The 108,334-nt window shown below is 42.8% G+C and overlaps 2 protein-coding genes across 4 annotated transcripts; one reads left to right on the forward strand and one right to left on the reverse strand.

The window, feature by feature from the left end:
• Positions 1-2,146: 2,146 nt before the first annotated feature.
• Positions 2,147-14,526, reverse strand: LOC5508074 (proteasome subunit alpha type-1). Its single transcript, XM_032376857.2, has 13 exons — positions 14,462-14,526; positions 14,201-14,245; positions 11,765-11,809; positions 10,993-11,049; positions 10,469-10,572; positions 8,771-8,859; positions 7,574-7,644; positions 4,507-4,590; positions 3,990-4,115; positions 3,702-3,773; positions 3,521-3,559; positions 3,204-3,242; positions 2,147-2,400 (listed from the first exon to the last, which is right to left on the reverse strand). The coding sequence occupies exons 1-13, from the start codon at positions 14,462-14,464 to the stop codon at positions 2,350-2,352; spliced, it is 825 nt and encodes a 274-aa protein (XP_032232748.1). The 5' UTR covers positions 14,465-14,526; the 3' UTR covers positions 2,147-2,349.
• On the forward strand, positions 14,526-101,037 carry LOC5508088 (coiled-coil domain-containing protein 112). 3 transcript variants are annotated; one of them, XM_048727461.1, is made up of 14 exons: positions 14,526-14,757; positions 15,329-15,450; positions 16,015-16,104; positions 16,723-16,798; positions 17,286-17,451; positions 18,875-18,961; positions 19,893-20,042; positions 47,129-47,257; positions 47,993-48,088; positions 50,625-50,771; positions 98,296-98,391; positions 100,515-100,633; positions 100,765-100,791; positions 100,837-101,037. In XM_048727461.1, exons 1-14 carry the CDS (start codon positions 14,648-14,650, stop codon positions 100,841-100,843), a joined length of 1,422 nt encoding a protein of 473 aa, XP_048583418.1. In that variant the 5' UTR covers positions 14,526-14,647; the 3' UTR covers positions 100,844-101,037. The 3 variants fall into 3 exon arrangements, 2 of the variants coding, with proteins under 2 accessions (XP_048583418.1, XP_048583417.1); XR_007308039.1 differs by having other exon boundaries at positions 50,625-50,775; positions 100,765-100,857; XM_048727460.1 differs by having other exon boundaries at positions 100,765-100,857.
• Positions 101,038-108,334: the final 7,297 nt, after the last annotated feature.

Here is a 108,334-nt window from a genome sequence, read left to right on the forward strand (position 1 = left end):
ATGGCTAACACCATTTTATGGGATTCCCTACCAGCCAATCAGGTTTCTTTTCTGTCAATTGATTTGACATTTCGCTGTCACCGTGCGCCTAAAAAAATGTAAACAACTATGCGAAGGTATTGGAAGTTTGCTACAAAATGAGACTTTATCTACTTGTTCTTTGTCTTTTTTCGTAAAGTCCGATGCCACAGCAGTGTTTGGGGTACCAGTTGTCTACAGACATCGACAAATCTACGATTTTTATTGATATTCAATAATTATTTAGCCAATCTATTCATTAACTCTAAAAATTATAATTTGCTCATCGGGAACTCGTAAATAACCGGGACGCTACCGCTAGCTTTGAGAAACGCTCTTCCTCGCCCGGAAAAGTATCCCGAAAACTCTCCCGGTACCCTAACGGGCCCGGTAATTACCGGGAGTTTTGAGAAACGGCCCCCTGGGACTCTTTTTGCGCTCAACATTCTGGCTCGCGTGAAAGAGGGTCCAGTATTTATTGCATGCGCATGCGCATGCAAGTACCAATCAGCGATCTTCACTGCAAAAGTTGAAATACGAGCGCGCGCAATAACGGACGTGCCTAAGGAGGGTCGATTCCCGCTAGACCTTGTCGAGTGCAGAGCTCCGAAAATCAAATGTTTTGTACATGTGAAGGAATATCAGCGAACTGCTTGGGATTTGTTTTCTATAAAAACGCGATAGAATGTGATTGAAAATCAAATTCCAAAAAAGCGCGCGCTCGTTTGAAATGCCGCTATTGCCTAAAGCGCGCGTGTGAAAATAACGAAAACGGAAAAGCTCTTTGATTGATATATTTTCCAGACTCTTATTATCATCTGTCCTGTTCTCAGAAAAGATTGACAATCAAGTATTTACCCACGACCAAAATCAGCGTATTATTTCTGAAATCAACCCTCGCTCGTCCCTTTCGCAGCCATCTTTAACTAAGCAACCAGGCCACACCGCATATATGCGGTGTATTTTCGCGCATGCAATAAATACTGGACCCTCTTTGAATTGTCGAGCGCAAAGAGTCCCAGGTCTGGACTAATAATGCATGATGCATGAAATGTCGAACTCCACGCTTCGTTCATACTTCGGCGAGCATTTGCTAGCCGCTTGTTGCATAGCTTTTCAGGCTAAAATTCGTCGCTTGGCTGTTCTAAATAATCGTGGAAGTGTTTTAAAGCCAGAAACTTGTTATTTAGGCTAAAAATCGAGAAAACTGGAGACAGCCGTGCAGCTAGTTTTTTTTCCTCCTTTACCGGAAGCCTTGCAAGTAGACACAGCGATAAAGATGACGGTATATGTTTTCTCATGTAATTTCGTTGACATATCGATCTACGTCACAAATGACTGGACCCGGGCCTTTCAGTCCACGGCTTTTTTTCCCGAAGATTGACCAAAATACCTCAATATTACAGATTCGAGTTATGCGCGCGAACGCGTTTTTTATAGGGTCTATACGAACCACATACCATTCGGAAGATGAAAAGGATATATGGACTTTAAGGGTTGAGATAGCTATTGTGTGTATAAGTTATTAAGTGGATAAGGTGGAAAACGTGTGTGGTAGGTGGGTATGGTGTGTGGGTATGGTTGTGGGGTAGGTGGGTATGGTTAGGTGGGTATGGTTGTCTGGTAGGTGGGTATGGTTTTGTGGCAGGTGGGTATGGTTGTGGGTAAAACCTTTATATGTCGACAACAACGCAGATTTATGTTTTTAGAACGATATTTCGGCAGGCCAATACCTGCCTTCTTCAGGTTATAAAACCGTCCGGTGTTTCCTTCCTACGTTGCTGTGGGTAGGTGGGTATGGTTGTGGGTAGGTGGGTATGGTTGTGTGGTAGGTGGGTATGGTTGTGGGTATGGTCGTGTGTAGGTGGGTATGGTGTGTGGTAGGTGGGTATGGTTGTGTGGATACTGTGAAATTAAGTTTTTGCTTGCCCTAGACTGGGGAACTTTGTTTTAGATCGACAGTATTTATTGTTCCAGTGGACGGGATTTTGACCATTTAAAAAAACAATGCCAATCCCAAGCACCTTGAAAGCCCCTTCCCCTCCCCTTGGGGCTTGACATTGATAACTGCATAATTTCTTAGGGCATGTTGCGTTGCCAGGGTCTCATGAAGGACGTACAATTCGAATCACAATTGTTACTTTTATTTTGCAAGATCATGATAAGAGCCACAGTCTGAAGAATCGCAAATGTTAAAAGTGTTCCGTAATAAGGATGGTGTAGTGCAAGAGTCTCTAAAAGTGGTCTAATGTATTTTAGAAGTGGTGGTCTAATGCACTCTAAAAGTTATGATCACATATAGAAGGGGGGAAGTACAGATTTCACAGCAGCTCATCTCTCGTCATGCTCCATTGCCTCTGGCTTGGCATCATCACTCGCCTCCTGCAAGAAGTCATACTTCATATTAAAACACTTGAGCGGCAAGAAGTCATACTTCATATTAAAACACTTGAGCGGCAAGAAGTCATACTTCATATTAAAACACTTGAGCGGCAAGAATTCATACTTCATATTAAAACACTTGAGCGGCAAGAAGTCATACTTCATATTAAAACACTTGAGCGGCAAGAAGTCATACTTCATATTAAAACACTTGAGCGGTAAGAAGTCATACTTCATATTAAAACACTTGAGCGGCAAGAAGTCATACTTCATATTAAAACACTTGAGCGGCAAGAAGTCATACTTCATATTAAAACACTTGAGCGGCAAGAAGTCATACTTCATATTAAAACACTTGAGCGGCAAGAAGTCATACTTCATATTAAAACACTTGAGCGGCAAGAAGTCATACTTCATATTAAAACACTTGAGCGGTAAGAACAAAACAACACTGGGTTGTTTTATGTTTGTGACAGCCTTGGAGCATGTGAATCTCTCAACATGGATGTTTAGCTAGAGTCCCCACACTCACCAAATTTCATAAGGGCTTAAATAATACCTGTGGTAACATCTTTAGTGACAGTGTGTCCACATTTACACTTATGATTATAAACTATAAGGAGTCATTCCCTCGTGCCAATTGAGAAGGGATAAATACACCAAAACAAAAACAGGGGCTTCTTTTTTGTGTGTTTCGGATATTTTATGATAACACTTTTTATATTTTTTCTAGTTCTTTGGTCTTAATTTTGCACACATCGACGCAAGTTATAACGTAGCATAGAAAAACAGAGCACACAGACCTGTCCCTCTGCCATGGTGACATCCCCTGATGGGGCAGCCTGTGATGTAGAAGGAAACCTCTATTAAATAGACACATTTACTCTCTGTTGTCATCCTAAATAATACACATGAAACAGTTCCAGTATCCAAAAAAACCTGACCAAAAAGGAAACCCAACATAAAAAGGTATATTCAGGCACCAAAAATCCTTATCACCCATCAATCATTCATGGACCACCCCTCCCCTGCTGTGTATATACCACCCCTTCTGGGTTCTTGAGCAGTACACCGCTGCTGTGTATATAAAACCCTTTCTAGGTATGTAAGCAGCACTGACCTCTCCTCTTGGCTTCCTAGACTGGTCAAAGCCAGCAAGCTTACACTAGTAAAGGATAACTTTGTCACAAATTATCATGTATATTTATCACACATTCTACTAAATAGTACTAATGACTATAATATGCACTTATTCCTTGGAGGTGTGCAGTTTATCACAATTTATTTACGTAATAGGATACATATGGTGCCACGTCATCATCATTGTAAATGACAAAGTCCTGATCTTTGCCGACAAGCCCAATGGAACAATTCTGAAGGCAAATATAAAACATTAATGCCTCCATAAGTGCATCTAAGGTACCCCTAATCTGAAAGATCTAGTTTAAAAATACCAAATGAAATATGAAGAAATGCATGGAAAAACAATTAATCCAACTCTCCCACTTTTGGAGAAGGACAACAAATCAGGCAAATACTTTTATTTGAGAGAGTGTCTCTCTGTGCCTTGAGACCATCAACATTTTTACCTTTGTTGTGAGTTCCTGTTCATTTGGGAGAGTCTCTCTCAGCGCCTTCAGGCCATGCTTGATGAGCTCTTCTGGTTCACAGTCACCAAATGCATCCAGGTATTTTTCCAGGTAGGTCCTTGCTGACTGATAACAAACAACACTTTAAAGATAAAAAGGTGTCTGTAATAAGCATGATGTTATACAGTACTATAAAAAGCAACCAATCATATCAATCTTTGTAACCAAACATCACAACAATGTTTGAAAAAGCTTCTTACTGAAAAGAATTGTAATAGCAAGAAGTGGGAAAATTCACAAAAAAGTTTGGTTTCACTTATTAAATCAAGTGAAATGGAGATTCACTTTAAACATGGGTACAGTTTGTTCCACAATGAGTCTGTCTGACACAGTTAAGGCATGTGTTAGACTATCTCCCAGAGTGAAAACCATGTAAATATTCTACCAGTGAGCGACTACCAATAGCCATCTGAAAATGTACCTGTAAAAGATTACCAATAGCCATTCAAATATTTACCTGTGAGCGGGCACCAATAGCCATTGCTTTACAGTCAAAATAATTGGCAGATGGACAGGTTTGAAAGATGTGCGGTCCCATGTCCTGTGTGAGTGAATAGATTGGTGAGAGTAAACATTTGGCACAAATTTCTATTAGTTGCTACTGCATTGACACCTTTCACAGAACAATAACAACATAATGCCATTAACAATAACAACATAATGTCATTAACAATAACATAATGCCATTAACAATAACAACATAATGCCATTAACAATAACATAATGCCATTAACAATAACAACATAATGCCATTAACAATAACATAATGCCATTAACAATAACAACATAATGCCATTAACAATAACATAATGCCATTAACAATAACAACATAATGCCATTAACAATAACAACATAATGCCATTAACAATAACATAATGCCATTAACAATAACAACATAATGTCATCAACAATAACAACATAATGCCATTAACAATAACAACATAATGTCATCAACAATAACAACATAATGCCATTAACAATAACAACATAATGTCATTAACAATAACAACATAATGCCATTAACAATAACATAATGCCATTAACAATAACATAATGCCATTAACAATAACAACATAATGCCATTAACAATAACAACATAATGCCATTAACAATAACAACATAATGCCATTGACAATAACAACATAATGTCATTAACAATAACATAATGCCATTAACAATAATAACATAATGTCATTAACAATAACAACATAATGTCATTAACAATAACAACATAATGTCATTAACAATAACAACATAATGTCATTAACAATAACATAATGCCATTAACAATAACAACATAATGTCATTAACAATAACATAATGCCATTAACAATAACAACATAATGCCATTGACAATAACAACATAATGTCATTAACAATAACAACATAATGCCATTAACAATAACAACATAATGCCATTGACAATAACAACATAATGCCATTAACAATAACAACATAATGCCATTAACAATAACATAATGCCATTAACAATAACAACATAATACCATTAACAATAACATAATGCCATTAACAATAACAACATAATGCCATTAACAATAACATAATGCCATTAACAATAACAACATAATGCCATTAACAATAACAACATAATGCCATTAACAATAACATAATGCCATTAACAATAACAACATAATGTCATCAACAATAACAACATAATGCCATTAACAATAACAACATAATGTCATCAACAATAACAACATAATGCCATTAACAATAACAACATAATGTCATTAACAATAACAACATAATGCCATTAACAATAACATAATGCCATTAACAATAACATAATGCCATTAACAATAACAACATAATGCCATTAACAATAACAACATAATGCCATTAACAATAACAACATAATGCCATTGACAATAACAACATAATGTCATTAACAATAACATAATGCCATTAACAATAATAACATAATGTCATTAACAATAACAACATAATGTCATTAACAATAACATAATGCCATTAACAATAATAACATAATGTCATTAACAATAACAACATAATGTCATTAACAATAACAACATAATGTCATTAACAATAACAACATAATGTCATTAACAATAACATAATGCCATTAACAATAACAACATAATGTCATTAACAATAACATAATGCCATTAACAATAACAACATAATGTCATTAACAATAACATAATGCCATTAACAATAACAACATAATGTCATTAACAATAACATAATGCCATTAACAATAACAACATAATGCCATTGACAATAACAACATAATGTCATTAACAATAACAACATAATGCCATTAACAATAACAACATAATGCCATTGACAATAACAACATAATGCCATTAACAATAACAACATAATGCCATTAACAATAACATAATGCCATTAACAATAACAACATAATGCCATTAACAATAACAACATAATGCCATTAACAATAACAACATAATGCCATTAACAATAACATAATGCCATTAACAATAACAACATAATGCCATTAACAATAACAACATAATGCCATTAACAATAACATAATGCCATTAACAATAACAACATAATGTCATCAACAATAACAACATAATGCCATTAACAATAACAACATAATGTCATCAACAATAACAACATAATGCCATTAACAATAACAACATAATGTCATTAACAATAACAACATAATGCCATTAACAATAACATAATGCCATTAACAATAACATAATGCCATTAACAATAACAACATAATGCCATTAACAATAACAACATAATGCCATTAACAATAACAACATAATGCCATTGACAATAACAACATAATGTCATTAACAATAACATAATGCCATTAACAATAATAACATAATGTCATTAACAATAACAACATAATGTCATTAACAATAACATAATGCCATTAACAATAACAACATAATGTCATTAACAATAACATAATGCCATTAACAATAACAACATAATGTCATTAACAATAACATAATGCCATTAACAATAACAACATAATGTCATTAACAATAACATAATGCCATTAACAATAACAACATAATGCCATTGACAATAACAACATAATGTCATTAACAATAACAACATAATGCCATTAACAATAACATAATGCCATTAACAATAACAACATAATGCCATTAACAATAACAACATAATGCCATTAACAATAACAACATAATGCCATTAACAATAACAACATAATGTCATTAACAATAACATAATGCCATTAACAATAACAACATAATGTCATTAATAATAACAACATAATGCCATTAACAGTATCAATGGAAGCCCCAACATGAGTTTTATCAACAACTCCAACAATAAAATACTAACAATCACCATGAAAAACCAACCATGAAAACAACACCATTATAAATATCAACAACAATAACAACTGCAAAAAAACACCAACCCTAAAAAAAAACATCAGCTTGTCAGGTTATATCATATAGTAACAACAAAAAACATCAAAATCAACACTGACAAAAACAACAACAGAATGCTTGTCAGCTTACGTCATAGCCAACGACAAGCAGCCCAACACCATAAGGACGACGGCCATACCGCTGCGTGGGGATTTGCATTTCTGGTTGGAATGTTAAGGTTGAAACAGTAGCAAAACCTGGATACAAATGATTAGCTGACCTTATTTTCTACTCTACTGTTATAGAGTAATAGTGTTGGACTGTGGGACTATAATGTACAGTAATAGTGTTGGACTGTGGGACTATATACGGTAATAGGGTTGGACTGTGGGACTATATGCAGTAATAGGGTTGGACTGTGGGACTATTTACAGTAATAGAGCTAGACTGTGGGACTATATACAGTAATACGGCTACACTGTGGGACTATATACAGTAATAGGGTTGGACTGTGGGACATATACAGTTATAGGGTTGGACTGTGGGACTATATACAGTAATACAGCTACACTGTGGGACTTTATACAGTAATAGGGTTGGACTGTGGGACTATATACAGTTATAGGGTTGGACTGTAGGACTATATACAGTAATAGGGTTGGACTGTGGGACTATATACAGTTATAGGGTTGGACTGTAGGACTATATACAGTAATAGGGTTGGACTGTGGGACTATATACAGTAATAGGGTTGGACTGTGGGACTATATACAGTAATAGGGTTGGACTGTGGGACTATATACAGTTATAGGGTTGGACTGTAGGACTATATGTATACAGTAATAGGGTTGGACTGTGGGACTATATGTATACAGTAATAGGGTTGGACTGTGGGACTATATACAGTAATAGGGTTGGACTGTGGGACTATATACAGTTATAGGGTTGGACTGTGGGACTATATACAGTAATAGGGTTGGACTGTGGGACTATATACAGTTATAGGGTTGGACTGTAGGACTATATACAGTTATAGGGTTGGACTGTAGGACTATATACAGTAATAGGGTTGGACTGTGGGACTATAATATACAGTAATAGGGTTGGACTGTGGGACTATAATATACAGTAATAGGGTTGGACTGTGGGACTATATACAGTTATAGGGTTGGACTGTGGGACTATTATACTAAACAGTATAGGGTTGGACTGTGGGACTATTATACTAAACAGTATAGGGTTGGACTGTGGGACTATTATACTAAACAGTATAGGGTTGGACTGTGGGACTATTATACTAAACAGTATAGGGTTGGACTGTGCTGCTATACTGTAGTTCAAGGATACTATCTCCAACACTTGACACCAGTCTTGTTATAGGTAGCATTGTATCATATGCATATTTAGAATTTAAACATTCATTCCTCATGAACTTGCTGAAAAAAGGGTCACATTTGAGAATAATCAATGATTTGAAACTCATATAAAAAGAGATTTCAAACTCATCCATATAAAAAGAGAGCTTCCAAAAATGTAAAGTGTTTTGTATATATCTCTTCTATACAGTACCGCTCACGAACATAGGGACACTGTTTGCAAAATTTGCGAACATATAGACTGGTCGCGAACATATGCAAAATAAACAGTTTGACGAACGGTAACGTGTAGCAGCTAGAACAGCTAGCTGCTAGCGAAGACTTAATAACAGCGGGAAGCCATTTATTTGACAAAGACATGTAATAAACACAGGAGAATTAGTTTGAGAAAGAAATGCTGATCCGCTATTCGAGGATTTTGGAATGTGTGTTAACTGCTACTTAACTGCATAATTACAATTGAAAATGTATTTTATAACCGTTTATAACCGTATCTTATGCTTCTGTAATTGTAAATCTTTAGAAATTGTTATATTAAAATAATTTTGATAAAAATGTCTCTGCCTCGATATTTCCACTCAACGTCACACATTCCGTGTTTATATCCTCAATCCAAGCGAACAGGATGCGTTGTAAAATAAATGGCTTCCAACTGTTCAAAAGTCTTCACTAACAGTTTTCACACTTTCAGATATCTTCGAAGGATATAAAGCGATTGGCATTCCTTCCCAAAACGAATTCTCCCGTGTCTAATACAAGTCTTTGTTAAATAAATGGCTTTCCGATGTTCAAAATTCTTCGCTAGCAGTTTTCGCACATTCGAAATCTTCGAAGGATATCAAGCGATCGGCATTCCTTCTCCTGTGCTTATTACAAGTCTTTGTCAAATAAATGGCTTCAAGCTGTTCAAAAAAGTCTTCGCTAGCAGTTGTCACACATTCGTCAATCTTCGAAGAATATCAAGCAATCGGCAGCTGTTCAAAAGTCTTCGCTAACAGTTGTCACACATTCGAAAATCTTTGAAGAATATCAAGCGATAGGCATTCCTTCCCCAAATTAATTCTCCCGTGTGTAATACAAGTATTTGTTAAATAAATGGCTTCCCGCTGTTCAAAAGTATTCGCTAGCAGTTGTCACACATTCGACTATCTTCGAAGAATATCAAGCGATCGACATTCCTTCTCTCTTTGGGGTAAGCTTTTGAGAATAAACTAACTTTTTTGCCTGTGTCTGCCCTCGTAAATCCACGATCAAATCTTTCACATGCTTTGGCTTTCCTCCGCCATCTTTTTCGTTTTATTTCTCAAACTTGAAAGTGTCTTGTCTTGATCGTCTACAAATAATTGAACTCGAGGCATATCAGACTATAACTGAATTTGTTGTTTCTGATTTTAACGTTAACCATAGCTCTCAGCTGACGTTTACACGAACAATTTATTTGAATCGCTTGCAGAACTCCAGTATGTATTTTAAGTAAGTATCAGTTACACGGTTTGAGTTCCCGTTTGTCAAACGGTTTGTCCCGGTCTGTTCGCGAACACTGTGTTCGCGAACAATTTCGCCAACACATGTCCGAGAGCGGTACTGTATGTCTTTACCCCTCTAAGCTCATCCAGATTGAACCAAGGAACACTAGCTATCATCACAGCCCGTTGTTACTAGTACCCACCTGAGAAGTCTTGCATCTGCAGTAAGCCCAGCTATGGATACTCCAACATGAGTGTCTATGGGCAGGATCTTCTTCTGATGAGCTGACAACTCTGATGGTGCACGCTAAAATATTCATGTAGTTGAAGAAGGTCTTCCAAAATAGGCTTCAACTTATCAACAACAATCATCTCTTTCGTCCCCATGGGGGATTCAATGAATTTTGCTAAACAAGGGTTTTTAATTACCAGGTGAAGTATTCAACCCCCTAAAATACCAGGCGAAGTATTCAATCCCCCGGAAAATACCAGGCGAAGTAATATTTTGACAATAGATAGTAGAGTTGTTTCTATCACACCGCTTGGGATGATCTTCTATTCGCTCAATTGATACATCAGCATATGGATCTGATGAACTTCAACTTGCAATTGTCATTTTCGGCTTTGCATTACATCTTTGGGGTATAACAGGGCTGACAGGGACAAAGTGAGTAGAAAGAAAAAAAATTGCAGATCAGATGTCTGAATCAATAAAATGCAAAGTTACCTTTAATGCCACAATGACAGCATGAGTCTTTGATTTCAAAGCAACAGTTGCAGAGCCCTTAAACAAAAACAATTAACACATTTAGTTCAGTAAAAAAATATCATATGTTATCATCATCATCCTTCTGCCTTGGCCCATACACTACCCCTTCACACCCTACAGTCGGCCATCGCCCCTGACACACCCTACAGTCGGCCATCGCCCCTGACACACCCTGCTGATCTTTGTCGGTTTCCCATAGGATCATATGGAAAGTTTTTTTATGTTATAATAATTTTCAACATGTGATTCTCATGACTATTAAGTAATCGTCCAAGTAAGAACTAGGCAAAGTCCCATTGTCCTGCAGCAAAAAGCTTTCCCCACAAAGGATATTTTTTGTACTAAACATACAGGCATAATATACACTAAAGTGAGATTTTGAGGAAATTACAAGAAATAGTACAGTATGTGCTCCATAATATATCTTATTGGAGATTTTCTGTTATGAACCAACTGTTAAATAGAACCAATAGAATAGTTTTTGCTTGACATGATTTCACAAGGTTCTCCACAATAGATTTTTCTAATAAGCCATATTACACATACTAATAAACCTAAAAACTCGATTATTAAAAATGTCAGGCAGTATTTAGCTTTATGTGTCACTTATGTTGTAATTGTGTGTGTCTTGAGCACTCTTTCCAGTAAAATAATGATTCACAACAAATTAGAAATAAAACATGATTTATGGGTGAATGTAAAAGACATCTTATTTCTCTGCATGAATCACCTGCTTCACAGCCTCCATGGCATATTCAATCTGATGAATTCTCCCCTAAAATAAGTAAGATAGTAAAAATGATAATGTAGATGAGGTATAGGTATATGAAGATGAGGTTTAAGTGTGTAGGCGACATGAGCATTCAAGCACTCCATGTGCTTCTGGTTACAATTTTTTCATCATGAGCAAGGGGTGGAAAGTTCTCACTTTTCTATTTTCTGAATATTTTCTTCTAAATATAAAATTTGGCTTTTCCTGTTCAGAAAAATGATTCATCCCATCACCGGCACTATTGTGGCACTTTTTAGTGCATTGAAAAATCTTTCGATGTTTGATGTGATAGGATGTCTATCTTTTGCTATTTTTTGGTATTGGAGAGTGAGGACCCGAAATAATTCCAGGACCCGAAACGATCCCCAAAAGTTCCCCAACTGATCCTGGGACCCAAAACGATCCCCAAGAGTCCCCGAAATGAACCCCAAGGAATTGCAGTAATGGACAAACAAAAGGAATGTGGAAGGATTGGCTTTCAGTTTTAAAAACATATGAACATTTTAGCGTTATTTGTGTTACTAATATACGACTGCGTGGGAAATACAGTGGTTGAGTCAGGAATTGGGGTCAAATGACAATTTCCGTGATAGTAATTTGAAGAACCAGGCGTGAATAAATCATTTATAGATAACAAGTCTCCATATCGATCCACAGATAAAACATAAGGTTATTCTTAAAGTTACTTTTGTGCATGTTTGTTTGTATTCGGTAAATGAAAGACCTATCACGAGACCATGCAGGTTTGTATGGCCGACTACATAAAGGAAATTCAAAACTCACATAAATATTTCTTTCAACTAAAGCCACATCTTGCAACGGTAGTAAAAGGGTTGTTCGGGTGAGTTACTCAGTGTGCTTTTGTTGTTACGGCCAAACCGGCTGCCTAAAATGTGTCGGTAAATACAGTATTCGCTCATGTGAACATGGATTTCGTGGTGAAATACACGTTTAGTTGTCAAATGAATATGGATTTTTAGGGGTGATGTTTACCGGAAACGAGATTTATATTGTTAGAGTCATGTGTCGGAACTGCAAATGTTTAGAGTGATGGAAGGTCAACAGTTTTGGTTGTTCTAAGCAAGGCTGTGCTATGTTAATGTTGTATTTCTTTCAGTAGCAATTAAAAGTTGTGTATTTGTTTTGGACTCTGTTTATGGGTTTACGGGGCAAAAGCCTTAATTATGCTTTAAGAATTTTATAAATATGCTTTAAGCAAGTGATTACTTCTGCTTTCCCTTTGTCCATTACCGCAATTCCTTGAGGTCGATTTCGGGGACTCCTCGGTATGGATCACTTGGGGTACTTTTGGGGATCATTTCGGGTCCTGGGATCATTTCGGGTCCTGTACAGTGCCAAACTGAAAACTTACATTATATTTTACAGAGAAAGAATCAAAATAAAAAATATTTGGCACAAATTCTAAAAGTAAGCGGTGACCAAAAAAGTTTCACTGTGTCTATTTGCACGGCTTCCGGTGAAGGAGGAAAAAAAAAACTAGCTGCACGGCTGTCTCCCATTTTCTCGATTTTTAGCCTAAATAACAAGTTTCTGGCTTTGAAACACTTCCACGATTACTAAGAACAGCCAAGAGATGTTTTTTAGCTTGAAAAGCTGTGCATTGAGTGACCCGCAAATGCTCGGCACAGTATGAACGAAGCGTGGAGTTCGACACTTCTTGTTTTCGCCATAACAGCTGTGCAAGGAGAAAAAAGTAGATACACTTCCCTTTTTTCTTTTTGCCATTAAGCCAAAATGAAAAGTTTTGACTTTAGAAACCTCCTCCTGTCATTTAGAACCATCAAACAATGGCTTCTAGCTTGAAAAAATTCGCAAAAGGCAACATGCAATCATGAAATGTCGAACTCCACGCATCGTTCATACTTTGCCGAGCATTTGCGGGGCGCTTGTTGCATAGCTTTTCAGGCTAAAAATCATCGCTTGGCTGTTCTAAATAATCGTGGACGTGTTTTAAAGCCAGGAACTTGTTATTTAGGCTAAAAATCAACAAAACTGGAGACAGCCGTGTAGCTAGCTTTTTTCCTCCTTTACCGGAAGCCGTGCAAGTAGATACAGCATATTTCTTTTATGTTGTCTTTTGCGAGATATGAAATGATGTAGGGGTTTAATAGAAGTCTCACAAAACAGTACCAAGACAACCAAACTATGATGTAATGAGAAATTCTCTAGGTGGAATAGGAGATAATCATTATTAAGTAGGTTTTAAATCTACCGTATCCCCTCAGATAGAGGAGATCTATCTATGGTACTTATGATGCTGAGAACAAAAGTACGTTGCTTACCAAGTTTAGTGAAAAGCCAAACACAAAAAGTACTCAAATCTCGCTATACATGCGGAATAATGTCATCAACGGTGTTCTATGTTCTTCTTACCTGTGGGCTCCATACTGTAACATCATTGTCGTACTGGTTGCGGAACTAAAACCACACGTTGGACAAAAAAGTTTGACAACATGAGTCAGCACATGTACTCAAATCATCTTAACGGCAAACTTGAATCCGAGACATGCTTGGCCTCAAATACACCTCATATTCACAAAAGGGGGAATTTAGACAAGTTTTACTGCAATAAGAGGCATGGGAGTAGATATAGCCGTGAAAGTAATAAATCTGGCTAAAGGTGGTTTGTCTTACCATTTTGACTTCGGGAAGAAAGGCCGATTTTTGTACTAATGGGTGTAACCGCTGGCATCTTGAGCCGTCGAATCATGTTACGTATCACGAAATTAGAAACAAAATGGCGGCAATGACAACAACACAAACAAAGAGCAAGAAAGCAAATTTTTTGCTATGACTTGGCCATCATAACGACAAGCAGTCATGAGTCACCGATCTAATGGTTGTGGAAAAAAGGGCTCTTCGAAAGGAAGTTCACGGGAGCCTGCCAAAAAATCTGAGTTTTTCGAGAAGTTTGAACAGATTGAAAGAGAGTGAGTACAAATGTGACATTTATAAAATAGCACTTGTAAAACCGAGTGATGTTGTGTCTCTTGTAAAATAGCCCTTGTAAAACCGAGTGATGTTGTGATAGTATGGATACTGTAGCTTGTTAGGTACAGTAACTGTACAATGACTTTTCTCTATATGATAAAGAGAGTGGTGTGATTTTGTTTAATGTGAGGACCCTTCTTGCCCCATTCTGGGATTTACAGCGCGACCAAGAAAACCATGAACTATAAAAACCGTGATGTTTGTTCCGACCAATCACTCACAATGGCTCAACACATGACTCAACAAGTCTCAGTGTCTCAATTCTTGTGTCTGACTCGTCAGAAGACAATAAACATGCCACACATATTTTTAGGTGTTCATGGTTTTACTGGTTGCGCTGTAATAACTTGGGTCTTATGGGGATTGTGAAGGTGAAGAGGTCCAATCTCTCTCAACCCCCCCTCCTCCACTCTCAACATCTGGTCTGGAAAGTATGAAAAATGTTGTTTCTCCTGATATAAATTTGTGCTATTCAAATACATACCATTTCAAATGCTTGGGTTATTTCAGATTTACTGCAATAGAAAAGGAATGTAATGGTGTACTCTTTTGCCATAAGAGTGAATTCAGAAAAGAGCACTGTGTATTGGAAGAGATACAGATCAAAGCTGACAATGATAGAAAGTCAGAGAGTAAGTTTTCATACAATACAAGCGCTGTTTGCTAAAACAGACTCTTGGCAACATCTTTTTTAATGTACAGTACATGATTTAGAAATCAATCTTTGAGCATAGAAAACCCAATCAGTCTGTTGCAGTATGGTATCATTGCTTCATTTTCTTCATTATTATTTGTGTTGTTATCGAAGTTGAACTTGATCCTTTGTGCTGTAGGCCCTACCAAAAATGTTATATATCTGTACAGTATCTTTGTGTTGTGGTCATTCATTACTCTGTTATATATCTGTACAGTATTTTTGTGTTGTTGTCATTCATTACTCTGTTATATATCTGTATAGTATCTTTGTGTTGTGGTCATTCATTACTCTGTTATATATCTGTACAGTATTTCTGTGTTGTTGTTATTTATTACTCTGTTATATATTTGTACAGTACAATATGTTTGTGTTGTGGTCATTTATTACTCTGTTATATATCTGTACAGTATCTTTATCTTGTGGCCATTCATTACTCTGTTATATATGTAAAGTATCTTTGTGTTGTGACAATTCACAACATCCATGTTTTATATTTCAGGGCAAAACCTGAGGCAGCAGTTAGGGAAAATCAGGAGCAATGTTGATAAGTTCCAGAGAGAGTTGATGGATGTGAAGGCTTCCCCTGCCTGTGAGTCTATCCGTGTATGTGGCCACCAGATGGATCTTATATGGTTGTTATGCTTCTTTTTATGAAATAAAGTTTATTGTATTGTATTCTATGAGATGATAGGGTTGGAGAATTCATGAAAGTTTATCAGAGATCATGAGATTAGGGTTTTGAAATCTGAGATTGTGAATTTTTAGTCAATTGACTCCTAGCTATTCATTAGCTGAATTTACAAAAAAAAAACAGCCAGTCAGTGCTTTGCAGTCCTAACTCTAATCTCACTTCATCATACTGAAGCAAACATAACTTGAGAGTTGCTTGCATTTAATAAAAATACAGCTACTGTATATTAGCACATTGGGAGAGTGCTCTAGGACATGAAAAAGTCTAATGGGGCATAACGACTGTAAGTACTGTGCTTATGGATGTTGCAAGGTGGATTCATGGAATTGTTTCTTGTTTGGCTTTGCCTGGTTCAGAAAATAATTTTCTAATAAATCACCACAGCTTGTTTTTTTTTTTGACAAGCAAATTAAAGGAGTCAGAAAGTGAAGATTGGAATAAGTGTTTTATTTCGATCACCAAACAAATCTAATCATGGTTTGGTGTAAAGATGTTTATTGTGTTGCCTGATTTCAGTTGTACAAAAGTTGAAGGAAATGATGGAAGATATTGAAGAGTCCATAATGCACTTCAAGGATCAGCAAAGAGAGTAGTATGTAGCACCAAAAAATGGGGTAAACTGGTAACATCGAGAAGTGGGGGGAGGGGAAGAAGCGGGCCAGTTTTAAGTGTCACATTCAGGACCAGGCAGGAGGTAATTTTTTTAACTGACAGTGTATGCAGTAACACATACATACAGTGTATACAGTATCCCATACAGTGTATGAAGTAAAACGTACAGTGTATGAAGTAAAACATATACATGTACAGTAACACATACATACAGTGTAGACAGTAACAGCTGGTGAATTATCAGGAATTGTATGCCCTGTCTCTCCATTTGGGGACAGCCTTATCCCTGGCTGTAGATCAGCACACTGAGTGAATGTTTTTTGTCATGTTTAATATACTTCTTCTTGTAGTACAGCACACTTACTGCTGTACTGTATGACCTGAAAAAATATTATTATATAAATAATACAAAAATATAATTTTTCTCAGTGATTTTCTTTTAATTTTTCTTTTTTTTTCTATGCCAGTTATGACACTCTTCTACAAGATGAGAGAACCTTAATAAAGGAACTGGCAGCCACCGAGAAGAAGTTTGAGTCCTGGTCCCCGCTTCCTCCACCCATAACAACTGCTGTGGGCGCCAAGAAGGGTGCTGTGTCAGCTTCACTACCTCCTGCAGTTGCCGCATTTGAGGTACACATAGAGTGAAATATGTATTGTAAGTAGGGGGTGTCAACAGCTTTATTGTTAGTATAGGGGTGTAAACAACTGTATTATAAGTAGGGGGTGTCAACAACTGTATTGTAAGTAGGGGGTGTCAACAACTGTTTTGTAAGTAGGGGGTGTCAACAACTGTATGGTAAGTAGGGGGTAGGGGGTGTCAACAACTGTATTGTAAGTAGAGGGTGTCAACAACTGTTTTGTAAGTAGGCGGTGTCAACAGCTGCATTGTAAGTAGGGGGTGTCGACAGCTGTATGGTAAGTAGGGGGTGTCAACAACTGTATTGTAAGTAGAGGGTGTCAACAACTGTTTTGTAAGTAGGCGGTGTCAACAGCTGCATTGTAAGTAGGGGGTGTCGACAGCTGTATGGTAAGTAGAGGGTGTCAACAACTGTTTTGTAAGTAGGCGGTGTCAACAGCTGCATTGTAAGTAGGGGGTGTCAACAACTGTATTGTAAGTAGAGGGTGTCAACAACTGTATTGTACAGTAAGTAGAGGGTGTCAACAACTGTATTGTAAGTAGAGGGTGTCAACAACTGTTTTGTAAGTAGAGGGTGTCAACAGCTGCATTGTAAGTAGAGGGTGTCAACAACTGTATTGTAAGTAGAGGGTGTCAACAACTGTATGGTAAGTAGGGGGTGTCAACAACTGTTTTGTAAGTAGAGGGTGTCAACAACTGTATTGTAAGTAGAGGGTGTCAACAACTGTATTGTAAGTAGAGGGTGTCAACAACTGTATTGTAAGTAGAGGGTGTCAACAACTGTTTTGTAAGTAGAGGGTGTCAACAGCTGCATTGTAAGTAGAGGGTGTCAACAACTGTATTGTAAGTAGAGGGTGTCAACAACTGTATGGTAAGTAGGGGGTGTCAACAACTGTTTTGTAAGTAGAGGGTGTCAACAGCTGCATTGTAAGTAGAGGGTGTCAACAACTGTATTGTAAGTAGGCGGTGTCAACAACTGTATTGTAAGTAGGGGGTGTCAACAGCTGTATGGTAAGTAGGGGGTGTCAAAAACTGGGGGAATCATTTCCTTTATCTTTAAAATTGTGGGCAGCCTTTTTATCATTGTTAACAGTTTACAATTATATGAATATCCTTTTGCATAGCTTTCTCATTCACAGAAACTTCTCTGCAAATGTGTAAAGTATCTCCTACAAAAAGAACTTGAGGATAAAAAAAAGTCGCATTCTAATTCCCATTTTCCTGGAATGTTATTATTTCAATTAGATATTGGACGATAAAATAAAGTCATAAAATCTTGAAATAACAAAGTTTTATACTTCGTCTGCTAGCTCCTATGCTAGGATATGTCAAAATGGCGCCTTACAGAGACTCTTTCATGATAAAGGGTAATGTTTTTATCGCAATAACAGCTTTGTCTGTGACTTCTCTCCACAGCGGTTTCTCCTTCAGACTGGGGGACATCAGGGGGGCTGGGACGACTATGATCACAACATGTTCCTCAAGCTGAAGGCCCAGCACAAGGTCTGTGTGACATTAACCTGATCAGTAGAACTAATATATCACTAGCTACTTGTTGCATACTGTAGTCAATTAGTTTTCAAGTATTATTTATAAACACTTATTGATAGTCACTTAGATTGTTGTGTAAAATTGCAAACAGCCACACCCGCCACAATTGTAAATAAATCTGCTTTGATACCTATTCCTTCATGGGAGATTCTGGCTCTTACTTAAAAGTCCATTTAAGCGGTTTCTCCTTTCTATAACAGACTATAGGTTCATTAATGATTCTAGCCGTATGAGGCTGAGATCAGTGGTAAGGTGCCAGTTTTTAAAAGAATGTTTAGAAGATCATGTTTAGCCGGGTGCAACCTCATGACAAATGTTTAGATTTGCTATTAGATGACACGTTTGCCTTTAAGAGCATATTGCCTATGTCTGTGAATTCAAAACTTGACATTGATCTTTTTTATTGATCTAAAGTGACTATCTTACCTATTGTCATCGATGAGGTAGCAATTGATATTTTAATGTTTAGCCACTCAGATGTGAAGTTCAGAACATGAACATTAATACTCAATTTTAGCAATTAACTTCCTCGTTAACACTTTGACTATTGCGTCCTTGATAACACTTTGTCTAATAAGTCGTCGTTAACACTTTGTCTGTTGCATCCTTGATAATACTTTGTCTAATAAGTCCTCGTTAACACTTTGTCTGTTGCATCCTTGATACCACTTTGTCAGTCGAGTCCTTGATAACACTTTGTCTAATAAGTCCTCGTTAACACTTTGTCTGTTGCATCCTTGATAATACTTTGTCTAATAAATCCTCGTTAACACTTTGTCTGTTGAGTCCTTGATACCACTTTGTCAGTCGAGTCCTTGATAACACTTTGTCAGCTGAGTCCTTGATAACACTTTGTCAGTTAAGTCATACAATATTCCTTTAGACCCGAGATGCCTTTCTGAATGCAGCAGAAGTATCAATACCTGGGCAGAATCTGTCTGACCTGAGACAACACTTGGACTGGTACACAGAGTACCTATCACTTAAAGAGAGCAAGAAGCTTGCTATACACGAGTGGAAGCATGAGAAACAGGTCTGATGCACACTCAGTTCACATACACCTATTATATATAATGCGTGAGTGCAGGCGTTCATATAATAGTGCTCAATACATAGGTGTAGAGCGGGGTATATCTTGGTTTGTAGGAAAAAAGCCGATGTTGGTGCTTGTGTTCTTGCTAAAAGGGGGGTTGTACCAGATGATGTTGTTGCGCTGGCGGTTCTTGCGTATTAATCTGTTAATACGCAAGACAACATGTATATATTTATGTATATATATCTTGGTTTATGATGAGTGGGCAACCACGAAACAGGCTTGTAGAGATGAAACGGTAGTTTGCGTGTTTTTTCCTACAAACCAAGATATATCCCGCTCTACACCTATGTATTGAGCACTGTTATATAAACTCCTGCACTCACGCAGATTAATACAAATGTTCTTTCACATATTACAAAAGACACGTCAGGTGTTATGTTTTTACAACTAAATTTTGTAGTTAGGAGAGATGTCTTATATTATTGTTTACACTTAAATTACATAATATAAGATAAGGAAGAAATATGTGACGACTCACAAGAAAACGTACCTTAGAGCTTCTCAATTCGAAACGAAACGGGCGCGAGCGTTACGCGAAACGGGCGCGAGCATTCCGCGAAATAAGCGCGAGTATTCCGCGAGATAAGCGCGAGCATTCCGCGAGATAAGCGCGAGCATTCCGCGAGATGGGCGCGAGCTTTTCGCGAGATGGGCGCGGGCGTTCCGCGAGATAGGCCCGAGAGTTCCGCGGGTCAGGCGCGAGCTTTTGCAAAACAGGCGCGAGCCTTTCGTTGTTGAGTCGCGAGCACATAACGTAACAATCGGCAAAAGGGCTGAATCTTTCGATTTCCAAAGTCGGTGAAACGCGATAGACATCTACTGAGGTCTATACCTTAGAAAAAGCCTCTCTTAGGATAGAAGTAAACAAATTAGCAAGTATTTGAGTTTGGTTTCGTTGAGATCTCGAGTGCTAGCAAGGGAATCGAACGGCAAAGTCGCTACGATGCTACATCAAGACAATAGCGCTATTACCAATGGCCTCTTGAGGGATAGCTTGATATCGACTTTGACAGTTTGACATTAGTCGGAAGATGTTTCGCTCGAAGCCATATACTTGGTTAAGAAAACAACGTTTAAACATATGTACTATGGTTTAAATATATAGAATCATAAATAAAATTTTATTAAATCTAGTCGTAGTAAAGTTATTTTTCTACATATACACTTTTTTTTGTACAGATAGGTGTAGGTGTCTTTTTACGTATTACAAAAGTTCTACTTATACATAGCTATACATTGTTGGTTTGCGGAGGTGATGCACATGAGAGATTTGTTAACAATTAAAATAAATTTTAAATACTATACCCAACGAAGTTATAAAAACTATAACCACGCTAACCCCTCAAAACTATGCACCAGAGTCGACGTCCCTGTTCTTACAGTTTAAAGGTCCTCTAGTACAAACTACTGTATCATTAAAATCCGCATCATCTCAAACTAATGCTTCATATTGCTAACAGCGCCCTTACTACCACTATATAATCATTTTAAATTACATTAATATCAACTATGCTTGCAACCTAACTGCCATTAACCTTATTCTCTCATTTTTAATATTCATACCATTGGCTACTACCCCACAATACCTATACATATGATGTATTTGGTGTGGAGGGGAACCTATTATGTTGGGATTCCTATATCAACAACAGTGAAGTTGCCACAAGAACTTGCTAGTCAAAACTACTGAGATGGTTATACCACAACACAAAGATACATTTATTTCAATAAACGTTGTCAATAAATGGCGCATGGCAAGTCCAGGAACCATCACTGCATATGGGTATAATTATTTGTAAGAATAGAGATGATAAGTAATATAATCCCAGAATTATTCACATTTTCCTGCATTCAGTAGGAATTTGACGATTTTCGTACAAATGTAAGGCTTATATTTGTTTTCCATGAGAAATCACTTCGGAGTAAAGTTGGGATGTGAAATTACATATCTATCGTGGAAAAATACTGTTTTTATAGCCAAATAGTGGTGGTTCATTAGGCATTTGAGGGGCTGGGCAGAGTAAAGGGCAGGGTAAATTTCCACCACAAAGTGGAAGACAGTGTACCAAACTTCTGACACTATGAAAGACTGTGTACCCCACTACTGACACCATAAAAGACTGTGTACCCCACTACTGACACTATGAAAGACTGTGTACCCCACTACTGACACTATGAAAGACTGTGTACCCCACTACTGACACTATGAAAGACTGTGTACCCCACTACTGACACCATAAAAGACTGTGTACCCCACTACTGACACTATGAAAGACTGTGTACCCCACTACTGACACCATGAAAGGCTGTGTACCCCACTACTGACACTATGAAAGACTGTGTACCCCACTACTGACACTATGAAAGACTGTGTACCCCACTACTGACAGTATGAAAGACTGTGTACCCCACTACTGACACTATGAAAGGCTGTGTACCCCACTACTGACACTATGAAAGACTGTGTACCCCACTACTGACAGTATGAAAGACTGTGTACCCAACTACTGACACTATGAAAGGCTGTGTACCCCACTACTGACACTATGAAAGACTGTGTACCCCACTACTGACACCATGAAAGACTGTGTACCCCACTACTGACACTATGAAAGACTGTGTACCCCACTACTGACACTATGAAAGACTGTGTACCCCTCTACTGACACTATGAAAGACTGTGTACCCCACTACTGACACTATGAAAGACTGTGTACCCCACTACTGACACGATGAAAGACTGTGTACCCCACTACTGACACTATGAAAGACTGTGTACCCCACTACTGACACGATGAAAGACTGTGTACCCCACTACCGACACTATGAAAGACTGTGTACCCCACTACTGACACCATGAAAGACTGTGTACCCCACTACTGACACCATGAAAGACTGTGTACCCCACTACTGACACTATGAAAGACTGTGTACCCCACTACTGACACTATGAAAGACTGTGTACCCCACTACTGACACCATGAAAGACTGTGTACCCCACTATTGACACCATGAAAGACTGTGTACCCCACTACTGACACCATGAAAGACTGTGTACCCCACTACTGACACCATGAAAGACTGTGTACCCCACTACTGACAGTATGAAAGACTGTGTACCCCACTACTGACACTATGAAAGACTGTGCACCCCACTACTGACACTATGAAAGACTGTGTACCCCACTACTGACACTATGAAAGGCTGTGCACCCCACTACTGACACTATGAAAGACTGTGTACCCCACTACTGAAACTATAAAAGACTGTGCACCCCACTACTGACACCATGAAAGACTGTGTACCCCACTACTGACACTATGAAAGACTGTGTACCCCATTACTGACACTATGAAAGACTGTGTACCCCACTACTGACAGTATGAAAGACTGTGTACCCCACTACTGACACCATGAAAGACTGTGTACCCCACTACTGACACTATGAAAGGCTGTGTACCCCACTACTGACACCATGAAAGACTGTGCACCCCACTACTGACACCATGAAAGACTGTGTACCCCACTACTGACACTATGAAAGACTGTGCACCCCACTACTGACACTATGAAAGGCTGTGTACCCCACTACTGACACTATGAAAGACTGTGTACCCCACTACTGACACTATGAAAGACTGTGTACCCCACTACTGACACCATGAAAGACTGTGTACCCCACTATTGACACCATGAAAGACTGTGTACCCCACTACTGACACCATGAAAGACTGTGTACCCCACTACTGACACCATGAAAGACTGTGTACCCCACTACTGACAGTATGAAAGACTGTGTACCCCACTACTGACACTATGAAAGACTGTGCACCCCACTACTGACACCATGAAATACTGTGTACCCCACTACTGACACTATGAAAGACTGTGTACCCCACTACTGACACTATGAAAGGCTGTGCACCCCACTACTGACACTATGAAAGACTGTGTACCCCACTACTGAAACTATGAAAGACTGTGCACCCCACTACTGACACCATGAAAGACTGTGTACCCCACTACTGACACTATGAAAGACTGTGTACCCCATTACTGACACTATGAAAGACTGTGTACCCCACTACTGACAGTATGAAAGACTGTGTACCCCACTACTGACACCATGAAAGACTGTGTACCCCACTACTGACACTATGAAACGCTGTGTACCCCACTACTGACACCATGAAAGACTGTGCACCCCACTACTGACACCATGAAAGACTGTGTACCCCACTACTGACACTATGAAAGACTGTGTACCCCACTACTGACACTATGAAAGACTGTGTACCCCACTACTGACACTATGAAAGACTGTGCACCCCACTACTGACACCATGAAAGACTGTGTACCCCACTACTGACACCATGAAAGACTGTGTACCCCACTACTGACACTATGAAAGACTGTGTACCCCACTACTGACACTATGAAAGACTGTGTACCCCACTACTGACACTATGAAAGACTGTGCACCCCACTACTGACACTATGAAAGACTGTGTACCCCACTACTGACACCATGAAAGACTGTGTACCCCACTACTGACACTATGAAAGACTGTGTACCCCACTACTGACACTATGAAAGACTGTGTACCCCACTACTGACACCATGAAAGACTGTGTACCCCACTACTGACACCATGAAAGACTGTGTACCCCACTACTGACACTATGAAAGACTGTGTACCCCACTACCAACACCATAAAAGACTGTGTACCCCACTACTGACACTATGAAAGACTGTGTACCCCACTACTGACACTATGAAAGACTGTGTACCCCACTACTGACACTATGAAAGACTGTGTACCCCACTACTGACAGTATGAAAGACTGTGTACCCCACTACTGACAGTATGAAAGACTGTGTACCCCACTACTGACACCATGAAAGACTGTGTACCCCACTACTGACACTATGAAAGACTGTGTACCCCACTACTGACACTATGAAAGACTGTGTACCCCACTACTGACACTATGAAAGGCTGTGTACCCCACTACTGACACTATGAAAGACTGTGTACCCCACTTCTGACACTATGAAAGACTGTGTACCCCACTACTGACACCATGAAAGACTGTGTACCCCACTACTGACACCATGAAAGACTGTGTACCCCACTACTGACACTATGAAAGACTGTGCACCCCACTACTGACACTATGAAAGACTGTGCACCCCACTACTGACACTATGAAAGACTGTGCACCCCACTACTGACACTATGAAAGACTGTGTACCCCACTACTGACACTATGAAAGACTGTGTACCCCACTACTGACACTATGAAAGACTGTGTACCCCACTACTGACACGATGAAAGACTGTGCACCCCATTACTGACACTATGAAAGACTGTGTACCCCACTACTGACACTATGAAAGACTGTGTACCCCACTACTGACACCATGAAAGACTGTGTACCCCACTACTGACACCATGAAAGACTGTGCACCCCACTACTGACACCATGAAAGACTGTGTACCCCACTACTGACACTATGAAAGACTGTGTACCCACTACTGACACTATGAAAGACTGTGTACCCCACTACTGACACTATGAAAGACTGTGTACCCCACTACTGACACTATGAAAGACTGTGTACCCCACTACTGATACAATGAAAGACTGTGTACCCCACTACTGACACTATGAAAGACTGTGTACCCCACTACTGACACTATGAAAGACTGTGTACCCCACTACTGACACTATGAAAGACTGTGTACCCCACTACTGACACTATGAAAGACTGTGTACCCCACTACTGACACCATGAAAGACTGTGTACCCCACTACTGACACCATGAAAGACTGTGTACCCCACTACTGACACCATGAAAGACTGTGTACCCCACTACTGACACTATGAAAGACTGTGTACCCCACTACTGACACCATGAAAGACTGTGTACCCCACTACTGACACCATGAAAGACTGTGTACCCCACTACTGACACCATGAAAGACTGTGTACCCCACTACTGACACTATGAAAGACTGTGTACCCCACTACTGACACTATGAAAGACTGTGCACCCCACTACTGACACTATGAAAGACTGTGTACCCCATTACTGACACTATGAAAGACTGTGCACCCCACTACTGACACCATGAAAGACTGTGTACCCCACTACTGACACTATGAAAGACTGTGTACCCCACTACTGACACTATGAAAGACTGTGCACCCCTCTACTGACACTATGAAAGACTGTGTACCCCACTACTGACACCATGAAAGACTGTGTACCCCACTACTGACACTATGAAAGACTGTGTACCCCACTACTGACAGTATGAAAGACTGTGTACCCCACTACTGACACCATGAAAGACTGTGTACCCCACTACTGACACTATGAAAGGCTGTGTACCCCACTACTGACACCATGAAAGACTGTGCACCCCACTACTGACACCATGAAAGACTGTGTACCCCACTACTGACACTATGAAAGACTGTGTACCCCACTACTGACACTATGAAAGACTGTGTACCCCACTACTGATACAATGAAAGACTGTGTACCCCACTACTGACACTATGAAAGACTGTGTACCCCACTACTGACACTATGAAAGACTGTGTACCCCACTACTGACACTATGAAAGACTGTGTACCCCACTACTGACACTATGAAAGACTGTGTACCCCACTACTGACACCATGAAAGACTGTGTACCCCACTACTGACACCATGAAAGACTGTGTACCCCACTACTGACACCATGAAAGACTGTGTACCCCACTACTGACACTATGAAAGACTGTGTACCCCACTACTGACACCATGAAAGACTGTGTACCCCACTACTGACACCATGAAAGACTGTGTACCCCACTACTGACACCATGAAAGACTGTGTACCCCACTACTGACACTATGAAAGGCTGTGCACCCCACTACTGACACTATGAAAGACTGTGTACCCCACTACTGAAACTATGAAAGACTGTGCACCCCACTACTGACACCATGAAAGACTGTGTACCCCACTACTGACACTATGAAAGACTGTGTACCCCATTACTGACACTATGAAAGACTGTGTACCCCACTACTGACAGTATGAAAGACTGTGTACCCCACTACTGACACCATGAAAGACTGTGTACCCCACTACTGACACTATGAAAGGCTGTGTACCCCACTACTGACACCATAAAAGACTGTGCACCCCACTACTGACACCATGAAAGACTGTGTACCCCACTACTGACACTATGAAAGACTGTGTACCCCACTACTGACACTATGAAAGACTGTGTACCCCACTACTGACACTATGAAAGACTGTGCACCCCACTACTGACACCATGAAAGACTGTGTACCCCACTACTGACACCATGAAAGACTGTGTACCCCACTACTGACACTATGAAAGACTGTGTACCCCACTACTGACACTATGAAAGACTGTGTACCCCACTACTGACACTATGAAAGACTGTGCACCCCACTACTGACACTATGAAAGACTGTGTACCCCACTACTGACACCATGAAAGACTGTGTACCCCACTACTGACACTATGAAAGACTGTGTACCCCACTACTGACACTATGAAAGACTGTGTACCCCACTACTGACACCATGAAAGACTGTGTACCCCACTACTGACACCATGAAAGACTGTGTACCCCACTACTGACACTATGAAAGACTGTGTACCCCACTACCGACACCATGAAAGACTGTGTACCCCACTACTGACACTATGAAAGACTGTGTACCCCACTACTGACACTATGAAAGACTGTGTACCCCACTACTGACACTATGAAAGACTGTGTACCCCACTACTGACAGTATGAAAGACTGTGTACCCCACTACTGACAGTATGAAAGACTGTGTACCCCACTACTGACACCATGAAAGACTGTGTACCCCACTACTGACACTATGAAAGACTGTGTACCCCACTACTGACACTATGAAAGACTGTGTACCCCACTACTGACACTATGAAAGGCTGTGTACCCCACTACTGACACTATGAAAGACTGTGTACCCCACTTCTGACACTATGAAAGACTGTGTACCCCACTACTGACACCATGAAAGACTGTGTACCCCACTACTGACACCATGAAAGACTGTGTACCCCACTACTGACACTATGAAAGACTGTGCACCCCACTACTGACACTATGAAAGACTGTGCACCCCACTACTGACACTATGAAAGACTGTGCACCCCACTACTGACACTATGAAAGACTGTGTACCCCACTACTGACACTATGAAAGACTGTGTACCCCACTACTGACACTATGAAAGACTGTGTACCCCACTACTGACACGATGAAAGACTGTGCACCCCATTACTGACACTATGAAAGACTGTGTACCCCACTACTGACACTATGAAAGACTGTGTACCCCACTACTGACACCATGAAAGACTGTGTACCCCACTACTGACACCATGAAAGACTGTGCACCCCACTACTGACACCATGAAAGACTGTGTACCCCACTACTGACACTATGAAAGACTGTGTACCCACTACTGACACTATGAAAGACTGTGTACCCCACTACTGACACTATGAAAGACTGTGTACCCCACTACTGACACTATGAAAGACTGTGTACCCCACTACTGATACAATGAAAGACTGTGTACCCCACTACTGACACTATGAAAGACTGTGTACCCCACTACTGACACTATGAAAGACTGTGTACCCCACTACTGACACTATGAAAGACTGTGTACCCCACTACTGACACTATGAAAGACTGTGTACCCCACTACTGACACCATGAAGGACTGTGTACCCCACTACTGACACCATGAAAGACTGTGTACCCCACTACTGACACCATGAAAGACTGTGTACCCCACTACTGACACTATGAAAGACTGTGTACCCCACTACTGACACCATGAAAGACTGTGTACCCCACTACTGACACCATGAAAGACTGTGTACCCCACTACTGACACCATGAAAGACTGTGTACCCCACTACTGACACTATGAAAGACTGTGTACCCCACTACTGACACTATGAAAGACTGTGCACCCCACTACTGACACTATGAAAGACTGTGTACCCCATTACTGACACTATGAAAGACTGTGCACCCCACTACTGACACCATGAAAGACTGTGTACCCCACTACTGACACTATGAAAGACTGTGTACCCCACTACTGACACTATGAAAGACTGTGCACCCCTCTACTGACACTATGAAAGACTGTGTACCCCACTACTGACACCATGAAAGACTGTGTACCCCACTACTGACACTATGAAAGACTGTGTACCCCACTACTGACACTATGAAAGACTGTGCACCCCACTACTGACACTATGAAAGACTGTGTACCCCACTACTGACACCATGAAAAGCTGTTTATAACATTCACGTGCGAGAAACCGTAGAAGAACTTCTGAGTTCCACTCAGTTTGCATATAGAACTGGCGGGAGTTGCACAGACGCGCTACTATGCATGCAGCACTCGGTCTACGGCTATCTAGATAGTCCGGAATGCAAAGCCGTCAGATTGTTTGCGATGGACTTTTCCAAAGCGTTCGATAGCGTAAAACACGTAAATTTGTCATGTAAGCTTAAACAATTACCATTAAGTCCCTTTATTGTTAATTGGTATCTGAGTTTTTTGGCTAACCGCCAACAGCGCGTGGTATACAATGGGTTTGAGTGTCATTGGAAATGTGTAAATCGAGGTACAACGCAGGGCAGCGTTAGTGGCCCGTATCTTTTTAACATATTTATCAATGATTTAGAAATCAATTTATGTAATCAGCCCGCTCTGTTTAAATATGCTGACGACTCAAATATTGTTATTCCTGTCTGGGCCAATGGCGAATGTCGCACGGACTTAGTAGATTTGTTTTTAACTTGGACAAAGGACAATGGCATGGTATGTAATTCATCTAAATGCAAAGAGCTAGTTTTCCGCAAGAAAGGGTGTAATCATAATATTGAGTTAGTGAACAACATTCCGCAATGTACGGTATTACCGATTCTAGGGATTACCTTTCAGTCTAACGGCAAATACAGTGAACATGTGCGTTCCAAGTTAACAAAGGCAAATAAGTGTCTTTACATTTTAAGATCTTTAAGAAAGGAAGGAATTTGTCAAGAAGAACTCGATCACCTCTTTAAGTCTATTGTCCTTCCTAATTTCACTTACTGCTTGTCCGTTTTTGGTGCCTCAGACTCGGATCTCACAAACATACAGAACTTCCTAGAGAGATGCTTTAAAAGGAAATACATTTCAAACATTGTAAACATCCGTAAACTTCTAGATGAGGCAGATAAGCAGATTTATCGTACTCGCTTAGATCAACCTGAATATCCTCTGAGCAAAATCCTGCCTAAGAAAAAAGACCAAAAATACAACCTCAGAAAAAGAAATGTGATTTATCCAAGGGTTTACTCAGAGCGATTCAAAAATACTTTTGTCAATAGGCTTGTCTTTAAATATAGTGACATATAATTGATGTAGCGCATTTACTTATAATCGGTTTCTCCTACATTTTGTAAACTTAGACATGTTGATTTATCTAAGGCAATAAAGATTATTATTATTATATTATTATTATCATTATTATTATTATTATTATTATTATTATTATTATTATATTATTATTATTATTATTATTATTATTATTATTATTATTATTATTATTATTATTATTATTATTATTATTATTGTGTACCCCACTACTGACACCATGAAAGACTGTGTACCCCACTACTGACACCATGAAAGACTGTGTACCCCACTACTGACACTATGAAAGACTGTGTACCCCACTACTGACAATATGAAAGACTGTGTACCCCACTACTGACACTATGAAAGACTGTGTACCCCACTACTGACACTATGAAAGACTGTGTACCCCACTACTGACACTATGAAAGACTGTGCACCCCACTACTGACACTATGAAAGACTGTGCACCCCACTACTGACACTATGAAAGACTGTGCACCCCACTACTGACACTATGAAAGACTGTGTACCCCACTACTGACACTATGAAAGACTGTGCACCCCACTACTGACACCATGAAAGACTGTGTACCCCACTACTGACACCATGAAAGACTGTGTACCCCATTACTGACACTATGAAAGACTGTGTACCCCACTACTGACACTATGAAAGACTGTGTACCCCACTACTGACATGATGAAAGACTGTGCACCCCATTACTGACACTATGAAAGACTGTGTACCCCACTATGACACTATGAAAGGCTGTGTACCACACTACTGACACCATGAAAGACTGTGTACCCCACTACTGACACCATGAAAGACTGTGTACCCCACTACTGACACTATGAAAGACTTTGCACCCCACTACTGACACCATGAAAGACTGTGTACCCCACTACTGACACTATGAAAGACTGTGCACCCCACTACTGACACCATGAAAGACTGTGTACCCCACTACTGACACCATGAAAGACTGTGCACCCCACTACTGACACCATGAAAGACTGTGTACCCCACTACTGACACCATGAAAGACTGTGTACCCCACTACTGACACTATGAAAGGCTGTGTACCAGACTACTGACACCATGAAAGACTGTGTACCCCACTACTGACACCATGAAAGACTGTGTACCCCACTACTGACACTATGAAAGACTGTGCACCCCACTACTGACACTATGAAAGGCTGTGTACCCCACTACTGACACTATGAAAGACTGTGCACCCCACTACTGACACCATGAAAGACTGTGTACCCCACTACTGACGCCATGAAAGACTGTGTACCCCACTACTGACACTATGAAAGGCTGTGTACCACACTACTGACACCATAAAAGACTGTGTACCCCACTACTGACACCATGAAAGACTGTGTTACCCACTACTGACACTATGAAAGACTGTGCACCCCACTACTGACACTATGAAAGGCTGTGTACCCCACTACTGACACTATGAAAGACTGTGTACCCCACTACTGACATTATGAAAGACTGTGTACCCCACTACTGACACTATGAAAGACTGTGTACCCCACTACTGACACCATGAAAGACTGTGTACCCTACTACTGACACTATGAAAGACTGTGCACCCCACTACTGACACTATGAAAGACTGTGTACCCCACTACTGACACTATGAAAGACTGTGCACCCCACTACTGACACCATGAAAGACTGTGTACCCCACTACTGACACCATGAAAGACTGTGTACCCCACTACTGACACTATGAAAGGCTGTGTACCACACTACTGACACCATGAAAGACTGTGTACCCCACTACTGACACCATGAAAGACTGTGTACCCAACTACTGACATTATGAAAGACTGTGTACCCCACTACTGACACTATGAAAGACTGTGTACCCCACTACTGACACTATGAAAGACTGTGCACCCCACTACTGACATGATGAAAGACTGTGCACCCCATTACTGACACTATGAAAGACTGTGTACCCCACTACTGACACTATGAAAGACTGTGTACCCCACTACTGACACCATGAAAGACTGTGTACCCCACTACTGACACCATGAAAGACTGTGTACCCCACTACTGACACCATGAAAGACTGTGTACCCCACTACTGACACTATGAAAGACTGTGTACCCCATTACTGACACTATGAAAGACTGTGTACCCCACTACTGACACTATGAAAGGCTGTGTACCCCACTACTGACACTATGAAAGACTGTGCACCCCACTACTGACACCATGAAAGACTGTGTACCCCACTACTGACACCATGAAAGACTGTGTACCCCACTACTGACACTATGAAAGGCTGTGTACCACACTACTGACACCATGAAAGACTGTGTACCCCACTACTGACACCATGAAAGACTGTGTACCCCACTACTATCACTATGAAAGACTGTGCACCCCACTACTGACACTATGAAAGGCTGTGTACCCCACTACTGACACTATGAAAGACTGTGTACCCCACTACTGACATTATGAAAGACTGTGTACCCCACTACTGACACTATGAAAGACTGTGTACCCCACTACTGACACCATGAAAGACTGTGTACCCCACTACTGACACTATGAAAGACTGTGCACCCCACTACTGACACTATGAAAGACTGTGTACCCCACTACTGACACTATGAAAGACTGTGCACCCCACTACTGACACCATGAAAGACTGTGTACCCCACTACTGACACCATGAAAGACTGTGTACCCCACTACTGACACTATGAAAGGCTGTGTACCACACTACTGACACCATGAAAGACTGTGTACCCCACTACTGACACCATGAAAGACTGTGTACCCCACTACTGACACTATGAAAGACTGTGTACCCCACTACTGACAGTATGAAAGACTGTGTACCCCACTACTGACACGATGAAAGACTGTGTACCCCACTACTGACACTATGAAAGACTGTGTACCCCACTACTGACACCATGAAAGACTGTGTACCCCACTACTGACACTATGAAAGACTGTGTACCCCACTACTGACACTATGAAAGACTGTGTACCCCACTACTGACACCATGAAAGACTGTGTACCCCACTACTGACACCATGAAAGACTGTGTACCCCACTACTGACACTATGAAAGACTGTGTACCCCACTACTGACACCATGAAAGACTGTGTACCCCACTACTGACACCATGAAAGACTGTGTACCCCACTACTGACACTATGAAAGACTGTGTACCCCACTACTGACACTATGAAAGACTGTGTACCCCACTACTGACACTATGAAAGACTGTGCACCCCACTACTGACACTATGAAAGACTGTGTACCCCATTACTGACACTATGAAAGACTGTGCACCCCACTACTGACACCATGAAAGACTGTGTACCCCACTACTGACACCATGAAAGACTGTGTACCCCACTACTGACACTATGAAAGACTGTGCACCCCTCTACTGACACTATGAAAGACTGTGTACCCCACTACTGACACCATGAAAGACTGTGTACCCCACTACTGACACTATGAAAGACTGTGTACCCCATTACTGACACTATGAAAGACTGTGCACCCCACTACTGACACCATGAAAGACTGTGTACCCCACTACTGACACTATGAAAGACTGTGTACCCCACTACTGACACTATGAAAGACTGTGCACCCCACTACTGACACCATGAAAGACTGTGTACCCCACTACTGACACTATGAAAGACTGTGTACCCCACTACTGACACCATGAAAGACTGTATACCCCACTACTGACACTATGAAAGACTGTGTACCCCACTACTGACACTATGAAAGACTGTGTACCCCACTACTGACACCATGAAAGACTGTGTACCCCACTACTGACACCATGAAAGACTGTGTACCCCACTACTGACACCATGAAAGACTGTGTACCCCACTACTGACACCATGAAAGACTGTGTACCCCACTACTGACACTATGAAAGACTGTGTACCCCACTACTGACACCATGAAAGACTGTGTACCCCACTACTGACACCATGAAAGACTGTGTACCCCACTACTGACACTATGAAAGACTGTGTACCCCACTACTGACACTATGAAAGACTGTGTACCCCACTACTGACACTATGAAAGACTGTGCACCCCACTACTGACACTATGAAAGACTGTGTACCCCATTACTGACACTATGAAAGACTGTGCACCCCACTACTGACACCATGAAAGACTGTGTACCCCACTACTGACACCATGAAAGACTGTGTACCCCACTACTGACACTATGAAAGACTGTGCACCCCTCTACTGACACTATGAAAGACTGTGTACCCCACTACTGACACCATGAAAGACTGTGTACCCCACTACTGACACTATGAAAGACTGTGTACCCCACTACTGACACTATGAAAGACTGTGCACCCCACTACTGACACTATGAAAGACTGTGTACCCCACTACTGACACCATGAAAGACTGTGTACCCCACTACTGACACTATGAAAGACTGTGTACCCCACTACTGACACCATGAAAGACTGTGTACCCCACTACTGACACTATAAAAGACTGTGTACCCCACTACTGACACTATGAAAGACTGTGTACCCCACTACTGACACTTTGAAAGACTGTGTACCCCACTTTGACACTATGAAAGACTGTGTACCCCACTACTGACACTATGAAAGACTGTGCACCCCACTACTGACACTATGAAAGACTGTGCACCCCACTACTGACACTATGAAAGACTGTGCACCCCACTACTGACACTATGAAAGACTGTGTACCCCACTACTGACACTATGAAAGACTGTGCACCCCACTACTGACACCATGAAAGACTGTGTACCCCACTACTGACACCATGAAAGACTGTGCACCCCACTACTGACACCATGAAAGACTGTGTACCCCACTACTGACACCATGAAAGACTGTGTACCCCACTACTGACACCATGAAAGACTGTGCACCCCACTACTGACACCATGAAAGACTGTGTACCCCACTACTGACACCATGAAAGACTGTGTACCCCACTACTGACACTATGAAAGGCTGTGTACCAGACTACTGACACCATGAAAGACTGTGTACCCCACTACTGACACCATGAAAGACTGTGTACCCCACTACTGACACTATGAAAGACTGTGCACCCCACTACTGACACTATGAAAGGCTGTGTACCCCACTACTGACACTATGAAAGACTGTGCACCCCACTACTGACACCATGAAAGACTGTGTACCCCACTACTGACGCCATGAAAGACTGTGTACCCCACTACTGACACTATGAAAGGCTGTGTACCACACTACTGACACCATAAAAGACTGTGTACCCCACTACTGACACCATGAAAGACTGTGTTACCCACTACTGACACTATGAAAGACTGTGCACCCCACTACTGACACTATGAAAGGCTGTGTACCCCACTACTGACACTATGAAAGACTGTGTACCCCACTACTGACATTATGAAAGACTGTGTACCCCACTACTGACACTATGAAAGACTGTGTACCCCACTACTGACACCATGAAAGACTGTGTACCCTACTACTGACACTATGAAAGACTGTGCACCCCACTACTGACACTATGAAAGACTGTGTACCCCACTACTGACACTATGAAAGACTGTGCACCCCACTACTGACACCATGAAAGACTGTGTACCCCACTACTGACACCATGAAAGACTGTGTACCCCACTACTGACACTATGAAAGGCTGTGTACCACACTACTGACACCATGAAAGACTGTGTACCCCACTACTGACACCATGAAAGACTGTGTACCCCACTACTGACATTATGAAAGACTGTGTACCCCACTACTGACACTATGAAAGACTGTGTACCCCACTACTGACACTATGAAAGACTGTGCACCCCACTACTGACATGATGAAAGACTGTGCACCCCATTACTGACACTATGAAAGACTGTGTACCCCACTACTGACACTATGAAAGACTGTGTACCCCACTACTGACACCATGAAAGACTGTGTACCCCACTACTGACACCATGAAAGACTGTGTACCCCACTACTGACACCATGAAAGACTGTGTACCCCACTACTGACACTATGAAAGACTGTGTACCCCATTACTGACACTATGAAAGACTGTGTACCCCACTACTGACACTATGAAAGGCTGTGTACCCCACTACTGACACTATGAAAGACTGTGCACCCCACTACTGACACCATGAAAGACTGTGTACCCCACTACTGACACCATGAAAGACTGTGTACCCCACTACTGACACTATGAAAGGCTGTGTACCACACTACTGACACCATGAAAGACTGTGTACCCCACTACTGACACCATGAAAGACTGTGTACCCCACTACTATCACTATGAAAGACTGTGCACCCCACTACTGACACTATGAAAGGCTGTGTACCCCACTACTGACACTATGAAAGACTGTGTACCCCACTACTGACATTATGAAAGACTGTGTACCCCACTACTGACACTATGAAAGACTGTGTACCCCACTACTGACACCATGAAAGACTGTGTACCCCACTACTGACACTATGAAAGACTGTGCACCCCACTACTGACACTATGAAAGACTGTGTACCCCACTACTGACACTATGAAAGACTGTGCACCCCACTACTGACACCATGAAAGACTGTGTACCCCACTACTGACACCATGAAAGACTGTGTACCCCACTACTGACACTATGAAAGGCTGTGTACCACACTACTGACACCATGAAAGACTGTGTACCCCACTACTGACACCATGAAAGACTGTGTACCCCACTACTGACACTATGAAAGACTGTGTACCCCACTACTGACAGTATGAAAGACTGTGTACCCCACTACTGACACGATGAAAGACTGTGTACCCCACTACTGACACTATGAAAGACTGTGTACCCCACTACTGACACCATGAAAGACTGTGTACCCCACTACTGACACTATGAAAGACTGTGTACCCCACTACTGACACTATGAAAGACTGTGTACCCCACTACTGACACCATGAAAGACTGTGTACCCCACTACTGACACCATGAAAGACTGTGTACCCCACTACTGACACTATGAAAGACTGTGTACCCCACTACTGACACCATGAAAGACTGTGTACCCCACTACTGACACCATGAAAGACTGTGTACCCCACTACTGACACTATGAAAGACTGTGTACCCCACTACTGACACTATGAAAGACTGTGTACCCCACTACTGACACTATGAAAGACTGTGCACCCCACTACTGACACTATGAAAGACTGTGTACCCCATTACTGACACTATGAAAGACTGTGCACCCCACTACTGACACCATGAAAGACTGTGTACCCCACTACTGACACCATGAAAGACTGTGTACCCCACTACTGACACTATGAAAGACTGTGCACCCCTCTACTGACACTATGAAAGACTGTGTACCCCACTACTGACACCATGAAAGACTGTGTACCCCACTACTGACACTATGAAAGACTGTGTACCCCATTACTGACACTATGAAAGACTGTGCACCCCACTACTGACACCATGAAAGACTGTGTACCCCACTACTGACACTATGAAAGACTGTGTACCCCACTACTGACACTATGAAAGACTGTGCACCCCACTACTGACACCATGAAAGACTGTGTACCCCACTACTGACACTATGAAAGACTGTGTACCCCACTACTGACACCATGAAAGACTGTATACCCCACTACTGACACTATGAAAGACTGTGTACCCCACTACTGACACTATGAAAGACTGTGTACCCCACTACTGACACCATGAAAGACTGTGTACCCCACTACTGACACCATGAAAGACTGTGTACCCCACTACTGACACCATGAAAGACTGTGTACCCCACTACTGACACCATGAAAGACTGTGTACCCCACTACTGACACTATGAAAGACTGTGTACCCCACTACTGACACCATGAAAGACTGTGTACCCCACTACTGACACCATGAAAGACTGTGTACCCCACTACTGACACTATGAAAGACTGTGTACCCCACTACTGACACTATGAAAGACTGTGTACCCCACTACTGACACTATGAAAGACTGTGCACCCCACTACTGACACTATGAAAGACTGTGTACCCCATTACTGACACTATGAAAGACTGTGCACCCCACTACTGACACCATGAAAGACTGTGTACCCCACTACTGACACCATGAAAGACTGTGTACCCCACTACTGACACTATGAAAGACTGTGCACCCCTCTACTGACACTATGAAAGACTGTGTACCCCACTACTGACACCATGAAAGACTGTGTACCCCACTACTGACACTATGAAAGACTGTGTACCCCACTACTGACACTATGAAAGACTGTGCACCCCACTACTGACACTATGAAAGACTGTGTACCCCACTACTGACACCATGAAAGACTGTGTACCCCACTACTGACACTATGAAAGACTGTGTACCCCACTACTGACACCATGAAAGACTGTGTACCCCACTACTGACACTATAAAAGACTGTGTACCCCACTACTGACACTATGAAAGACTGTGTACCCCACTACTGACACTTTGAAAGACTGTGTACCCCACTTTGACACTATGAAAGACTGTGTACCCCACTACTGACACTATGAAAGACTGTGCACCCCACTACTGACACTATGAAAGACTGTGCACCCCACTACTGACACTATGAAAGACTGTGCACCCCACTACTGACACTATGAAAGACTGTGTACCCCACTACTGACACTATGAAAGACTGTGCACCCCACTACTGACACCATGAAAGACTGTGTACCCCACTACTGACACCATGAAAGACTGTGCACCCCACTACTGACACTATGAAAGACTGTGTACCCCACTACTGACACTATGAAAGACTGTGCACCCCACTACTGACACTATGAAAGACTGTGTACCCCACTACTGACACTATGAAAGACTGTGCACCCCACTACTGACACCATGAAAGACTGTGTACCCCACTACTGACACCATGAAAGACTGTGTACCCCACTACTGACACTATGAAAGACTGTGTACCCCACTACTGACATTATGAAAGACTGTGCACCCCACTACTGACACTATGAAAGACTGTGTACCCCACTACTGACACCATGAAAGACTGTGTACCCCACTACTGACACCATGAAAGACTGTGTACCCCACTACTGACACCATGAAAGACTGTGTACCCCACTACTGACACCATGAAAGACTGTGCACCCCACTACTGACACCATGAAAGACTGTGTACCCCACTACTGACACTATGAAAGACTGTGTACCCACTACTGACACTATGAAAGACTGTGTACCCCACTACTGACACTATGAAAGACTGTGTACCCCACTACTGACACTATGAAAGACTGTGTACCCCACTACTGACACGATGAAAGACTGTGTACCCCACTACTGACACTATGAAAGACTGTGTACCCCACTACTGACACTATGAAAGACTGTGTACCCCACTACTGACACTATGAAAGACTGTGTACCCCACTACTGACACTATGAAAGACTGTGTACCCCACTACTGACACCATGAAAGACTGTGTACCCCACTACTGACACCATGAAAGACTGTGTACCCCACTACTGACACCATGAAAGACTGTGTACCCCACTACTGACACCATGAAAGACTGTGTACCCCACTACTGACACCATGAAAGACTGTGTACCCCACTACTGACACTATGAAAGACTGTGTACCCCACTACTGACACTATGAAAGACTGTGCACCCCACTACTGACACTATGAAAGACTGTGTACCCCATTACTGACACTATGAAAGACTGTGCACCCCACTACTGACACCATGAAAGACTGTGTACCCCACTACTGACACTATGAAAGACTGTGTACCCCACTACTGACACTATGAAAGACTGTGCACCCCACTACTGACACTATGAAAGACTGTGCACCCCACTACTGACACTATGAAAGACTGTGTACCCCACTACTGACACCATGAAAGACTGTGCACCCCACTACTGACACTATGAAAGACTGTATACCCCACTACTGACACTATGAAAGACTGTGCACCCCACTACTGACACTATGAAAGACTGTGTTCCCCACTACTGACACCATGAAAGACTGTGCACCCCACTACTGACACCATGAAAGACTGTGTACCCCATTACTGACACTATGAAAGACTGTGTACCCCACTACTGACACTATGAAAGACTGTGTACCCCACTACTGACACTATGAAAGGCTGTGTACCACACTACTGACACCATGAAAGACTGTGTACCCCACTACTGACACCATGAAAGACTGTGTACCCCACTACTGACACTATGAAAGACTGTGCACCCCACTACTGACACCATGAAAGACTGTGTACCCCACTACCGACACTATGAAAGACTGTGCACCCCACTACTGACACCATGAAAGACTGTGTACCCCACTACTGACACCATGAAAGACTGTGCACCCCACTACTGACACCATGAAAGACTGTGTACCCCACTACTGACACCATGAAAGACTGTGTACCCCACTACTGACACTATGAAAGACTGTGTACCCCACTACTGACACTATGAAAGACTGTGCATCCCACTACTGACACCATGAAAGACTGTGTACCCCACTACTGACACCATGAAAGACTGTGCACCCCACTACTGACACTATGAAAGACTGTGTACCCCACTACTGACACTATGAAAGACTGTGCACCCCACTACTGACACTATGAAAGACTGTGTTCCCCACTACTGACACCATGAAAGACTGTGCACCCCACTACTGACACCATGAAAGACTGTGTACCCCATTACTGACACTATGAAAGGCTGTGTACCCCACTACTGACACTATGAAAGATTGTGCACCCCACTACTGACACCATGAAAGACTGTGTACCCCACTACTGACACCATGAAAGACTGTGTACCCCACTACTGACACTATGAAAGGCTGTGTACCACACTACTGACACCATGAAAGACTGTGTACCCCACTACTGACACCATGAAAGACTGTGTACCCCACTACTGACACCATGAAAGACTGTGCACCCCACTACTGACACTATGAAAGACTGTATACCCCACTACTGACACTATGAAAGACTGTGCACCCCACTACTGACACTATGAAAGACTGTGTTCCCCACTACTGACACCATGAAAGACTGTGCACCCCACTACTGACACCATGAAAGACTGTGTACCCCATTACTGACACTATGAAAGACTGTGTACCCCACTACTGACACTATGAAAGACTGTGTACCCCACTACTGACACTATGAAAGGCTGTGTACCACACTACTGACACCATGAAAGACTGTGTACCCCACTACTGACACCATGAAAGACTGTGTACCCCACTACTGACACTATGAAAGACTGTGTACCCCACTACTGACACCATGAAAGACTGTGTACCCCACTACTGACACTATGAAAGGCTGTGTACCACACTACTGACACCATGAAAGACTGTGTACCCCACTACTGACACTATGAAAGACTGTGTTCCCCACTACTGACACCATGAAAGACTGTGCACCCCACTACTGACACTATGAAAGACTGTGTACCCCACTACTGACACCATGAAAGACTGTGCACCCCACTACTGACACTATGAAAGACTGTATACCCCACTACTGACACTATGAAAGACTGTGCACCCCACTACTGACACTATGAAAGACTGTGTTCCCCACTACTGACACCATGAAAGACTGTGCACCCCACTACTGACACCATGAAAGACTGTGTACCCCATTACTGACACTATGAAAGACTGTGTACCCCACTACTGACACTATGAAAGACTGTGTACCCCACTACTGACACTATGAAAGGCTGTGTACCACACTACTGACACCATGAAAGACTGTGTACCCCACTACTGACACCATGAAAGACTGTGTACCCCACTACTGACACTATGAAAGACTGTGCACCCCACTACTGACACCATGAAAGACTGTGTACCCCACTACCGACACTATGAAAGACTGTGCACCCCACTACTGACACCATGAAAGACTGTGTACCCCACTACTGACACCATGAAAGACTGTGCACCCCACTACTGACACCATGAAAGACTGTGTACCCCACTACTGACACCATGAAAGACTGTGTACCCCACTACTGACACTATGAAAGACTGTGTACCCCACTACTGACACTATGAAAGACTGTGCATCCCACTACTGACACCATGAAAGACTGTGTACCCCACTACTGACACCATGAAAGACTGTGCACCCCACTACTGACACTATGAAAGACTGTGTACCCCACTACTGACACTATGAAAGACTGTGCACCCCACTACTGACACTATGAAAGACTGTGTTCCCCACTACTGACACCATGAAAGACTGTGCACCCCACTACTGACACCATGAAAGACTGTGTACCCCATTACTGACACTATGAAAGACTGTGTACCCAACTACTGACACTATGAAAGACTGTGTACCCCACTACTGACACCATGAAAGACTGTGTACCCCACTACTGACACTATGAAAGGCTGTGTACCACACTACTGACACCATGAAAGACTGTGTACCCCACTACTGACACCATGAAAGACTGTGTACCCCACTACTGACACTATGAAAGACTGTGCACCCCACTACTGACACCATGAAAGACTGTGTACCCCACTACCGACACTATGAAAGACTGTGCACCCCACTACTGACACCATGAAAGACTGTGTACCCCACTACTGACACCATGAAAGACTGTGCACCCCACTACTGACACCATGAAAGACTGTGTACCCCACTACTGACACCATGAAAGACTGTGTACCCCACTACTGACACTATGAAAGGCTGTATACCACACTACTGACACCGTGAAAGACTGTGTACCCCACTACTGACACCATGAAAGACTGTGTACCCCACTACTGACACTATGAAAGACTGTGTACCCCACTACTGACACCATGAAAGACTGTGTACCCCACTACTGACACTATGAAAGGCTGTGTACCACACTACTGACACCATGAAAGACTGTGTACCCCACTACTGACACCATGAAAGACTGTGTACCCCACTACTGACACTATGAAAGACTGTGCACCCCACTACTGACACTATGAAAGGCTGTGTACCCCACTACTGACACTATGAAAGACTGTGTACCCCACTACTGACATTATGAAAGACTGTGTACCCCACTACTGACACTATGAAAGACTGTGTACCCCACTACTGACACCATGAAAGACTGTGTAACCCACTACTGACACTATGAAAGACTGTGCACCCCACTACTGACACTATGAAAGACTGTGTACCCCACTACTGACACTATGAAAGACTGTGCACCCCACTACTGACACCATGAAAGACTGTGTACCCCACTACTGACACCATGAAAGACTGTGTACCCCACTACTGAAACTATGAAAGGCTGTGTACCACACTACTGACACCATGAAAGACTGTGCACCCCACTACTGACACCATGAAAGACTGTGTACCCCATTACTGACACTATGAAAGACTGTGTACCCCACTACTGACACTATGAAAGACTGTGTACCCCACTACTGACACCATGAAAGACTGTGTACCCCACTACTGACACTATGAAAGGCTGTGTACCACACTACTGACACCATGAAAGACTGTGTACCCCACTACTGACACCATGAAAGACTGTGTACCCCACTACTGACACTATGAAAGACTGTGCACCCCACTACTGACACCATGAAAGACTGTGTACCCCACTACCGACACTATGAAAGACTGTGCACCCCACTACTGACACCATGAAAGACTGTGCACCCCACTACTGACACCATGAAAGACTGTGTACCCCACTACTGACACCATGAAAGACTGTGTACCCCACTACTGACACTATGAAAGGCTGTGTACCACACTACTGACACCATGAAAGACTGTGTACCCCACTACTGACACCATGAAAGACTGTGTACCCCACTACTGACACTATGAAAGACTGTGCACCCCACTACTGACACTATGAAAGGCTGTGTACCCCACTACTGACACTATGAAAGATTGTGCACCCCACTACTGACACCATGAAAGACTGTGTACCCCACTACTGACACCATGAAAGACTGTGTACCCCACTACTGACACTATGAAAGGCTGTGTACCACACTACTGACACCATGAAAGACTGTGCACCCCACTACTGACACCATGAAAGACTGTGTACCCCACTACTGACACTATGAAAGACTGTGCACCCCACTACTGACACTATGAAAGGCTGTGTACCCCACTACTGACACTATGAAAGACTGTGTACCCCACTACTGACATTATGAAAGACTGTGTACCCCACTACTGACACTATGAAAGACTGTCTACCCCACTACTGACACCATGAAAGACTGTGTACCCCACTACTGACACTATGAAAGACTGTGTACCCCACTACTGACACTATGAAAGACTGTGTACCCCACTACTGACACCATGAAAGACTGTGTACCCCACTACTGACACTATGAAAGACTGTGTACCCCACTACTGACACTATGAAAGACTGTGTACCCCACTACTGACACTATGAAAGACTGTGTACCCCACTACTGACACCATGAAAGACTGTGTACCCCACTACTGACACTATGAAAGACTGTGTACCCCACTACTGACACTATGAAAGACTGTGTACCCCACTACTGACACTATGAAAGACTGTGTACCCCACTTTGACACTATGAAAGACTGTGTACCCCACTACTGACATGATGAAAGACTGTGCACCCCATTACTGACACTATGAAAGACTGTGTACCCCACTACTGACACCATGAAAGACTGTGTACCCCACTACTGACACCATGAAAGACTGTGTACCCCACTACTGACACTATGAAAGACTGTGTACCCCACTACTGACACCATGAAAGACTGTGTACCCCACTACTGACACCATGAAAGACTGTGTACCCCACTACTGACACTATGAAAGACTGTGTACCCCACTACTGACACTATGAAAGACTGTGTACCCCACTACTGACACTATGAAAGACTGTGTACCCCACTACTGACACTATGAAAGACTGTGCACCCCTCTACTGACACTATGAAAGACTGTGTACCCCACTACTGACACCATGAAAGACTGTGTACCCCACTACTGACACTATGAAAGACTGTGTACCCCACTACTGACACTATGAAAGACTGTGCACCCCACTACTGACACTATGAAAGACTGTGTACCCCACTACTGACACCATGAAAGACTGTGTACCCCACTACTGACACTATGAAAGACTGTGTACCCCACTACTGACACCATGAAAGACTGTGTACCCCACTACTGACACTATGAAAGACTGTGTACCCCACTACTGACACTATGAAAGACTGTGTACCCCACTACTGACACTATGAAAGACTGTGTACCCCACTTTGACACTATGAAAGACTGTGTACCCCACTACTGACACTATGAAAGACTGTGCACCCCACTACTGACACTATGAAAGACTGTGCACCCCACTACTGACACTATGAAAGACTGTGCACCCCACTACTGACACTATGAAAGACTGTGTACCCCACTACTGACACTATGAAAGACTGTGCACCCCACTACTGACACCATAAAAGACTGTGTACCCCACTACTGACACCATGAAAGACTGTGCACCCCACTACTGACACTATGAAAGACTGTGTACCCCACTACTGACACTATGAAAGACTGTGCACCCCACTACTGACACTATGAAAGACTGTGTTCCCCACTACTGACACTATGAAAGACTGTGCACCCCACTACTGACACCATGAAAGACTGTGTACCCCACTACTGACACCATGAAAGACTGTGTACCCCACTACTGACACTATGAAAGACTGTGTACCCCACTACTGACATTATGAAAGACTGTGCACCCCACTACTGACACTATGAAAGACTGTGTACCCCACTACTGACACTATGAAAGACTGTGTACCCCACTACTGACACTATGAAAGACTGTGTACCCCACTACTGACACTATGAAAGACTGTGTACCCCACTTTGACACTATGAAAGACTGTGTACCCCACTACTGACACTATGAAAGACTGTGTACCCCTCTACTGACACCATGAAAGACTGTGTACCCCACTACTGACACTATGAAAGACTGTGCACCCCACTACTGACACTATGAAAGACTGTGTACCCCACTACTGACACTATGAAAGACTGTGTACCCCACTGCTGACATTATGAAAGACTGTGTTCCCCACTACTGACACCATGAAAGACTGTGCACCCCACTACTGACACCATGAAAGACTGTGTACCCTTCTACTGACACTATGAAAGACTGTGTACCCCACTACTGACACTATGAAAGACTGTGTACCCCACTACTGACACTATGAAAGACTGTGTACCCCACTACTGACACCATGGATACTTTCTTTTTGTTGATCCTGAATCGAATTCTTCCTTAAAAGCATTCTGCTCTTCTAGGCCGAGAAACAGGACGGGGTTAACAAAACCGAAACAGAAGTCGAGGAGGAGGAAGCAAGGCGTCAAAAACGAGAGGAGCTTTTTGAAAAAGAGAGAGCAGAACGTCTTGCGAGACTCGGCGACTACAAGGTAAGGTATCAACCTCATATTTCGTCTTATTTGGCCAATGAAAATGAATCAGTTTGTTGACGAATGTTCACGAAACATCAATTTCTTCCCGAATTGTAAGTTTGCATAATCACATTTGTATTGACATTTTGTGTAAGTGTACCTGATCACGCTGTAGTACTGTACTTGGTAGCATCAAGTAATCAGAGTTCCTTACAAATACCGTGTAATTGCTCCGTGTAATATGCGCCTCGCCTAAGCGTGTTGCACTTGGTTCACCTTTACGACCGTCTCGCGCTAGAAATAAAATGTGCGCGTCAGATTTTAGTTATAGCAAAAACTGCACATACTAAGATTTGTAATATAACAGGAGCTTTTTTTTCTTTAGGATTTTTTTATTTTTAGTTAGCGGCCGAAATACGCAGAACCATACTGGCTAATGTTAGTACATGATCGCGCACCTCGATTAACGCAATACGTCTTATTTGCATCAGCACATGTCAATTTTCAAAAGATATCTCATTTTATCCATATCATCGTATTCTTTTGAAGAGCTATTTTATTTCAGCGTTGCCGAAGTTGCTAATCTTGGCTATTTCCGGCCTTTTTGCGAGAATAGCTTATTCTTAAAAACAATGAAAACTCCTTTTCAAGCGAGGCTATAGTTCTACATGTCTACGAAATTATACAAAAATCGGACGAATTCTAGTGTTCCGACATTAAACGCATCTTAATCTCCGTATTCTCGCCCCGCAGGCCCAACGGAAGCTGGACAAGGCCAAGAGGGAGGAAGCACGACTAAAGGAGGAAATGCAAAAAGCAAAAGAGAAGGAGAAAGCAGAGAGACGAAGGGTGAGCTCCTGCATGGTAGAGACGAATAGACAACAGGGGTATTTAATTTCAGTAAGAAATCTTAGTAAAAAAATTACAGGATTACCAACGATGCAACAATCTGTGGAACCCGAATTCTAGCGGCAATCATTTATACTGTCAACCGTCTCGCAGTGCACTTATACATACCTTCGTTTACGACTGCAAATTAGACAATAATCTTTAGTGAGTACAGCCTATTTTAGTGATATGAAGGTGTTAAGGTAGTGTAGCATGTTAGTGTAGTTAGGATGAAGTGTTTTCATAACCAAAAGCAATCTCAAAGATATTCAAGCTTTCAAATCTATTAAGTGAAGTTCCCCATTTCGTCACACTAGATACACCTAGTGCAAATTGCGAATGAAAAATGGTAGTTCTAAGACTAATATTTTTCGGGTATATAAAATGTTAAGTAAACTTATTGTTTGATTATTTTCGCATTTGTTCTGCATCCCGTAGACCACATGGTATTTGACAACGTTTTCTGGGATAGGTGTATATTATATAGTGCCCCATATCGGATATTTGTTAGATAGAGCACATTTTTCAGATGTATATTATATATAGTGCCAAATCTCGGATATTTGTTAGATAGAGCACATTTATTAGATCATTCGCGGTACCGTATGTACATATTACAAATAAGGTAGCGATACCGTATGTACATATTACAAATAAGGTAGCGATACCGTATGTACATATTACAAATAAGGTAGCGATACCGTATGTACATATTACAAATAAGGTAGCGATACTGTATGTACATATTACAAATAAGGTAGCGATACTGTATGTACATATTACAAATAAGGTAGCGATACCGTATGTACATATTACAAATAAGGTAGCGATACCGTATGTACATATTACAAATAAGGTAGCGATACTGTATGTACATATTACAAATAAGGTAGCGATACCGTATGTACATATTACAAATAAGGTAGCGATACCGTATGTACATATTACAAATAAGGTAGCGATACTGTATGTACATATTACAAATAAGGTAGCGATACCGTATGTACATATTACAAATAAGGTAGCGATACCGTATGCACATATTACAAATAAGGTAGCGATACCGTATGTACATATTACAAATAAGGTAGCGATACCGTATGTACATATTACAAATAAGGTAGCGATACCGTATGTACATATTACAAATAAGGTAGCGATACCGTATGTACATATTACAAATAAGGTAGCGATACCGTATGTACATATTACAAATAAGGTAGCGATACCGTATGTACATATTACAAATAAGGTAGCGATACCGTATGTTCATATTACAAATAAGGTAGCGATACCGTATGTACATATAACAAATAAGGTAGCGATACCGTATGTACATATAACAAATAAGGTAGCGATACCGTATGTACATATTACAAATAAGGTAGCGATACCGTATGTACATATTACAAATAAAGTAGCGATACCGTATGTACATATTACAAATAAGGTAGCGATACCGTATGTACATATTACAAATAAGGTAGCGATACCGTATGTACATATTACAAATAAGGTAGCGATACCGTATGTACATATTACAAATAAGGTAGCGATACCGTATGTACATATTACAAATAAGGTAGCGATACCGTATGTACACATTACAAATCAGGTAATAACATAAGCTATATAAATAAGTATATATATAACAATAAGCTGTATAAATAAGTATATATATAACAATAAGCTGTATAAATAAGTATATATATAATAAGCTGTATAAATAAGTATATATATATAACAATAAGCTGTATAAATAAGTATAGTATATATATATATAATAATAAGCTGTATAAATAAGTATATATATATAACAATAAGCTGTATAAATAAGTATATATATAACAATAAGCTGTATAAATAAGTATATATATAACAATAAGCTGTATAAATAAGTATATATATAACAATAAGCTGTATAAATAAGTATATATATAACAATAAGCTGTATAAATAAGTGTATATATAACAATAAGCTGTATAAATAAGTATATATATAACAATAAGCTGTATAAATAAGTATATATATAATAATAAGCTGTATAAATAAGTATATATATAACAATAAGCTGTATAAATTATAACAATAAGCTGTATAAATAAGTATATATATAACAATAAGCTGTATAAATAAGTATATATATAATAATAAGCTGTATAAATAAGTATATATATAACAATAAGCTGTATAAATAAGTATATATATAACAATAAGCTGTATAAATAAGTATATATATAACAATAAGCTGTATAAATAAGTATATATAAAACAATAAGCTGTATAAATAAGTATATATATAATAATAAGCTGTATAAATCAAGCGACTATATATAATAATAAGCTGTATAAATCAAGCGACTATATTTTCTTTACCTCATTGGAAGCTTACTCGGTAATACCCTCCGATAGCCACGAAACACTGCGGGTCAACACACATCCATTTCCTTGTGCAATTTTCGAAATGGCTGTCATCTGATCCTACCTTTTTCCTAGCTGGAGCTAAAAGCTCAAGTGGAGGAGTATGCACGGAGACGCGCCGAGGAAGAAGAAATGCTGCGACTTGCACAGCAAGCCCGGGAAGAGGAAGAACGGATAAATAAGCAGCCTACATCTGATGACATGGCGCGCCTTCATCAAAGAGTAGGTAACACTTTTAGGAGATTTTGTGAACTGGATAAGCGCACCTATGTCTATTTGGATAAGCGTAGCCTGTGTGTACTTGGATAAGTGAAGCCTGTGTGTAATTGGATAAGCGTAGCCTGTGTGCTGTTGGATAAGCGTAGCCTGTGTGTACTTGGATAAGTGAAGCCTGTGTGTTCTTGGATAAGCGTAGCCTGTGTGCTGTTGGATAAGCGTAGCCTGTGTGTACTTGGATAAGCGTAGCCTGTGTACTCTTGGATAAGTGTAGCCTGTGTGTTCTTGGATAAGTGAAGCCTGTGTGCATTTGGATAAGCGTAGCCTGTGTGTACTTGGATAAGTGAAGCCTGTGTGTACTTGGATAAGTGAAGCCTGTGTGTTCTTGGATAAGCGTAGCCTGTGTGCTGTTGGATAAGCGTAGCCTGTGTGTACTTGGATAAGCGTAGCCTGTGTACTCTTGGATAAGTGTAGCCTGTGTGTTCTTGGATAAGTGAAGCCTGTGTGCATTTGGATAAGCGTAGCCTGTGTGTTCTTGGATAAGCGTAGCCTGTGTGTACTTGGATAAGTGCAGCCTGTGTGTACTTGGATAAGCGTAGCCTCTGTGTTCTTGGATAAGTGCAGCCTGTGTGTACTTGGATAAGCGTAGCCTCTGTGTTCTTGGATAAGTGCAGCCTGTGTGTACTTGGATAAGCGTAGCCTGTGTATTTTTGGATAAGTGAAGCCTGTGTGTTCTTGGATAAGCGTAGCCTGTGTGTTCTTGGATAAGCGTAGCATGTGTGTACTTGGATAAGCGTAGCCTGTGTGTACTTGGATAAGCGTAGCCTGTGTATTCTTGGATAAGTGAAGCCTGTGTGCACTTGGATAAGCGTAGCCTGTGTGTACTTGGATAAGCGTAGCCTGTGTGTACTTGGATAAGCGTAGCCTGTGTATTCTTGGATAAGTGAAGCCTGTGTGTTCTTGGATAAGCGTAGCCTGTGTGTTCTTGGATAAGCGTAGCCTGTGTGTTCTTGGATAAGTGAAGCCGGTGTGTTCTTGGATAAGCGTAGCCTGTGTGTTCTTGGATGAGAGAAGCCTGTGTGTTCTTGGATAAGCGTAGCCTGTGTGTTCTTGGATAAGCGTAGCCAGTGTGTTCTTGGATAAGCGTAGCCTGTGTGTTCTTGGATAAGTGAAGCCTATGCGTTCTTGGATAAGTGTAGCCTGTGTGTTCTTGGATAAGCGTAGCCTGTGTGTTCTTGGATAAGTGAAGCCTGTGTGTTCTTGGATAAGTGAAGCCTGTGTGATCTTGGATAAGTGAAGAAGCCTGTGTGTTGTTGGATAAGCGTAGCCTGTGTGTATTTGGATAAGTGAAGCCTGTGTCTTCTTGGATAAGTAATGCCTGTGTGTATTTGGATAAGGTAGCCTGTGTGTACTTTGATAAGTGAAGCCTGTGTGTACTTGGATAAGCGTAGCCTGTGTGTACTTTGATAAGTGAAGCCTGTGTGTACTTGGATGAGTGAAGCCTGTGTGATCTTGGATAAGCGTAGCCTGTGTGTTCTTGGATAAGCGTAGCCTGTGTGTTCTTGGATAAGTGAAGCCGGTGTGTTCTTGGATAAGCGTAGCCTGTGTGTTCTTGGATGAGAGAAGCCTGTGTGTTCTTGGATAAGCGTAGCCTGTGTGTACTTGGATAAGCGTAGCCTGTGTGTACTTGGATAAGCGTAGCCTGTGTATTCTTGGATAAGTGAAGCCTGTGTGTTCTTGGATAAGCGTAGCCTGTGTGTTCTTGGATAAGCGTAGCCTGTGTGTTCTTGGATAAGTGAAGCCGGTGTGTTCTTGGATAAGCGTAGCCTGTGTGTTCTTGGATGAGAGAAGCCTGTGTGTTCTTGGATAAGCGTAGCCTGTGTGTTCTTGGATAAGCGTAGCCAGTGTGTTCTTGGATAAGCGTAGCCTGTGTGTTCTTGGATAAGTGAAGCCTATGCGTTCTTGGATAAGTGTAGCCTGTGTGTTCTTGGATAAGCGTAGCCTGTGTGTTCTTGGATAAGTGAAGCCTGTGTGTTCTTGGATAAGTGAAGCCTGTGTGATCTTGGATAAGTGAAGAAGCCTGTGTGTTGTTGGATAAGCGTAGCCTGTGTGTATTTGGATAAGTGAAGCCTGTGTCTTCTTGGATAAGTAATGCCTGTGTGTATTTGGATAAGGTAGCCTGTGTGTACTTTGATAAGTGAAGCCTGTGTGTACTTGGATAAGCGTAGCCTGTGTGTACTTTGATAAGTGAAGCCTGTGTGTACTTGGATGAGTGAAGCCTGTGTGATCTTGGATAAGTAAAGAAGCCTGTGTCTATTTGGATAAGTGAAGCCTGTTTATTCTTGGATAAGCATAGCCTGTGTGTTCTTGGATAAGTGAAGCCTGTGTGATCTTGGATAAGTGAAGAAGTCTGTGTGTTGTTGGATAAGCGTAGCCTGTGTGTATTTGGATAAGTGAAGCCTGTGTCTTCTTGGATAAGTGATGCCTGTGTGTACTTGGATAAGCGTAGCCTGTGTCTTCTTGGATAAGTGAAGCCTGTGTGTACTTGGATAAGCGTAGCCTGTGATAAGCTTAGCCTGTGTCTTCTTGGATAAGTGAAGCCTGTGTGTACTTGGATAAGCAAAGCCTTTGTGTACTTGGATAAGCGTAGCCTGTCTGTTCTTGGATAAGCGTAGCCTGTGTGTACTTGGATAAGCGTAGCCTTTGTGTATTTGGATAAGTGAAACCTGTGTGTTCTTGGATAAGTGAAGCCTGTGTGTACTTGGATAAGCGTAGCCTGTGTCTTCTTTGATAAGTGAAGCCTGTGTGTACTCTGATAAGTGAAGCCTGTGTGTTCTTGGATAAGTGAAGCCTGTGTGTACTTGGATAAGTGTAGCCTGTGTGTACTTGGATAAGTGAAGCCTGTGTGTTCTTGGATAAGTGAAGCCTGTGTGTTCATGGATAAGCGTAGCCTGTGTGTTCTTTGATAAGTGATGCCTGTGTGTACTTGGATAAGCGTAGCCTGTGTGTACTTAGATAAGCGTAGCCTGTGTGTATTTGGATAAGCGTAGCCTGTGTGTACTTGGATAAGCGTAGCCTGTGTCTTCTTTGATAAGTGAAGCCTGTGTGTACTCTGATAAGTGAAGCCTGTGTATTCTTGGATAAGTGAAGCCTGTGTGTACTTGGATAAGTGTAGCCTGTGTGTACTTGGATAAGTGAAGTCTGTGTGTTCTTGGATAAGTGAAGCCTGTGTGTTCATGGATAAGCGTAGCCTGTGTGTTCTTTGATAAGTGATGCCTGTGTGTACTTGGATAAGCGTAGCCTGTGTGTACTTAGATAAGCGTAGCCTGTGTGTATTTGGATAAGCGTAGCCTGTGTTTACTTTGATAAGTGAAGCCTGTGTGTACTTGGATAAGCGTAGCCTGTGTGTTCTTGGATAAGTGAAGCCTGTGTGTACTTGGATAAGTGAAACCTGTGTGTACTTGGATAAGCGTAGCCTGTGTGTTCTTGGATAAGTGAAGCCTGTGTGTACTCTGATAAGTGAAGCCTGTGTGTACTTGGATAAGTGTAGCCTGTGTGTACTTGTATAAGTGAAGCCTGTGTGTTCTTGGATAAGTGAAGCCTGTGTGTTCATGGATAAGCGTAGCCTGTGTGTTCTTTGATAAGTGATGCCTGTGTGTACTTGGATAAGCGTAGCCTGTGTGTACTTAGATAAGCGTAGCCTGTGTGTATTTGGATAAGCGTAGCCTGTGTGTACTTTGATAAGTGAAGCCTGTGTGTACTTGGATAAGCGTAGCCTGTGTGTTCTTGGATAAGTGAAGCCTGTGTGTACTTGGATAAGTGAAACCTGTGTGTACTTGGATAAGCGTAGCCTGTGTGTTCTTGGATAAGTGAAGCCTGTGTGTTCTTTGATAAGTGAAGCCTGTGTGTACTTGGATAAGCGTAGCCTGTGTCTTCTTGGATAAGGGAAGCCTGTGTGTTCTTGGATAAGCTTAGCCTGTGTGTTCTTGAATAAGTGAAGCCTGTGTTCACTTGGATAAGTGAAGCCTGTATGTACTTGGATAAGCGTATCCTGTGTGTTCTTGGATAAGCGTAGCCTGTGTGTACTTGGATAAGTGCGGCCTGTGTGTACTTGGATAAGCGTAGCCTGTGTCTTTTTTGATAAGTGAAGCCTGTGTGTACTCTGATAAGTGAAGCCTGTGTGTTCTTGGATAAGTGAAGCCTGTGTGTACTTGGATAAGCGTAGCCTGTGTGTACTTGGATAAGTAAAGAAGCCTGTGTCTATTTGGATAAATGAAGCCTGTTTATTCTTGGATAAGCATAGCCTGTGTGTTCTTGGATAAGTGAAGCCTGTGTGATCTTGGATAAGTGAAGAAGTCTGTGTGTTGTTGGATAAGCGTAGCCTGTGTGTATTTGGATAAGTGAAGCCTGTGTCTTCTTGGATAAGTGATGCCTGTGTGTACTTGGATAAGCGTAGCCTGTGTGTACTTGGATAAGTGAAGCCTGTGTGTACTTGGATAAGCGTAGCCTGTGTGTACTTTGATAAGTGAAGCCTGTGTGTACTTGGATGAGTGAAGCCTATGTGATCTTGGATAAGTAAAGAAGCCTGTGTCTATTTGGATAAGTGAAGCCTGTTTATTCTTGGATAAGCATAGCCTGTGTGTACTTGGATAAGCGTAGCCTGTGTGTATTTGGATAAGCGTTGCCTGTGTCTTCTTGGATTAGTGAAGCCTATGTGTTCTTGAATAAGCGTAGCCTGTGTGTATTTGGATAAGCGTTGCCTGTGTCTTCTTGGATAAGTGAAGCCTATGTGTTCTTTGATAAGCGTAGCCTGTCTGTTCTTGGATAAGCGTAGCCTGTGTCTTCTTGGATAAGTGAAGCCTGTGTGTACTTGGATAAGCGTAGCCTGTGATAAGCTTAGCCTGTGTCTTCTTGGATAAGTGAAGCCTGTGTGTACTTGGATAAGCAAAGCCTGTGTGTACTTGGATAAGCGTAGCCTGTCTGTTCTTGGATAAGCGTAGCCTGTGTGTACTTGGATAAGCGTAGCCTGTGTGTATTTGGATAAGTGAAACCTGTGTGTTCTTGGATAAGTGAAGCCTGTGTGTACTTGGATAAGCGTAGCCTGTGTCTTCTTGGATAAGTGAAGCCTGTGTGTACTTGGATAAGCGTAGCCTGTGTCTTCTTGGATAAACGTAGCTTCTGTCTTCTTGGATAAGTGAAGCCTTTGTGTTCTTGGATAAGCGTAGCCTGTGATAAGCTTAGCCTGTGTCTTCTTGGATAAGTGAAGCCTGTGTGTACTTGGATAAGCATAGCCTGTGTCTTCTTGGATAAGTGAAGCCTGTGTGTACTTGGATAAGCGTAGCCTGTGTCTTCTTGGATAAGTGAAGCCTGTGTGTTCTTGGATAAGCGTAGCCTGTGTGTTCTTGGATAAGCGTAGCCTGTGTGTTCTTGGATAAGTGAAGCCGGTGTGTTCTTGGATAAGCGTAGCCTGTGTGTTCTTGGATGAGAGAAGCCTGTGTGTTCTTGGATAAGCGTAGCCTGTGTGTTCTTGGATAAGCGTAGCCAGTGTGTTCTTGGATAAGTGAAGCCTGTGTGTTCTTGGATAAGTGAAGCCTGTGTGATCTTGGATAAGTGAAGAAGCCTGTGTGTTCTTGGATAAGCGTAGCCTGTGTGTACTTGGATAAGCGTAGCCTGTGTGTTCTTGGATAAGCGTAGCCTGTGTGTTCTTGGATAAGCGTAGCCAGTGTGTTCTTGGATAAGCGTAGCCTGTGTGTTCTTGGATAAGTGAAGCCTATGCGTTCTTGGATAAGTGTAGCCTGTGTGTTCTTGGATAAGCGTAGCCTGTGTGTACTTAGATAAGCGTAGCCTGTGTGTATTTGGATAAGCGTAGCCTGTGTGTACTTGGATAAGCGTAGCCTGTGTCTTCTTTGATAAGTGAAGCCTGTGTGTACTCTGATAAGTGAAGCCTGTGTATTCTTGGATAAGTGAAGCCTGTGTGTACTTGGATAAGTGTAGCCTGTGTGTACTTGGATAAGTGAAGTCTGTGTGTACTTGGATAAGTGCAGCCTGTGTGTACTTGGATAAGCGTAGCCTCTGTGTTCTTGGATAAGTGCAGCCTGTGTGTACTTGGATAAGCGTAGCCTCTGTGTTCTTGGATAAGTGCAGCCTGTGTGTACTTGGATAAGCGTAGCCTGTGTATTTTTGGATAAGTGAAGCCTGTGTGTTCTTGGATAAGCGTAGCCTGTGTGTTCTTGGATAAGCGTAGCATGTGTGTATTTGGATAAGCGTAGCCTGTGTGTACTTGGATAAGTGAAGCCTGTGTGTAATTGGATAAGCGTAGCCTGTGTGCTGTTGGATAAGCGTAGCCTGTGTGTACTTGGATAAGTGAAGCCTGTGTGTTCTTGGATAAGCGTAGCCTGTGTGCTGTTGGATAAGCGTAGCCTGTGTGTACTTGGATAAGCGTAGCCTGTGTACTCTTGGATAAGTGTAGCCTGTGTGTTCTTGGATAAGTGAAGCCTGTGTGCATTTGGATAAGCGTAGCCTGTGTGTACTTGGATAAGTGAAGCCTGTGTGTACTTGGATAAGTGAAGCCTGTGTGTTCTTGGATAAGCGTAGCCTGTGTGCTGTTGGATAAGCGTAGCCTGTGTGTACTTGGATAAGCGTAGCCTGTGTACTCTTGGATAAGTGTAGCCTGTGTGTTCTTGGATAAGTGAAGCCTGTGTGCATTTGGATAAGCGTAGCCTGTGTGTTCTTGGATAAGCGTAGCCTGTGTGTACTTGGATAAGTGCAGCCTGTGTGTACTTGGATAAGCGTAGCCTCTGTGTTCTTGGATAAGTGCAGCCTGTGTGTACTTGGATAAGCGTAGCCTCTGTGTTCTTGGATAAGTGCAGCCTGTGTGTACTTGGATAAGCGTAGCCTGTGTATTTTTGGATAAGTGAAGCCTGTGTGTTCTTGGATAAGCGTAGCCTGTGTGTTCTTGGATAAGCGTAGCATGTGTGTACTTGGATAAGCGTAGCCTGTGTGTACTTGGATAAGCGTAGCCTGTGTATTCTTGGATAAGTGAAGCCTGTGTGCACTTGGATAAGCGTAGCCTGTGTGTACTTGGATAAGCGTAGCCTGTGTGTACTTGGATAAGCGTAGCCTGTGTATTCTTGGATAAGTGAAGCCTGTGTGTTCTTGGATAAGCGTAGCCTGTGTGTTCTTGGATAAGCGTAGCCTGTGTGTTCTTGGATAAGTGAAGCCGGTGTGTTCTTGGATAAGCGTAGCCTGTGTGTTCTTGGATGAGAGAAGCCTGTGTGTTCTTGGATAAGCGTAGCCTGTGTGTTCTTGGATAAGCGTAGCCAGTGTGTTCGTGGATAAGCGTAGCCTGTGTGTTCTTGGATAAGTGAAGCCTATGCGTTCTTGGATAAGTGTAGCCTGTGTGTTCTTGGATAAGCGTAGCCTGTGTGTTCTTGGATAAGTGAAGCCTGTGTGTTCTTGGATAAGTGAAGCCTGTGTGATCTTGGATAAGTGAAGAAGCCTGTGTGTTGTTGGATAAGCGTAGCCTGTGTGTATTTGGATAAGTGAAGCCTGTGTCTTCTTGGATAAGTAATGCCTGTGTGTATTTGGATAAGGTAGCCTGTGTGTACTTTGATAAGTGAAGCCTGTGTGTACTTGGATAAGCGTAGCCTGTGTGTACTTTGATAAGTGAAGCCTGTGTGTACTTGGATGAGTGAAGCCTGTGTGATCTTGGATAAGCGTAGCCTGTGTGTTCTTGGATAAGCGTAGCCTGTGTGTTCTTGGATAAGTGAAGCCGGTGTGTTCTTGGATAAGCGTAGCCTGTGTGTTCTTGGATGAGAGAAGCCTGTGTGTTCTTGGATAAGCGTAGCCTGTGTGTACTTGAATAAGCGTAGCCTGTGTGTACTTGGATAAGCGTAGCCTGTGTATTCTTGGATAAGTGAAGCCTGTGTGTTCTTGGATAAGCGTAGCCTGTGTGTTCTTGGATAAGCGTAGCCTGTGTGTTCTTGGATAAGTGAAGCCGGTGTGTTCTTGGATAAGCGTAGCCTGTGTGTTCTTGGATGAGAGAAGCCTGTGTGTTCTTGGATAAGCGTAGCCTGTGTGTTCTTGGATAAGCGTAGCCAGTGTGTTCTTGGATAAGCGTAGCCTGTGTGTTCTTGGATAAGTGAAGCCTATGCGTTCTTGGATAAGTATAGCCTGTGTGTTCTTGGATAAGCGTAGCCTGTGTGTTCTTGGATAAGTGAAGCCTGTGTGTTCTTGGATAAGTGAAGCCTGTGTGATCTTGGATAAGTGAAGAAGCCTGTGTGTTGTTGGATAAGCGTAGCCTGTGTGTATTTGGATAAGTGAAGCCTGTGTCTTCTTGGATAAGTAATGCCTGTGTGTATTTGGATAAGGTAGCCTGTGTGTACTTGGATAAGCGTAGCCTGTGTGTACTTTGATAAGTGAAGCCTGTGTGTACTTGGATGAGTGAAGCCTGTGTGATCTTGGATAAGTAAAGAAGCCTGTGTCTATTTGGATAAGTGAAGCCTGTTTATTCTTGGATAAGCATAGCCTGTGTGTTCTTGGATAAGTGAAGCCTGTGTGATCTTGGATAAGTGAAGAAGTCTGTGTGTTGTTGGATAAGCGTAGCCTGTGTGTATTTGGATAAGTGAAGCCTGTGTCTTCTTGGATAAGTGATGCCTGTGTGTACTTGGATAAGCGTAGCCTGTGTCTTCTTGGATAAGTAAAGCCTGTGTGTACTTGGATAAGCGTAGCCTGTGATAAGCTTAGCCTGTGTCTTCTTGGATAAGTGAAGCCTGTGTGTACTTGGATAAGCAAAGCCTGTGTGTACTTGGATAAGCGTAGCCTGTCTGTTCTTGGATAAGCGTAGCCTGTGTGTACTTGGATAAGCGTAGCCTTTGTGTATTTGGATAAGTGAAACCTGTGTGTTCTTGGATAAGTGAAGCCTGTGTGTACTTGGATAAGCGTAGCCTGTGTCTTCTTTGATAAGTGAAGCCTGTGTGTACTCTGATAAGTGAAGCCTGTGTGTTCTTGGATAAGTGAAGCCTGTGTGTACTTGGATAAGTGTAGCCTGTGTGTACTTGGATAAGTGAAGCCTGTGTGTTCTTGGATAAGTGAAGCCTGTGTGTTCATGGATAAGCGTAGCCTGTGTGTTCTTTGATAAGTGATGCCTGTGTGTACTTGGATAAGCGTAGCCTGTGTGTACTTAGATAAGCGTAGCCTGTGTGTATTTGGATAAGCGTAGCCTGTGTGTACTTGGATAAGCGTAGCCTGTGTCTTCTTTGATAAGTGAAGCCTGTGTGTACTCTGATAAGTGAAGCCTGTGTATTCTTGGATAAGTGAAGCCTGTGTGTACTTGGATAAGTGTAGCCTGTGTGTACTTGGATAAGTGAAGTCTGTGTGTTCTTGGATAAGTGAAGCCTGTGTGTTCATGGATAAGCGTAGCCTGTGTGTTCTTTGATAAGTGATGCCTGTGTGTACTTGGATAAGCGTAGCCTGTGTGTACTTAGATAAGCGTAGCCTGTGTGTATTTGGATAAGCGTAGCCTGTGTTTACTTTGATAAGTGAAGCCTGTGTGTACTTGGATAAGCGTAGCCTGTGTGTTCTTGGATAAGTGAAGCCTGTGTGTACTTGGATAAGTGAAACCTGTGTGTACTTGGATAAGCGTAGCCTGTGTGTTCTTGGATAAGTGAAGCCTGTGTGTACTCTGATAAGTGAAGCCTGTGTGTACTTGGATAAGTGTAGCCTGTGTGTACTTGTATAAGTGAAGCCTGTGTGTTCTTGGATAAGTGAAGCCTGTGTGTTCATGGATAAGCGTAGCCTGTGTGTTCTTTGATAAGTGATGCCTGTGTGTACTTGGATAAGCGTAGCCTGTGTGTACTTAGATAAGCGTAGCCTGTGTGTATTTGGATAAGCGTAGCCTGTGTGTACTTTGATAAGTGAAGCCTGTGTGTACTTGGATAAGCGTAGCCTGTGTGTTCTTGGATAAGTGAAGCCTGTGTGTACTTGGATAAGTGAAACCTGTGTGTACTTGGATAAGCGTAGCCTGTGTGTTCTTGGATAAGTGAAGCCTGTGTGTTCTTTGATAAGTGAAGCCTGTGTGTACTTGGATAAGCGTAGCCTGTGTCTTCTTGGATAAGGGAAGCCTGTGTGTTCTTGGATAAGCTTAGCCTGTGTGTTCTTGAATAAGTGAAGCCTGTGTTCACTTGGATAAGTGAAGCCTGTATGTACTTGGATAAGCGTATCCTGTGTGTTCTTGGATAAGCGTAGCCTGTGTGTACTTGGATAAGTGCGGCCTGTGTGTACTTGGATAAGCGTAGCCTGTGTCTTTTTTGATAAGTGAAGCCTGTGTGTACTCTGATAAGTGAAGCCTGTGTGTTCTTGGATAAGTGAAGCCTGTGTGTACTTGGATAAGCGTAGCCTGTGTGTACTTGGATAAGTAAAGAAGCCTGTGTCTATTTGGATAAATGAAGCCTGTTTATTCTTGGATAAGCATAGCCTGTGTGTTCTTGGATAAGTGAAGCCTGTGTGATCTTGGATAAGTGAAGAAGTCTGTGTGTTGTTGGATAAGCGTAGCCTGTGTGTATTTGGATAAGTGAAGCCTGTGTCTTCTTGGATAAGTGATGCCTGTGTGTACTTGGATAAGCGTAGCCTGTGTGTACTTGGATAAGTGAAGCCTGTGTGTACTTGGATAAGCGTAGCCTGTGTGTACTTTGATAAGTGAAGCCTGTGTGTACTTGGATGAGTGAAGCCTATGTGATCTTGGATAAGTAAAGAAGCCTGTGTCTATTTGGATAAGTGAAGCCTGTTTATTCTTGGATAAGCATAGCCTGTGTGTACTTGGATAAGCGTAGCCTGTGTGTATTTGGATAAGCGTTGCCTGTGTCTTCTTGGATTAGTGAAGCCTATGTGTTCTTGAATAAGCGTAGCCTGTGTGTATTTGGATAAGCGTTGCCTGTGTCTTCTTGGATAAGTGAAGCCTATGTGTTCTTGGATAAGCGTAGCCTGTCTGTTCTTGGATAAGCGTAGCCTGTGTCTTCTTGGATAAGTGAAGCCTGTGTGTACTTGGATAAGCGTAGCCTGTGATAAGCTTAGCCTGTGTCTTCTTGGATAAGTGAAGCCTGTGTGTACTTGGATAAGCAAAGCCTGTGTGTACTTGGATAAGCGTAGCCTGTCTGTTCTTGGATAAGCGTAGCCTGTGTGTACTTGGATAAGCGTAGCCTGTGTGTATTTGGATAAGTGAAACCTGTGTGTTCTTGGATAAGTGAAGCCTGTGTGTACTTGGATAAGCGTAGCCTGTGTCTTCTTTGATAAGTGAAGCCTGTGTGTACTCTGATAAGTGAAGCCTGTGTGTTCTTGGATAAGTGTAGCCTGTGTGTACTTGGATAAGTGTAGCCTGTGTGTACTTGGATAAGTGAAGCCTGTGTGTTCTTGGATAAGTGAAGCCTGTTTGTTCATGGATAAGCGTAGCCTGTGTGTTCTTTGATAAGTGATGCCTGTGTGTACTTGGATAAGCGTAGCCTGTGTGTTCTTGGATAAGCGTAGCCTGTGTGTTCTTTGATAAGTGAAGCCTGTGTGTACTTGGATAAGCGTAGCCTGTGTCTTCTTGGATAAGGGAAGCCTGTGTGTTCTTGGATAAGCGTAGCCTGTGTGTTCTTGGATAAGCGTAGCCTGTGTGTACTTGGATAAGCGTAGCCTGTGTGTTCTTGGATAAGCGTAGCCTGTGTGTACTTGGATAATCGTAGCCTGTGTGTACTTGGATAAGCGTAGCCTGTGTGATCTTGGATAAGCGTAGCCTATGTGTACTTGAATAAGCGTAGCCTGTGTGTACTTGGATAAGTGAAGCCTGTGTAAACTTGGATAACCGTAGCCTGTGTGTACTTGGATAAGTGAAGCCTGTGTGTTCTTTGATAAGTGATGCCTTTGTGTACTTGGATAAGCGTAGCCTGTTTGTACTTAGATAAGCGTAGCCTGTGTGTATTTGGATAAGGTAGCCTGTGTGTACTTTGATAAGTGAAGCCTGTGTGTACTTGGATAAGCGTAGCCTGTGTGTACTTTGATAAGTGAAGCCTGTGTGTACTTGGATGAGTGAAGCCTATGTGATCTTGGATAAGTAAAGAAGCCTGTGTCTATTTGGATAAGTGAAGCCTGTTTATTCTTGGATAAGCATAGCCTGTGTGTACTTGGATAAGCGTAGCCTGTGTGTATTTGGATAAGCGTTGCCTGTGTCTTCTTGGATAAGTGAAGCCTATGTGTTCTTGGATAAGCGTAGCCTGTCTGTTCTTGGATAAGCGTAGCCTGTGTCTTCTTGGATAAGTGAAGCCTGTGTGTACTTGGATAAGCGTAGCCTGTGATAAGCTTAGCCTGTGTCTTCTTGGATAAGTGAAGCCTGTGTGTACTTGGATAAGCAAAGCCTGTGTGTACTTGGATAAGCGTAGCCTGTCTGTTCTTGGATAAGCGTAGCCTGTGTGTACTTGGATAAGCGTAACCTGTGTGTATTTGGATAAGTGAAACCTGTGTGTTCTTGGATAAGTGAAGCCTGTGTGTACTTGGATAAGCGTAGCCTGTGTCTTCTTTGATAAGTAAAGCCTGTGTGTACTCTGATAAGTGAAGCCTGTGTGTTCTTGGATAAGTGAAGCCTGTGTGTACTTGGATAAGTGTAGCCTGTGTGTACTTGGATAAGTGAAGCCTGTGTGTTCTTGGATAAGTGAAGCCTGTGTGTTCATGGATAAGCGTAGCCTGTGTGTTCTTTGATAAGTGATGCCTGTGTGTACTTGGATAAGCGTAGCCTGTGTGTACTTAGATAAGCGTAGCCTGTGTGTATTTGGATAAGCGTAGCCTGTGTGAACTTGGATAAGCGTAGCCTGTGTCTTCTTTGATAAGTGAAGCCTGTGTGTACTCTGATAAGTGAAGCCTGTGTGTTCTTGGATAAGTGAAGCCTGTGTGTACTTGGATAAGTGTAGCCTGTGTGTACTTGGATAAGTGAAGTCTGTGTGTTCTTGGATAAGTGAAGCCTGTGTGTTCATGGATAAGCGTAGCCTGTGTGTTCTTTGATAAGTGATGCCTTGTGTACTTGGATAAGCGTAGCCTGTGTGTACTTAGATAAGCGTAGCCTGTGTGTATTTGGATAAGCGTAGCCTGTGTTTACTTTGATAAGTGAAGCCTGTGTGTACTTGGATAAGCGTAGCCTGTGTGTTCTTGGATAAGTGAAGCCTGTGTGTACTTGGATAAGTGAAACCTGTGTGTACTTGGATAAGCGTAGCCTGTGTGTTCTTGGATAAGTGAAGCCTGTGTGTACTCTGATAAGTGAAGCCTGTGTGTACTTGGATAAGTGTAGCCTGTGTGTACTTGGATAAGTGAAGCCTGTGTGTTCTTGGATAAGTGAAGCCTGTGTGTTCATGGATAAGCGTAGCCTGTGTGTTCTTTGATAAGTGATGCCTGTGTGTACTTGGATAAGCGTAGCCTGTGTGTACTTAGATAAGCGTAGCCTGTGTGTATTTGGATAAGCGTAGCCTGTGTGTACTTGGATAAGCGTAGCCTGTGTCTTCTTTGATAAGTGAAGCCTGTGTGTACTCTGATAAGTGAAGCCTGTGTGTTCTTGGATAAGTGAAGCCTGTGTGTACTTGGATAAGTGTAGCCTGTGTGTACTTGGATAAGTGAAGTCTGTGTGTTCTTGGATAAGTGAAGCCTGTGTGTTCATGGATAAGCGTAGCCTGTGTGTTCTTTGATAAGTGATGCCTGTGTGTACTTGGATAAGCGTAGCCTGTGTGTACTTAGATAAGCGTAGCCTGTGTGTATTTGGATAAGCGTAGCCTGTGTTTACTTTGATAAGTGAAGCCTGTGTGTACTTGGATAAGCGTAGCCTGTGTGTTCTTGGATAAGTGAAGCCTGTGTGTACTTGGATAAGTTAAACCTGTGTGTACTTGGATAAGCGTAGCCTGTGTGTTCTTGGATAAGTGAAGCCTGTGTGTACTCTGATAAGTGAAGCCTGTGTGTACTTGGATAAGTGTAGCCTGTGTGTACTTGGATAAGTGAAGCCTGTGTGTTCTTGGATAAGTGAAGCCTGTGTGTTCATGGATAAGCGTAGCCTGTGTGTTCTTTGATAAGTGATGCCTGTGTGTACTTGGATAAGCGTAGCCTGTGTGTACTTAGATAAGCGTAGCCTGTGTGTATTTGGATAAGCGTAGCCTGTGTGTACTTTGATAAGTGAAGCCTGTGTGTACTTGGATAAGCGTAGCCTGTGTGTTCTTGGATAAGTGAAGCCTGTGTGTACTTGGATAAGTGAAACCTGTGTGTACTTGGATAAGCGTAGCCTGTGTGTTCTTGGATAAGTGAAGCCTGTGTGTTCTTTGATAAGTGAAGCCTGTGTGTACTTGGATAAGCGTAGCCTGTGTCTTCTTGGATAAGGGAAGCCTGTGTGTTCTTGGATAAGCTTAGCCTGTGTGTTCTTGAATAAGTGAAGCCTGTGTTCACTTGGATAAGTGAAGCCTGTATGTACTTGGATAAGCGTATCCTGTGTGTTCTTGGATAAGTGAAGCCTGTGTGTACTTGGATAAGCGTAGCCTGTGTGTACTTGGATAAGTGAAGCCTGTGTGTACTTGGATAACTGAAGCCTGTGTGTTCTTGGATAAGCGTAGCCTGTGTGTTCTTGGATAAGCGTAGCCTGCGTGTTCTTGGATAAGTGAAGCCTGTGTGTACTTGGATAAACGTAGCCTGTGTCTTCTTGGATAAGTGAAGCCTGTGTGTACTTGGGTAAGCGTAGCCTATGTGTACTTGAATAAGCATAGCCTGTGTGTACTTGGATAAGCGTAGCCTGTGTGTACTTGGATAAGTGAAGCCTGTGTCCTTTTGGATAAGTGAAGCCTGTGTGTTCTTGGATAAGGGAAGCCTGTGTGTACTTGGATAAGCGTAGCCTGTGTCTTCTTGGATAAGTGAAGCCTGTGTGTACTTGGTTAAGCGTAGCCTGTGTCTTCTTGGATAAGGGAAGCCTGTGTGTTCTTGGATAAGCGTAGCCTGTGTGTTCTTGGATAAGCGTAGCCTGGGTGTACTTGGATAAGCGTAGCCTGTGTGTTCTTGGATAAGCGTAGCCTGTGTGTACTTGGATAATCGTAGCCTGTGTGTACTTGGATAAGCGTAGCCTGTGTGATCCTGGATAAGCGTAGCCTATGTGTACTTGAATAAGCGTAGCCTGTGTGTACTTGGATAAGTGAAGCCTGTGTAAACTTGGATAAGCGTAGCCTGTGTGTACTTGGATAAGTGAAGCCTGTGTGTTCTTTGATAAGTGATGCCTTTGTGTACTTGGATAAGCGTAGCCTGTTTGTACTTAGATAAGCGTAGCCTGTGTGTATTTGGATAAGGTAGCCTGTGTGTACTTTGATAAGTGAAGCCTGTGTGTACTTGGATAAGCGTAGCCTGTGTGTACTTTGATAAGTGAAGCCTGTGTGTACTTGGATGAGTGAAGCCTGTGTGATCTTAGATAAGTAAAGAAGCCTGTGTCTATTTGGATAAGTGAAGCCTGTTTATTCTTGGATAAGCATAGCCTGTGTGTACTTGGATAAGCGTAGCCTGTGTGTATTTGGATAAGCGTTGCCTGTGTCTTCTTGGATAATTGAAGCCTATGTGTTCTTGGATAAGCGTAGCCTGTCTGTTCTTGGATAAGCGTAGCCTGTGTCTTCTTGGATAAGTGAAGCCTGTGTGTACTTGGATAAGCGTAGCCTGTGATAAGCTTAGCCTGTGTCTTCTTGGATAAGTGAAGCCTGTGTGTACTTGGATAAGCAAAGCCTGTGTGTACTTGGATAAGCGTAGCCTGTCTGTTCTTGGATAAGCGTAGCCTGTGTGTACTTGGATAAGCGTAGCCTGTGTGTATTTGGATAAGTGAAACCTGTGTGTTCTTGGATAAGTGAAGCCTGTGTGTACTTGGATAAGCGTAGCCTGTGTCTTCTTTGATAAGTGAAGCCTGTGTGTACTCTGATAAGTGAAGCCTGTGTGTTCTTGGATAAGTGAAGCCTGTGTGTACTTGGATAAGTGTAGCCTGTGTGTACTTGGATAAGTGAAGCCTGTGTGTTCTTGGATAAGTAAAGCCTGTGTGTTCATGGATAAGCGTAGCCTGTGTGTTCTTTGATAAGTGATGCCTGTGTGTACTTGGATAAGCGTAGCCTGTGTGTACTTAGATAAGCGTAGCCTGTGTGTATTTGGATAAGCGTAGCCTGTGTGTACTTGGATAAGCGTAGCCTGTGTCTTCTTTGATAAGTGAAGCCTGTGTGTACTCTGATAAATGAAGCCTGTGTGTTCTTGGATAAGTGAAGCCTGTGTGTACTTGGATAAGTGTAGCCTGTGTGTACGTGGATAAGTGAAGCCTGTGTGTTCTTGGATAAGTGAAGCCTGTGTGTTCATGGATAAGCGTAGCCTGTGTGTACTTAGATAAGCGTAGCCTGTGTGTATTTGGATAAGCGTAGCCTGTGTGTACTTTGATAAGTGAAGCCTGTGTGTACTTGGATAAGCGTAGCCTGTGTGTTCTTGGATAAGTGAAGCCTGTGTGTACTTGGATAAGTGAAACCTGTGTGTACTTGGATAAGCGTAGCCTGTGTGTTCTTGGATAAGTGAAGCCTGTGTGTACTCTGATAAGCGAAGCCTGTGTGTACTTGGATAAGTGTAGCCTGTGTGTACTTGGATAAGTGTAGCCTTTGTGTACTTGGATAAGTGAAGCCTGTGTGTTCTTGGATAAGTGTAGCCTGTGTGTTCATGGATAAGCGTAGCCTGTGTGTTCTTTGATAAGTGATGCCTGTGTGTACTTGGATAAGCGTAGCCTGTGTGTTCTTGGATAAGCGTAGCCTGTGTGTTCTTGGATAAGCGTAGCCTGTGTGTTCTTTGATAAGTGAAGCCTGTGTGTACTTGGATAAGCGTAGCCTGTGTCTTCTTGGATAAGGGAAGCCTGTGTGTTCTTGGATAAGCGTAGCCTGTGTGTACTTGGATAAGCGTATCCTGTGTGTTCCTGAATAAGCGTAGCCTGTGTGTTCTTGGATAAGTGAAGCCTGTGTGTACTTGGATAAGCGTAGCCTGTGTGTTCTTGGATAAGCGTAGCCTGTGTGTCCTTTTGGATAAGTGAAGCCTGTGTGTACTTGGATAAGCGTATCCTGTGTGTTCTTGGATAAGCGTAGCCTGTGTGTACTTGGATAAGTGCAGCCTGTGTGTACTTGGATAAGCGTAGCCTGTGTGTACTTGGATAAGTGAAGCCTGTGTGTTCTTGGATAAGCGTAGCCTGTGTGTACTTGGATAAGTGAAGCCTGTGTCTTCTTGGATAAGTGAAGCCAGTGTGTACTTGGATAAGCGTATCCTGTGTGTTCTTGGATAAGCGTAGCCTGTGTGTACTTGGATAAGTGAAGCCTGTGTGTACTTGGATAAGCGTAGCCTGTGTGTACTTGGATCAGTGAAGTCTGTGTGTTCTTGGATAAGTGAAGCCTGTGTGTACTTGGATAAGCATAGCCTATGTGTATTTGGATAAGCGTAGCCTGTGTCTTCTTGGATAAACGTAGCTTCTGTCTTCTTGGATAAGTGAAGCCTTTGTGTACTTGGATAAGCGTAGCCTGTGATAAGCTTAGCCTGTGTCTTCTTGGATAAGTGAAGCCTGTGTGTACTTGGATAAGCGTAGCCTGTGTCTTCTTGGATAAGTTAAGCCTGTGTGTACTTGGATAAGCGTATCCTGTGTGTACTTGGATAAGTGAAGCCTGTGTGTACTTGGATAAGCATAGCCTGTGTGTTCTTGGATAACCGTCGCCTGTGTGTACTTGGATAAGCGTAGCCTGTGTGTACTTGGATAAGCGTAGCCTGTGTGATCTTGGATAAGCGTAGCCTATTTGTACTTAAATAAGCGTAGCCTGTGTGTACTTTGATAAGTGAAGCCTGTGTAAACTTGGATAAGCGTAGCCTGTGTCTTCTTGGATAAGTGAAGCCTGTGTGTACTTAGATAAGCGTAGCCTGTGTTTACTTGGATAAGCGTAGCCTGTGTCTTTTGGATAAGTGAAGCCTGTGTCTTCTTGGATAAGCGTAGCCTGTGTGTATTTGGATAAGTAAAGCCTGTGAGTACATGGATAAGTGAAGCCTGTGTGTACTTGGATAAGTGAAGCCTGTGTGTACTTGGATAAGTGAAGCCTGTATGTACTTGGATAAGTGAAGCCTGTGTGTAGTTGGATAAGTGAAGCCTGTATGTACTTGGATAAGTGAAGCCTGTGTGTTCTTGGATAAGCGTAGCCTGTGTGTACTTGGATAAGCGTAGCCTGTGTGTACTTGGATAAGCGTAGCCTGTCTGTACTTGGATAAGTGAAGCCTGTGTGTACCTGGATAAGTGAAGCCTGTGTGTACTTGGATAAGTGAAGCCTGTGTGTTCTTGGATAAGGGTAGCCTGTGTGTACTTGGATAAGCGTAGCCTGTGTGTTCTTGGATAAGCGTAGCCTGTGTGTACTTGGATAAGCGTAGCCTGTGTGTACTTGGATAAGTAAAGCCTGTGTGTTCTTGGATAAGTGAAGCCTGTGTGTACTTGGATAAGTGAAACCTGTGTGTACTTGGATAAGCGTAGCCTGTGTCTTCTTTGATAAGTGAAGCCTGTGTGTACTCTGATAAGTGAAGCCTGTGTATTCTTGGATAAGTGAAGCCTGTGTGTACTTGGATAAGTGTAGCCTGTGTGTACTTGGATAAGTGAAGTCTGTGTGTTCTTGGATAAGTGAAGCCTGTGTGTTCATGGATAAGCGTAGCCTGTGTGTTCTTTGATAAGTGATGCCTGTGTGTACTTGGATAAGCGTAGCCTGTGTGTACTTAGATAAGCGTAGCCTGTGTGTATTTGGATAAGCGTAGCCTGTGTTTACTTTGATAAGTGAAGCCTGTGTGTACTTGGATAAGCGTAGCCTGTGTGTTCTTGGATAAGTGAAGCCTGTGTGTACTTGGATAAGTGAAACCTGTGTGTACTTGGATAAGCGTAGCCTGTGTGTTCTTGGATAAGTGAAGCCTGTGTGTACTCTGATAAGTGAAGCCTGTGTGTACTTGGATAAGTGTAGCCTGTGTGTACTTGTATAAGTGAAGCCTGTGTGTTCTTGGATAAGTGAAGCCTGTGTGTTCATGGATAAGCGTAGCCTGTGTGTTCTTTGATAAGTGATGCCTGTGTGTACTTGGATAAGCGTAGCCTGTGTGTACTTAGATAAGCGTAGCCTGTGTGTATTTGGATAAGCGTAGCCTGTGTGTACTTTGATAAGTGAAGCCTGTGTGTACTTGGATAAGCGTAGCCTGTGTGTTCTTGGATAAGTGAAGCCTGTGTGTACTTGGATAAGTGAAACCTGTGTGTACTTGGATAAGCGTAGCCTGTGTGTTCTTGGATAAGTGAAGCCTGTGTGTTCTTTGATAAGTGAAGCCTGTGTGTACTTGGATAAGCGTAGCCTGTGTCTTCTTGGATAAGGGAAGCCTGTGTGTTCTTGGATAAGCTTAGCCTGTGTGTTCTTGAATAAGTGAAGCCTGTGTTCACTTGGATAAGTGAAGCCTGTATGTACTTGGATAAGCGTATCCTGTGTGTTCTTGGATAAGCGTAGCCTGTGTGTACTTGGATAAGTGCGGCCTGTGTGTACTTGGATAAGCGTAGCCTGTGTCTTTTTTGATAAGTGAAGCCTGTGTGTACTCTGATAAGTGAAGCCTGTGTGTTCTTGGATAAGTGAAGCCTGTGTGTACTTGGATAAGCGTAGCCTGTGTGTACTTGGATAAGTAAAGAAGCCTGTGTCTATTTGGATAGATGAAGCCTGTTTATTCTTGGATAAGCATAGCCTGTGTGTTCTTGGATAAGTGAAGCCTGTGTGATCTTGGATAAGTGAAGAAGTCTGTGTGTTGTTGGATAAGCGTAGCCTGTGTGTATTTGGATAAGTGAAGCCTGTGTCTTCTTGGATAAGTGATGCCTGTGTGTACTTGGATAAGCGTAGCCTGTGTGTACTTGGATAAGTGAAGCCTGTGTGTACTTGGATAAGCGTAGCCTGTGTGTACTTTGATAAGTGAAGCCTGTGTGTACTTGGATGAGTGAAGCCTATGTGATCTTGGATAAGTAAAGAAGCCTGTGTCTATTTGGATAAGTGAAGCCTGTTTATTCTTGGATAAGCATAGCCTGTGTGTACTTGGATAAGCGTAGCCTGTGTGTATTTGGATAAGCGTTGCCTGTGTCTTCTTGGATTAGTGAAGCCTATGTGTTCTTGAATAAGCGTAGCCTGTGTGTATTTGGATAAGCGTTGCCTGTGTCTTCTTGGATAAGTGAAGCCTATGTGTTCTTGGATAAGCGTAGCCTGTCTGTTCTTGGATAAGCGTAGCCTGTGTCTTCTTGGATAAGTGAAGCCTGTGTGTACTTGGATAAGCAAAGCCTGTGTGTACTTGGATAAGCGTAGCCTGTCTGTTCTTGGATAAGCGTAGCCTGTGTGTACTTGGATAAGCGTAGCCTGTGTGTATTTGGATAAGTGAAACCTGTGTGTTCTTGGATAAGTGAAGCCTGTGTGTACTTGGATAAGCGTAGCCTGTGTCTTCTTTGATAAGTGAAGCCTGTGTGTACTCTGATAAGTGAAGCCTGTGTGTTCTTGGATAAGTGTAGCCTGTGTGTACTTGGATAAGTGTAGCCTGTGTGTACTTGGATAAGTGAAGCCTGTGTGTTCTTGGATAAGTGAAGCCTGTTTGTTCATGGATAAGCGTAGCCTGTGTGTTCTTTGATAAGTGATGCCTGTGTGTACTTGGATAAGCGTAGCCTGTGTGTTCTTGGATAAGCGTAGCCTGTGTGTTCTTTGATAAGTGAAGCCTGTGTGTACTTGGATAAGCGTAGCCTGTGTCTTCTTGGATAAGGGAAGCCTGTGTGTTCTTGGATAAGCGTAGCCTGTGTGTTCTTGGATAAGCGTAGCCTGTGTGTACTTGGATAAGCGTAGCCTGTGTGTTCTTGGATAAGCGTAGCCTGTGTGTACTTGGATAATCGTAGCCTGTGTGTACTTGGATAAGCGTAGCCTGTGTGATCTTGGATAAGCGTAGCCTATGTGTACTTGAATAAGCGTAGCCTGTGTGTACTTGGATAAGTGAAGCCTGTGTAAACTTGGATAAGCGTAGCCTGTGTGTACTTGGATAAGTGAAGCCTGTGTGTTCTTTGATAAGTGATGCCTTTGTGTACTTGGATAAGCGTAGCCTGTTTGTACTTAGATAAGCGTAGCCTGTGTGTATTTGGATAAGGTAGCCTGTGTGTACTTTGATAAGTGAAGCCTGTGTGTACTTGGATAAGCGTAGCCTGTGTGTACTTTGATAAGTGAAGCCTGTGTGTACTTGGATGAGTGAAGCCTATGTGATCTTGGATAAGTAAAGAAGCCTGTGTCTATTTGGATAAGTGAAGCCTGTTTATTCTTGGATAAGCATAGCCTGTGTGTACTTGGATAAGCGTAGCCTGTGTGTATTTGGATAAGCGTTGCCTGTGTCTTCTTGGATAAGTGAAGCCTATGTGTTCTTGGATAAGCGTAGCCTGTCTGTTCTTGGATAAGCGTAGCCTGTGTCTTCTTGGATAAGTGAAGCCTGTGTGTACTTGGATAAGCGTAGCCTGTGATAAGCTTAGCCTGTGTCTTCTTGGATAAGTGAAGCCTGTGTGTACTTGGATAAGCAAAGCCTGTGTGTACTTGGATAAGCGTAGCCTGTCTGTTCTTGGATAAGCGTAGCCTGTGTGTACTTGGATAAGCGTAACCTGTGTGTATTTGGATAAGTGAAACCTGTGTGTTCTTGGATAAGTGAAGCCTGTGTGTACTTGGATAAGCGTAGCCTGTGTCTTCTTTGATAAGTAAAGCCTGTGTGTACTCTGATAAGTGAAGCCTGTGTGTTCTTGGATAAGTGAAGCCTGTGTGTACTTGGATAAGTGTAGCCTGTGTGTACTTGGATAAGTGAAGCCTGTGTGTTCTTGGATAAGTGAAGCCTGTGTGTTCATGGATAAGCGTAGCCTGTGTGTTCTTTGATAAGTGATGCCTGTGTGTACTTGGATAAGCGTAGCCTGTGTGTACTTAGATAAGCGTAGCCTGTGTGTATTTGGATAAGCGTAGCCTGTGTGAACTTGGATAAGCGTAGCCTGTGTCTTCTTTGATAAGTGAAGCCTGTGTGTACTCTTATAAGTGAAGCCTGTGTGTTCTTGGATAAGTGAAGCCTGTGTGTACTTGGATAAGTGTAGCCTGTGTGTACTTGGATAAGTGAAGTCTGTGTGTTCTTGGATAAGTGAAGCCTGTGTGTTCATGGATAAGCGTAGCCTGTGTGTTCTTTGATAAGTGATGCCTTGTGTACTTGGATAAGCGTAGCCTGTGTGTACTTAGATAAGCGTAGCCTGTGTGTATTTGGATAAGCGTAGCCTGTGTTTACTTTGATAAGTGAAGCCTGTGTGTACTTGGATAAGTGAAGCCTGTGTGTTCTTGGATAAGTGAAGCCTGTGTGTACTTGGATAAGTGAAACCTGTGTGTACTTGGATAAGCGTAGCCTGTGTGTTCTTGGATAAGTGAAGCCTGTGTGTACTCTGATAAGTGAAGCCTGTGTGTACTTGGATAAGTGTAGCCTGTGTGTACTTGGATAAGTGAAGCCTGTGTGTTCTTGGATAAGTGAAGCCTGTGTGTTCATGGATAAGCGTAGCCTGTGTGTTCTTTGATAAGTGATGCCTGTGTGTACTTGGATAAGCGTAGCCTGTGTGTACTTAGATAAGCGTAGCCTGTGTGTATTTGGATAAGCGTAGCCTGTGTGTACTTGGATAAGCGTAGCCTGTGTCTTCTTTGATAAGTGAAGCCTGTGTGTACTCTGATAAGTGAAGCCTGTGTGTTCTTGGATAAGTGAAGCCTGTGTGTACTTGGATAAGTGTAGCCTGTGTGTACTTGGATAAGTGAAGTCTGTGTGTTCTTGGATAAGTGAAGCCTGTGTGTTCATGGATAAGCGTAGCCTGTGTGTTCTTTGATAAGTGATGCCTGTGTGTACTTGGATAAGCGTAGCCTGTGTGTACTTAGATAAGCGTAGCCTGTGTGTATTTGGATAAGCGTAGCCTGTGTTTACTTTGATAAGTGAAGCCTGTGTGTACTTGGATAAGCGTAGCCTGTGTGTTCTTGGATAAGTGAAGCCTGTGTGTACTTGGATAAGTTAAACCTGTGTGTACTTGGATAAGCGTAGCCTGTGTGTTCTTGGATAAGTGAAGCCTGTGTGTACTCTGATAAGTGAAGCCTGTGTGTACTTGGATAAGTGTAGCCTGTGTGTACTTGGATAAGTGAAGCCTGTGTGTTCTTGGATAAGTGAAGCCTGTGTGTTCATGGATAAGCGTAGCCTGTGTGTTCTTTGATAAGTGATGCCTGTGTGTACTTGGATAAGCGTAGCCTGTGTGTACTTAGATAAGCGTAGCCTGTGTGTATTTGGATAAGCGTAGCCTGTGTGTACTTTGATAAGTGAAGCCTGTGTGTACTTGGATAAGCGTAGCCTGTGTGTTCTTGGATAAGTGAAGCCTGTGTGTACTTGGATAAGTGAAACCTGTGTGTACTTGGATAAGCGTAGCCTGTGTGTTCTTGGATAAGTGAAGCCTGTGTGTTCTTTGATAAGTGAAGCCTGTGTGTACTTGGATAAGCGTAGCCTGTGTCTTCTTGGATAAGGGAAGCCTGTGTGTTCTTGGATAAGCTTAGCCTGTGTGTTCTTGAATAAGTGAAGCCTGTGTTCACTTGGATAAGTGAAGCCTGTATGTACTTGGATAAGCGTATCCTGTGTGTTCTTGGATAAGTGAAGCCTGTGTGTACTTGGATAAGCGTAGCCTGTGTGTACTTGGATAAGTGAAGCCTGTGTGTACTTGGATAACTGAAGCCTGTGTGTTCTTGGATAAGCGTAGCCTGTGTGTTCTTGGATAAGCGTAGCCTGCGTGTTCTTGGATAAGTGAAGCCTGTGTGTACTTGGATAAACGTAGCCTGTGTCTTCTTGGATAAGTGAAGCCTGTGTGTACTTGGGTAAGCGTAGCCTATGTGTACTTGAATAAGCATAGCCTGTGTGTACTTGGATAAGCGTAGCCTGTGTGTACTTGGATAAGTGAAGCCTGTGTCCTTTTGGATAAGTGAAGCCTGTGTGTTCTTGGATAAGGGAAGCCTGTGTGTACTTGGATAAGCGTAGCCTGTGTCTTCTTGGATAAGTGAAGCCTGTGTGTACTTGGTTAAGCGTAGCCTGTGTCTTCTTGGATAAGGGAAGCCTGTGTGTTCTTGGATAAGCGTAGCCTGTGTGTTCTTGGATAAGCGTAGCCTGGGTGTACTTGGATAAGCGTAGCCTGTGTGTTCTTGGATAAGCGTAGCCTGTGTGTACTTGGATAATCGTAGCCTGTGTGTACTTGGATAAGCGTAGCCTGTGTGATCCTGGATAAGCGTAGCCTATGTGTACTTGAATAAGCGTAGCCTGTGTGTACTTGGATAAGTGAAGCCTGTGTAAACTTGGATAAGCGTAGCCTGTGTGTACTTGGATAAGTGAAGCCTGTGTGTTCTTTGATAAGTGATGCCTTTGTGTACTTGGATAAGCGTAGCCTGTTTGTACTTAGATAAGCGTAGCCTGTGTGTATTTGGATAAGGTAGCCTGTGTGTACTTTGATAAGTGAAGCCTGTGTGTACTTGGATAAGCGTAGCCTGTGTGTACTTTGATAAGTGAAGCCTGTGTGTACTTGGATGAGTGAAGCCTGTGTGATCTTAGATAAGTAAAGAAGCCTGTGTCTATTTGGATAAGTGAAGCCTGTTTATTCTTGGATAAGCATAGCCTGTGTGTACTTGGATAAGCGTAGCCTGTGTGTATTTGGATAAGCGTTGCCTGTGTCTTCTTGGATAATTGAAGCCTATGTGTTCTTGGATAAGCGTAGCCTGTCTGTTCTTGGATAAGCGTAGCCTGTGTCTTCTTGGATAAGTGAAGCCTGTGTGTACTTGGATAAGCGTAGCCTGTGATAAGCTTAGCCTGTGTCTTCTTGGATAAGTGAAGCCTGTGTGTACTTGGATAAGCAAAGCCTGTGTGTACTTGGATAAGCGTAGCCTGTCTGTTCTTGGATAAGCGTAGCCTGTGTGTACTTGGATAAGCGTAGCCTGTGTGTATTTGGATAAGTGAAACCTGTGTGTTCTTGGATAAGTGAAGCCTGTGTGTACTTGGATAAGCGTAGCCTGTGTCTTCTTTGATAAGTGAAGCCTGTGTGTACTCTGATAAGTGAAGCCTGTGTGTTCTTGGATAAGTGAAGCCTGTGTGTACTTGGATAAGTGTAGCCTGTGTGTACTTGGATAAGTGAAGCCTGTGTGTTCTTGGATAAGTAAAGCCTGTGTGTTCATGGATAAGCGTAGCCTGTGTGTTCTTTGATAAGTGATGCCTGTGTGTACTTGGATAAGCGTAGCCTGTGTGTACTTAGATAAGCGTAGCCTGTGTGTATTTGGATAAGCGTAGCCTGTGTGTACTTGGATAAGCGTAGCCTGTGTCTTCTTTGATAAGTGAAGCCTGTGTGTACTCTGATAAATGAAGCCTGTGTGTTCTTGGATAAGTGAAGCCTGTGTGTACTTGGATAAGTGTAGCCTGTGTGTACGTGGATAAGTGAAGCCTGTGTGTTCTTGGATAAGTGAAGCCTGTGTGTTCATGGATAAGCGTAGCCTGTGTGTACTTAGATAAGCGTAGCCTGTGTGTATTTGGATAAGCGTAGCCTGTGTGTACTTTGATAAGTGAAGCCTGTGTGTACTTGGATAAGCGTAGCCTGTGTGTTCTTGGATAAGTGAAGCCTGTGTGTACTTGGATAAGTGAAACCTGTGTGTACTTGGATAAGCGTAGCCTGTGTGTTCTTGGATAAGTGAAGCCTGTGTGTACTCTGATAAGCGAAGCCTGTGTGTACTTGGATAAGTGTAGCCTGTGTGTACTTGGATAAGTGTAGCCTTTGTGTACTTGGATAAGTGAAGCCTGTGTGTTCTTGGATAAGTGTAGCCTGTGTGTTCATGGATAAGCGTAGCCTGTGTGTTCTTTGATAAGTGATGCCTGTGTGTACTTGGATAAGCGTAGCCTGTGTGTTCTTGGATAAGCGTAGCCTGTGTGTTCTTGGATAAGCGTAGCCTGTGTGTTCTTTGATAAGTGAAGCCTGTGTGTACTTGGATAAGCGTAGCCTGTGTCTTCTTGGATAAGGGAAGCCTGTGTGTTCTTGGATAAGCGTAGCCTGTGTGTACTTGGATAAGCGTATCCTGTGTGTTCCTGAATAAGCGTAGCCTGTGTGTTCTTGGATAAGTGAAGCCTGTGTGTACTTGGATAAGCGTAGCCTGTGTGTTCTTGGATAAGCGTAGCCTGTGTGTCCTTTTGGATAAGTGAAGCCTGTGTGTACTTGGATAAGCGTATCCTGTGTGTTCTTGGATAAGCGTAGCCTGTGTGTACTTGGATAAGTGCAGCCTGTGTGTACTTGGATAAGCGTAGCCTGTGTGTACTTGGATAAGTGAAGCCTGTGTGTTCTTGGATAAGCGTAGCCTGTGTGTACTTGGATAAGTGAAGCCTGTGTCTTCTTGGATAAGTGAAGCCAGTGTGTACTTGGATAAGCGTATCCTGTGTGTTCTTGGATAAGCGTAGCCTGTGTGTACTTGGATAAGTGAAGCCTGTGTGTACTTGGATAAGCGTAGCCTGTGTGTACTTGGATCAGTGAAGTCTGTGTGTTCTTGGATAAGTGAAGCCTGTGTGTACTTGGATAAGCATAGCCTATGTGTATTTGGATAAGCGTAGCCTGTGTCTTCTTGGATAAACGTAGCTTCTGTCTTCTTGGATAAGTGAAGCCTTTGTGTACTTGGATAAGCGTAGCCTGTGATAAGCTTAGCCTGTGTCTTCTTGGATAAGTGAAGCCTGTGTGTACTTGGATAAGCGTAGCCTGTGTCTTCTTGGATAAGTGAAGCCTGTGTGTACTTGGATAAGCGTAGCCTGTGTCTTCTTGGATAAGTTAAGCCTGTGTGTACTTGGATAAGCGTATCCTGTGTGTACTTGGATAAGTGAAGCCTGTGTGTACTTGGATAAGCATAGCCTGTGTGTTCTTGGATAACCGTCGCCTGTGTGTACTTGGATAAGCGTAGCCTGTGTGTACTTGGATAAGCGTAGCCTGTGTGATCTTGGATAAGCGTAGCCTATTTGTACTTAAATAAGCGTAGCCTGTGTGTACTTTGATAAGTGAAGCCTGTGTAAACTTGGATAAGCGTAGCCTGTGTCTTCTTGGATAAGTGAAGCCTGTGTGTACTTAGATAAGCGTAGCCTGTGTTTACTTGGATAAGCGTAGCCTGTGTCTTTTGGATAAGTGAAGCCTGTGTCTTCTTGGATAAGCGTAGCCTGTGTGTATTTGGATAAGTAAAGCCTGTGAGTACATGGATAAGTGAAGCCTGTGTGTACTTGGATAAGTGAAGCCTGTGTGTACTTGGATAAGTGAAGCCTGTATGTACTTGGATAAGTGAAGCCTGTGTGTAGTTGGATAAGTGAAGCCTGTATGTACTTGGATAAGTGAAGCCTGTGTGTTCTTGGATAAGCGTAGCCTGTGTGTACTTGGATAAGCGTAGCCTGTGTGTACTTGGATAAGCGTAGCCTGTCTGTACTTGGATAAGTGAAGCCTGTGTGTACCTGGATAAGTGAAGCCTGTGTGTACTTGGATAAGTGAAGCCTGTGTGTTCTTGGATAAGGGTAGCCTGTGTGTACTTGGATAAGCGTAGCCTGTGTGTTCTTGGATAAGCGTAGCCTGTGTGTACTTGGATAAGCGTAGCCTGTGTGTACTTGGATAAGTAAAGCCTGTGTGTACTTGGATAAGTGAAGCCTGTGTGTACTTGGATAAGTGAAGCCTGTGTGTTCTTGGATAAGCTTAGCCTGTCTGTACTTGTATAAGTAAAGCCTTTGTGTACTTGGAAAAGTGAAGCCTGTGTGTACTTGGATAAGTGAAGCCTGTGTGTTCTTGGATAAGTGAAGCCTGTGTGTACTTGGATAAGTTTAGCCTGTGTGTACTTGGATAAGTGAAGCCTGTGTGTACTTGGCTAAGTGAAGCCTGTGTGTTCTTGGATAAGCGTAGCCTGTGTGTACTTGGATAAGCGTAGCCTGTGTGTTCTTGGATAAGCGTAGCCTGTGTGTTCTTGGATAAGCGTAGCCTGTGTGTTCTTGGATAAGCGTAGCCTGTGTGTACTTGGATAAGCGTAGCCTGTGTCTTCTTGGATAAGTGAAGCCTGTGTGTACTTGGATAAGCGTAGCCTGTGATAAGCTTAGCCTGTGTCTTCTTGGATAAGTGAAGCCTGTGTGTACTTGGATAAGCAAAGCCTGTGTGTACTTGGATAAGCGTAGCCTGTCTGTTCTTGGATAAGCGTAGCCTGTGTGTACTTGGATAAGCGTAGCCTGTGTGTATTTGGATAAGTGAAACCTGTGTGTTCTTGGATAAGTGAAGCCTGTGTGTACTTGGATAAGCGTAGCCTGTGTCTTCTTTGATAAGTGAAGCCTGTGTGTACTCTGATAAGTGAAGCCTGTGTGTTCTTGGATAAGTGAAGCCTGTGTGTACTTGGATAAGTGTAGCCTGTGTGTACTTGGATAAGTGAAGCCTGTGTGTTCTTGGATAAGTGAAGCCTGTGTGTTCCTGGATAAGCGTAGCCTGTGTGTTCTTTGATAAGTGATGCCTGTGTGTACTTGGATAAGCGTAGCCTGTGTGTTCTTGGATAAGCGTAGCCTGTGTGTTCTTGGATAAGCGTAGCCTGTGTGTTCTTTGATAAGTGAAGTCTGTGTGTACTTGGATAAGCGTAGCCTGTGTCTTCTTGGATAAGGGAAGCCTGTGTGTTCTTGGATAAGCGTAGCCTGTGTGTTCTTGGATAAGCGTAGCCTGTGTGTACTTGGATAAGCGTAGCCTGTGTGTTCTTAGATAAGCGTAGCCTGTGTGTACTTGGATAATCGTAGCCTGTGTGTACTTGGATAAGCGTAGCCTGTGTGATCTTGGATAAGCGTAGCCTATGTGTACTTGAATAAGCGTAGCCTGTGTGTACTTGGATAAGTGTAGCCTGTGTAAACTTGGATAAGCGTAGCCTGTGTGTACTTGGATAAGTGAAGCCTGTGTGTTCTTTGATAAGTGATGCCTTTGTGTACTTGGATAAGCGTAGCCTGGTTGTACTTAGATAAGCGTAGCCTGTGTGTATTTGGATAAGGTAGCCTGTGTGTACTTTGATAAGTGAAGCCTGTGTGTACTTGGATGAGTGAAGCCTGTGTGATCTTGGATAAGTAAAGAAGCCTGTGTCTATTTGGATAAGTGAAGCCTGTTTATTCTTAGATAAGCATAGCCTGTGTGTACTTGGATAAGCGTAGCCTGTGTGTATTTGGATAAGCGTTGCCTGTGTCTTCTTGGATAAGTGAAGCCTATGTGTTCTTGGATAAGCGTAGCCTGTCTGTTCTTGGATAAGCGTAGCCTGTGTCTTCTTGGATAAGTGAAGCCTGTGTGTACTTGGATAAGCGTAGCCTGTGATAAGCTTAGCCTGTGTCTTCTTGGATAAGTGAAGCCTGTGTGTACTTGGATAAGCAAAGCCTGTGTGTACTTGGATAAGCGTAGCCTGTCTGTTCTTGGATAAGCGTAGCCTGTGTGTACTTGGATAAGCGTAGCCTGTGTGTATTTGGATAAGTGAAACCTGTGTGTTCTTGGATAAGTGAAGCCTGTGTGTACTTGGATAAGCGTAGCCTGTGTCTTCTTTGATAAGTGAAGCCTGTGTGTACTCTGATAAGTGAAGCCTGTGTGTTCTTGGATAAGTGAAGCCTGTGTGTACTTGGATAAGTGTAGCCTGTGTGTACTTGGATAAGTGAAGCCTGTGTGTTCTTGGATAAGTGAAGCCTGTGTGTTCATGGATAAGCGTAGCCTGTGTGTTCTTTGATAAGTGATGCCTGTGTGTACTTGGATAAGCGTAGCCTGTGTGTACTTAGATAAGCGTAGCCTGTGTGTATTTGGATAAGCGTAGCCTGTGTGTACTTGGATAAGCGTAGCCTGTGTCTTCTTTGATAAGTGAAGCCTGTTTGTACTCTGATAAGTGAAGCCTGTGTGTTCTTGGATAAGTGAAGCCTGTGTGTTCTTGGATAAGCGTAGCCTGTGTGTACTTGGATAAGCGTAGCCTGTGTGTTCTTGGATAAGTGAAGCCTGTGTGTACTCTGATAAGCGAAGCCTGTGTGTACTTGGATAAGTGTAGCCTGTGTGTACTTGGATAAGTGTAGCCTTTGTGTACTTGGATAAGTGAAGCCTGTGTGTTCTTGGATAAGTGTAGCCTGTGTGTTCATGGATAAGCGTAGCCTGTGTGTTCTTTGATAAGTGATGCCTGTGTGTACTTGGATAAGCGTAGCCTGTGTGTTCTTGGATAAGCGTAGCCTGTGTGTTCTTGGATAAGCGTAGCCTGTGTGTTCTTTGATAAGTGAAGCCTGTGTGTACTTGGATAAGCGTAGCCTGTGTCTTCTTGGATAAGGGAAGCCTGTGTGTTCTTGGATAAGCGTAGCCTGTGTGTACTTGGATAAGCGTATCCTGTGTGTTCCTGAATAAGCGTAGCCTGTGTGTTCTTGGATAAGTGAAGCCTGTGTGTACTTGGATAAGCGTAGCCTGTGTGTTCTTGGATAAGCGTAGCCTGTGTGTCCTTTTGGATAAGTGAAGCCTGTGTGTACTTGGATAAGCGTATCCTGTGTGTTCTTGGATAAGCGTAGCCTGTGTGTACTTGGATAAGTGCAGCCTGTGTGTACTTGGATAAGCGTAGCCTGTGTGTACTTGGATAAGTGAAGCCTGTGTGTTCTTGGATAAGCGTAGCCTGTGTGTACTTGGATAAGTGAAGCCTGTGTCTTCTTGGATAAGTGAAGCCAGTGTGTACTTGGATAAGCGTATCCTGTGTGTTCTTGGATAAGCGTAGCCTGTGTGTACTTGGATAAGTGAAGCCTGTGTGTACTTGGATAAGCGTAGCCTGTGTGTACTTGGATCAGTGAAGTCTGTGTGTTCTTGGATAAGTGAAGCCTGTGTGTACTTGGATAAGCATAGCCTATGTGTATTTGGATAAGCGTAGCCTGTGTCTTCTTGGATAAACGTAGCTTCTGTCTTCTTGGATAAGTGAAGCCTTTGTGTACTTGGATAAGCGTAGCCTGTGATAAGCTTAGCCTGTGTCTTCTTGGATAAGTGAAGCCTGTGTGTACTTGGATAAGCGTAGCCTGTGTCTTCTTGGATAAGTGAAGCCTGTGTGTACTTGGATAAGCGTAGCCTGTGTCTTCTTGGATAAGTTAAGCCTGTGTGTACTTGGATAAGCGTATCCTGTGTGTACTTGGATAAGTGAAGCCTGTGTGTACTTGGATAAGCATAGCCTGTGTGTTCTTGGATAACCGTCGCCTGTGTGTACTTGGATAAGCGTAGCCTGTGTGTACTTGGATAAGCGTAGCCTGTGTGATCTTGGATAAGCGTAGCCTATTTGTACTTAAATAAGCGTAGCCTGTGTGTACTTTGATAAGTGAAGCCTGTGTAAACTTGGATAAGCGTAGCCTGTGTCTTCTTGGATAAGTGAAGCCTGTGTGTACTTAGATAAGCGTAGCCTGTGTTTACTTGGATAAGCGTAGCCTGTGTCTTTTGGATAAGTGAAGCCTGTGTCTTCTTGGATAAGCGTAGCCTGTGTGTATTTGGATAAGTAAAGCCTGTGAGTACATGGATAAGTGAAGCCTGTGTGTACTTGGATAAGTGAAGCCTGTGTGTACTTGGATAAGTGAAGCCTGTATGTACTTGGATAAGTGAAGCCTGTGTGTAGTTGGATAAGTGAAGCCTGTATGTACTTGGATAAGTGAAGCCTGTGTGTTCTTGGATAAGCGTAGCCTGTGTGTACTTGGATAAGCGTAGCCTGTGTGTACTTGGATAAGCGTAGCCTGTCTGTACTTGGATAAGTGAAGCCTGTGTGTACCTGGATAAGTGAAGCCTGTGTGTACTTGGATAAGTGAAGCCTGTGTGTTCTTGGATAAGGGTAGCCTGTGTGTACTTGGATAAGCGTAGCCTGTGTGTTCTTGGATAAGCGTAGCCTGTGTGTACTTGGATAAGCGTAGCCTGTGTGTACTTGGATAAGTAAAGCCTGTGTGTACTTGGATAAGTGAAGCCTGTGTGTACTTGGATAAGTGAAGCCTGTGTGTTCTTGGATAAGCTTAGCCTGTCTGTACTTGTATAAGTAAAGCCTTTGTGTACTTGGAAAAGTGAAGCCTGTGTGTACTTGGATAAGTGAAGCCTGTGTGTTCTTGGATAAGTGAAGCCTGTGTGTACTTGGATAAGTTTAGCCTGTGTGTACTTGGATAAGTGAAGCCTGTGTGTACTTGGCTAAGTGAAGCCTGTGTGTTCTTGGATAAGCGTAGCCTGTGTGTACTTGGATAAGCGTAGCCTGTGTGTTCTTGGATAAGCGTAGCCTGTGTGTTCTTGGATAAGCGTAGCCTGTGTGTTCTTGGATAAGCGTAGCCTGTGTGTACTTGGATAAGCGTAGCCTGTGTCTTCTTGGATAAGTGAAGCCTGTGTGTACTTGGATAAGCGTAGCCTGTGATAAGCTTAGCCTGTGTCTTCTTGGATAAGTGAAGCCTGTGTGTACTTGGATAAGCAAAGCCTGTGTGTACTTGGATAAGCGTAGCCTGTCTGTTCTTGGATAAGCGTAGCCTGTGTGTACTTGGATAAGCGTAGCCTGTGTGTATTTGGATAAGCGTAGCCTGTGTGTATTTGGATAAGTGAAACCTGTGTGTTCTTGGATAAGTGAAGCCTGTGTGTACTTGGATAAGCGTAGCCTGTGTCTTCTTTGATAAGTGAAGCCTGTGTGTACTCTGATAAGTGAAGCCTGTGTGTTCTTGGATAAGTGAAGCCTGTGTGTACTTGGATAAGTGTAGCCTGTGTGTACTTGGATAAGTGAAGCCTGTGTGTTCTTGGATAAGTGAAGCCTGTGTGTTCCTGGATAAGCGTAGCCTGTGTGTTCTTTGATAAGTGATGCCTGTGTGTACTTGGATAAGCGTAGCCTGTGTGTTCTTGGATAAGCGTAGCCTGTGTGTTCTTGGATAAGCGTAGCCTGTGTGTTCTTTGATAAGTGAAGCCTGTGTGTACTTGGATAAGCGTAGCCTGTGTCTTCTTGGATAAGGGAAGCCTGTGTGTTCTTGGATAAGCGTAGCCTGTGTGTTCTTGGATAAGCGTAGCCTGTGTGTACTTGGATAAGCGTAGCCTGTGTGTTCTTAGATAAGCGTAGCCTGTGTGTACTTGGATAATCGTAGCCTGTGTGTACTTGGATAAGCGTAGCCTGTGTGATCTTGGATAAGCGTAGCCTATGTGTACTTGAATAAGCGTAGCCTGTGTGTACTTGGATAAGTGTAGCCTGTGTAAACTTGGATAAGCGTAGCCTGTGTGTACTTGGATAAGTGAAGCCTGTGTGTTCTTTGATAAGTGATGCCTTTGTGTACTTGGATAAGCGTAGCCTGGTTGTACTTAGATAAGCGTAGCCTGTGTGTATTTGGATAAGGTAGCCTGTGTGTACTTTGATAAGTGAAGCCTGTGTGTACTTGGATGAGTGAAGCCTGTGTGATCTTGGATAAGTAAAGAAGCCTGTGTCTATTTGGATAAGTGAAGCCTGTTTATTCTTAGATAAGCATAGCCTGTGTGTACTTGGATAAGCGTAGCCTGTGTGTATTTGGATAAGCGTTGCCTGTGTCTTCTTGGATAAGTGAAGCCTATGTGTTCTTGGATAAGCGTAGCCTGTCTGTTCTTGGATAAGCGTAGCCTGTGTCTTCTTGGATAAGTGAAGCCTGTGTGTACTTGGATAAGCGTAGCCTGTGATAAGCTTAGCCTGTGTCTTCTTGGATAAGTGAAGCCTGTGTGTACTTGGATAAGCAAAGCCTGTGTGTACTTGGATAAGCGTAGCCTGTCTGTTCTTGGATAAGCGTAGCCTGTGTGTACTTGGATAAGCGTAGCCTGTGTGTATTTGGATAAGTGAAACCTGTGTGTTCTTGGATAAGTGAAGCCTGTGTGTACTTGGATAAGCGTAGCCTGTGTCTTCTTTGATAAGTGAAGCCTGTGTGTACTCTGATAAGTGAAGCCTGTGTGTTCTTGGATAAGTGAAGCCTGTGTGTACTTGGATAAGTGTAGCCTGTGTGTACTTGGATAAGTGAAGCCTGTGTGTTCTTGGATAAGTGAAGCCTGTGTGTTCATGGATAAGCGTAGCCTGTGTGTTCTTTGATAAGTGATGCCTGTGTGTACTTGGATAAGCGTAGCCTGTGTGTACTTAGATAAGCGTAGCCTGTGTGTATTTGGATAAGCGTAGCCTGTGTGTACTTGGATAAGCGTAGCCTGTGTCTTCTTTGATAAGTGAAGCCTGTTTGTACTCTGATAAGTGAAGCCTGTGTGTTCTTGGATAAGTGAAGCCTGTGTGTTCTTGGATAAGCGTAGCCTGTGTGTACTTGGATAAGCGTAGCCTGTGTGTTCTTGGATAAGTAAAGCCTGTGTGTTCTTGGATAAGCGTAGCCTGTGTGTACTTGGATAAGCGTAGCCTGTGTGTTCTTGGATAAGCGTAGCCTATGTGTACTTGAATAAGCATAGCCTGTGTGTACTTGGATAAGCGTAGCCTATGTGTACTTAAATAAGCTTAGCCTGTGTGTACTTGGATAAGTGAAGCCTGTGTAAACTTGGATAAGCGTAGCCTGTGTGTTCTTGGATAAGCGTAGCCTGTGTCCTTTTGGATAAGTGAAGCCTGTATGTACTTGGATAAGCGTATCCTGTGTGTTCTTGGGTAAGCGTAGCCTGTATGACTTGGATAAGTGCAGCCTCTGTGTTCTTGGATAAGCGTAGCCTGTGTGTACTTGGATAAGTGAAGCCTGTGTCTTCTTGGATAAGTGAAGCCTGTGTGTACTTGTATAAGCGTATCCTGTGTGTTCTTGGATAAGCGTAGCCTGTGTGTACTTGGATAAGTGAAGCCTGTGTGTTCTTGGATAAGTGAAGCCTGTGTGTACTTGGATAAGCGTAGCCTGTGTGTTCTTGGATAAGCGTAGCCTGTGTGTCCTTTTGGATAAGTGAAGCCTGTTTGTACTTGGATAAGTGCAGCCTGTGTGTACTTGGATAAGCGTAGCCTGTGTGTACTTGGATAAGTGAAGCCTGTGTGTTCTTGGATAAGCGTAGCCTGTGTGTACTTGGATAAGTGAAGCCTGTGTCTTCTTGGATAAGTGAAGCCAGTGTGTACTTGGATAAGCGTATCCTGTGTGTTCTTGGATAAGCGTAGCCTGTGTGTACTTGGATAAGTGAAGCCTGTGTGTACTTGGATAAGCGTAGCCTGTGTGTACTTGGATCAGTGAAGTCTGTGTGTTCTTGGATAAGTGAAGCCTGTGTGTACTTGGATAAGCATAGCCTATGTGTATTTGGATAAGCGTAGCCTGTGTCTTCTTGGATAAACGTAGCTTCTGTCTTCTTGGATAAGTGAAGCCTTTGTGTACTTGGATAAGCGTAGCCTGTGATAAGCTTAGCCTGTGTCTTCTTGGATAAGTGAAGCCTGTGTGTACTTGGATAAGCGTAGCCTGTGTCTTCTTGGATAAGTGAAGCCTGTGTGTACTTGGATAAGCGTAGCCTGTGTCTTCTTGGATAAGTTAAGCCTGTGTGTACTTGGATAAGCGTATCCTGTGTGTACTTGGATAAGTGAAGCCTGTGTGTACTTGGATAAGCATAGCCTGTGTGTTCTTGGATAACCGTCGCCTGTGTGTACTTGGATAAGCGTAGCCTGTGTGTACTTGGATAAGCGTAGCCTGTGTGATCTTGGATAAGCGTAGCCTATTTGTACTTAAATAAGCGTAGCCTGTGTGTACTTTGATAAGTGAAGCCTGTGTAAACTTGGATAAGCGTAGCCTGTGTCTTCTTGGATAAGTGAAGCCTGTGTGTACTTGGATAAGCGTAGCCTGTGTTTACTTGGATAAGCGTAGCCTGTGTCTTTTGGATAAGTGAAGCCTGTGTCTTCTTGGATAAGCGTAGCCTGTGTGTATTTGGATAAGTAAAGCCTGTGTGTACATGGATAAGTGAAGCCTGTGTGTACTTGGATAAGTGAAGCCTGTGTGTACTTGGATAAGTGAAGCCTGTATGTACTTGGATAAGTGAAGCCTGTGTGTAGTTGGATAAGTGAAGCCTGTATGTACTTGGATAAGTGAAGCCTGTGTGTTCTTGGATAAGCGTAGCCTGTGTGTACTTGGATAAGCGTAGCCTGTGTGTACTTGGATAAGCGTAGCCTGTCTGTACTTGGATAAGTGAAGCCTGTGTGTACCTGGATAAGTGAAGCCTGTGTGTACTTGGATAAGTGAAGCCTGTGTGTTCTTGGATAAGGGTAGCCTGTGTGTACTTGGATAAGCGTAGCCTGTGTGTTCTTGGATAAGCGTAGCCTGTGTGTACTTGGATAAGCGTAGCCTGTGTGTACTTGGATAAGTAAAGCCTGTGTGTACTTGGATAAGTGAAGCCTGTGTGTACTTGGATAAGTGAAGCCTGTGTGTTCTTGGATAAGCTTAGCCTGTCTGTACTTGGATAAGTAAAGCCTTTGTGTACTTGGAAAAGTGAAGCCTGTGTGTACTTGGATAAGTGAAGCCTGTGTGTTCTTGGATAAGTGAAGCCTGTGTGTACTTGGATAAGTTTAGCCTGTGTGTACTTGGATAAGTGAAGCCTGTGTGTACTTGGCTAAGTGAAGCCTGTGTGTTCTTGGATAAGCGTAGCCTGTGTGTACTTGGATAAGCGTAGCCTGTGTGTACTTGGATAAGGGTAGCCTGTGTGTTCTTGGATAAGCGTAGCCTGTGTGTTCTTGGATAAGCGTAGCCTGTGTGTACTTGGATAAGCGTAGCCTGTGTCTTCTTGGATAAGTGAAGCCTGTGTGTACTTGGATAAGCGTAGCCTGTGATAAGCTTAGCCTGTGTCTTCTTGGATAAGTGAAGCCTGTGTGTACTTGGATAAGCAAAGCCTGTGTGTACTTGGATAAGCGTAGCCTGTCTGTTCTTGGATAAGCGTAGCCTGTGTGTACTTTGATAAGTGAAGCCTGTGTAAACTTGGATAAGCGTAGCCTGTGTCTTCTTGGATAAGTGAAGCCTGTGTGTACTTAGATAAGCGTAGCCTGTGTTTACTTGGATAAGCGTAGCCTGTGTCTTTTGGATAAGTGAAGCCTGTGTCTTCTTGGATAAGCGTAGCCTGTGTGTATTTGGATAAGTAAAGCCTGTGTGTACATGGATAAGTGAAGCCTGTGTGTACTTGGATAAGTGAAGCCTGTGTGTACTTGGATAAGTGAAGCCTGTATGTATATGGATAAGTGAAGCCTGTGTGTAGTTGGATAAGTGAAGCCTGTATGTACTTGGATAAGTGAAGCCTGTGTGTTCTTGGATAAGCGTAGCCTGTGTGTACTTGGATAAGCGTAGCCTGTGTGTACTTGGATAAGCGTAGCCTGTCTGTACTTGGATAAGTGAAGCCTGTGTGTACCTGGATAAGTGAAGCCTGTGTGTACTTGGATAAGTGAAGCCTGTGTGTTCTTGGATAAGGGTAGCCTGTGTGTACTTGGATAAGCGTAGCCTGTGTGTTCTTGGATAAGCGTAGCCTGTGTGTACTTGGATAAGCGTAGCCTGTGTGTACTTGGATAAGTAAAGCCTGTGTGTACTTGGATAAGTGAAGCCTGTGTGTACTTGGATAAGTGAAGCCTGTGTGTTCTTGGATAAGCTTAGCCTGTCTGTACTTGGATAAGTAAAGCCTTTGTGTACTTGGAAAAGTGAAGCCTGTGTGTACTTGGATAAGTGAAGCCTGTGTGTTCTTGGATAAGTGAAGCCTGTGTGTACTTGGATAAGTTTAGCCTGTGTGTACTTGGATAAGTGAAGCCTGTGTGTACTTGGCTAAGTGAAGCCTGTGTGTTCTTGGATAAGCGTAGCCTGTGTGTACTTGGATAAGCGTAGCCTGTGTGTACTTGGATAAGCGTAGCCTGTGTGTTCTTGGATAAGCGTAGCCTGTGTGTTCTTGGATAAGCGTAGCCTGTGTGTACTTGGATAAGCGTAGCCTGTGTCTTCTTGGATAAGTGAAGCCTGTGTGTACTTGGATAAGCGTAGCCTGTGATAAGCTTAGCCTGTGTCTTCTTGGATAAGTGAAGCCTGTGTTTACTTGGATAAGCAAAGCCTGTGTGTACTTGGATAAGCGTAGCCTGTCTGTTCTTGGATAAGCGTAGCCTGTGTGTACTTGGATAAGCGTAGCCTGTGTGTATTTGGATAAGTGAAACCTGTGTGTTCTTGGATAAGTGAAGCCTGTGTGTACTTGGATAAGCGTAGCCTGTGTCTTCTTTGATAAGTGAAGCCTGTGTGTACTCTGATAAGTGAAGCCTGTGTGTTCTTGGATAAGTGAAGCCTGTGTGTACTTGGATAAGTGTAGCCTGTGTGTACTTGGATAAGTGAAGCCTGTGTGTTCTTGGATAAGTGAAGCCTGTGTGTTCCTGGATAAGCGTAGCCTGTGTGTTCTTTGATAAGTGATGCCTGTGTGTACTTGGATAAGCGTAGCCTGTGTGTTCTTGGATAAGCGTAGCCTGTGTGTTCTTGGATAAGCGTAGCCTGTGTGTTCTTTGATAAGTGAAGCCTGTGTGTACTTGGATAAGCGTAGCCTGTGTCTTCTTGGATAAGGGAAGCCTGTGTGTTCTTGGATAAGCGTAGCCTGTGTGTTCTTGGATAAGCGTAGCCTGTGTGTACTTGGATAAGCGTAGCCTGTGTGTTCTTGGATAAGCGTAGCCTGTGTGTACTTGGATAATCGTAGCCTGTGTGTACTTGGATAAGCGTAGCCTGTGTGATCTTGGATAAGCGTAGCCTATGTGTACTTGAATAAGCGTAGCCTGTGTGTACTTGGATAAGTGAAGCCTGTGTAAACTTGGATAAGCGTAGCCTGTGTGTACTTGGATAAGTGAAGCCTGTGTGTTCTTTGATAAGTGATGCCTTTGTGTACTTGGATAAGCGTAGCCTGGTTGTACTTAGATAAGCGTAGCCTGTGTGTATTTGGATAAGGTAGCCTGTGTGTACTTTGATAAGTGAAGCCTGTGTGTACTTGGATGAGTGAAGCCTGTGTGATCTTGGATAAGTAAAGAAGCCTGTGTCTATTTGGATAAGTGAAGCCTGTTTATTCTTAGATAAGCATAGCCTGTGTGTACTTGGATAAGCGTAGCCTGTGTGTACTTGGATAAGCGTTGCCTGTGTCTTCTTGGATAAGTGAAGCCTATGTGTTCTTGGATAAGCGTAGCCTGTCTGTTCTTGGAGAAGCGTAGCCTGTGTCTTCTTGGATAAGTGAAGCCTGTGTGTACTTGGATAAGCGTAGCCTGTGATAAGCTTAGCCTGTGTCTTCTTGGATAAGTGAAGCCTGTGTGTACTTGGATAAGCAAAGCCTGTGTGTACTTGGATAAGCGTAGCCTGTCTGTTCTTGGATAAGCGTAGCCTGTGTGTACTTGGATAAGCGTAGCCTGTGTGTATTTGGATAAGTGAAACCTGTGTGTTCTTGGATAAGTGAAGCCTGTGTGTACTTGGATAAGCGTAGCCTGTGTCTTCTTTGATAAGTGAAGCCTGTGTGTACTCTGATAAGTGAAGCCTGTGTGTTCTTGGATAAGTGAAGCCTGTGTGTACTTGGATAAGTGTAGCCTGTGTGTACTTGGATAAGTGAAGCCTGTGTGTTCTTGGATAAGTGAAGCCTGTGTGTTCATGGATAAGCGTAGCCTGTGTGTTCTTTGATAAGTGATGCCTGTGTGTACTTGGATAAGCGTAGCCTGTGTGTACTTAGATAAGCGTAGCCTGTGTGTATTTGGATAAGCGTAGCCTGTGTGTACTTGGATAAGCGTAGCCTGTGTCTTCTTTGATAAGTGAAGCCTGTTTGTACTCTGATAAGTGAAGCCTGTGTGTTCTTGGATAAGTGAAGCCTGTGTGTACTTGGATAAGTGTAGCCTGTGTGTACTTGGATAAGTGAAGCCTGTGTGTTCTTGGATAAGTGAAGCCTGTGTGTTCATGGATAAGCGTAGCCTGTGTGTTCTTTGATAAGTGATGCCTGTGTGTACTTTGATAAGCGTAGCCTGTATGTACTTAGATAAGCGTAGCCTGTGTGTATTTGGATAAGCGTAGCCTGTGTGTACTTTGATAAGTGAAGCCTGTGTGTACTTGGATAAGCGTAGCCTGTGTGTTCTTGGATAAGTGAAGCCTGTGTGTACTTGGATAAGTGAAACCTGTGTGTACTTGGATAAGCGTAGCCTGTGTGTTCTTGGATAAGTGAAGCCTGTGTGTTCTTGGATAAGTGAAGCCTGTGTGTACTCTGATAAGTGAAGCCTGTGTGTACTTGGATAAGTGTAGCCTGTGTGTACTTGGATAAGTGAAGCCTGTGTGTTCTTGGATAAGTGAAGCCTGTGTGTTCATGGATAAGCGTAGCCTGTGTGTTCTTTGATAAGTGATGCCTGTGTGTACTTGGATAAGCGTAGCCTGTGTGTACTTAGATAAGCGTAGCCTGTGTGTATTTGGATAAGCGTAGCCTGTGTGTACTTTGATAAGTGAAGCCTGTGTGTACTTGGATAAGCGTAGCCTGTGTGTTCTTGGATAAGTGAAGCCTGTGTGTACTTGGATAAGTGAAACCTGTGTGTACTTGGATAAGCGTAGCCTGTGTGTTCTTGGATAAGTGAAGCCTGTGTGTTCTTTGATAAGTGAAGCCTGTGTGTACTTGGATAAGCGTAGCCTGTGTCTTCTTGGATAAGGGAAGCCTGTGTGTTCTTGGATAAGCTTAGCCTGTGTGTTCTTGAATAAGTGAAGCCTGTATGTACTTGGATAAGCGTATCCTGTGTGTTCTTGGATAAGCGTAGCCTGTGTGTACTTGGATAAGTGCAGCCTGTGTGTACTTGGATAAGCGTAGCCTGTGTGTACTTGGATAAGTGAAGCCTGTGTGTACTTGGATAACTGAAGCCTGTGTGTTCTTGGATAAGCTTAGCCTGTGTGTTCTTGGATAAGCGTAGCCTGCGTGTTCTTGGATAAGTGAAGCCTGTGTGTACTTGGATAAGCGTAGCCTGTGTCTTCTTGGATAAGTGAAGCCTGTGTGTACTTGGGTAAGCGTAGCCTATGTGTACTTGAATAAGCATAGCCTGTGTGTACTTGGATAAGCGTAGCCTGTGTGTACTTGGATAAGTGAAGCCTGTGTCCTTTTGGATAAGTGAAGCCTGTGTGTACTTGGTTAAGCGTAGCCTGTGTGTTCTTGGATAAGCATAGCCTGTGTGTACTTGGATAAGCGTAGCCTGTGTGTACTTGGATAAGTGAATCCTGTGTCCTTTTGGATAAGTGAAGCCTGTATGTACTTGGATAAGCGTATTCTGTGTGTTCTTGGATAAGCGTAGCCTGTGTGTACTTGGATACGTGCAGCCTGTGTGTACTTGGATAAGCATAGCCTGTGTGTACTTGGATAAGTGAAGCCTGTGTGTTCTTGGATAAGCGTAGCCTGTGTGTACTTGGATAAGTGAAGCCTGTGTCTTCTTGGATAAGTGAAGCCTGTGTGTACTTGGATAAGCGTATCCTGTGTGTTCTTGGATAAGCGTAGCCTGTGTATTCTTGGATAAGTGAAGCCTGTGTGTACTTGGATAAGCGTATCCTGTGTGTTCTTGGATAAGCGTAGCCTGTGTGTACTTGGATAAGCGTATCCTGTGTGTTCTTGGATAAGCGTAGCCTGTGTATTCTTGGATAAGTGAAGCCTGTGTGCACTTGGATAAGCGTAGCCTGTGTGTACTTGGATAAGCGTAGCCTGTGTGTACTTGGATAAGCGTACCCTGTGTATTCTTGGATAAGTGAAGCCTGTGTGTTCTTGGATAAGCGTAGCCTGTGTGTTCTTGGATAAGCGTAGCCTGTGTGTTCTTGGATAAGTGAAGCCGGTGTGTTCTTGGATAAGCGTAGCCTGTGTGTTCTTGGATAAGAGAAGCCTGTGTGTTCTTGGATAAGCGTAGCCTGTGTGTTCTTGGATAAGCGTAGCCAGTGTGTTCTTGGATAAGCGTAGCCTGTGTGTTCTTGGATAAGTGAAGCGTATGCGTTCTTGGATAAGCGTAGCCTGTGTGTTCTTGGATAAGTGAAGCCTGTGTGTTCTTGGATAAGTGAAGCCTGTGTGTTCTTGGATAAGTGAAGCCTGTGTGATCTTGGATAAGTGAAGTAACCTGTGTGTTGTTGGATAAGCGTAGCCTGTGTGTAATATGATAAGTGAAGCCTGTGTCTTCTTGGATAAGTAATGCCTGTGTGTACTTGGATAAGCGTAGCCTGTGTGTACTTGGATAAGTGAAGCCTGTGTGTACTTGGATAAGAGTAGCCTGTGTGTACTTGGATAAGTGAAGCCTGTGTCCTTTTGGATAAGTGAAGCCTGTGTGTACTTGGATAAGCGTATCCTGTGTGTTCTTGGATAAGCGTTGCCTGTGTGTACTTGGACAAGTGCAGCCTGTGTGTACTTGGATAAGCGTAGCCTGTGTGTACTTGGATAAGTGAAGCCTGTGTGTACTTGGATAAGTGTAGCCTGTGTGTACTTGGATAAGTCAAGCCTGTGTGTTCTTGGATAAGTGAAGCCTGTGTGTACTTGGATAAGTGAAACCTGTGTGTACTTGGATAAGCGTAGCCTGTGTGTTCTTGGATAAGTGAAGCCTGTGTGTTCTTTGATAAGTGAAGCCTGTGTGTACTTGGATAAGCGTAGCCTGTGTCTTCTTGGATAAGCGTATCCTGTGTGTTCTTGGATAAGCGTAGCCTGTGTGTTCTTGAATAAGTGAAGCCTGTGTTTACTTGGATCAGCGTAGCCTGTGTCTTCTTGGATAAGGGAAGCCTGTGTGTACTTGGATAAGCGTAGCCTGTGTCTTCTTGGATAAGTGAAGCCTGTGTGTTCTTGGATAAGCGTAGCCTGTGTGTTCTTGGATAAGCGTAGCCTGTGTGTACTTGGATAAGCGTAGCCTGTGTGTACTTGGATAAGCGTAGCCTGTGTGTACTTGGATATGCGTAGCCTGTGTGATCTTGGATAAGCGTAGCCTATGTGTACTTAAATAAGCGTAGCCTGTGTGTACTTGGATAAGTGAAGCCTGTGTAAACTTGGATAAGCGTAGCCTGTGTGTTCTTGGATAAGCGTAGCCTGTGTGTTCTTGGATAAGTGAAGCCTGTGTGTACTTGGATAAGCGTAGCCTGTGTCTTCTTGGATAAGTGAAGCCTGTGTGTACTTGGGTAAGCGTAGCCTGTGTGTTCTTGGATAAGCGTAGCCTGTGTGTACTTGGATAAGTGAAGCGTATGCGTTCTTGGATAAGCGTAGCCTGTGTGTTTTTGGATAAGTGAAGCCTGTGTGTTCTTGGATAAGTGAAGCCTGTGTGAACTTGGATAAGTGAAGTAGCCTGTGTGTTGTTGGATAAGCGTAGCCTGTGTGTAATTGGATAAGTGAAGCCTGTGTCTTCTTGGATAAGTAATGCCTGTGTGTACTTGGATAAGCGTAGCCTGTGTGTACTTGGATAAGTGAAGCCTGTGTGTACTTGGATAAGAGTAGCCTGTGTGTACTTGGATAAGTGAAGCCTGTGTCCTTTTGGATAAGTGAAGCCTGTGTGTACTTGGATAAGCGTATCCTGTGTGTTCTTGGATAAGCGTTGCCTGTGTGTACTTGGACAAGTGCAGCCTGTGTGTACTTGGATAAGCGTAGCCTGTGTGTACTTGGATAAGTGAAGCCTGTGTGTTCTTGGATCAGCGTAGCCTGTGTCTTCTTGGATAAGTGAAGCCTGTGTGTACTTGGATAAGCGTAGCCTGTGTCTTCTTGGATAAGTGAAGCCTGTGTGTTCTTGGATAAGCGTAGCCTGTGTGTACTTGGATAAGCGTAGCCTGTGTGTTCTTGGATAAGCGTAGCCTGTGTGTACTTGGATAAGCGTAGCCTGTGTGTACTTGGATAAGCGTAGCCTGTGTGTACTTGGATATGCGTAGCCTGTGTGATCTTGGATAAGCGTAGCCTATGTGTACTTGGATAAGCGTACCCTGTGTATTCTTGGATAAGTGAAGCCTGTGTGTTCTTGGATAAGCGTAGCCTGTGTGTTCTTGGATAAGCGTAGCCTGTGTGTTCTTGGATAAGTGAAGCCGGTGTGTACTTGGATAAGCGTAGCCTGTGTCTTCTTGGATAAGCGTATCCTGTGTGTTCTTGGATAAGCGTAGCCTGTGTGTTCTTGAATAAGTGAAGCCTGTGTTTACTTGGATAAGTGAAGCCTGTGTGTACTTGGATAAGTGAAGCCTGTGTGTACTTGGATAAGTGAAGCCTGTGTAAACTTGGATAAGCGTAGCCTGTGTGTTCTTGGATAAGCGTAGCCTGTGTGTTCTTGGATAAGTGAACCCTGTGTGTACTTGGATAAGCGTAGCCTGTGTGTACTTGGATAAGCGTAGCCTGTGTGTACTTGGATAAGCGTAGCCTGTGTGTACTTGGATAAGCGTATCCTGTGTGTACTTGGATAAGCGTAGCCTGTGTGTTCTTGGATAAGCGTAGCCTGTGTGTCCTTTTGGATAAGTGAAGCCTGTTTGTACTTGGATAAGTGCAGCCTGTGTGTACTTGGATAAGCGTAGCCTGTGTGTTCTTGGATAAGCGTAGCCTGTGTGTACTTGGATAAGTGAAGCCTGTGTCTTCTTGGATAAGTGAAGCCTGTGTGTACTTGGATAAGCGTATCCTGTGTGTTCTTGGATAAGCGTAGCCTGTGTGTACTTGGATAAGTGAAGCCTGTGTGTACTTGGATAAGCGTAGCCTGTGTGTACTTGGATAAGTGAAGTCTGTGTGTTCTTGGATAAGTGAAGCCTGTGTGTACTTGGATAAGCATAGCCTATGTGTATTTGGATAAGCGTAGCCTGTGTGTACTTGGATAAGCGTATCCTGTGTGTTCTTGGATAAGCGTAGCCTGTGTGTTCTTGGATAAGCGTAGTCTGTGTGTTCTTTGATAATTGAAGCCTGTGTGTACTTGGATAAGCGTAGCCTGTGTGTTCTTGGATAAGCGTAGCCTGTGTGTACTTGGATAAGCGTAGCCTGTGTGTTCTTGGATAAGTAAAGCCTGTGTGTTCTTGGATAAGCGTAGCCTGTGTGTACTTTGATAAGCGTAGCCTGTGTGTTCTTGGATAAGCGTAGCCTATGTGTACTTGAATAAGCGTAGCCTGTGTGTACTTGGATGAGCGTAGCCTATGTGTACTTGAATATGCTTAGCCTGTGTAAACTTGGATAAGCGTAGCCTGTGTGTTCTTGGATAAGCGTAGCCTGTGTCCTTTTGGATAAGTGAAGCCTGTATGTACTTGGATAAGCGTATCCTGTGTGTTCTTGGATAAGCGTAGCCTGTATGACTTGGATAAGTGCAGCCTGTGTGTACTTGGATAAGCGTAGCCTGTGTGTACTTGGATAAGTGAAGCCTGTGTCTTCTTGGATAAGTGAAGCCTGTGTGTACTTGGATAAGCGTATCCTGTGTGTTCTTGAATAAGCGTAGCCTGTGTGTACTTGGATAAGTGAAGCCTGTGTGTTCTTGGATAAGTGAAGCCTGTGTGTACTTGCATAAGCGTAGCCTGTGTGTTCTTGGATAAGCGTAGCCTGTGTGTTCTTGGATAAGCGTAGCCTGTGTGTCCTTTTGGATAAGTGAAGCCTGTTTGTACTTGGATAAGTGCAGCCTGTGTGTACTTGGATAAGCGTAGCCTGTGTGTACTTGGATAAGTGAAGCCTGTGTGTTCTTGGATAAGCGTAGCCTGTGTGTACTTGGATAAGTGAAGCCTGTGTCTTCTTGGATAAGTGAAGCCTGTGTGTATTTGGATAAGCGTATCCTGTGTGTTCTTGGATAAGCGTAGCCTGTGTGTACTTGGATAAGTGAAGCCTGTGTGTACTTGGATAAGCGTAGCCTGTGTGTACTTGGATAAGTGAAGTCTGTGTGTTTTTGGATAAGTGAAGCCTGTGTGTACTTGGATAAGCATAGCCTATGTGTATTTGGATAAGCGTAGCCTGTGTCTTCTTGGATAAGTGAAGCCTGTGTGTTCTTGGATAAGCGTAGCCTGTGTCTTCTTGGATAAGCGTAGCTTCTGTCTTCTTGGATAAGTGAAGCCTTTGTGTACTTGGATAAGCGTAGCCTGTGATAAGCTTAGCCTGTGTCTTCTTGGATAAGTGAAGCCTGTGTGTACTTGGATAAGCGTAGCCCGTGTCTTCTTGGATAAGCGTAGCCCGTGTCTTCTTGGATAAGTGAAGCCTGTGTGTACTTGGATAAGCGTAGCCTGTGTCTTCTTGGATAAGTTAAGCCTGTGTGTACTTGGATAAGCGTAGCCTGTGTGTACTTGGATAAGTGAAGCCTGTGTGTACTTGGATAAGCATAGCCTGTGTGTTCTTGGATAACCGTCGCCTGTGTGTACTTGGATAAGCGTAGCCTGTGTGTACTTGGATAAGCGTAGCCTGTGTGATCTTGGATAAGCGTAGCCTATTTGTACTTAAATAAGCGTAGCCTGTGTGTACTTTGATAAGTGAAGCCTGTGTAAACTTGGATAAGCGTAGCCTGTGTCTTCTTGGATAAGTGAAGCCTGTGTGTACTTAGATAAGCGTAGCCTGTGTTTACTTGGATAAGCGTAGCCTGTGTCTTTTGGATAAGTGAAGCCTGTGTCTTCTTGGATAAGCGTAGCCTGTGTGTATTTGGATAAGTAAAGCCTGTGTGTACATGGATAAGTGAAGCCTGTGTGTACATGGATAAGTGAAGCCTGTGTGTACTTGGATAAGTGAAGCCTGTATGTACTTGGATAAGTGAAGCCTGTGTGTACTTGGATAAGTGAAGCCTGTGTGTACTTGGATAAGTGAAGCCTGTGTGTTCTTGGATAAGCGTGGCCTGTGTGTACTTGGATAAGCGTAGCCTGTGTGTACTTGGATAAGCGTAGCCTGTGTGTACTTGGATAAGCGTAGCCTGTGTGTACTTGGATAAGTGAAGCCTGTGTGTACTTGGATAAGTGAAGCCTGTGTGTACTTGGATAAGTGAAGCCTGTGTGTTCTTGGATAAGGGTAGCCTGTGTGTACTTGGATAAGCGTAGCCTGTGTGTTCTTGGATAAGCGTAGCCTGTGTGTACTTGGATAATCGTAGCCTGTGTGTACTTGGATAAGTGAAGCCTGTGTGTACTTGGATAAGTGAAGCCTGTGTGTTCTTGGATAAGTAAAGCCTTTGTGTACTTGGATAAGTGAAGCCTGTGTGTACTTGGATAAGTGAAGCCTGTGTGTACTTGGATAAGTGAAGCCTGTGTGTACTTGGATAAGTGAAGCCTGTGTGTACTTGGATAAGTTAAGCCTGTGTGTACTTGGATAAGTGAAGCCTGTGTGTACTTGGATAAGCGTAGCCTGTGTGTAATTGGATAAGCGTAGCCTGTGTGTTCTTGGATAAGCGTAGCCTGTGTGTTCTTGGATAAGCGTAGCCTGTGTGTACTTGGATAAGCGTGCTACAACCCTCTGCCGTCAGAATTCTTAGGAATTTAAGGTATTCTGCCTATCCAGTTTCACCCTATTACACTTACTGTCACGTTATTTTTTTTAACTACTTATGATGTATCTTTGCGAATGCAGAATATGAAGCTAGTAGAAGAAAAGCAAGCCAAATTAAAATTCAGAGAAGCCGAAAAAAGGGAAAAGGAAAAGCGACTGCGAAAGCTGACGAGTCAGGTGTGAAAACAATGAGATGAGGCAACACAGGTTATCACCATCGTCAACATTTGCTGTCACTATCAGCTTTATCATCACCATCATCGATATCACCGTTATCACCAATAACTCCACCATCACCAATATCACAACCATCATCATCAACAATAACACCACCATCACCAATATCACAACCATCATCATCAACAATAACACCACCATCACCAGTATCACAACCATCATCATCAACAATAACACAGCCATCACCAATAACACAACCATCATCATCAACAATAACACCTCCATCACCAATATCATAACCATCATCATAACCAATAACTCCACCATTACCAATGACACAACCATCATCATCAACAATAATACAGCCATCACCAATATCACAACCATCATCATCAACAATAACTCCACCATCACCAATAACACAACCATCATCATCAACAATAACACCACCATCACCAATAACACAACCATCATCATCATCAACAATAACACAGCCATCAACAATAACACAACCATCATCATCAACAATAACTCCACCATGACCAATAACACAACCATCATCATCAACAATAACTCCACCATCACCAATATCATAACCATCATCATCAACAATAACACCACCATGACCAATATCACAACCATCATCATCAACAATAACTCCACCATCACCAATAACACAACCATCATCATCAACAATAACACCACCATCACCAATAACACAACCATCATCATCAACAATAACACCACCTTCACCAATAACACAACCATCATCATCAACAATAACTCCACCATCACCAATAACACAACCATCATCATCACCAATAACTCCACCATCACCAATAACACAACCATCATCATCAACAATAACTCCACCATCACCAATAACACAACCATCATCATCAATAATAACTCCACCATCACCAATAACATCACCATCACCAATAACACCACCGTCATCATCACCAATAACACCACTATCACCTAGCATATGACGACCAAACTTGTCCCTAGCACGTCATGTCCATCATCATTTTCATCAGCGTCAAACTCAGAATTAATAGAATAAGTATCATTACGTTAGGTTCAATTTCGCATTGAAGCGGATAATTCGCTACTAAGATGAGTTTACATTGGGTTTCATGACCTACGAGATGAGTTTTCATGAGGTTTCACGACCTACGAGATGAGTTTACATAGGGTTTCACGACCTACGAGATGAGTTTACATAAGGTTTCATGACCTACGAGATGAGTTTACTTAGGGTTTCACGACCTACGAGATGAGTTACATAGGGTTTTATGACCTACGAGATGAGTTTACATAGGGTTTTACGACCTAAAAGTTAAGTTTATATAGGGTTTCGTGACCTACGAGATGAGTTTACTTGGGGTTTCACGACCTACGAGATGCGTTTACATGGGGTTTCACGACCTACAAAAACATGCGTCACGCAAGTCGCACCCCGTGACTTAAATGATGTATTTAGCCTCGTCCCCAGGCGTCTCATGACGGCCCTCTGTTGTCACGCAAGTCGCACCACGTGACTTTAATGATGTCTGTAGCCTTGTCCCCAGGCATCTCGTGACAGACCTCTGTTGTCACGCATTCTCTGCAATAAGCTATCCCCAACGCCTGGCAAAACACTAGGCCTTTAACTAGGACATTAACTGTTTGAATTCAAATATTATGATTGGACTGCTTTAAGCAAATATTCTAAATTGTTATAAGATCGCTTGTTATACAAGATAAATCTATTTGTGGCGTTTAACAAAAAATATTCACGGGCTAGACTTCGCGTGTGTTTTGAAAATCTACCAAAACCAGGCTCAGTTGAAGTAAATAATCTCAATAGCAGTGAGATATGTGCTCTACTCTTCTAATCTCTTGCTGAAACGCTCGGATAACAGTTTCCCTTATAAGCCATAGACATCTCGACCAAGCCGTACAAGCCTAAAGACACGTCGATTTGACGATTTCCAGTGTTTTGCCAGGCTTTAGGGCGAAAAGTAACAGCATTAACCGACAAGCCGCTCAGCCAATAGAAGCGAGGGAACGAGGCTATGATGTCTGTTTGCTTCGCCAAGAACGATAACATGAATATCATCTTTTTGTTTGCTAACTAGGTGGAAGTAAAGGCTGAACGAGATCCGAATCGACTTTACAAACTCACTCGCGGATGGGAGGAAAGGAGGAAGGATGGGACTTCGACTAGCGGTGGGCCAGTATTACACATGCCTCACAGGTGAGCTCAAGTAGTAAAGGTAACACCGCATAAACTCAAAACATCTCTACAAATGTAATTGAAGTAAATTTGTTTATATTATGCTTATGTTTTTTTGTTTATGTATTATTTTCCTCTTTCTTTCTTTGTAGAGCTGTTCCATCATGGCGACAAGGCTTGTCATGAGACATCTTCACCTCCCTGTCGCGGTACTGGTATCTCAGATCATGAGACATCTTCACCTCCCTGTCGCGGTACTGGTATCTCAGATCATGAGACATCTTCACCTCCCTGTCGCGGTACTGGTATCTCAGATCATGAGACATCTTCACCTCACTGGCGCGGTACTGGTATCTTATATCATGAGACATCTTCACCTCCCTGTCGCGGTACTGGTATCTCAGATCATTAGACATCTTCACCTCCCTGGCGCGGTACTGGTATCTTAGATCATGAGATACCTTCACCTCACTGGCGCGGTACTGTTATCTCAGATTATGAAACATCTTCAGCTCCCCTGTCGCGGTACTGGTATCTCAGATCATGAGACATCTTCAGCTCCCTTGAGCGGTACTCCGGTAGGCTGAAGGGGCCTCAGAAGATAGAATCGCTGTCACATGCGACATTAGTTGAGATACAGACTCATACAGACAACATAGTCATAAATTGAAGGTCTATAATTTATTGCCAGCCATCTGTTATCCAAAGTATTGCCAGCCATCTGTTATCCAAAGTGGATTCAAAACAAATAGACTCAGCTTCAGTACAATGCATTCATAGATATCGAGGTCAATACATTCTGTGTAAACGTGAGCTACTGGGTCTAGTTTTTAATGCGTTATACACTGGGTACAGGCCATATGTAAGTGATACACTGGGTAGAGACCATATGAATGTGATACACTGGGTAGAGACCATATGAATGTGATACACTGGGTAGAGACCATATGAATGTGATACACTGGGTACAGGCCATATGAATGTGATACACTGGGTACAGGCCATATGAATGTGATACACTGGGTACAGGCCATATGAATGTGATACACTGGGTACAGGCCATATGAATGTGATACACTGGGTACAGGCCATATGAATGTGATACACTGGGTACAGGCCATATGAATGTGATACACTGGGTACAGGCCATATGAATGTGATACACTGGGTACAGGCCATATGAATGTGATACACTGGGAACAGGCCATATGAATGTGATACACTGGGAACAGGCCATATGAATGTGATACACTGGGAACAGACCATATGAATGTGATACACTGGGAACAGGCCATATGAATGTGATACACTGGGAACAGGCCATATGAATGTGATACACTGGGAACAGGCCATATGAATGTGATACACTGGGAACAGGCCATATGAATGTAATACACTGGGAACAGGCCATATGAATGTAATACACTGGGAACAGGCCATATGAATGTAATACACTGGGAACAGGCCATATGAATGTAATACACTGGGTAGAGACCATATGAATGTAATACACTGGGTAGAGACCATATGAATGTGATACACTGGGTAGAGACCATATGAATGTGATACACTGGGTAGAGACCATATGAATGTGATACACTGGGTAGAGACCATATGAATGTGATACACTGGGTAGAGACCATATGAATGTGATACACTGGGTAGAGACCATATGAATGTGATACACTGGGTAGAGACCATATGAATGTGATACACTGGGTAGAGACCATATGAATGTAATACACTGGGAACAGGCCATATGAATGTGATACACTGGGTAGAGACCATATGAATGTGATACACTGGGTTGAGACCATATGAATGTGATACACTGGGTAGAGACCATATGAATGTGATACACTGGGTAGAGACCATATGAATGTGATACACTGGGTAGAGACCATATGAATGTGATACACTGCGTAGAGACCATATGAATGTAATACACTGGGTAGAGACCATATGAATGTAATACACTGGGAACAGGCCATATGAATGTGATACACTGGGAACAGGCCATATGAATGTGATACACTGGGAACAGGCCATATGAATGTGATACACTGGGTAGAGACCATATGAATGTGATACACTGGGTAGAGACCATATGAATGTGATACACTGGGTAGAGACCATATGAATGTAATACACTGGGAACAGGCCATATGAATGTGATACACTGGGTAGAGACCATATGAATGTGATACACTGGGTAGAGACCATATGAATGTGATACACTGGGTACAGGCCATATGAATGTGATACACTGGGAACAGGCCATATGAATGTGATACACTGGGTACAGACCATATGAATGTGATACACTGGGTAGAGACTATATGAATGTGATACCTTTTCAGGGTCAGGTTCGATTCCCTCTGCAGACACTATATGACCTAGACATCTAAAACGTGTCTGAAAGAGTTTACATTTGGATGGTTTCAATTTTAGACCACACTTCATGAGTCGAGTCAAAACTTCCTCGAGACGTACCATCATTTCATCGAAATTCCTCGCAAAAACAATGACCATCCATATAGACGACGCATGTATTATAATTGAGATCTCGCAGACAATGTTCCATCAGCCGTTGAAACGTGGCCGGTGCATTTGTGAGTCCAAACGGCATTCGAGTAAACTCGAAAAGTCCGAACGGTGTTGTAATGGCGGTCTTTGGTTGATCTTTCTCGGAAATGCAAACTTGTAGATAGCCACTTTGTAGATCGAGAGTACAAAATAGCTTAGATCCCCCCAAGGACTGAAGGGTATCCACGACTCTGGGGATAGCATAGGAATCTTTGGTCGTTTTACTGTTCAGTCTTCGGAAATCTACGCATATTCTTAAGGAGTTGTCTTTTTTGCGGACGAGAACTACTGGGGAAGCGAACGGACTTTTTGACTCTTATGACACCTGAGTTAAGCATATCATTAAGCGCATTTTTGAATTCCTCAAGTTGTCCAGGTGGAACACGCCTAGTTGTCTCTTTAAAAGGACCATCATCAGAAAGATTGATCTCATGTTCAATGACGCCGGTGCAGCCCAGATCTTGCGCATCTTTAACGAAAGCTCCTTGCATGCGATTCAACATGATATTTACTCTCTCCTTTTGGTCAGAGTTCAGTTGGACGCCACTTAAATAAAACAGCCCGTGAAAACTACTTTTATCAATGTCCCCAATACTACCCCTATCAGGTTCGATGATTGGTTAGTGTATAGCAGAAGCTAATGAAATGCACGCTAATTTCGTTCTCCCTTTGATAACAACCGGCTTATCAGATATGTTCGTGACTTCGACTGGGATTTTACATTTTCCACCATTTCCGCGAAGCGAGATAAGACTAGTTGTAACAGTAAGATCTGGATGAAGATTATTATCTCCGGCAGTCTCTAAGATAGCCAAACTGTCCCCTCCAGGGTAGGACTGGGTTAAACCCCATACCACCGTACGCTGATGGACACCAATAACAATATCATGACGGAGCGTGGATTTAACTTCTACTTTTCCGTTGCTTTGCTTAGTATTGAAATGTTCCCTTTTGTGGAGCGATGCATAAGCCCTTCTCCATGCAGTCGAGATTTGTACCCTTTGAACAAACTGAACTCCATGCTTTTCCTTACATCGTACATGAAATGCCTTTGCAATGTTCGTTCCAATAACTGCGGGCACGCGCTTGTTGTAGTCATTGTCTGGTACCACCAATAATAAAGCACATTCCTCCAAATGAACACCTGTCTCTTCTTCCGGAAAGGAAACTTCAACCTCTATATATCCTATGTATGGGACTTGCTCCCCCCCAGCCCCAACGAGTTTGATCAAATTGTCAACAGAGTTCAACGGACAGTTCTTTAAATGTTTCTCATAAAATGATTGGGATATAGATGAAATTTGACTCCCAGTGTCCAAAAGTGCCAGACATGGACTCCCATTAACAAATGTAATACACTTATTTGCATCACCAATCAAAGACTTTAAAACGGTTATCATGTGGGGCTGGTAGTTTACTGCCTTTGGTTGCCCCTCCACAAAGGCACCTTCCTGTTTCCCGAATATGGAATGTTTGTACAATTTCTCTGTATGTGACCGGGTTCCCCACAGGGATAACATGCCGGTAAATATTCACGGGGTACCTGTGGTGACTCTGGCACAGGAGACTGGGGGGAGGACCCACCCAATGTTCTCGTCCTAGGCAAGGCAGAGCCCTGTGGTGAAAACATCTGGTTGGAATGTTGAGAGGGCCAGTACTGGTAAGATTGCTGATACTGATATGGGTGTGGTTGCCCCAAATGAAAGCCTTGGGCTCCCTGTGGTTGGGGATAAAAGGTGGCTGGGGGTGGGTTCCATGAATAATTGGGTGGTGTTGTTTGTTAAACCTGGCTTTTCATGCCTGAGGTGACCTTGAGCTGGGACTGTTCAAAGTGGGACCCCTGTGGTTTCATAATATCCCTCACCTCCCTGGTCACTGCGGCAACAATTTCGGGGAGCCATGCGGGAGCCTGTTTTTTTGCAGCAGAAGTCTGAGCTTGTTTACAACTGGCGCTGGTATGTGTGGGATGGCTAACTCTGTACTCCCTTTCCCCATAACGGGCAGCCTCAATCGATTCGCTAAATGACTTGCATTGATCTTTCTTATGTCTCGCTTTGTCCCTTATTCCGAACAACAGACCCTCCCAAAATATTAAGCTTAGGTGTTTGCTTAGGGCGTCATCGTCCTTGAACAGTTCTGCCCCTTGTTCCTTGGCTTTACGTGATTGGGTATCAAGTCGGGATGCGAACGCCGATACTTCTTCATGCTCCCCTTGCTTGAACATATAAGCTTGTGAAATTAGTTCGTCCCCATGCACGGAACCACGAACCCATAAAATTGGTCTAGGCTGTCTAGAATCGAATCTAGTGTTGCCTCAGGCCCAAAACCCACTATTTTGTTCTTTGCCTCTCCTTGAAGAGATTTCCTTATCTGCTCGGCTATTAATTCATTAGAATATATGGCCTCCTTTCGTGCACTTTCAACTTCGTACCTCCATTCTCGGTACGACACCCCTTTATCGGTCTGCACAAAGCCAAAGAACTGTGAGAACTGTGGTTTCGAAAAATATTGCATCGTGGTGGTAGGTGCAACAGTTTTTGGTTCTTCCTTGATTATTATCACCTTTGAGCCTGTTACTTTGGCTTTGCACGAGTGGGCTAGAAAAGCCCCAATTTTTACAAACTCCCCTTTCCATAACTCTAAACCACAGTTATACTTAGCTGTATACTTCTCCACCAGGGATTCGATAGTGATTTCTTCGGTCTCTGCCCCAAGGAGACTTACAACTCGATCGCGCTCGATTTTCATCTTTTCTTCTTCGGTAATCTCCATAATTTAACTCCACGAGCCCCACGTTGGGTGCCAAAATGTAGCAGGGGATATCGGGGACTATTTCCTAAGGTTTCCGAGCGGAGAAAGATTACTTTAACACACAATTTCGACGAGATTTTGCGCTGTGTAATTATCAACACGCTCGATCGCCATTACATAACTGAACATGTCCTGACAAAGGTGCCTGACTCCGGTCCAGGCAGGCTACATGAACGCCTAGGACTTTTCTTAACAAGTGACCGGAAATCGCGCTCTGACATAAGCTAAGTATATAGTTATAAAAGAGGCGGATAAGGGGTCTGGGGTAGTGGTCATGGGTAAGGATAAGTATATTCAAGAGGCACTAAGACAAGGAGGTATATAAGGAAACCAAGGATCTCACGCAGTATATTACGGAGCTAGTAAATAGAAGGGTACGTAAGTTGTCTGCTGATGGATTTATAGATGATAAGACTCTAGATTATCTTATCATCAATGGTAAGCCTAGGGCAGGTCGATTTTATCTCCTTCCTAAAATACATAAGAAGGGTAACCCAGGTAGGCCAGTTATATCGGGGTGTAATACTTGCACTGAAAAGATATCTGAGTTTTTAGATTATCATATTAAGGATTTGGTGCCATACCATCCCATTTTAAGGATACTAAACATTTTCTTAATATAGTGAGGGATATGGGAACTTTACCTCAGGGGGCTATCTTAGTCACAGCAGATGTGGTTGGGCTTTACCCCCACATACCCCATGATGAGGGGTGGAGGCTCTTAAAGCCGCTTTGGACAAACGTGGTAAGTTAACAGGTAATTATATTCCTACTGAGGACCTTGTGGACTTAGCTCGCATTGTCCTGGAGAATAATAACTTAGTACGGCTATAAGTACTAGAATGGCACCATCATATGCTAATCTTTTTATGGCTAAAGTGGAAAAGGAAATCATAGACTCTTCTCCAGTTAAACCTTATTTATGGCGTAGGTATATCGATGACATTTTCATGATCTGGACTGAAGGTGAGGACGCTCTGAGAGAGTTTATGGCTCACATGAACTCTATACATAGAACTATAAAATTTACGTTTGAGTGGTCTACTAGTCAGGTAAATTTTTTGGATGTTTCACTTACTCTTAGGGATGGGTTTATCTCTACAGATCTGTATAGTAAGCCTACTGATAAGCATCAATATCTTTTTCATACGTCCTGTCATCCGTCTGCTTGTAAGAAAGGCATTCCTTTTGGGCAGGCACTACGTATTCGTAGGATATGTTCGGAAGACTCTTCTTTCGAAAAGAGGGTATTAGAGTTACAAGGTTATTTAGTTGAAAGGGGTTATGACAGCAGGTTTGTGGGGAGGGAAGTTGATTGGGTTAGACGTATTCCTAGGGACGACACATTGAAAGACAGGCGTAAAGGTAAGAATGATCGTGTACCTTTTGTAGTCACTTTTCATCCAGCTTTACCTAATTTACCTGGTATTCTTCGTAATTTACAGCCAGTTCTAGAATCTTCTAGTAGATGTAGGGGTGCTATTGGTAGGGTACCTATGGTGGCTTATAGGAAACCTAGGAGTGAAAAGGATATGTTGGTGCACTCCTCTCTTAAAGAGGATAGTACTCGGGTTAGAGGTTGTGGTAAGTGTTGCGGTAAAAGGTGTAGGGTGTGTAACTTTCTTAAGACAGGGCGGGAGTTTCGCAGTACAGTTACTAATAAGAAATATGTCATTAATTTTGACTTGGACTGTAACTCCGATTTTGTTGTTTATCTAATTACTTGCTCTATGTGTAGCAAGCAATACGTAGGGTCTACTATCAATAGTTTTAGGAAGCGTTTTAATAATCATAAAAGTAGGTTAAATAAGCACCCTAGTTTACCGGTTAGTGAAAGAGTTAAGGATGAACTTATCTATCAACATTTTCATTGCGACAATCATTTAGGTCTTAATAATGTTATGGTACAACTTATAGATAAGTGTAACTCTGAGGCTCAGCTTAGGGAAAGGGAAGGCCAGTGGGCTTATCGGCTCAAGTCTATCTACCCGCGGGGTCTTAATAGTGATGACTTTTTTTGTAGTAGGAACCCACGTAGAGATGTGTACATTCTTTTTATCCATAGCGCGCGATATTCTAGAAAATGCGCGTTTTTGTCAGTTGTAATGTTTTTGCGTCTCGCGCCACTATTCTGATGTAAATAAGCTTGTAACTAATCCCCTTCTTTAGTCTGCCCTGAAGAAGTCTTATTAAAGACGAAAATTTTGCAGAGTCGATTTCCAGTTTTTGGTGTTTTGGGAAATACAGGAGAATACAGGGAAATACTGGAGAATACAGGGAAATACAGGAAAATACAGGGGAATACAGGGAAATACAGGAGAATAC

This window comes from Nematostella vectensis, chromosome 5, assembly GCF_932526225.1.
Source record: "Nematostella vectensis chromosome 5, jaNemVect1.1, whole genome shotgun sequence".
NCBI classification, from domain to species: Eukaryota; Metazoa; Cnidaria; class Anthozoa; order Actiniaria; family Edwardsiidae; genus Nematostella; species Nematostella vectensis.

Excerpts from the sequence above, each read along its gene's own strand:
- LOC5508074 (XM_032376857.2), bottom strand. Across the intron at positions 10,573-10,992 it reads CTGTCATTGTGGCATTAAAG|CGTGCACCATCAGAGTTGTC; the intron begins GTAACTTTGCAT and ends TGAATATTTTAG. Across the intron at positions 3,243-3,520 it reads CTAGGAAGCCAAGAGGAGAG|GCTGCCCCATCAGGGGATGT; the intron begins GTCAGTGCTGCT and ends TCTACATCACAG.
- LOC5508088 (XM_048727461.1), top strand. The coding sequence starts at position 14,648 with ATGAGTCACCGATCTAATGGTTGTGGAAAAAAGGGCTCTTCGAAAGGA. Across the intron at positions 16,799-17,285 it reads AAGGATCAGCAAAGAGAGTA|TTATGACACTCTTCTACAAG; the intron begins GTATGTAGCACC and ends TTTCTATGCCAG. Across the intron at positions 18,962-19,892 it reads AGCTGAAGGCCCAGCACAAG|ACCCGAGATGCCTTTCTGAA; the intron begins GTCTGTGTGACA and ends ATATTCCTTTAG.